The following is a 144179-nucleotide window of genomic DNA, read 5'->3' as shown; positions in this document are numbered from 1 at the left end:
TAGTGGTGCTTCTGGGAATCAACTGATGATCAATCTCTTCTGTAAGAATCAAAGACTGACCACGACTAGCATTGATGTCTTGTGATGTAATGATTTTAGACCTAGGCATTTCTATTATTCTTTGTTTATCTCTTTTCAGTGCATAGTTAGATAACATATCAAATTTAAGTGGATGTTAATTGAATGCTTCTACTTTAAGTTTATGCATTCTTTTTATTCCCCCTGAAATTAAATTAATCAAAGCGTATTTTGAAACATAAATATATAGTTTATAATTTTAGCACCGATCAAACGATCTGGTGGTAAAAGAATTATTGTTACTCTTTGAGATTTTGGGTTTGAGCACTAGAAATGTTAAGAGTTTGAGTTTTTAATATCAAATGGTGAAGAATTATCTATGAAGAGCCTTGTACAAATAATAGTAAATTATCAATAATAAAAATGTTTAAACTTTCCGTGGTTTTCTTTTCTTTGATCCATAGTTTTTCTGTAAACTTACTCAAATTCAAAAAGATTTTCTTGGAAATAAGTTATAAATATTAAATACAAGATTTACTTAATCATATGATTGTCTACTTTCTTAGTCAAACATGAGATTATGCCTGCAATTACATCACATTTGCAATAGATTTTGTACCAACTCAGTCCTCTTTAGTCACAACAAAAGCCATGCCTTATCTTTTGACCCAAAAAAAATCCACAAAACAATCTTGCAGAAGTTTTATCAACTCATTAACAACTTAAATTAATATTAAGATTCAAATTTTATAAATAATCTTGTCGGCATGGGACGGGGCGGGCCGATTTTTTGCTGCCCCAACTTGACTCGATATATATATATATATAATCCGACCCGTCCTGTCCCGATAAATTTGAGCTTTTCCCCGCTTCGAACCCACTCCAATATTTAGACTAAAAACCCGACCTATATTTGATTCAAATATATTAAATTTTAAAATTAATTAAAATAATATATTTTATAACAATATATTTATAATTATTTATTATATTTTAAATAATTAAATAATATATTTTAATAAAATATAAATATAAATATAATATATATAAGTAAAAATTAACTGGGAGAATCTCCTAATAGTTTCAGAGCAACTAGAAAGAGATTCTTTAACCAAAAAGAATTCAGTTCAGATGTAGGATACCTATCTAGAAGATTTTGCAACGCAATCATGTACGATGGAATCATCAAACATTTTACATTTTCAAACTCTGTTTGCAATATACTTTAGGCTCGGGAAACAAAAAGAAGATATGTACGTGATAACTCTGTAAAAAGGCCATATTTAGAGCCTTTTCACTTAAGTTATTGACTGTCTAAGAGCTCATATAGGATCATATAGATGCATTTAGGAGCATATAGTTGCATGTGGTGGAAATATATTTTGTTGTGGCATTTTATTTTGTAAACGATGATGTGTTATGGGGAAGGTGTTTTGTTTGATGATGTGCAGGATCTTGGAGCAAGGATAAGCGAGGAGAATTGTCGTGACATGTTGGGAATTCTGAGCAGAATGCAAATGCCAACTTTGACGGCATTTCGGACACGAAAAAGACAAAAGAAGATATTTTCAAGAGCTAATTGTCCTTGTCTTCACGTGCCTTCAGCTGCCAGACACCTAGAAGGGAACATCTGCCACCTGGATCAGCTGATATTATCGGCATGTATGCCTAGCTGTAAGCCTCCCAGAATGGACCATTGCCAGCTGCCCAGGAGGGGACCATTGCCACCTTGCAGTACCCCTCACGTGAAGGAAACCATCTCGGGGTATCCTAGAAATTTTAACATAAATTCCTAGGTTTATTCCCCATTATAAATAGGATATGAACCCACCAAACTTAGAGATTTTTCCTTTACACGCCATTTTGAGATTAGCTTCAAAAGAAAAAGGTATTTTCTTTTTTCGTCAATCATTTTTGCCGTCGCATTCCTCCATTAACAAGCTAGAAGGAGTGGCAAGCTAGGCGTCCGAGAGGAGCTAGTGAGTTAGGGTAGTTTGTGGTGGCCGAGGGGAGCTCCAAAAGCGCACGTCGAACGCTTTTCCTGCATCCCTTTGCTGTTTTCTTTCATTTATCTTAGTTGGGTTGTATAAAGATTAATTTCATGCCTTGTTGCTTGGATTATTCCCCACCATGAACTAGCCTTATTTGGTGGGTGTTCCTTATGGATATTTAAGTTTTATTTTAATGGATGGTTGTTTTTGTATGTTGTTATTTGTTTTGTTTATGATGCTTAATTCCTTACGGTTATAGGAGCTATAAGAGTAGTCATTCCTTAGGAGAATGCTTAGTGTTCGAGAGAATGACTAAGTAGCATATCTTTAGTGTTCGAGAAAAACTAGGGAGGATCCATATAAGCAATGGGTTCTAGATAGTAACTAGACCTAATCCAACCTTAGACATAAGGCTAGGATTTCAATCGACTAAAAGGAGTAGTGCTCGATCAAGAGGTTAAATACTAGTGTTGATGCTGAGTGGTATTGTTGTGATATATTCTGTTGATCTGAACCAATAGAATCCCTGCACTTGCTAATGCCAAGAGGTATTGACATGGCATCCTAAACCTGTCGAGTCCCTTGACTAAAGATAGCATAGGGAACCTTTGTAAACTCTGTCGGGCAAGTAAGGCGTAGAAGTAAGACCATCCTAAGAAGTTAGACTTAAGTTTCCTAAGTGACTCATATCATTCATTCATTCATTCAAATCCAATGTTTATATTTTGTTTTACCTTTACATTCTTAATTGATTCCACTACACTCAATTTAGTTTTGCCAAGACATTTCCATTCATTTTACCACGACATCTTCATTTGCTGCCACATTATATTACACCATCATTCCATTCCCAACAACATCTATTCCATTTTTCCTCAGCATTCTCATTTGCATATTCCATTACTAACTATACTTAGGTGAAGTAGTTCTTTACTGTGATTAAGCTTATTAATTTCCTCCAATCCATATGGAGACGATACTTACTCATCACTATATTACTTGTTCGATTATGTATACTTGCAAATATTTCATGACCATATTTAGTAGTCACAAATCATGAACAAGTTTTTGGTGTCGTTATCGGGGATTGGCAACTGAAAGTTAATTAGTTTTTTCATAGCATTTTTATTTTTTTTTTCATTTTTTTATAGTTTTACTTATTATTTTCCTTGTCGTTTTTAGCTTTTTCTTGGTGTATGACAAAAAGACACTATGACGAGCCATTAGAACCAAGTGAACCCGGGATTGAGAGGCTTTTTAGGAAAAAAAGACCTACTCAACGTTCAAACATGTATCAAATTAGAAATCAAGGTATTGGTCAAGAGGAAGATCAGAATACCTAGGCAATTGTGAATGTTGGGAATACAGCCAGTCCTCGTGCTATTCGTGATCACTTAAATCCTATCTTGGACGACTTAAATCAGGGAATTGTGGTACCCAAGATTCAGACAACCCATTTTGAGCTAAAAAATGTCATGTTCAATATGCTAAATTTCATAGGGTAATTTGGGGGCATGCCAAATGAAGATGCCAGGCAACATATTCGTAACTTCTTGGAGGTGTGCGATTCTTTCAGACAATAAGGAGTGCACAAAGATTTATTAAAGTTAAAGCTATTTCCATATTCTCTGCGTGACCGAGCAAGGGTTTGGTTGAGTGGTGTTCTAGCAAGTTTGATGAGTCTTGGATTGATATGTGCATAAGTTTTTTGCTTCGTATAATCCGCCAAACATGAATACCCAACCGAGGAATGACATTGCTTTTCTAGTCAAACTGATGACGAATCAATGTATGATTGATGGGACCGATATAAAGGATTGCTTCATAATGCTCAAATCATGGTTTTTAAGATTGGACTCAAGTAGTGATGTTCTATAATGGAGTAAATGCACCCACGAGGATAATGCTAGATTCCACGAAAAATGGGAAATTGCTCGATAAATCAACTGCAGAGGCATTCGACATTCTGGACAAGATTGTCAACAATGATTATCAATTTCTATTACAAGGCTTGGAATTAGGCAAAAAACACATGGGGCATTCAAATTAGATACTAAGGATTTTTTGTCTGCCCAACTTGCTGCTATCACCAATATATTGAAGAATTTGCAAAGACGAAGTGAGGTGAAGGAAGTGAAGGAATCCAATTCAACATATTTATTATGCCATGACAATTACTATGAGTGCGAGTGCCCGACCAATCAGAAATCTATCAACTATATAGGAAACTACAATTAAGGCAACAATAACCTCTGTTCTAACACCTATAATCCTGGAAGGCGTAAACATCCAAATTTCTCTTGGGGAAATCAAGGAACCAACAATACTAATCAGCCCATACAGTCGTAGAATTTCGCTGACTCCCAAGGTTTACAAACGAATATGCCATGGCATAATTATAACAATATAGTGCCATCTTTTTCTAACACAAGTTCTTTGGAGGCCACAATGCAAGATTTTATAGCAACCACGAAGACCATGTACCTCCATAAAAAAACAAGGAGCTCTTCTTTAAAGCCACAACTCATCTCTGTGGGTGTTGGAAGGTCAGGTTGGTCAAATTACTACGACATTACAAGAACGACAACTAGGTCATCTGCTAAGTGACACTGAAGTCACAAAACCTCATGGAAAGAAACAATATAGTGTATTCACTCTATAAAGTGACACCCAAATTAATGTACAAGACATGTTTAGGGGAAGAAAGACAAATTATTTACCTGTAACTGTGCAAGCTAAGAGTGAAATGCCAGAAAAGACATAATTGGATGAGGGTTCATCCAGTGAAGCAACTGAGGGAGCAAACAAAAATGTCATGGAAAATATTATTCCCATCTCTTAATTAGAGGAAGTTAGACCCCACTTCATTTCCTATAAAGACTGAAGAAGCATAATGATGAAATTCAATTCAAGAAGTTTATCGACATTTTGGACCAACTCCACATCAATGTTCCTTTTCTTGAAGCTATAGAGAAAATTCTGACATATGTTAAAGTCCTCAAAGAGATTGTTACAAGAAAAGAAAATATGAGAAGTACGAGATCGTTGCCACGGTAAAAGCATATTTCTCTGCCTTAAGCAAACTGTCGCCAAAGCTACAAGATATAGACAACTTTATCATTACATGTTCGATATGAGAAAATTATGTTGAGAAGGAACTATGTGACCTTGGCTTAAGCGTGAACTTAAGGCCTAAGTCAATCTTTGTGAAGATTGGAATAGGAAATGCAAGACCTACCTCTGTTATCTTGCAGCTAGCCGACCGCTCTTATGTTCGTCTCGAGGGTCGAGTCGAGGATGTCATTGTAAAGGTGGATAAATTTGTGTTTCCTGTAGACTTCCTTATACTAATTGCAAGATTGATTCCACAACACCCATAATCTTGGGGAGACCTTTCCTATCTATTGGGCGTATTCTTATTGACTGCGAGAAGGGTGAGTTCACCATGAGAGTAGCCGACCAATGTGTGATCATGAATGTTTTTCGTACTCTCAAGTACATGGATGAGTCTGAAGAATGTCAGAGCATTTTCAAAGAAGATTCGCTGATAGCAGGAGAAGCTGATCAATTTTGCCATGACAATTTCATTTAGCTAGAAAATTATGATAGGCTTACTGAAGAAGAAAGTGTCGATGAGCCTAATGAATTTTCTTTGGAGGTGCAACATGCTATCTTTCTCATAGCTAGCCCAGGTACACATTTTGAACCTCTTGATTTCGATGAGTTTGTTCATCCTAAGCCCTCATTACACCTAGAGTTAAAGAATTTGCCACAACATCTTAAATATGCTTATATGGGTAGTAATGAAACTTTACATGTTATTATTTCCTATTCTCTTACTCCTAACCAAGAAAGTAGTTTGTTAAGTGTTTTGTTACAACAACAAAAAATGTTAGGATGGATTGTGGCAGAGCTAAAGGGGATAAGTCCCACTATTTGCATATACAAAATCCTACGGGAAGAATGCCATGGAAAATCCATATAACCACAAAGAAGATTAAACCCAATCATGATGAAAGTTGTGATGAAAAAAATCCTTAAATGGCTTGATGCTGGAGTGATTTACCCCATATCTAATAGTTCATGGGTGAGTCTTGTCCAATTTGTTCCAAATAAGAGAGGCATGATTGTAGTGACTAGCGTGGACAATGAGTTGTTACCAACATGTACTATCACCGGATGACATATATACATAGACTATCACAAGCTAAATAAGGCTACCAAGAAGGACCACTTCTCTTTGCCTTTCATCGATCAACTGATGGATCGATTAGTAAGCAAGGCATTTTATTGCTTCTTGGATGGATATTCGGGGTATAATTAAATTGTCATCTCACTAGAGGACAAGGAGAAGACAACGTTCACGTGTTTCTATGGCACTTATACTTTCCGGATGATGCCTTTTGGACTCTGTAATGCCGTGATAACTTTTCAACATTACATGCAAGTTATCTTTTCTGACATGGTTTAAGACTTCATAGAAATATTTATGGATGACTTTAAGAAATTCCTTGTCAATTTGGCAAAGATACTCAAGCGATGTGAGGAGGCCGACCTCGTACTGAATTGAGAAAAGTGTCACTTAATGTGACCGAAGGTATTTTGCTAGGCCATAAGATCTCTCATAAGGGCATTGAAGTGGACAAAGCCAAAATTGAAGTGATCAAGAAGCTATCCCCACTAATATCTGTCAAGGTTGGACATGATAGATTCAATAGAAGATTCATCAAGGACTTCTTCACGATATCCAAGCCCTTATGCACACTACTTCAACAAAACCAGCCCTCCGTGTTCGATAAAAATTACCATGGCGTGTTCACTGAGCTGAAACAAAGACTTATCTCTGCACCCATCATAGTTTCTCCCAATTGGACATCACCATTTGAGCTAATATGTGATACGAGTGATTTTTCCATAGGAGACGTGCTTGGGAAACGTCGGGGTAATATTTTTAATGTTATATATTATGCTAGTCATACCTTGAATGAAGCACAAATGAATTACCAAACTTCCAAGAAGGAATTACTTGCCTTGGTATTTGCATTTGACAAGTTTAGGTCATACTTGATAGGCACCAAAGTTATTGTTCACACTGATCATTCAAGTATAAAATACTTAGTGAATAAGAAAGATGTCAAGCCTAGATTATTAGGTGGATATTACTATTGCAAGAATTTAACTTAGAGGTGATAGATAGAAAAGGTACTGAGAACCATGTTGTAGATCATTTATTTAGGCTAGAGAACAATTCTGAATGCCATGAAATTTTAGATATTCAAGAAGAATTCCTTGATGAGAAATTTTATATGCCACGACAATTCTGTAGTACGCTGACATAGTCAATTTTCTTGTTCGTTGTATTTTGCCTTATAAATTGAAAAGCCAAGCAGGATGATGTTTAAGCATAATGGAAAGTTCTACTTTTGGGATGAACCATACTTATTCAAACAATGCACCGGTCAAATAAATCGACGTTGTGTCCTTGAGGAGGAGCAAAGAGACATTTTACACCATTGCCACATAACTCCCTGTGGAGTTCCATTTCGGAGGTATGAGGACTGCTGCTAAGGTCCTCCAATCATGCTTTTATTGGCCTTCATTGTTCAAAGATGCACATGAATTTTGCAAAATGTGTGATAAATGCCAGTGCACTGAGAACATTTTCAAGCGATATGAAATGTCATTGCAAAATATTCTGGAGATTAAACTCTTTGATGTATGGGCCATTGACTTCATGGGACCGTTCCCATATTCTTTTAGAGACTTGTACATCTTGCTTGCTGTAGAATATGTATCTAAGTGGGTTGAAACAATTGTAACACCAAGGAATGACTCTAAAAACATGCTCAAGTTTTTTCTTAAGAACATCTTCATCAGATCTGGAGTGCCTAGAGCCATTATCAGTGACGCAAGAACTCATTTTGATAACAATCTAATAACCAAACCATTACAAAGATATGGAGTACGACACAAAATTGCCGCAACATTTCACCCACAAACCAATGGGCAAGTTAAAGTGTCCAACCAGGATATTAAGCAAATCCTGGAGAAGGTGGTGAATCCTAAAAGGAAGGACTGGTCCCCAAAGCTTGATGAAGCACTATGAGCTTATCGAAAAATATTCAAAACGTCTTTGGGAATGTCACCATTCAAGCTGGTATATGGGAAAGCATGCTACTTACCTGTGGAGTTAGAGCATAAGGCATATTAGGCTATCAAAAAGCTTAACTTTGACACAAAACTAGCTGGGAGCAACGATTACTCGATCTAAATGAAATAGAAGAATTTAGAGCACAAACATATGAAAAAGCCAAGCTTTATAAAGAAAAAAACCAAGAAGTGGCATGATCGAATGCTTTTGCCAAGGCATTTTCATATTGGCCAGCGGTTACTCCTTTTCAACTCGAGACTGATTTTTTCCCAGCAAACTAAGTCACGATGGTCCGGACCCTTTAAAGTACATCGTGTCTACCCTCATGACGCTATTGATATCAAGAATATAGATAATGAGACCATTTTCAAAGTTAACGGTCAACGTTTAAAGGCTTATATAGAGCTATGGCCTTACGTGACAAATAGATACTTTTCTTGCAAGATGTCAGAATCTGCAGAGCATTTTGAAGAAGCCATGACATTTTGGATTTACTGATGTGCATAAATAAATGTTTATTTTATTTTATTTTATTTTACTTTATCTTCAGTTATTTCTTGGTTAATTAAAGTATTTTGAATTTTTAGGGTCCCATAAAGTAGGCATGTGAGAGCCGTATGGCTAAAGGAATAGGAGTGTGATGCACCAAGATAAAAAGGGAAGGGAAACATTTTACTTTTGACTTTTTGAATTTTTTAGGGTTTATTTTTTCATTTAATGTTTATATCTTTTTCCCCAACCAACACCCCATCCACCCGTTAAATAACCCAATTTTTACCTTTTTATCTTATTTGTATATTTTTACTCTCTCACTTCATATTCACTTATTCATCTTCTTGCCTCCTTCAAACTGCATACCATAGCCAAAAAGCTTCAAGCTTTTTCATCTTTTATTTCTTTTGTCAACTAAATAATGGTGCACTCACGTCCTCCAAGCATGGCTCCATCATCTCCACCGTGTTTCATCGATGAAACGACGCAAGAAAATTTTCAAGGGCTTAAAAACCATCGGGTTTTCTTCTTTGCACATTTTCTCACTCAATCCAGTGGTATTTTTATCTTGATTGTATGGATTAATTTTAATCCTGCGATTCTTGGATGCTCTTTTGGCCTTGGTTTACTCGATGGAGTAAGGCTCTCTTGCATTTTGATTAACGGTCAACTACTGGATTTGGTTGAATCATCATTGTAATTGACACATCAATATTTATTGAAAGGCCTATTTTCATGACTCGAAAGTTCGAATAAAAGCCTATACAACCAAGGATATCTCCTCCAATGTCTGTAAAATTATTCTAATTTCCATAAATAAGAAACATCTCAGTTTAGGAGCATGTTGCCTTAAAGTTATATTAAGAACCCTCGATGCTTTTTGTGGGTTCTCATACTCCTATACTCATGGAGCATTTTGAATCTGTTGCATGGAAATCTTGGAAACTTTGAAACTTGAATGGAAACTCTTCTTTGATGCTTCATGTTGCTTGCATGAAACCTTTTTAGCAAGGTCTTCCTCTATTTGATTTGATCATTTTATGTTCATCATAGTCAACAGTGTTTTCCTTTAGATGTAGCATCTCCAAGTATCATTCGTGAGTAAGTTTCTGTTCTTTATCGTGTGCAAAGCCTTTTCCAATCGCCTTATTGTTGTGAGGCCTACTTTTTCAAGAGAAATCAAGAGATCGCATCGAGAGACGTGATGATGGAAGAGATATGGATTCTAGAGATACCCCACTTCATTTCAGTATGTATTGTTTTTAAAATGTATTTTTCAGTGTAAAAATGATGTCAAACCATTGAAGCAAAATATTAGTTTGTTGAATATCAAATAAATAAATGATACATGTTGATTTCAGAACATTATAGCCCTTTGACAAGTGTCAAGATGGATTGGTTGACTTGGGAAGAGTAATTCAATTTGGTTTTATTTTATTAGGGTTTCATGGTTTTCATCATCAATATTTCATGGGTTTTCAATGTTTTTATAATGACTTTCAAATAGGATGTGGACAAAATAACTCAATTGATGCACTTCATTGCTAGACTTCGTAGAGAGCATTTTTGTTTCAGTTCTCAGGAATCTTCTATTTGTTTCCTGATTCCCTTAGTCAATGTTTCGTCGAAACTCATTCTCATTTCAAATTTACTTTAGGACTTGTCTCATTTCTTTAAATTATACTTCATTCATTTTAATTATCTTTGCTAGGATTTTGCTGGGAAATTCATCTGAACACATAGGAAATAGTGTCATGATCTTAATGTAATTATATTCATAAAGTTAGGGATTTTGAAATAGCCCATTACTTTAATGGAATACTCTTAATTAAAGAATTCAAGTGTCAGAAAGTCTTCAATGTGACAACTCAAATGAAACTTACTTCATAAAGCTTGGACATTACCTCTATAGTTGTTTTGGACATTACTTCCAAAGATTAACAGCCTACTAGTTTCAACTGAGTGCCCCCCAACAATGTCAAAATTAGTTTTAGTTAATTCTTTGAGTTTTTTATTTAACGATTTTCTAAGTTTTTCATGAAGAATATGTTATAGCCTGAGTGTCGGTGAAAGTCAGAAAATTCCATCTTTAAAGCTCAATTCCTAAGCAACAGATCTAAGCCAAATTCATCTATTCCACCATTTCATTTGTAAAGACTATATATCATCACAGAATGTCCTTAACCGATATTCAATCTAATCAGTCTTGCACTATCATGAATTAATGATGCCCCATTTTGTCTGTTTCCACACTTACTTGAGTATTTGATGGCTTTATTGTGTGGAGGAAATGTTTCTTTGGGTAATGATAAATGAATCTTATTTTTTCTGAGAATTTTTATTTTGTTATATTTTAAAAGGCTATAACCTTATTTCTCATATGTGCATTTTATTATAATTGAGATTCATTGAATTTATAAAAATGCTTCATTGGTCATAGTCAAAGAGATGAAATTTAATTAATGATAAAAACGTTCAGGCTTTTATAAAAGACAAATTCAAACAAGACATATTATGCTTTCTACAGTACAACTCCGTGATCTTTTCTTGTTTCTTCCTCCTTATGCCCCATTCGATTTGCACTCAATTCCTCAATCAATTCTCGAGTTATCACTCTACAAGCGACGAATTCTCTATCCCTTCCATGAGTGATATACATTTTCCAGTAGGGTGATTGGATGCCTCATGTGATATTCACATGTGCTATTTGGATCACAACCATAGGCAGAGGGGCTTTTCAATACTCTTGAAGGTTTAGGAGTTAGGTATCGACCATTAGTCAAATGTGGAACCAATTTTGAAATAGGCACTTGAAACACCTTGAGATTTGTGTTGGCCCAAGACCTCTTTCTTGGTGGATGAATATTAAATTCTCTTAGATCTACTCCATCATTCATTAAATGCTTAGACATTTGGTTTGATCAAATTCTAGTCATGTGCTATTTGGATCACAACCATAGGTAGAGGGGCTTGTTAATACTCTTGAAGGTTTAGGAGGGTATCGACCATTAGTCAAATGTGGAACCAATTTTGAAATAGGCACTTGAAACACCTTGAGATTTGTGTTGGCCCAAGACCTCTTTCTTGGTGGATGAATATTAAATTCTCTTAGATCTACTCCATCATTCATTAAATGCTTAGGCATTTGGTTTGATCAAATTCTAGTCCTCGCGTTTAATGCCCCATAATTCTTGGTGGCATCAAAATCTTTGGGACGAGAAAGGTGAGGAGTGGTGTAATTAGAATCACTTAATGAAATTCCTTCATGATGTATGAAAAGATGCTTAAATGTCATGCAAAATACAAATACGTAAATGCAAGTGAAAATGTAAATGCAAAGATGCAAGTGTATGTATAGATGCTAATGCAGAATGCAAAGATACAAATACAAGAAGAGGCACTGATCCAAATATCCTATCATAAAATAACTTTCATTCGAAAAAATCCCAAATATTGAAAATATTTCAGTTACAGGTATGGTTTGGCTCTTTTAAAATCTTGTTTGTCAAGCCAAGTGATTCATAGCCCAAGCAAGGATTAGTATAGGCTTGAACAACATCAGCTTGTATCATGCTATATCTTATTCTCTTCGTGAATCGCTCTTGAATTTTTCATCCACTATTGAATTTGCCTTTGTATGAGAGATACCTCTTAACCAACCCAACACAAAATACAGTGGTGGTTTATCTTCATGCTCATATTGTGTTGCTTCTGACTAAACACACACCTCTAAATATAAAGCAAGATGCATTTGGAATCCTTGATTTATTTATGAAAACTTTTTAATGGGATATTCATGGATCAACACCTCTTATAGTATGCTAATATGATGCACCATGATAATAAATAAAAGAAAACAACAAAATAAAAATAAGTTAGTGATATAATAAGTGAAAAGTAAAGGCAGTAAACGCTACCCTACTAGCTTTCTACCCTTGTCATGATAAAGATAAAACCCTACCCGCACATTATTTCTACCCCCATGCTTTATTTGGAATGAAAATAAACTCTAACTGCATGATTTCTAATTCGCATGCTTTGTGCTCGTATAAATAAAAAGGAAAATATAGAGGTTGATTTCTTCTTTGTGTACACATATATGGGATTTCCTATAGGTTCGACACGTTTTTGATCCGAGAAGATTTCTATATTTCATAACATGCATGGTTTTGGGCTCTAAGGTTAAAGGTACTAGAATTATCCTTGTTGGTCCCCCCTTGGGCTTGCCAGAACCTCGATCTTGAACCCATCACATGCTCGTATGGATCAAGTTAAATTCGAGAGATGCACCTCCTCATGCTTGACACAGAGAAACATATCTCACGAAGACATAAGGTATGGACCCCAAAGGTTACTTGTTAAGCCTGAAACGAGGAAACATATCCTACGAAGGCATCACATTCACCCCCACTTAAAAGGAACAACTCGGGTATAGGGCTTATGTCATGCAAATGTTGTGAGTGTGTGAGGAGAAATCTGCCAACCTTTACCAAACATGCAATCTCTACCAATCAATTCAAGCCATATGATCTAAAAATCTGAAATCTATGAATACTCGCATACATACGAACAATTACAAGTATACATATGCCACTAGGGTTTTCTAAATATGAATGCAAACAAACAAGAACAGTCAAGGGATCATTCAACTAAAGGCCTGAGTCTCTAAAGTCCCTAGCAAAATCTCCATGTTGTCGCAATGTCCCAAAAAATCGAGGGATTAATTTTAGGGGTTCATTTTAACTAAAAATAAAAATATGGTTGGATGGAGTCGCCACCAATCTTTGTTTTGAGTGTGATTGGATCACCCAAAATATTGTTATAAAATTTAATTTTAAAAATTATTAAAACAATGTTTTGGTCTGTCTTCTAGAAAAATAGGTTCAGGAGTCAATTACGTGAGGGAAAGGGTTAACACCCCCCACAATGCTCGAGAATCGGTAACTAGTCTATTAATAATTGTCTTTGCAATGGAATTTATGGATTCAAATATCAATTTAATTAATGATCCCCTTTTTAGTTAAATAAATATCATGGTATTTAAAATCCAAGAGAAAATATTAACGATTCGAGCATTTAACTAGAAAAGTTAAACACCTTATATGAGAAAGAATGACACCCCTTTCATTTCAAATTAAATCTATCAATCACTAATCTCTTTATCGAAAATTTTAACTAACATTCCAACGTTTCGAACTGAAAGGGAATCACTACCTAATATAAAATAGAATGACGATTCCTGTAACACTTATAACCCATATACATCTCGAATTACGAACTAAAGATGTCACATCAACTTAATAAACAATTGTTGAACATAAATGCTTCAAATTTTGTTTCATTTAAAAATAGTCCTTTTACAATTTAAAAAAAGTTGTTTCCTTTAACATGCATAGTCATAGTATAATACTTTATCGTTCTAACCAAAGCTGATTTTTATGAAGCAATTCAGCAGTTCCAAGTTATTTCATATTTATATTCAACTGCCTAATATTGCTTGATTTAAAACCATTTAAAACTATCCATAATATTTATTATTTAATACGATTATAACTAAAATTAACCAAATTTTAAAGCAATCCTAAATTACTATTACATACCCTTTTTAGAATAAATCTGATAAAGCAACCCAACATATATAATGTACATGCCACTAATAAGTCAAAGTTAGGATGTCTTACGGATTCGATCGGTGGTTTGATTTTCATAAGATGCTGGCAAGCTCCTCACTTCACGTCCTATACTTTATTCGATTCTACGCATGTAAATTTTCACGCGCTAAGTAAAACTTAGTAAGGCAAATAAATAAATAGAGTGAACTATATCAATAGAAAATCATAAATAACTCAAAACATAAAAATAAATGTAAATAAAATCTTTAAAACTTCAAACCAGACTTTCCAAGTTGTATTTTCCTTATTAGAAACCTGAAAATCATGGTCTCGTAATTTCATCAAAATCACAATAATCAACATCAACAATAATATACTTTGCATATACTTTCCATTCATACACATTTCAGAACTTCCATATTTTGTATTCATATTTTTTTCTTTTCAGTTACTTTCAGAACTTTCCTTATTTTCATTTTTATAACCAGTGTATATTTAGGAGAATGCAAGGTACGTGAGTCAGACGTGTGTATGCATGCAATAAGCATTTCAGTGTTTTTATCATAATTGAACCATGCACTTCAGTGCAATCGTATCTGTAATACCCAAATATCATATAAGGGATTATATTGAAAAGATTTGAAATTTGAAGACTGATTTGAATAAATGGTAAAAGATAAGAAAATGATTTAAAATAGTGTTTTAGATTAAATTGTAGCAATATATGAATATAGAGGGTATTTTATTTTTTAAAGGAGAAATGAATTTAAAATTTGTCTTTATTAGGGATTTTAGGAAGAAAAGGGGAAAGTATAAACAAAGAGAGTTATCTCTTCTCCTCTTCTTCTTCTCGTGCAAGGACCACCCTCTATAGCCCAAAGGTAAATTTCAACTTAATCAATTTTTCCTTTCGATTATGGGTTGTTGTTACAATCTTAAGTGATATGTAAGCTAAAGGGATGGTTAAATAGGATTAAAACAAAGGTATGGATGAAATATTAGAGATTTAAGAAAATGGGTTTTGAAATGATATGTTAAAATATGAGTGTTTATGGATGTTTATTGGTTCATTTGACTTGTCAAAGAAATAAATGAGAGATTAGAAGCATTAGATAGGATTAAGAACATATTAGAAAAAGTAGTGTGATTCTTAGAACTGAATGTTCTTGGAAGATTTTGGATGTTTTAAGATACTAAATGAAGGAAAGTTAGTATGAATAGGTAAAGAAGAGTTTAATAGTATTGTATGGTGTAATTATAACGAAATTTGACCCCATTTACGTAATAATCAGGTTGAAAACTGGAAAATATGGGCAATGGTATCGGTACTGATATAACAGTAACGAAACTATAGGCTAAAATGGGATGAATTAGCTGTGTACTATCAATACTGATTCTGTAACAACCATAACCCGTATAATTATACCTATACAGATTATAGATGTCAACCGAATTTTAAAACCATTTTCTTTTCTTAAACGATTCAAAATTTACTTTCTTAAAATAGTAATTGATATTATAAAAATATCATATCATATAATTTATATTTTGTTATAGCAAATTTAATTCAAAAAAAATTTTATGAATAGTGATGAACAGTACCGTGAACAGTGAACAGTGCATCGATGCGCTACAATAACGTGAACAGTGTATCGATGCATCAAAACATCGAATTAATATTATGCATCGATACGCTACAGTAATTGCTACAGTGCATCGATACGCTACAATAACTACTACAGTGTATCGATACGCTACAGTAACTACTACAGTAACTTCCGAAAATACATTTAAATTCATAAAAATTAACCTTTCATCACTATAAAAATTTCCAAAATTTATTCAATAACTAAATTGAACATTTTCAAATTACATGTCACTATCTAAAATCAAATTCCATCGTAGGATGTCTTACTGATATTGAAATATACCTCTCGATGCTTGATGTCACTTTGAACTCTTTAATATACTATTGGCTTTTGACCTACGCATGAAAATCATCACACGCTAAGTATAAACTTAGTGAGGCAATTAAAACATTTAACAGTGCAATACAATTCATGCATGATTTTCAAAGTCAAAAACAAATGCCATTAGATCATGTTCCAAACATATCTAATATTTTTCCATAATCAAAATAAGATAAAATTTCTTACCGTTTATCCCATAAGCTCGTAAGCTTATTTTTCCAATATACTTTCCATTATTCCAAAACCATATACCATAGACAATAACCATAAACCATAGACAATAGCCCAATGTACAACCCTGAGGACCCTGGGTACATGAGTCAAATATAAGCACCATAGTGCTAATTCGTATGACACATAAGTTCGTGTCCACCATAATTCGTATAACACATAAGGTCGTGTCCACCATCTGTACTAGGTATCCTTAAGTACAGTCCCCGTATGGCACATAAGGTCCTACCCACCATATACACTAGGTATCCTTTAGTGTATCCCGTATGCAGCTTGCTGCTGGACTCTATGGCATGCCAACTATACCTTATCCATCAATAACTGACTTTGGCATACAATCTATTTTATTTGATCCATCCATGGCAAAGTATATTATCAATATTTAACAATGGGGCAGTTCATACCCAAAATAACATTCATGATAAAATATCACATTTTCCAAAATCAATGCATTATAATTTCATACTTTGACATATCAATGTCAATTTATAAAAATGATATAAAATCATGTCGATATAAACAAGGTCGACTTATCGCAAGTCTTCCGACGATGTATAAAACATCCATGTATAATTTCATGCATGTATTGCACTCACATTGACACTTTATAATTTTCCAAATTTGTGCCTCACTATTGTCCATAATAAACCCACTTGACTTGCTTCAATCGCAAATCAATCATAATCTGTATAATTCACAATTTCATAACGATATATATGTTAGTATTTTACTAACATAAACATATCCCAAATAACTCCATCATATTTTTGATACTCAATATCTATCAAAATACTTAACTCTTAATAATTCCTTTTAACCTTGTAACCAACTTTTCCAATTTACCCAAAATGGTCTTTCACTATTTTACCACTTAGATTCTTAATACCAATAATTCCAGCATAGTACATCAATTATAGAACACTTACACAACAACCCATCAATTTTCCATATTCAGACAACTCGTACTACCTTTAAAGAATCAGTATTTTGTATTGATATATATACACTGTAATTCAATTCAGTTAATTCCTTTGCAAACTAGACTCGAATAAAAATCTATCCATATAAATAAATCCTTATAATTCATTCTGTACAATTTATGGTGAATTTTCAAAGTTGACCAACAAAATATGTTTTGCAGAATATGTTGTCTGAATTTCTGACCTTTCCTTGGTTAAAAATTTATATATCTTTGTATACACCTTTAAATTGATCCCCATTTGTTTTAAACAAAACTAGATCGATATATGAACACAAATATATAAAAATAACCTCAAAATTATTTTTATAGAATTTCTGGTGAATTTTTGAACCTACTGCCAGATTCAAAATTCAAATTGTTTTCTTTAACTTCATTCTTATGTTCTTCATCAATTCTTACAAACAATTCTTTAAAATCACTTAACTCTTCAAAACCCATAAAACACAAGAATCAACATCCCCTTCATCAACTCAAGATGAACTTGAACATGAACCCTAGTAATATTCATGTCAAAATGTAGAGAATTGAACGTAGAACATTTTTCCTAACCACGCCGAGTCTAATTCTCAAGAAATAGCTTCAAAATTAAAACTAAAGATGTTTACCTTTCTTGCTTGAAAGTGCCGGCCCTTGAGGAAGAAGAAGCTGGAAATGCTCTTCCATGATTGATATTTTATGATAATTTAATCTATCACATGGCAATATATATTATGATAGCATTTTTTTATTCAATCCTATAGGAATTTTCATTTTTGCCAATAATGAATTTCCATATTCACCATAAAACCAAGCAATCTGATCATTATCATATTAAAAAGTCCAATATGAAATATTTTGACTTTTAATTCTGAAATTCCCCTTGAATTTTCAAAATTTGTGTTTTAGTCACTAAATTCCACTGTTTCGATTAAATCTGAAAAATTGCACATTTCCAAACCAAATTTCTCTTATACAAAATATTAAAATAATATTTCCAACCATTTTATAACATCTTCAAGTTTTTTGTAAAATTCCAATTCGATCTAAAATACCGATTTCCTTACCGGCTTTAACCCTTTCTAGTTTTTCTTTACTAAAATTCCAAATACAAAAATATGATTTCTATAAAAACTCCACTCTCAAGAGTAAACCATCTATTTATAGAATAAAATTCTCTTTAGGAAATTTATCACTTAATTCCTTAACTTTTTCCTAATTTTCTACTTTAACCATCAAACTATCAAAATTTTCATTTTGGTCATTGTATAAATTTTTGGGGTATTACAGATTCAATCAATATAGATACTGACAAGGTAGTATCGATACCATGGTAAGGGTGTCGATACCAGGCAACATCGAATCTAAAATTGGTATCGATACCGGAATGGGGTATCGGTACCATAGTATGGTAGCATCGATACCATGGTAAGGATATCGATACCAGGAAACATCGAATCTAAAATTTGTATCGATACCGAAAATGGGTATCAGTACCATAGTATAGAAGTATCGGTACGAGAGTAGTAGTATCGATACTATTGAGCTTGGAGCGGCCAATTAGGTTGAAATTGTTATAGAAAATATAATAATGTGTACTCTTGAGTAATGTTTAAGTATAATTGTTAGGAAATATACTAACAATTGATATTGTATGTGTCTTTATGGATGCTTGAGTATATCGAAATCAAGCTCCCGAGTCAAGCAAAACAAAAGGCAAAGGCAAAGTACCTGATTAATCAACTTTGCATTTTGGATATAATAGCGAGGCAATCCAGGTGAGTACATTATTGTAATTATTGGAGATGAAGAAAATTTATACTAATTCACATTATAACGTTTAAATTAATGTATGTTCTATAGTATTGACTACGTTATTTATTATATGTATGGAAAGAGTATATGAATGAGTTTTAGAGTATGAACTGCTCTAAACCGAATACATAAATAAAATGCATGAAAGGATGCCATAAATAAAATTCATGAAAGGATGCATTAAGGCATGAAATAATGCATTAAGGCATGAAATGATGTCATAAATAAAATGCATGAAATGATGCATTAAGGCATGAAAGGATGCCATAAATAAAATGCATGAAATGATGCATTAAGGCATAAAAGGATGCCATAAATAAAATGCATGAAAGGATTCATTAAGGCAGGAACGAATGCCATAAATAAAATGCATGAAAGGATGCATTAAGGCATGAAAGGATGCCATAAATAAAATGCATGAAAGGATGCCATAAATAAAATGCATGAAAGGATGCCATAAATAAAATGAAATTTAACGAATAATTAATACAGAAAAATGAAAAGAAAAATGTATAAGAAAGAAAGGCATGTTGGACATACTATGGATGTTTATGATAAGAATTATAAAAGAAATTTGGTTTCAATAATAGGGACTTGTTTAATCCTTATAGATGATGCGAATTAGTTCAAAAACTAAGAAATTCATAATAAGTTTATGAATTTTTGTATTGGTAGTAGGTGTGCAACCCATGTAAATTATAGAAATGTTTGGGGAATGACTGTTTTGGCACTATAGCTGTAAACTATAGAAATTATAATGAAATTAATAGTTAATTGATAACATGTCTAATTATTAGAGTAGGATATATTTAAAAGTAAAAGATTCATGGTCTAGCTCTGTTTTGGCAAAAAGGTGTCAATCATGCAAGTTAGATGAAAGGCTAAATACCTTTGGATAAAAGACTAAAGGAATTATAATGCATTTTGATATAAATGGTGTATGAGTGGTATGAAATGATGCTATATATATATACATAAGATGCACATCAATGCATAATTGGTAAGATGGATGTCAAAAAGGAAAAACATAAACAGTATATAATGGGCGTGAAAGGATGTACCAAAATGAAAATACAAAATGGTTTGTTAACAATATTTAAGGTGCCACCCATGATGATTATAAAAGATACATGATCAATTGGCACTATGGTGCAATGGATGTATAGTAATTTCTCATTTAATATACAAAGGGCAAATAAAGAATAATGGGAAAAAATATACAGAAGGAGTATGATGGGTCTATAAAGAATAATTACGATAATTGTGTGAAAGAATTATGGTTTAACTGAGAAAGGCTTATCGCGTCCTTTTGGTTTATGAAATTTAAGTCATCATTCAATAGTCATAAAATACTTATGTATAAATTGTGTTATCTTTATAGTATTATGTCTCACTAAGAAAATACTTAACGTGTGTTGTTTTCACGCGTAGGTAAAAGCGAAGGCAAATTAAATAAGGAGTGCAACAGTAGCAGTAGATATCATCTGTTAAGGTTGACTCTTATCAATAACGGTAGGACAATCATGTTTATTTTGAACAATTATTGGCATGTAATCAAAATTTTTAAAGAAAAATGCTCTGTAAGGTACATAAAGTGAACATTTTGGTAGTATATTTCAATGATTGTTGTATCATTGTGCTAAAATATTTTAATTTAAATTTTAAAACAAATTTTAAGGGTTTTCAAAAGACAAAACTGTTTTAAAAGTAAGATGACATCCAAATCTCGTATACGGAAAGGTATACAGAAAGGTATACGGGAGATGGGTGTTACAGTATCATTTGCATCAATGGTGCTATCACATAATAAGAATATATAAGCACACACAGTGATATCACATCATAATCAAAATATGCACACAAAGTTCAATCACATCATAAATGCTTGATATAAAACCATCCACAATATTTATTATTTAATAATAACTAAAATTAACCAAAATTTAAAGCATTCCTAAATTACTATTACATGTCCTTTTTAGAATAAATCTGATAAAGCAACTCAACAAATATAATCTATATGCCACTAATAAATCAAATTTAGGATGTCTTACTGATTCTGTCGATAGGTTTGATTTTCATAAGATGCTGGCAAGCTCCTCACTTCACGCCCTCTACTTTATTCGATCCTACGCATGAAAATTTTCACGCGCTAAGTAAAACTTAGTAAGATAAATAAATAAAACAGAGTTAACTATATCAGTAGAATATCATAAATAATTTAAAACATAAAAATAAATGTAAATAAAAGCTTTAAAACTTCAAACTAGACTTTCCAAGTCGTATTTTCCTTATTAGAAACCTAAAAATCATGGTCTCATAATTTCATCAAAATCACAAAAATCAACATCAGCAATAGTATACTTTGCATATACTTTCCATTTAGACACATTTCAGAACTTTGATATTTCGTATTCATATTTTTTCAGTCACTTTTAGAAATTTCCTTATTTTCATTTTTATAACCCAGTGTATATTTAGGAGAATGCAAGGTACGCGAGTCAAATGTGTGTATGTGTGTAATAAACATTTTAGTGTTTTTATCAGAATATGACTATGCATTTCAGTGCAATTGTATCATTTGCATCAATGGTGCTGTCACATAATCAAAACATATAAGCACACGTAGTGCTATCACATCAGAATCAAAATATGCACACAACATGCAATCACATCAAAAATTTACTAGTGTACCTTCAGGTAACACCACAATATATCATAATCACTCCACCTCATGCCATGCCAATTGTACCTATGACTCTCAATGTAATATACCTTGGGCTTTCGGATCATATCACATTCAATTAATACTCGACATTTCAATATCATAATCATTTTCTATTCTTTATTACGAAAACAAAGTTTTGGGCAGTTCATACCCTAAATTATTCTTAAAACTTTATTTAAACATTATGGAAATCATCCTTAATAAAAATAAAAATATTCTTTAAAATAATGTGAGGTTTACTTACCGCAAGTCCTTGAACAAAATAATTAAATAAGTAAATTGCACTAACGTTAATACTTTTGATAGAAGTCAAAACATAAACCTCACTAAGCCTTAAGCTTAAATTATTTGTTTTCAATTACCTTTTTCACGAATTACAATTTCATCTTTCGATAGTTTGCACTACCTTCACATAAATATTATTCTATATTAATATACATATTTAAAATGTATTCGATAGAAATAAAATCGATACTTAAATCGATATAAAACTAATCATATTTCCATCATAGTTTCAAACTCCTTGAAATATTTCCTTAAATTCCATAAATATTATGAACTCTTTCTAGAATTCACCTTACATTTTCTATTAAATTCATAATGATCCTTCACCATTATGATTATTGCATTTTTAATTTATATAATTTCTAGCACCTTCATGAAATTCTCAAATAAATACTTTAACATAAAAAATTTGCAATTTCATCCTAAACTTTCTTAGGCTATTCGAATTCAACAACCTAACTTGATAAACTTACAATTCGATCCCAACTCAATATTTAAACTAAAAATTCAGCATATAAATAAAAAATTCCAGCAATGTAGTATTTTACTCAAATGATACTTTCACATTTAAAAACTTGAAATCAAGTCCATATAATATTGAGACCTTTCGAATTCTACCCTTAAACTTTTCAAAACTTGCAATTTGTTTCCAATCAACTTTCTAACTTAAATTTCCAGCATTTCAAATATTAAAAATTAGCATTAACCCTTCAAATATCTCATTCTTACAATAATGTCCAATAATTCGCAAACTTGTAAACTAACCCTTTTTCTTATCCAAGCTTCCAAATTGATCTCTAAATTACATAGAACACTTAATATCATTTCTAGACCATAGGAAATTTTTTCAATATTTTCCCCTAGTTTCCCCTGATGGCCGAATATAACAAGTCTTCTAGGGCTTGATTTTTATTTCATTTCAAGCCTGAATTCAACTTCCTTAGATTAAATTCATGTTATTCTAACCATAACAACATCAAAATCAACCAATTTCATAAAACCCTAAACATGGACAAGCACTCCACAAAGCTTTGCACATGATTTTAAACAACACACATGCCTTAGAATTAATCTGCAACATCAAAAATATAAAAATCTTTCATTAATTCTTCAAACTCCATAAATCCTACATAAGCCCTAATCATCAAAACTCAACATCCAAGCATGCTTTACATGAATTACTTATATCAAATGATAGAGAATTTCATGTGGATTAATTCTTTATCTAATAGCTTAATCCAAAAACTAATCATGTAGCTTTAAAAATCAAAACAAAATTTCATACATTGTAACCATGTAGGTTTCGGCCAAGAGATAAGAACAAGCTAAAAATTTTGATTCTTCTTCATTATTATAGTATTTAATAACTTGTACACTTGGTATTTTTATAATATAATTGAATATAAAATTCAATTAATGAAAATTTCCAAAAATACCAGTAATGAAACTTGAAAATTACCAAATGTCATTGCATTATAATCCATTAAAATATTCCTTAGTCAAAGTTGAATCAACTTGGCATTAACTTCTATTTTGGTAATGTAATTTTCAAAAATTGCACTTTAGTCACTAAAATTCCACTATTTGACATAAATATGAAAAAGTACGCGTCTAAGCTAAATTTATCTAATCTAAAATATGGAAATAATATTTTCAACAATTTCCTAACATTCTTCAATTTTTTGTGAAATTCTAACTCTATTTGATTATCCAATTCTTATACCAAACTTTATCACTTTATAACTTTTTTTGCTCATCCCGGATCAAAATCTGAATGTCACAAAAACTCCATCTTTAAGAATAAGCTATTGGTTTATGGAATAATTTTTTTTTGGAAAAATTAACGCTTTGGTCATTGAATTTTTCCAGCTTTACACTTGGCCGTCAAACTTTCAAAATTTACATTTTGGCCACTTTTCAAAATTGGGGGTATTACAATTCCTTAGAAGGAAATAAGGAATATCTCATTCATGGTAATTACTTACCTAAAGTTGTACAACAAGCAAAATTTTTGTTGACGTGATTACTGGTCCTTTAAGATAAATAAAGAATGTTCGCATGTTTAGAAGTATCGAACCTAAAACTCCTAATAAAGTCGAGAGCCCCATTTTCGATAAGTCTAAATATGAGAACATTTTCTTATTTACTCTCCTGGTCAATTTTAAAAGTTATCAAGTTTTGTATTCATTTCACTAAAGGGTACTTATTCACTTTAAATTATCGAATCAAGCTACCCATATGGATTAGGTAACCCTTTTAATAATTTAAATTGAATGTGCATGTACTTTAACAGAATAACTATTAAAGGAAAAATGAATAAATGAAAGATTAACTAAATCAAATTAAACATTGAATTAAAATAAATTGAAATGAAATTGTGAGATTGAAGCAAATTTAGGCCAGAGCAAAGCCACAACAATTAAGTAAACAAAAAAATGTCAAACAAAGAAAATCATTGAAAAGGAATAAATGGAGGGAATAAAAGGAAATAAAAAATAATTAAACGAATTAAACTAAAATACTAAAAACAATATGGATAACGCGAATAAACCTGAAAACAATAAAAAATATTAGTAAAAAGAAATGATAAAATATAAATATAAAATGCAAATAAAAATTAGACAAAGTAAAGATAACTAAAGTAGAATAAATAAATAAATGGTGAACCTTAATCGATAGAAACCTAAATATAAAGATAGATTGTATTAGTAAAAAAACATAAATTGAATATCTAAAATTAAAATAAAAAATAAAAGAGAAATGACCAAATTGAAATAAAATACCATAACCATATATAAAGAAAATACATAAAAAGACCAAAGTGAATTAATGAAAAAAATGAATGGACCAAGGACAGGATTTCCCTAACACCTCCTGGCAGGCACGGATCGGATAAAATGACACCGCTCTAGTGTCTATGCAACCCTCGTTTAAACACCTTTTTTTGGCTTCATTTTTCTTCATTTTCGTCATGTCTCCTCTTCTCTTTTGTTTTTATGAGAAAGAAGCTCTCCGCTCTCTCTAAAATTCAACCAATCACCGTCCCCTATTACCGATAATCGTCATCGGCCGATAACTGGTCGACCACCACCGATAATGGTCGTTCGCTTCCAAAATACCTTGGAGTTTATTTTGCCAGAATGTGCGTCGTTTGCCGTTAACAAATCGAAAACCGTTCGACTTTCCTATCTCCGATTTGCCACTGTCCACCGTAGGATTGTCACGATTCCACGATATGTTACTCCCACTAGCCTTCTCTCCATTCTCACCATTCGGGTTCACGAACGGTGACCCCTATAACTGACCGGACGGTAAGACTTTCTTCTTATCTTTTTTTGGTTTGTTTCATTCTAACTCCCTTTTCATTTCCGTTTAGGAGATCACTCGTCGGAAACCTCACCGGATTGCACTCGAACGTGAGAAATGAAACCAAAAAGAAATGTCTAAAAAGGTCTTTTTATTGATTCGAAATATTGAGGGTACAATCGTTTCTTTACATTCGAATTCCCCCTTCTACTCGTTGTTTTTTCCTTTCTCTTTTGCTTCTTTTTTGCATCATTTATACATGAGAATATTCACAATCAACCCTGTAGATTCGAGGATTCTGATTTTTACATTGAATTAAAATTGATTCGAATCCTGAAATTCTTGAGATTGCTTATAATTTTTTCCATGTTTGTTGACGTAGAAACAGCGAATTTGCGTGGGAAAGGAAAACTAAATGAAGTGACCATTGGAAAATGCACATTGTCGGCGCATGGTGAAGTTAAATATTCGCGCGTGTAAGCTGGAGATCACTATCGGGGTTGGCGGCTGGATCTTAAGGATGAGCTCTAAGATTTTCATCATTTGTTAACTTTGCGGGCCTTTGGGATCTCCTTGTAATGGACTAATTTTGTAGATTGGACCTGCAACAATAAAAGAACATTTATTTTAATATAAAAATAGGTAAAAAAGTAATAAATATAATACATATAATAATAATGTATAACATATTCTTGTGAGTAGTAGCGTATAAAAATAAATAATAATGATAATAAATAGTAAAAATGATTTATAATAATAATAATAATATGGAATGATAAAATGAGATTTAAATTCAACCTCGGACAAAAATGGGTGTCTACACTTGTTCAGTCAATATGATAAGTTCAGGGTAATTCAAATTTCTCATCATCCTTATAACCCGCAAATTCCTCCAGACACATCATTTTCAAAATCAACCTTTAGTTCGAAAATATCATTATTCAAACTGTTGATATCTGGAGACCTACAAATGGAAAAGAATATATTCGGGCTATGGACTATGATTTTATTTTATATTTAATGAAGGAATGGTCATAATAAGATAATAAAGAATTAAGCAAAATGTTTGCCGTGAAAAGAATGAACAAAATGCATTGTTTCATTAAAGTAGTGACGAATAACAATTTGGCTTTACAAAAAGATCATCACTATATTAGAACAAAATATGACAAGATTGTTATTATGCATTACTCTGAAATATATTTGTAGAATGAAGGGAGTTCTTCAACAATGTATTTGTCCAGGGAGTAACCAAGAGGACAGGGACGAACCGTAATTGGCGAGCATTCTATAGTTGAGTTCTCTATGATAGCATTAATGCTCAAGTATTCCATCTTAACTTCAGTAGTTCCTTAATCAACCTGTGGATGTTTCAGGGAGTCAACCATGAATCCTCTCTATATAAAAGTTTTGGTAATTGGTGGTATGGCGATAGGTCCCAATGCAATATCTTGTCTACTTGCTCTTGTTTTTCTTCTCTCTTTAAGCTTATGGTCATCATTGACCCTATCTTGATATGTGGGCCTATACCTAAATCTAAAACAGTTCCTTTAAGGCACTGGGGTTGGTCATTCAATAATTCATTATAATCCCTTACCTAAGTCTTTTCCCACTTCTGATCCACGAGCTAAGGTTTCTTTCAACTGCATTATTATGGTTCTTGATAATCTAGAAGAGGGCATTTTTTCATCCAAAGACAAAGGTGGCATCAACAAACTCCAACAATTGGAAGGAGGACTCCAGTGCATTCTCATCCACCTCTACATATGGTACATCAGTGTTGACAGAAGCTATGATTTCTTCCTCAACTTTGATGGTCACCTAGGTTCCTTCAGAAATAAACTGAAGCTTATGGTGCAATGAAGAGGGAAATGCTGAATCAAAATAGAGTAAAAACTCTAATTCAACGAGAAGAATAAAAACTCTCTTTAGAATAATCTCACAAAATTGCAAAAGGGAAGAACTCTTAAGAAAACTTTCAAATGCTTATAATTAAGCTTTGATTATTGGATGATAAAACTCAAATAAAGTAGGGTATTTATAGGTTACAAGAAACAATCTAAACCACTCATTAAAATAATCACTAAATAATCTAAACCATTGAAATTAAAACATGAGAAAAATACTTAATTTTCACCTAACTAAATTGATATAAGCAATGACATCAAAACTAAATTGATGTAAGCAATGACATCAATTAATTTAGGTGTGAACTTATTTAGGCTAATATTGAATTTTCAACACTCCCCCTCAATTTTAGCCTCCATTCTTTGAATCACGCCATGCTGACGACGGAAATGTTCAAACTTTCCAATACTTAAGGTTTTTGTAAACAAGTCAGCAACTTGCTCATCTGTCTTGATTTGTCTCATCTCAATCTCTTCTTGCAAAACTTTTTCCCTAACAAAGTGGTAATGTATTTCCACATGTTTAGTTCTTGCACGAAAAACAGGATTCTCCGCCAGTCGAATTGTCGATTGGTTGTCACAGTACAATGGAATTACATAATCTACTGGTTGATGTAGATTATTCATCAATTGTATCAACCATTTACTCTCTTGAGCTTCCATTGCTGCTGCTCGATACTCAGCTTCAGTGGTTGACAATGATACTGTTGGTTGTCTCTTGCTACACCAAGAAATTGTTTCGGAGTCAAGCTTAAACACATGCCCAGTTATTGATCTCCTGGTGTCATGATCTCATGCATAATCAGCATCACAATAACCAACTAAATTGCAGTCTTCACCTTTATTGTATAAAAGACCATAGTCAATTGTACTCTTCACATATCTCAGTATTCGTCGAATTGCTTCCAAGTGAGGATTCTTTGGATTTTGCATATACCAACTCATCACACCAACTGCATAAGAAATGTCAGGTCGGGTCAAGTTAAGTTGTCCAGACTACCTACCATGTGTGCGATCAACTTCTAGACCAAGGAAGTGCTTAAGTTGTCCAAGTTCCTTCATCTGGAAATGAACTAATAAATTCTCCTTCGTCTAAAGAATTTCTGCCTCATCATCACCGGTTATGATTAAGTCATCCACGTACACTAGCACGATAGCTAGCTTACCTTTATTGACTTTGACGAACAAGCTAGAATCTGCAGGTGTTACTGAATAGCCACTTTTTGTTAGAAATTTAGCAATCTTACATACCACGCCCTAGGTACTTATTTCAATCCGAAGAGTGTTTTTCACAACTTACACACATATTCAAGATGATCTTGACTCTGAAAACCCATTGGTTGGGTCATGTAGATCTCTCGATCTAGCTCTCCATGAAGAAAAACATTATTCACATCCATCTGCCACAAATTCCAATCTTTGTTGGATGTAAGTGTAAGTAGAACTCGTACGGTTGTAAGTTTCACCACTGGACTAAATGTTTCATCATAGTCTAGTCCATACTGTTGAGAGAAACCACGAGCTACCAATCGTTCCTTGTACATCTCGATTGACCCATCTGGATGGTGCTTTATCTTGTAAACCCATTTGTAAGATATGGGTTTCACATATTTTATCTTTGGCACAAGATCCCAAGTTTGATTTTGCTGAAGTATCGATCTCTTCTTTCATAGCTATCATCCACTTAGAACTCTGCGATGCTTCTTCGAACATCTCAGGCTATGTTGCTTCTTCAATTATGGCTGCATTAACATATTTGTGATTTGGCCTTCGTATCTTGTTGACCCTCGGAGTTGAGATTGTGGAATTAATTCTTCTATTTTGTTAGGCCCATCTTCTTCATTTGGTTGTTGATACACGCCAGTTTGCCAAGGATTCTGAGTCACTCTTTGTTCGATATCATCGCCATTTGGATCTCCTGATTCATCTGAGCTTGTTTGGAGTTGAACATTATGCTCCACCATCTTTTGTTGCAGCTTGTCTCCAAATTCTCTCGATTCTGGAAACACCTCCTTCTCTAAGGACCACCAAGAAGATGCTTCATCAAATACCACATTTCGTGATGTATAGCATCTACCACTCATTGGATCACAACATTTCTACCCCTTTCTCTGACTGTCGTATCCCATAAAGATACATTTAAGAACTTTCTTGTCAAACTTGCTCCGCAAATGATCAAGAACAAACACATAACATACACAACCAAATACTCGAAAGTAGCTAACTGTAGGTTTTATGTTCCATAGTTTCTCAAAGGTTGAAACAAATTCTAACCTTGGTTAAGGAAGTCTGTTGATCACAAAGGCTGCAGTCCTCATTGTTTCAACCTAAAACTTTCCAGGTATGTTCTTTGCATGTAACATACTTCGACAAATTTCTACAGGATGCCGGTTTTTTCTTTTCGCTACACCATTCCGTTGTGGCGTGTTGGCACAAGTGTACTGATGACGTATTCGACATTCCCTTAGGTATTGAGAGAACTCGTTTGATTTATATTCTCCTCCGTTGTCTGTGCGCAAGTAACATATCTTCTTTCCCACTTCTCTTTCAGCTGAGTCTCTTAACTCTTTAAACTTTGAGAATGCGTCAGATTTTTCTTTCATAAAGAAAACTCACACATACCTGGAGAAGTCATCAATGAATGTTACCATGTACCGTATACCGCTAATTGACTGTTGCTTAACCAGTTCGAACACATCAGAGTGAACCAACTCCAACGGTTCTTTTGCTTTAAACTTCGACTCGTCATATAGTAATTGGTGTGTTTTACCATACTGGAATCCTGCACAGACCGTGTCTGTTCTCACGTCTAGTTAAGGAAGCCCCTTAAGCATCGACTTCTTCACCATCACACTTAGCTTGGAATAACTAACGTGACTTAACCGCATGTTCCATAGATCTGATGTCTCATTTTTTTTTGTCATGTCTACATATGCAGACTCTATTGACATCACGTAGATTTACTCCAAACGTCGTTCCTCCATTGTTGTGTTTATGAGATTTTGACGTCACAATAAACTTTCACATCTTGGGGACCAAATAATACATAATGGCCTGATGATGTTAATTGAACCACAGATAGCAAATTTATCTTTATTCCTGGGACATGATAAACATCTTGAAGTTGTACCTAGTTAGAATTATATCGAGGAATAATTATCGTCTTACCGATGTGAGTTATCGGTAACCTTGAATTATCAGCTATCACCACCACATGACCTCCATTGTACTCAGACAGGTTTTGCAACTTCTGTTTGTCACCCGTCATATGATTTGAGCAGCCCGAATCTACGATCCAATCATTATTGTAGTCAATACATTCTGGTGTTGTTACCGTGAGAGCTAATTCTTCTTCTTCCGTAGCAAATAACACTTCAACATCCAACCATCTTCATTATTCTCCTTTGAACTAGAAGTAACAGTATTACTTTCAACTACTTTTTCTTGGTCCAACAGTCTTTTTCCATGTGGCCTATCTTCCTGCAGTTGTAACACTTGCCATCGAACTTTCTACTATTACCGCGATTCTTGGAAGCTCCTCCTGAATGAGGGCCTCTATTTCCTTGGTAATTTTTTACCTTGTCACTATCCTTTTTAGATCCACTGCCAGTATACCGCTGAAAAGTGCCTCTACTTTTGCTGGTGTAGAGCGCTTCCTCTTCACCCTTCAGCGAGACTCCTCCCATTTGCTTGGCCATGGCTTCTTGACCTGCAAACAAATTTTCAAACTCAACATGCGATGGTTGTGTCGGCCATCCCTGTACAGCGATAACAAACCCTTGATATTCGGGTCTTAAACCATGGATAATTATTCTTTTTATCCTGGCTTCCCCAATAGCAGCTGTCAGATCTAATTCTGAAATTTCACGGCATATCGACTTCACCTTGTGAAGGTATTGGGCAACCGCTATGTCGCGTTGTGCCATTGATAGAAGTTCTTTCTCGAGAAATTGTAATTTTGTATCGTTCCTCTTCGAAAAGAGTATAACAAAAGTGTATCATACTTCATTTGGTGTTTTAGCATCCCGGATGTGCTCTAATATTTCTTCTTCAATTGTGGTCTTTAAAGCAAACATTGTTTTTCCTGCTTTAATTTTCCACTTTCGCAAGATGCCATTGGCATCTTCTACCACCGGTTGTGTAACTTCACCACCACCGACAACCTCCCAAAGGTCTTGACCTTGTATATATGATCCATAAATATTGCCCACGTGTTGTAGTTGTTGTTGTTGAGCTTCTTGATTCCTCCAACTACCTTGAAGATCACCCATCTTAACGGCAAGGCTTTGACTACATCGAACAAGCTTGAGTAACAAACGTGTAGAGTACTAAATTACTCTAAACACAAAGAAGCTCCACAAGGTTTGTAATAACCTTGACAATAATCTCAAGAAATATTTCCTGATGTGGAAGATCAGTTAAAACTGCAACCACAAAGCATACTCAAAATTTTAAGAGACCTTAAAAACGTGGCTCAGATACCAATTGTTGAATCAAAATAGAGTAAAAACTCTAATTAATCGAGAAGAAGAAAAAATCTCTTTAGAATAATCTCACAAAATTGCAAAAGGGAAGAACTTTTAAGAAAGCTTTCAAATGCTTATAATTAAGCTTTGATTGTTGGATGGATAAAACTCAAATACAAGTAGGGTATTTATAGGTTACAAGAAACAATCTAAACCACTCATTAAAATAATCACTAAATAATCTAAACCATTGAAATTAAAACATGAGAAAAATACTTAATTTGCACCTAACTAAATTGATGTAAGCAATGACATCAAAACTAAATTGATGTAAGCAATGACATCACTTAATTTAGGTGTGAACTTATTTAGGCTAATATTGAATTTTCAACAGGAACTGCCCCAGCCATATATATCCATCGTATTCTTAGCAAACAATTGTAGTTCGAGTGGATGTCAATGACCAAAAACTCGACTTCAAATGTAGTTGGGACAACTCGAAGGAGAATCGTGATTTTATTCATAATGTTCCTCTTAGTTCCATCGAATGCACGAACAATGTTGTCACAGGCCTTTATGTATGAGTTATCCACAGGAAGTCTATTCATTGTTGCCCATGGCATAACAATCAAAGATGATTAGTTATCTATTAATACTCATGAAAAAATGTCCCCTTTGCAATGGATAGTTATTTGTAATGCCTTGCATCGACATTCTCTTCTTCAAGTATTTCATCATCATAGAGGTAGATGGAGCTATATATATTGATTTGATTAACCAACATATACATACACTCCACTGGTATATCTTTTAGCATGAAGGTCACATTCAACACTTTTAGTAACGTCTTCTGATGTACCTCTGAATGCAGAATGACAGATAACATCTAGATTCATGTAGGGGGTTTCAGAGCTCATTTGCAATGTTATATTCATTATGCTTTAAAATTTTTAAGAATTCCTGAGCCTCCTCAATATAAATAGGTTTATTCATCATATCCTTAAACTCGTTAATCACAAAAGCTCTTGTCTTTTTAACTTTGCAGGAGCATAATATCTACCACTCCTAATGAAACCCCCTACTTCAGCAATATCCTATTTCTTACCCTCAAGAGTATTGTCTTGGCAAGTGTAGTTCCATGGGACAATGTTATTGCTTGTGTAAGTAAATAAATTTGGTGTTTGTATCAATACCTTTGGTACTAAATTTATCTCATAGCTTTGCTTGGTTATAACTAATATTGGTTTCCTTATCTTTTCTTCAACCTTCCCCACATTCTCTTCAGTTGCGTTCACATTTCCTCCATCATTCATAAGACTCCCCTCAAAGAATTGCATCTCTTTGGTGTCCATTAGTTATTGGACCAATCTTTTAAACTTTGTACAACTCTTAGTGACTAGACTCATCATGATATTCACAAAACTCCTCTGATCTCTCATTAGAAAATTCCTTCTCCAGGCTTAACAATCCACTTATGATAATTTATTTATACACCCATCTTAATGGTGTCTTGACCTCTTCCACCTTGGTCTTGATTCTTCGGCCTTCATCAATGGTGTTGACTCTTTGATTTTAGTGTTTTGGAAGCAAATTTGCAATAACACAAGGCACTTCTGAGTCTTTGAATGACACCATCTTTCTATTAATTAGATCCTCAACTGCCCTTTCGAAAGCGAGGCATTTTTTAATTGTATGGCCCAGGATATTGATTTGGTACTCGCAAGTTTTATTCTTATTGTACCATTTTAGGTATGGCAGTTTGAGCCGGTTCACATACTTAGGAGCCACCATATGTGCTTTGACCAATCCCTAGAAGAGCTCACTATATGTCGACAAGATAGGTGTACATGACATCTTCTCAGTGTTGTTTTCACGCTTTGTTGTGCCCTGTGAGCTAGAGCCTCCGGTCATTGGTTTATTCAAAAAAATATTAACATTGTTTACTTCTTCTTCTTCCTTTCTTTAACAAATGATTTCCTTGCAGAGTTTTGTTCGCCATCAATTTGTTCATTCTTTAATGCCCTCTCAATCATTTCTCTACACATGACTATGTCGGAGAATGTAACACCCTTTCCAAACTTTTTTGGCACTCCGGAGTCCATACAAAATTTACCTCTTTCCTCAATAATTTAGTTAGGGGTAATGCTATTATTGAAAAGTTTTTAACAAACCTTCGGTAATAACTAGCTAACCACAGAAACCTCCAGACTTTTGACACATTCTTTGGAATTTCCCACTCTGGCTTTAATCTTTTGAGGATGCACTTGAATTTCTTCGGCAGAAATCACATGTCCAAGGAATGTCACTTCCTTAAACCATAATTCACATTTGGAGAATTTGACATAAAACTTCTTTTCTCTCAAAGTCTGTAGAACGATCCTCAAATGCGAACTATGATCTTCTTCCGACTTCGAATACACTAAAATATCATCAATGAATACCACAACGAATCGATCCAGATAGGGTTGGAATATTCAGTTCATCAAATCCATGAAAGCAGCTGGAGCATTTGTAACTCCAAACGACATCACAATAAACTCATAATGACCATACCTCGTTCTGAATATCGTCTTTGGAATATCTTTGTCTTAAATCTTCAATTGATGAAAACCAGAACGTAAATCAATCTTCGAAAGCACTGAAGCTCCCTTTAACTGATCAAATAAATCGTCAATTCGGGGGAGTGGATATTTGTTCTTGATGGTCACTTTATTAAGTTTCCTATAATCAATGCAAAGACGTATGTATCCATCCTTCTTTTTGACGAAAAAACTGGAGCTCCCCATGGTGAGACACTCGGTCTGATAAACCCTTTGTCCAGTAATTCTTGTAATTGGATCTTTAATTCTTGTAACTCTTTTGGGGCCATTCAGTATGGTGATATGGTAATAGGTGCAATTCCCGACATTACTTCAATCTGAAATTCTACCTCTCTGTCTGGAGGCAAACCCGGTAACTCAGTAGGAAAAACGTCAGAAAACTCTCTGACTGTAGGAATTTCTTCTATCCCCTTCTCTTTTGCTCTTATATCCAGCACACTTGTAATAAACCATTGACATCCCTGTAACAATAACTTCTTTACCGACATCACTGATATTACATTAGCTAATGGGTTCCATCCTTCACTAAATACAATAACTTCTATATCTTATACAGTCTACAGTCAACATTAGCGTAATAACGCTATAAACAGTCCATTCCCATTATCACCTCGAATTCGTCAAAAGGTAATTCCATCAGATTAGCATGGAATTCAATTCCCTAAATCTGTATGGGACACCCTCGACATACCATATTAGCTCGAGCACTGCGTCCTAACGTATTAGTCACTATTACCTCAATGCTAGTAGATTCTAACGGAATATTCAATTCTTTCACTAACTTACTATAAATGTAAGAATATATAGACCCCGAATCAATCAATACAAACACATTCTTGTCATACAACTGAAAGATACCTGTTATTATTTCTGGGTCATCTTTATCCTCGCTAGCCTTGAGATTATACACCCGAGCTGTGGAGCGTATCTCTTGTGGAGTCGAGGATTCTGACTGACTTCTTCCCCTACCTCTTCCTCTATGTGTAGCCGAGGCAGACCTCTCTGGCTGAGTAGATTCACCCGCTAACATGGGACAATCCCGAACAAAATATCTGGTGTCCCCACATTTAAAACAGGCTCCAGAAATCATCTTGCATATCCCCGAATGGTTCCTTCCACAATGTGGACATTGTCTGACTTAGCTCGGGTTAGATCTCCCAGCTCCAATCCCACTGATTGTGTCTGTCGACCCCTCATCTGATTTGATCCCCTTGCAGAGGATGCAACTGACTCTGATCTCGCTTGGGATCGAGGACCAGCATCTCTGCCCTTTTTTATGGTGCCGAACTCGATGATGCACCTATTCTTTTTAATGTCTGAGCCCGCGAATCTCCGAACCTTTCATTCTGAGCTCTTTCTAGAGCTTTAGCACGGTTTACCACTTCTTGAAATGAGGATAGATTTAACATAATTAATATTTCCTTCAGTCTTGGATGTAAACCTTCCACGAACTAATCGCAAACATCCTTTTCTGTAGGAATTAACTCAGCAGCGAAGCGGCTCAACTTGTTGAATTCACATTCGTACTCATACACTGTATGATTCCATTGCTTCAAGTTCATAAACTCTTACTTCATTTGTTGCATGAATTGATCTCCGATGTATTTATGCTTGAACTCTTCTAAGAACAAAGACCAAGTTACTTGATCACCGGACATTCTCAATGTTACGTTGGTTCACCAAATCCTTGCTTGCCCTCGGAGCAGGGAGACTATTCATCCAGCTTTTCTGGATCGGAACAATGAAGTCCTTAAAGCATGATTTTTACATCATTAATCCAAAGGTCCGCAGCAACAGGACCTTCTTCAGCTTCACCTCTAAACTCTAGTGCTCCTAAACCCTTCAACTCCTTCGCAATATTCATTCTTGGAGTTGAAGTATCAGAAGGTTGAAAACGTGCCAATACCGCGTCCAGTGTTTTGAATAACACATCTTGATCACTTACAGGCACTCCAGAGGGTGCCTGATCTTCACTCTGCCTGGCCAGGGCAGGTGAATTACTGCTTTTAGTGGGCCTATCATCTCCCGCTTCACTTCTAGAGCTACCATGTCCAGACATCTATAAAAACATACCCATATCATTCTATCAGCAAAACAACATACTTACTATTATATCAGATAAGAAGTTTTCACTATTTTGTTGGTATGTATACTTTATAGGACACTTTAGACTTCGGTTTATGCCGAGAATCGACTAAACCTGACTCTGATACCATTAAATGTAACACCCTTAACCCATATTCGACCTGAATATGAGTCCGAGGTGTCACATTGACTTTTCAAACTTTGACACTTAAAAGAAAAACAGAGAAATTTTAAACTTTCATTAAAACCAAATACATTAATTTACATAAAAGAGACCACAAAATACAAAATCGATCAGAGCATTCGTAATTAACCACTTATTACATGCCACCACTCTATATACAACCAAAATACCTACTTTTTTTCAATTACTTCTGATCTGATCTTTTAGTAGTGATGTTGTCCTTGCCGCCTCTATTACTGCTCCTCTTGATTCTTGGTACCTACGTGTAAATCACTTACACGCTAAGTCATAGACTTATTGAGGCATAATATAAAATATATATACATAACAATGCATTCATGAACATGCATTCTTTCTATCTGATCATGACATCTTTATTTGCATGCATCTACTTCACTATAACATATATGATAGTAGCATTCACATATAAAACATATATTCTTATAATAATTCTACTTTAATTGATCTTTGGATTGCCCATGTATATTATTGAGAACAAAGGTATGTGAGTACATAAAGGTTGTGCACTATACTGTCACCACATCTCGTATAATTCCCTCAAGGGGTACTGAATATTTGTCCCGAAGGACCACTATGTCCCGAAGGACCACTTATTATTCCGAAGAACCACTATGTCCCGAAGGACCACTGATTATCCCTCGACTCTTGGCATGCCAATTATACCTACAGCTCTTATATTACAAAACATGGGCTTAATTATAAATACATTTCTCATTTCATATCTCTTTCATCACTATCCATGTAAACACATCAGTCACTTCACATAATCATTTCTCTTATTTCACATACCTGGAAGGATTCTCTGACAATTTCATTCTTTCATATAATATCATATTAAAGCATAAATGAATTATGCATGAAATTACTGTATCCAATATATATATATATATGGATTCATGTACATGAATATGAAATCATGAATTCAATTATAAGAGATAGATTTATCGCAAGTCTTATATCCATACAATTTTATCTAGTGTGGCACTCACCTTGGTCTTGCTTGTTTTGACTTGATCCTAATCCTTTGCTTGTTCCGGAACGAAATTATGTTCTATATCTACATAGTAATACATTGATACTAATCAGTATACTAATTAATATATTCTTAACTATCACTCCTTAGGCTAATAAGAAAGTTATTTCCAACTTTTAATGAAGGTATGCATCGATGTACTACACCATGTATCGATGCATCCCTTAACGGGTGCATCGATGCACTATCTATGCATCGGTGCATAAATCCCATTTGATGTTTGTATTTTAAGCAGGTGCATGCACTCCTTATGCATCGATGCACTAATTGCATTCGATGTTTATTTATTTGAGAGTACATCGATACACATTGAATGTGCATCGATGCACACAACTCAGAAATTGTATTTTAAGCCCAAAAATCATCAATTCTTCACTCAATTCCTCTATTTTAAACCCCTATCATGTCATTAAACCCAACCATCATTATTTAAACCAACTTAAATCCATGAAAATCATCTTTAACCTCAAAATCATATTCCTCGGATGTAATTCAAGAATCATACTCAAATTTCAATATGTTCTAAATACAATTCTAACACTTCATATTCCTTAATTAGCACGATGACAAGTCAAATTAAACTTCAAATTCAACTTATCAACTCTTTCCCATAAATTTATTTAAAAACCTATTTTCTTTAATCTCTTATAACTTCCTCACCTTATGGCTTTAAAGAAATTAAGCTTTCCATAAGCTTAATTAGCATCTAAGGATCAAAACCAGACTTAAATTTCAACTAACAAACAACTTATGAGAAATCTCACCTTTGCTATGAGTTTTCACGTTGGGAGGAAAGAAGAGAAGAAGAGAATTTTGGAAGTTTATGTTTTGCTTCCTTCTTTCCACGTATAGCTAAAATAAATATAAGAAATCTTAATTATTTTCCCTTACAAATGACCATTTTATCCTTCAATTCCATCTTCCTTGCAATTTAACCCTATACCAAATTACAACACTATTAAATCATTCTATTTTAATCACCAAATTCTGAAGTTTTATAATTTAGTTACTAATCCGGTATTGAGGTTGTTACAGAGAAACTCTTTGTAGTGACCCCTTGCATTTGATCATGAAATGAGACTTTAGTGCATCTATGAACGTGGTTATAAATTCTCTTTCAACCAACGGAGGATGGACTTGGGTAGAAATATCCCTCCAATGATAAGCATACAGACGGAAGCTTTTATTGTGCTTCATTTCCATATTTTGGAGGGTGATCCTATCAGGCAATATATAAATGACATGTTGATATTTACCTTTGAAAACATTTGCTAAATCCTTCCATGATTTTATTTGTGCTCAGGTTAATTGGTTGTACCATCTTGCAGCAGACATAGTCAGACTTGCTTGAAAGCAATTAATCAAAAGTATATTGTCTTTGATTAAACTTATCATTCTCCTTATAAACATTTTTCAAGTGTGCAACATGACAAGTCTTACCCACATACTTTTCAAACTTAGACATCTTTTTAAAATTTAGGGGATAATATCAAATCCGATATTAAGCTCAGTTCAATTGCATTTGTCTCTTGGGAACTGAGCTCTCCCATCTATTTAAGGAAATCCATACACCAATCCTTCAAATTCTCTAGTATCTCATTCTTGGCCCTCTTCAACTCGTCAATATCTAGTACCATGTAATCATTCGGTAACATTGAAAATTTGTTATATCCACTTGAACCTTGGTAGCAGATGACCCCGCATGATTCTCAGTGGGCTTTCCGTGTGTAATGATCAGTATTAGAGAAAAAGAAGGTGTAGTACATTCAAAAGTCTCAATTGACACAACATTTTATTCTTTCCTAATCTCAACATTTATTACAGTCAACTTTTCGACAATCTAGTCCACCATGCTAGACTGGTTTTGCATGATGCTATCCATAGCATATTTATGTGTATGTTCCATCTTCATTTCCCAATCATGTTTATATTCAGTAAATTCTCTTGCAATTTCTTCTTCAGTTGTTCAAATTTTACCTCTATTATTTTGCCTCGAGTATTATAAGGGTGTTTCATTTTTATCTAGTATCATCTGTCACACAATCTTTCAAAATTTTTTATTATCTTTTTAGACATGAATGTATATTATGTATGATGAGCTAACAATACATGAATCCATGAATGCTTATGCAAATGCTAAAATGCATTGTAATGACATTGATCCCCAATAGTGAAAATCATAGAACAACTTTCATTGGATGAAAAGTTTCAACCATTACAAAATAGATCGACTATAGATAAGGCCTTGCTCTTATATTCAGCTCTACAATTTTATTCATATGCTCGGTGACCTTCTTTCCATAATCCAATACAGGACTAATAAAATCTAAAATAACTTAAATCCTCATAGTCAGCTCCCTTATGTAGCAAGCGACATTTTCCATCTAAGTTATTGCTTCGCCCATCATACGTTCTCGCTTTGCAACTATCATTTGATAATACTTTGAGGTGTTTTTTCATCAGACATTGATATTATTAAATTCTTTCTCTAGGTTGGTGACTCAAATTTGACATTTATGGAATTTATCTTTCAGCCTCTTGACATGTTCTCACAAGGCTTTGTTCTCTTCATGAGAAAGCCTTAAGTTCATTGATGCCTGTAGGACTTGATCTTGTCCCAGAGATTCCTTGATTTACGAGATACGACATCCTAACTCAAGGTTTCTAGTTCGAGTATGGCTCAACGCTTCCTCATGTCTCAGTTTCATCTCTTCCATCTCCCTATTAATCTTCTCAACTCGTTAATTCTTTGTTGAATACCTTTGCATCCATGATCATGCCTCAACTTCTTTCCTGTAGAGGATACAGTTCCATCTTTATCTTTTGGACCATATTTTATCCTTCACTCTTTTTTTCCTCAAGCTCTTAAATTATTTGGTTTCTTGCCTCGAAATCCTCAAGTATGATGTTCATTTCAACATTTAATCCTTGAAATCGATTTTTTTCTACCTCCAACTCTGTCAGACTGTCTTTTTTTTCCTTTTTCAACTTCTCAAATTCATGGCTTTTAACTTTTCTTTTGCTGATCATTTCTCTTTTATCAGCCTCTACCCCTTCAACCTTTTTTCTTTAAGCTTCTAACCAACTAAGCTTGCGTTTGTTTTTAATTTCCATACCTTTAGCTCGATATCTTTCGTCAACTAATTCTTTGGCCCATTGTTGAGGTGTCTTGCTTGATTCATCTACCCTTCTCTTTCGTTGCAAATCTTGATAATCTTTCTTCCACCTTGCTAATTTGGATTCCAATGCCTCTTTCCTTTCCCTCATCATCTCAAACTACCTGGCATCAAGGTGATATTCTTCTATTATCTTGGCATATTTGGCTCTTTCTTTTTCAAATTCCCTTCTTTGAATTTCCAGATTTTAAAGGATTACCCTGAAATGTTCTTCCATAGAAGTTGACCCTTCCTATTAGATAAATGGATCTTATCATTTACTATTTTCCTCATCTAGGCTTTATAGTTTTAGGTCATCATGACATCATATTCATTCACTTTTATTCTAAACATCATTGTCCATGCATCTTCCACCTCCTAGGCCCTTTTCTTATAGTTGATTGTTTTGTAATCAAACTCAGCATCAACAAGTCCAAACGTCACTATGACAATTATCTAGCTCCATATTGTAGTAAAACTAACAACGAAGCATACATCACTCCTCCCCATGGTCCAAGGAGTGTGATCCAATCGAAATTTCCACATTTAAACAGAATTTGGATATGCATTAGGCATAGGGATCGCTTCACGATATCTTGGTCTCGAATATTTCTTAAGTAGCTAATCCACTGATCTTTGCATGAGGCTACATGCCACTCTTTTGTGAGATACTTTGTAATTTGTGAATAGCCCCTTAAAAAGGATCAAAATTTATCTTTCCTCCTTCCAGAAATTACTTCAGATTCACACGGAAAGCAGCTGAACACACCCCATAAAGAAACCACCTCCGATCCTTCTACAAGTGTTCAAGGACCTAAAAGTTTTAGCCAATATATCAGGCACAGGGTTCAATTCATCTTCCAACTTTTTAAATAAATCGACAACAGCTAGCTTGACCATACTAATGCACTTAGGGAAAATCACTAAGCTAAAGATCCCCAGAGCAAAAACATCTCTTTTTGGAGAAGAAGTTTTAGACAACTAAAGCAAGTTGCATGGTTTGTATTGGCGGTCCATGCATATCACTCATATATTAATATTAAGGCTTAAGGGCAACTCCTCAGTGGGAATCATCCTAACCCTCGAAATACGTTTATCTTTTTAACTATAGAACTGTGAATCTTTTGTGTCACTGGATTAAGAGATTAAGTTTAATTAAATACAACAATTAGAAAAAAATTTCCAAAATTTATTATTTATTTCAGTGAGATTAAGGGATTAGACCAAATTTTTGGGATTTTTTCTAACTATTGTATTTAATAAACATTTTTATTATTATTTTTTAATATATGTCACATCATCATCAAGTCACGTCAATAATATTAGTTAACGTGAAAATTACTGACATCGATAAACGTAGAAGACTAACAATTATGTTAGTTAAAATAGACTTCGAGGGCTCGGATGATGCCCATAAATAACTTCGAACACTAAATTGAATTGAAAAAATTATAGAAACAAAAATGATATATTAAGTCTACTACATAAGCAAAGCCTAATATTAATATAAGTAGAAGAAGAATCAGTCCTCATGTATGAAAATGGGTTGGTGCTGAGCAACTCAATCGCATATCCATAGGATATCCTTTGAATTATTGCATTTCACATTTATATCCATCGCTCCATTTAAACAAATTCGATGTTATAAATTATTATTAACTTTTTCTTTTTAAGATTAAATTTAATGTTATCTCTTGAATTCACTTTTTTATTATTTTATTAATTTAATTATAGTTTAAATTTTTTATATTGATAAGTGCTTACAATTATCTTAGATATGTTATACTTAAGTTGTGATAAAATTTGTTATCAACATGTCGTCGTTGTTATATTCATTTTTATGTCAATGTTAGTAGATGTTATTTTTTATTGGTGATAGTCATATTTATTTGTATCTTTTATTTTTCTTCTAGTTGTTGATTGATTTTTTCTTGTTTGAAGTTGTAAATTTGTTTTATTTTTATTTATTTATTTATTAAATAAAATCATATGATCGAATTAGTTAAAAAAAATAGGAATTAAAATGCACTCCATGCTATAATATAAGGACCTAAACAACAATGTTACCTTCTTGATTTAGGTTTCGTCCCAAACCTACTACCCAGGTAGGCTTGAACCCAGTTACAAACACGCAGCAGAATTACAAAAGAGAAATCACACACATACATGAATAGCTTGATTAATAAACACTTTCCTTGTCCATAAACAAATGATTAATTCAATTACAAATCGGAAGAACATTAATTTCAAGCAGCATAAGTCATCACCAACTCGAAGCTCAAGCTGTAGCAGCACCTGCAACAATGGTGAAATAGTTAAATAGCCAAAAAAAGTCTCCAAAAACAATTTCAACAACTCCTCGATACTACATCACCAATTACATAATCAAAAATGTGGTGTTCATAATGAACGTTAAAGATGGTTAAAAGATAGTGGGGATTCATCTTTCATCCCTTCCAATCTTAAATATCAGCAGAAATTAGCAACCCTACGAGGGGGTTGCCATGGGCCAAATTTGGATTTAACTCGCTGTTTTTTTTATATCGACTTCTCTCTTGTGATTTTGCAATATGCAAACTTGACCTAAGCATGCAGACACATGGAGTACATACGTAAAACCAATTGCGGATGCAGAAATTTAGAAATGAGGTAAAAAAAATTAATATTTTTTCAATATAACAAGTATACAAAATTTCTTATTTTTTCTTCTTCCTTTAATATATTGAACTATATTAATATATAATCTAAAATAATGGGTATACATTTGGCCCCTATGAGGTGATATGCATCCGCCCTTGTACAACAAGAACCAGTTGCAAATAATACAAGAAGAATAAATTGAAAGGCTGAATAGAGAAGCGTTTTCTGTTTCTGTGGTTCAAAGGTTGAAATAACAGTGTGCCTAGATATTGTTGAAGCAGATAAACTGATTCACTGGCTTCATTTGCTTTCTGACTACATTGCTTGTTTAATCTATTACACAAGAAATTGAACCTTTAAGGATGGTATGATTGACTCTCCTATGCACCCAGTTGAATATCTGATGAATAAAGTTAACATCAAACACGAAAATGCAGAGGAAATCATTAGAAACGAAATCAAAGTTTTAGTTTATATTTATGGGTATTGTAATTAATTACCTCCATTCTGTTTTTCAGTCAAGCTTTAGTTTGGTGAGGAAAATGCATGGATGCGATGGGCAAAGCGGGGACTGGCTGGGAATGTTTATAATTTGGAAGAAGTACTTGGCTGGTGCGTTCGATTCTTGTAGATCAAACAGCACAATCGTTTGCTTTATTATTACAGGTCGCCATAGCTAGGTTTGAGAATCAACAAGGATCAAAAGTTCTCGAGAGCTCGCACTGTCAACACGCAATTTATGATATGTTGACTCTAAAGTACAGACACCATTTATAGAATTTGATCAGAGTTAGTCCCTCTTCGGCAAAAACTTGTGGATCAAATCAAATAAGCATCCCATTGGCTCATATTTGCTTTGGGATTTTACTAGGATCCCACGTATTACAACAATTGGGGCACATTGTGGGTTATTTTCTGTTATATTTGAGACATATTAGAACTCTCCCTATGCACATATCCCATAAATTGTTAGTTTCGCATTAATTTTATAATCAACACACGTATAATATTCATTGTATACATATTAGACCACTTTATATGTGCTAATCTCTTAAAAAGATTAAAAGTTTGAATTCTTATATTGTGAATAAAGTACTAAATTAAGTTAGAAAGATTGTCTCCATAATGAACATCTATAGTTATTGATTTTAATAGATGAAATACCTATAGTTAGACCAAAAGACAGGCTTAATTCTTTAATTGCATACAACTTCTTGTATAGTTATATTATTCTTTAACATTAGGGCAAACCTAAGCTAAAAGAAAATAACAGTAGCGCAAACCCAATAGATGATTTATTCTTGAGTTAAAAGAGTTACGTTTCCAAGTTTCAACCACAGAATATTTATAATATCTTATCTTTCTCCTTCAAACCTCAAGCTTAATTCCCAGGAGCACTATTCGTCTCCCCATGGCCCCTCTATCGAGCTCTGTTGCGACCCTCAAACCTACCAACTTCAACTCAACACATCGCGAATTCCACCACTTGAAAACACCCAACAGACCGCGCCACCTTCCTCCGCCGGCGTCACCCCAGTGTTCCCTTTCCTTCTCCACCACCAAAACAACCACCTTCTCCGCCCTTTTCAATCACAAAAACCTCACATCTCTTGCCAGCCCGCCTCTCACTTCGTCTCCTCACATCCACCGAAAACCCGCCACTGTCTACGCCGCAGCAATTCTCGACATAGCCCAATGCAACGGTTCACTCGACTCGGTCCAACGAGACGTGCAAAAGTTCTCGAAACTACTCCGAAACAGTCAAATTCAAGCCTTGTTAAATGACCCTTTTCTGGGTTATAAAGAGAAGGGAAAAATAGTGAAGGAACTGGCCAGGAAAGGGAAGTTCAACAAGCACCTGGTTAGCTTGTTGAAGATGCTGATCGAGAATAACAAGTTGGAGATGGTGAGTGAAGTGTTGGATGAGATCGAGATGATTTACAATGAGTGATCGACACCATACTACTAAAATGCGGCCGCAATGTAGCGTAATGCCCGCATCATAACTTTTTTTAAGATTACCGCGACGCAATATCGATGCATCACGATAAAAGAACCGCATCACGATTGTTGTCAAAAACTGTTACGTAACACCGCAACACGCTATTAATTGTGCCAGAACACCGCAACAAACTTTAAATTATCTGAAATATAAATTACATAGATGAATTGTTCTAATTTTATTCTTAAAATTGGATTATATATATATATATATATATCATAATATTGTAATAGTTTTATTAAAATTAGTTACTTAAATTTGAATTAATTAAATTATTATTAACGTTATTTTAAAATTAAATTTAATTTAATTTTTCTCATATTTAAAATTATCGTGATTAATTTAAATTAAAATTTTATATTAACATTAAGTATTATAATTTATTATTTATTTATTATATAAATTTTGTATAAGAGAGGAATTCACTTTATAATATTATAATAGTATATATATTTTATCTATTTACTATGAAACTATAAAATTTTATACAATCTATTTACTATAAAATTTTATATAATCTATTTACTATAAAATTTTATCATACAACATGTTTTCTACCAATGATGCACATAATGTGATGTCTTCTTCGTATGAAATAGGAATGAATCTAAACTAAGACAATGACGAAGATGAAAATGAAAATGCTTTAAATTTGCCACGCCATTCATTTTGGTGGTGAACTGTAAGATATATAATTTTTCTATTTGTAGTTATGCATTTTTTCTTTCTTTCTAAGTTATGTAAAATGAATATTTTTATGTTACAATATAAAAAAATTGATATGATTTTAGTGATATTGTTTATATGTTATTTATTAACATTATAATTGTTATTACCCATTATCTAGTATGATAGCACTTTTATAGTTTATATTTGTTTTTAATAAATTTTTATATATGAAATTAAATTTTTATTTTCAAAAAAATATTAAAATAGTATATTAATATTAATATATTAAAAGATAACTGTAAAATATATAAATATAATATTTTAAGTTTATTGTGATTTTTGAGGAAGAGATCAAGCTCGCAACAACCGCAACACGTTACGTAACGTCCGCAATATTCGCAACCGCGACACCGCAATCGTATCTACAACAAAATTCGTAACCGCAATTTGATACTATGATCGACACTAAAATGGTTTGGATTTCATCGGAGAAGATAATTGGTGAAGACAGGTTGCTTAAAATTGCTAAAAGGATTTAGGAGCATAGTGGGGCTGTTAAAGTCGACGTCAAGAACTTGGTTGCAGATAAGCAACCAAAAATATCAAACTTCGGCTTTGTGTATGATTGATTAACATGCATTAGAATTGTAAATGTAAAAGTTTACATTCTAGACAGAGAATGTATATGGATTAATTCAATCCACTATTATGTATTAGTAAAAGGGTATTATATACTATAACTTTAATTCTCAAAATTATTTCATATGATATTTAACTGTTAATGAAATTTATAATAATATACTCTAACTAAATAATTAAATTATAATTTTTAAAAAATAATTCAGTTGAATTAATAATAAATTCATATATAATAATCTAGATTGATTATAAGACAATATTTATTTGAAATACTTTGACAATTAATCTTCAAGCTTCCCTGTAAATGTACACAAACTCGAGACTTTTAAATATAACAAGGCTTAAATATACAAAAGGTGTCCAACATAGGCCTTTGGTTCCAGTTTGGTGTCTAACGTTTATTTAGTTTCAGTTTGGTGCCTAACGTTTCATTCTGTAATTCAAATTGGGTCAGGCCATAACGAACCATTAAGTTTGACTGTTAAGTGACACATGTCACAACCTGGAAATTTTAAAAATTTTATTTAAAGTAAAAATTAAAATTATATATAAATTTTTGAAAGAAAACACAAATTATGAAATAAACTCACAACTTTGAAAACCTTCATTTCAACCCTTAAACCCACACCGTCCACCGCCTTTTGCCATCGACGAAGCTCCACCCGACCTCCCCTCCCCTCGGCGACCAAAACCCCCATAAAATACGGTCGATCGATGACGAATTAACGTTTTACACCGCGACCCTAGGATGAAAATCACGATTACACGTGATTCTGACGGCCCATCGACCGTCGATCGGTCACGATTTCATAGGGTTTTGTTCCCCGCGGTGGTCGGCATGGGTTTAGAGGTTGAAATGAAGGTTTTCAAAGTTTTGGGTTTATTTCATAATTTGTGTTTTCTTTAAAAAAATATATATTATTTTTTAATTTTAAATAATTTTTTAAAATTATCAGGTTATGACACGTGTCACTTAACGGCCAAACTTAATGATTCGTCACGGCCTAACTCAGTTTGAGTTATGAAATGATGCATTAAGCACTAAACTGAAACAAAATAAACGTTATGTACTAAATTAGAACTAAAGTCATAAGTTAGACACTTTTTATATATTTAAACTATATAACAATTAGTCTTTTAACTATTAAAATAGTTTGATTGATGGCAAAATGACTTTTGTATTGCCTATGGGCTCGTATTTGTTGGTTCAAAAACCAGTTGCTATTAGGCCTTTCTGGGCTCATCAAAACTCGATTAAGCTATACCTCTAACCATCTAACGGTTAATATTGCGTCATGCTGAATGCTGTGACAATCTAACGGCTAAGAAGGATCATGACAGCATCATCTCTAAATTTACTCTTTCAGGACTTTGCTTCGCACTATATATATGGGATTTGCGCCGTTATTTCCTTACTTTATTTCTGTTTAGGGTTTTCGATTAACGTTTAAGGGTTTCTATCGCTTCTGGCAAGGTATTCTCAAGAATTATTTTGTTTGGTTCCCTTAAAGGTAGCTCCGTTTATTGTATGTTTTAGAGATGAACAGTAGTGGTAATCTCCTTTTTCTTTTCACTTTTCTGCAGGTTTGTTTAAAGGACTTTCGGTGGAAAAATATGCCTGTGTTTGTGGGGAACTTCGAGTACGAGACTCGACAGTCGGAGCTGGAACGTTTGTTTTCAAAGTACGGAAGGATCGAGCGGGTTGACATGAAATCTGGTAATATGAAATTTATTTGTTTGCTGTGCTTTGTCCCCTTCTATATTTTGTTGATGTTTGGCTGATCTTAACCAATTTGCTAAAATTGTTTCTTATGTTGATAGTGGCTAAGTTTCATGAAATTAAGTTCAACTCGTTTAATTCTTTACCTTTTGACTGATATCTGAGTTCTAGTTGCTTTGTCTCGCTTATTTTTCATTAATAAGTCTTAACTGGCACTGTGAAGTGTTAGTTTCGGTTTGTTGAGTGGTACCCCTGTGTATGTACTTGTAGTTATGCAGCAAAAAGACAGGTCTGTTATCCGATCGCATTTTGCAGGAAGAATTAGAATAGCACCCCTAGGCTTTTAATTTTGTTAAGAGTAAGCCTCCATATTAAGTGTTTGTTTTGACGCAGGGACTTCTTCTAAGGGCCACTTACAGATAGCATCATCCTGCATTTTCTCTCTCCATCATGTTACTCACCCTCCTCACTTGCTGGTGGGGATCCATCAAATTATCATGTCATGCCTACTACCACTGATTATAGAAGATCACTGAATTCTGTCATGCCATGCCTTCTATTTCGAACTCCCACTATCTCAATGGCCAGCATGCTTTGCAATGATGTATCAGACCTGAAAACTTGGATTTTAACCTTTAATATGTCACCTTCTTGATTAAGTTCATCATGGACCGCTTGTACATCCTTGTGTGTATCAGCCCTTACTTCACATGTATGCAGGTGTTGTATATTTTTTTATAGTTCTTGAAGCGAAAAGAAATCATGTGCTTTGGCAAATAATGTACTCTATTTGTGCAGGTATAGCACCAATTACGAAAACTATCACTTGTGCAACTAATTTGAGTTCATATTGCAGGATTTGCCTTCATTTATTTTGAGGAATAACGTGATGCTGAAGATGCTATCGTGGACTATCACTTGTGCAACTAATTTGAGTTCAAATTGCAGGATTTGCCTTCATTTATTTTGAGGAATAACGTGATGCTGAAGATGCTATTCGTGGACTTGATAATATTACTTTTGGCTATGATCGACAACGGCTGTCTGTGGAGTGGGCTAAGGTGTGTTATTCTTCTTTCTGAGTTACTCCTTACTACAGCTGCTGCTTTTGAGTTTAAATGGGAATGAAAGCAGTAATTTCTAAAAATGGTATTTTCTTGTAAGGGTGAACGTGGTCGACATCGTGATGGTTCTAGTTCAGTGACAAATCAGAGACCCACCAAAACCTTGTTTGTTATCAACTTTGATCCAATTGTACTAGGGATCGTGATATACTGAGGCACTTTGAGCCATATGGGAAGGTTCTTCATGTTTGCATTAGGCGGAACTTTGCTTTTGTGCAGTTTACTGCACAAGAGGGAGCTACTAAAGCCCTTGAAGCTACACAAAGGAGGTAAAATATACTCTTTTCTCTAAAGTGTGTTGTTGTCGGTGGTATTGCTTCTAAAGTACTATGTATGCCTTACAGCAAGTTATTGGACAGAGTTGTGTCTGTTGAATATGCTTTAAGGGATGATGAGAAGGATGACAGATATGGTAGCCCTAGAATTGGAGGTGGCTATGGTAGACGTGGGTATAGTCCGTATGGATAGGGATGGGCATGGAATCTGAACCCAACGGGTTTCGACCCGATCGGGTCAGATTTTTTTTTTAAAAAATTCGGTTTCGGGTCGGGTTTTATATTAAAATTTTCAGAGTCGGGTTGGGGGCTAAAATAATCCTACCCGACCCAACCCGCATAGTTAATGAATAATTGTTTTTTTATTTTTTTTTACTTTCCTATTTCGGTAATTTTTGGTTCCCGAGGGCGCGACTTCCAATAATTATTTTAGCTATTGTTTTAACACATTTTAATGCTTTTCACGGCTTTTCCCCTCCTTTTTTCATGGCTATACAATAACAGCCCATTTGGTTCACAGATTTCTTCATTCCTGGGAGGAATTATTTTTTCCCGGATTAAGATACCCATGTTTGGATAGGCCATATTCCCAAGTGAGGGTAAAAACTAAATACCAACAGTGGTTTTTTTGTTCTGTTTAACTGGGAATCCAAATACCATGTCTCCCTTAGGTATTTGTTTATTCCCGTCCTCTGTTGGCTAAAATTATTCTTCTTTCTGAGTTACTCCTTACTACAGCTGCTGCTTTTGAGTTTAAATGGGAATGAAAGCAGTAATTTCTAAAAATGGTATTTTCTTGTAAGGGTGAACGTGGTCGACATCGTGATGGTTCTAGTTCAGTGACAAATCAGAGACCCACCAAAACCTTGTTTGTTATCAACTTTGATCCAATTTGTACTAGGGATCGTGATATACTGAGGCACTTTGAGCCATATGGGAAGGTTCTTCATGTTTGCATTAGGCGGAACTTTGCTTTTGTGCAGTTTACTGCACAAGAGGGAGCTACTAAAGCCCTTGAAGCTACACAAAGGAGGTAAAATATACTCTTTTCTCTAAAGTGTGTTTGTTGTCGGTGGTATTGCTTCTAAAGTACTATGTATGCCTTTACAGCAAGTTATTGGACAGAGTTGTGTCTGTTGAATATGCTTTAAGGGATGATGATGAGAAGGATGACAGATATGGTAGCCCTAGAATTGGAGGTGGCTATGGTAGACGTGGGTATAGTCCGTATGGATAGGGATGGGCATGGAATCTGAACCCAACGGGTTTCGACCCGATCGGGTCAGATTTTTTTTTTAAAAAATTCGGTTTCGGGTCGGGTTTTATATTAAAATTTTCAGAGTCGGGTTGGGGGCTAAAATAATCCTACCCGACCCAACCCGCATAGTTAATGAATAATTGTTTTTTTATTTTTTTTTACTTTCCTATTTCGGTAATTTTTGGTTCCCGAGGGCGCGACTTCCAATAATTATTTTAGCTATTGTTTTAACACATTTTAATGCTTTTCACGGCTTTTCCCCTCCTTTTTTCATGGCTATACAATAACAGCCCATTTGGTTCACAGATTTCTTCATTCCTGGGAGGAATTATTTTTTCCCGGATTAAGATACCCATGTTTGGATAGGCCATATTCCCAAGTGAGGGTAAAAACTAAATACCAACAGTGGTTTTTTTGTTCTGTTTAACTGGGAATCCAAATACCATGTCTCCCTTAGGTATTTGTTTATTCCCGTCCTCTGTTGGCTAAAATACCCTTCTCCCCGTTAGCTTGGTTCTGGCTGAAACAAAATTTCTTATTCTTCAATTTGACAAGAGTTGCGAAGATCTGTCCATTATTTCTCCAACAGACTTCTTCTGTGGTGCTCTAGCTCTATCTGCTAATCTGTTGCTATGTTTGTCTCTCTCTCTCCCTATTTGTAGTTTTTGTTCCTCCCTAGTAGTACTATTAAATCCACGCGTTTCTATTATTCAAAGGTTACTCTATCTTTGTCTTCTCAGTTCTGTCTTGTCTAGCACTCAATCTTGAACTGGGCTTTGATGGGTCTTTGGTTTCGAGTTTAGTTATTTCGTTTGATTCATCGACTTGATGATTGAATTTGAAAACTGGGTTTTCATGGTCTAGGGAAACAATTGTTTGCTTTCTTTCATGGTCTAGGGAAACAAAGGTTTAGGGTTATTTTGAATTATTTTCATTAAACGTAACTAATCATTTTTCTCAATGGTTATTTTGAGTTATTTTCTTAGCATCATGTCCTATCCTTCCATTATTTAGTGGGTTTTTTTGGGGTTAAATGGAGGTCTTGATACATCAACTGGATGGAATTCAGGAGGTTGATAAGTCTTGGTTGAGCCTCGTTTTCTCCATTGTTGCATTTACATAATAACTTGGTTTCTGATAATTGTCTGTTAGAAAGAAAAGTTAATTCTTGGGTGAAAAACTACAGTTGCAATTCTTGTTCAAGAGTTACATGGTTCCCTCGCTACAATGACCCATTGAAGGTATGAAGCTGTAACACTTCGTTCTACCATTATCTTCTTTTTTCTTTTCCTTGTGTGTGGGGTTCAAGTATCAATTGTTGAATTTTCTCTATTTCTTTTTGCAGCTTGTAGAAACAAGAAAGGGGCGTTGTGGAGAGTGGGCCAATTGCTTCACATAGTATTGTCGTGCTTTTGGCTATGACTCTCGTCTGGTTAGTCATTTATATGTCAATTCAATCTCCAAATCCAACTGACTAAAACACAACTCTTTCTATCGTTAAAAAGATGGTTAAGCAAATTTATAATAAGAAAGAAATTTGTTCCGACTGTTGTACTTGCAATATATATGTGTGGTATATATGGACCTGGAATTGTTATTCTTTCGATCTGAAGCTTTTGATGATAGGATATCTGTACTAGTCCACTAAATAGAAGGATTTGGAAATTCAATGAAGATAAACCTTTTATTTGATATTAGGACAATGTTTGACCTGGATTATTTTGATTCTGTATTGTCTGCCAAACAAAGAACATGTTCAAGATAGATTTAAAGAATTTTAAAATGGTATGTTTGTTTATGTATAATATTTTGATGTCTTTGACATTGTAAATGAAACACATTTTTAGCTTTATAACTGAGTGGTTCACTGGTTCCTTTGCTGATAATTGTATAAATTGAAGTTATTGATTTTGCAATATATGAAATCAATATTTATGGTGGCATGAAATGTATCTAGAATTGTGTACTTTAACAGCAAATGCGTGCATAATTGCATACATTTTAATTAGTTCTAGCTGTTTAAAGATAACATTCCATGGGACTTCGGATAATTTGCTTGCTTGAGATGATGTTTTATTTTGCACCAACTCTTCATTTCAGGTCCTTGATTTTACAGGCCATGTTTGGACAGAGTGCTATTCAGAAGCCCTGGGAAGGTAAAAAAAACCCAAATTAATGTCTTTTAATCTTCAATTGGGAAGGATCCCTATTATGTAGCAAAGAGGCTAAACTATGTGGTCATTTCACGAACTAATTATTCATTCATTTTTGTACAGGTGGATGCATCTTGATCCTTGTGAAGCAATCTATGACAGACCGCTATTATATGAGGAAGGGTACTCTAATTTGTGCTATTATCCATTTTTATAGAAAAAAAATATTTTTTTTGTTTTGATACTACAGTTAAAATAAATGTTTCCTTTCTACAAGTGGAAAAAGAAATTAAATTATGTAATTGCTATTGCAGAAGATGGAGTTTATGATGTCACTAAACGTTACACACGGAATTGGAATGAGGTAATTATGATAAAAAAAAATAGCACTTTATTGCCTTTAATGCTTATTTCTTTTTATTCTGAGTATTTTTTATCTATGCATTGTTACGAAGAAACATGATTCTCTTCCCCAAACTCATTTTTTTGTTCATTACCATTTTTTTCAGGTTTTGTCTCGACGAACCATTACCAGAGAGTCCTCTCTGGTGTCTGCTCTCACTTCAATGACCAAAGAATGTCGAAGTAACTTTACATCTCAAATTCTCAGTATTGGGAGACTGTGACAAAATTAAAAGGGAAGCTCTAGACGAAGATTTACTTTCTACTGATGATGCTCCGATCTCTTTACCTGGGAGGCAAAGTGGGGATAAGCAATGGCGTATTCCAAGATCAGAATTTGGGACTAACTCTCTGAGTTCATCTGCTTGTGAAGTTCGCATATACAGAGACGAGCACGTCACAAAAATCTATAATGCCTTTTCTTTTATTCTTCATAAGTTTGTTGAAGAATATGTAATTGCTTCAAAAGGTGAAGTGCTCTAGATTCTTAGAGCAACCGTTGTAGATCTTAAGAAATTACCGTATAAAAAAGAAGAGTTTCTTTAAAGTCAAACTCAATTGTTGACACATCTTTGTTGCATCGGTTGCTGCCAGTTTTTTGTGTATATAATATAATCAATATATATGATTAAGTTTAGAATGTCATGACTATTATCTTTTGTAAGTCTGAACATTGTTGTTGATTTTGATGGTTAATGTTATACTTATTTTTGTTCTGTAAGCTAAACAAAGAACGTAAGCTTATCTCTTATCCTTCAGTTTGTACTTTTACTTTTCATTTTGACTTTAGAACATTGTTGTTGCTTCTCAGTGTTTCTCATAAATGTTGCATCGTAATGGGTATCAAGAATATCACATGTTTTGTGTTCATCTAGCCTTATCTGCAAAATAAAATGAATTTGTTGTGTTGTAATAAAAAGGGTCTTGCAAAGTCAATAGATTGTTGCTCGATATTGGATGCTGAGTTATGGAGTATTTATGAAAGTTTGAAGCTTCCATGGGAAATTTAACTTCATACTTGTAAGATATTTCTGTTCAACATTAGAATAACTAAGTGGACAAGAAAAGACTATCCCTTAATTATGTTTCGAACACCTATTTACTTTTCAATTTAATTCTTTATACCGGGTTGATCCTTATTCCATGTAAGTCTGGTTTAAATTGTTTTACTATATTGGGATGGTAGGGTATTCCTAAAAAAGAGATTAATTGTTACCTCGGCAATGTTAAAAATAAAATTGGGAATGGTTGCTAATGCTCTGCTCCAAACATGGACAAAAGATTCAACATTCAGATTTTTTAATCGAACTTCAATATTCGGGAATTCCAAATCCACTTTGCGACACCACAAACTAGAGCAAATTTTAAACAACAATGAAGACCGGTCTAGGAGATAATAATAATAACAACCTCAATCAAGAACATCAAAATAAAATGCTGAAATTATTGAATGAATAAATATAAATTTTAGCTTTTGTTCTGATTTTAAAAAATGTTTAAATTATAAAATTTAGCTTTTGTTATCTTTAGGAGTAAAATGGTTCATCTATTAAAATTTTCATATGCTTATTTAGTTAATCATGATGTAAAATTTTAATATATTTTAGATAATTAATGTAAAAAAATAATATTATAATTAAAATAATACATATATTTACTCTGTTATTCTACCCATTTATCTTTTAAATTTTATAAAAAAAATTATATATAAATTTTATTAAAAAGTATATAAATTTAAAATAATAAAGTAATATATTTTTATGCTTTTTTATATGAATATTTTAATTTAAATATTTAGAATTTCACTTGTTAACACATATAGCACAAGGATAATTTGGTAAAATATACATTCTAGTAATCTCATATTCCTTCAACCAAACATTATAATCATACATTCCTGCCAAACAAACCAAAGACAATAATGTAGCATTCCCAATAATCTTATTCCCTGGTAATCTTACATTCTCAGTGGTAATCTTACATTCCGTGAACCAAACGCACCCTAATGATGTTTCAATAATAATAATAATAATATAATGATAGCTAATTATATACTATATAAGGACAAAAGAAAGAGAAAAATAATAAAACTTATTCCTCAGTTTGGCTTCCTGTAAACAAGTAAAGTGAGAAATCTCAGAAAAGCACTAATGGACAGTTTGGCTTTTCACGCCGCATGAGTTTCAACAATTATTTTAATTATTTTTTATATTTTAAATAAAAAAATTTGTGGATTTTAATAAATAAAAAATTTAATCAGTTCGGGTTTTTTAAACTATTTATCGGGTCGGTTCGGGTGAAAAACAAATTTCGTATGGACCAAAAACCCGACCCATGCCCATCCCTACGTATGGGAGGTCCCCGAGTCCTGCATACCGCAGACGAACAAGCCCTGATTATGGTAGGGCCCAGTGTTTTGAAAACCGGACCAGATCGGCCGGTTCAACCGGGAACCATTGCCTAGTCCGATTCAATCTACACCGATTGAACCGTTACTAGTGAATTGACCAGAATCGCTGAACCGTTCGAACCGAACCGGCAAAAAATCGGAAAAAACCGTCAATTTTGTGTCGCTTGTTAAATGAGCCAAGTCGAACTCGAGTATTGTTGAGCTCAACTCGAACTTGAAAACTTTAAAATTAAGCTCAACTCGACTCAAACTCACGAGCTAAAAATTATCAAGTTCAACTCGAACTCGAAAAGGCTTGAACTCAAAAAAAATTTAGAAGCTCGATTAAAGCCTAAAATTCGAGCTTGATTGAAGTGAAAGAATAGTTCACTCAATGCTCACCAAAAGACTCCATGATTTTGAATGTCAAATTACCTCTATTATTTATAGAAGTTAGTTGGGATATTCTTCTATGTTTCTTAGCCATGTGGGATTGTTTTGTTCTCATATTTTTACTCTTTAGACTTTTGGGATGCTCTTCTATGATTCTTAACCATGTGAGATTGTTTAAAAAAAATTAAACCAAACAATATCATTTTGTTATTATGTTTTTAGCCCCAAATTTATTTTTTAATTATAGTTATATAATCATATTTATTATTTAATATGTTTTATCTTAAATATTTTTTTGTAGTTAATTTGAATCATTTTGTTTCACTTGATTTTATGGTTTTTAACTTATATATGTTATGACTTGCTTTGAATATGACTTGTGATATAAAAAATTATTTTTTATTAAATATTTTTAGTATTTTTATTTAAATTTTTAAATAATTATAACGTCGTCCGGTTCTTCCGACCGGTCGGACCGATTCAACCGGTTAAACCAGTGAATCGGTAGCATGACCGGTTCGCTAATAAGTTCTATTCTAAAAACCATGGTAGGGCTCGTAGTCCTGTTTACGATCGCTATGATGGTCCTGCTTATGACAGGTACCGGAGTCCTGAATATGGGAGGCACAGGAGTCCCGAGTATGACAGATTCCACAGGTAGTGATTAATGCCATATATTTTCTGTTTATTGCTCAATCATCTTTTTTGGAGATGTCTCATAAGCCTTTATGTCATGCTTGAAATTATTTATTTATCGACATGTAATAATATCCTCCTGTTCGAAGGTCCCGAACATAGAAGGGTATTAGATGAATGCCGAAAGTTTTGTTCAGTACATGTGTCAAGGTCCTCAAGTATGTTGTGGCTCTATGCCTGGCTGTCAACGTGTTCTGTTGAAGAATGAATTAGCATTTTCTTTTCTTTCCCATTATATGTTTAGTAGGACCATTTTAGTTTTAGATCAAACTAGAATTAACTGTAGTACTCGGTTTTAGTTGAGATTCATGCACTGATAGTTTGCTTGATTTGTAGCTTAGTCATTAAACTAGAATTAGTATATATAATGGTTTGGATAAAATGATATTTGCTTTGCTTTCGCCCTTTTATCTCGACATTAATCGTTTTATAATTGTAATCACCATTTTTAACCTTACCCACACCAAATCCCTCTGCCCCGATGGTTGCTGCTGCCCAAGCCCCACCATACACTGCCATCAACTGCACCCCACGCCTGCACCAGCTTACCCGTGCCATAGTGCTTCACAACACCACCATCCCGAGCTCACCAACTGCTGCAACTCACCATGCCCTGCCACAGCTGCCACAGGAGATGGTTCTCCTCTCTTCGTCAACCAACCCAAATCAGCAGTCAGCAGAAAATAAAAAAAAAACAATATATATATATATATATATACCTTTTGCATGTAATAGGTTATAAAAATCCCAAATCGGATTGTAAAAAGGGGTCCCCTTCGATATTTTGAAAAAATATATGCAACAGAAAAAAAGGGATTCAGAGGTATTCATCCTCTTTTCCAATAATTTTCTTTTTTATTATTTTTTTCGAATAGAAACAGAATAAGGAGAGGAAGATAGCAAAGCTTTTACCTATGTTGGGCCATCGCCGGAGAGAAGAAAGAGGAGTTTGGTCCGGTTGGGTGGATGGAGGGGCCACCCTGGTCATGGTCGATGGTCGGAGGGTTGGACATCATTGAGGTTCGGTCGTCGTGGGTCTTGGGGGTTGGCTCTCGGCCTTCTCGGCTTTCTCAGCCGCTTGATGGAAAGAGGGAGAGAGTGAAGTGAGGGAGGCGGCTGGGTGATTAGTTTAGTTTACATTTTACTTAGTTTTAGGTTTTTACTAAAGTTTAGGATCTAATCGCGTCCAGGTCCCTGAGGGTTCGTCGTATTTCTATAATGGTCACTAATTTAGGGTTCGTCGTATTTTCTATAATGGTCACTAATTTAGGGGTTATTTTGGTTTTATTTCGATATAAGGGTTTCTTTGTGATATTTCTCCTTATTACTTAGTTTAGAATATGCTTAGGTTTGAAACTGAGTAAATCACATTTTAGTCCCCTAGTTTAAGCGCATAATTACATGTTAGTCACTAAAGTCACGTTTTACTTATCTTTTATTTTGGGCATATTAATTTCATGTTATTTTGTTTCGGTCACTTTTTACATTTTATTTATTTTAGATTTTGGCTTATTTTATTCATTTTGTTTCAATTTAGTCACTTCGTACTCTTGAATATGTTTTGGTTAAATATTTGCTCCTAGTGAATAATTTATGATTATGCTATTTTGGTCCTTGTTAGTATTACATGATAGAAAACACATTATTTCTAATTTAGGACCCTTTAGTTTTTCAATGTATTTATTTTAGTCACTTCTTTCACTTTTAAATGTGAACTTTCATGGGTATATATATTTCATACTTGCTGTTTTGTTTCTCTTTTGAATTAACCCTCACATAGTTTGATCTCTGTTACTTTTTATTTTTACCATAAAAGCATGTTTATGTATGTTTATTATTATTATTCTTATTACCATTATTTGGTCTTTGTTGGCGGTATATGTTCTATCATATTATTCATACATATGTGTGTATATATTTACTTAATATTCCTTGACCTTGTATATATTATAATTTTTATTCTTTTTTGTTTGATCTTATTTATTTATTTATTTTATCTTATAAAATACTCAATCGTCAATATTTTTATATCTCTTGTACTTGATACTAATATTTTTTAATATTTTATTTGAACGTTTTCAAGAACAATATCGTAGAATGGGCGTGAAAAGCACTGTTTGATCGAAATAGTGCTATTCGATACAACATTTGAACGAAAAATAAACTTGAAATAAGTTGAGTTTATTTTTATAAAAAAGATAATTAATTCGCTTTTATTTTAATTCAAATGATGTAATGCATGTTTCTTTAAGTAGTAAGTTATTTTATGCAATTATTGATATTCAATTTATATTTGATTTGCTTTTTTTTTTTGACAATGTTTGGGAGGAGGATATGTCTCATATAAAGGAGAAATAGATGAGATAGTCTTACCATTGGAGGATGTGCAAATTTCGTGATTTCTTTTCAAATATAAGGAATGTTCTCTAATAATTAATTCAAAATAAGGTAATCAATATCCAATAAAAGGATCACACTTTAAATATTGATTTGAATTTTTTTAATTTCCACCAAGACAATATATAAGTGATTAAGTATTAATTTTTTGGCGTTGTGGGGTGTTAACACTTCTCCATGCGTAATCGACTCTCGAATCTTTCAAAATGAATCTTTGATAACGCAGAGCAATTTTTGTCTTAAAAACGTTTTTTCTTAAACTTGTTTTAAAATGAGTTTTTAGGTATTTGGCTCACCTAGCCCAAGGGTCGATAGCGACTTCCAAATCAGTTTAATCAAAATAAACAAAAAAATAATTTTTCTAAATAAGTCGTAAATTCAAGGTTTTCATCGAAAAATTACTCGTTCGTCAAAAAAGACGTTACGTCAGCTTGACGATTCTGTTGGGGACACTTTAGAGAGTCAGTCTGTAAGTCGCATATACATTGTCATAGTGGTGAAAATTACGAGTTTATAATTAACTTATGATACTTTTATTGAATTTTATTGAATTTTGCATTATTTCTTTATGTAAATAGTTGTACTGATGTTCAAATTCATGTTTTCAGCTTCATCAAAATTTCTCTTGAGAGTACTCCTTTTATTTTTTGTTATTTTGTTTGGTAGAAGGTTTTTGTGTTCCTCTTCACACACCTCACGTGCATTTGCATGCCATAAGCCCTATACCCGAGCTTCGTCCCAAGTAGGGGTGAACGCTTTGCTCTTGTAAGAATTTATTCTTCATATGAGATATAGCAAATAACCTCTGGGATACACATGACTTGTACCTCCGTAAGGATTTATTCCTCGTATGGGTATAAGGAAGTGAATCCCTCGAATTGAACTCGATCCGTTTAAGCCTATAATGGGTGAGGATTGAGGGCTTAGCAGCCCAATGGGGCACCGACAACAAAGATAATTCGAGTATATTTTTATGTTAGAGCCGAAACCATGCATGTAGTGAACCATAGAATGGTCACCCTAGGTAGAGCCATACAAAATCTTTTTCCGTTAGTAGGTACTGAAATAAGCTTACACGGAGGAACAACTCTAAACCTTTACATTTTACTTTAAATTCATAGAATATATTTCTTTTGAAAGATGTGAATTAGATACCATGCAAATTGGATTAATTTCTAGAAGTAAATAATTTTGGGTAGAAAGCATGTCAGGGTAGAATTTTATTTAATAAAACATGTTTGGGTAGGTATCATGACTGGGTAGGTGTTAATTTATCTTTAAATATTATTTTTTATCTTTATCTATTTTCTCGCCTATACTAACTCATTTCTTCTCATTTTTGTGTCATTTATTGCCTTTTTTCATTGCATCTTTATGACATAATGGAAATGTGCTGATCCGCAAAAGACTACCAAATAGAAATGTTTCATAAAGGAAAAAAGTTTTTAATCACATAGTCGCATATACAGACGTGCATTGATGGCTAAAGGAAGTCCAGAGAGAACAAAGATAAATCATCAACCTACTTTAGACCAAGTGAGAGCATGTCTATAAGGATGGACTATATTGTAATAGTGAAGACTTTTGTCTCTAATAAAACTTGTTCTATGATATTCATCTTTAGGACCAACACTTTTTGTGTTCGCATCTTTGCATATTTATGTTTGCATTTGCATTTTGTTTGTTTCAAATCTTTTCTACATATATTCAATCATGAAAATTTGGGAGTAATTCATGGAGTATTCGATAACAGAAATTCTAAAAAGCAAATTGGAGTCAACTTGGTCTTCCTAGAGAAATATATGAGGCATGAATGATATCTTAGCATGTGTTAGAAGAATCGAGAAACTCCAAGAACAACTTGTTAAAACTAAACAAGAAATGATTGATCAAGCAAGGAAATTCTAAGACGAGTCAAAAGAACAGATGTATAAATTGTTGCATATGATGACTATTTTGATCTATGGAGAGAAGCCACCATAGGATCCTACTATAGAGGCTTTCTATAAGACTCTGAATGATAGTGGTGTGGCTAATGTGGCACTAACATGATCAAGGACTTGTTAAAGAATATCATAACTCGAGCAAGCTCCAAAAATCTGATATGGTCCCAAAAAGCTTCGTTGAATTGATAATGAGTGATAGGCATCACTCGAGGAAAAGTGGCATAGAAGAAGCCCGAATACCAATCAAGAAAGCCAAAAACTGTCAGACTCTTCCACAAAGGCCTTTGAATGAGAAATGGTCCTATAAGGAGATTTATTGTATGGACCAAACTTAAACCCCAAAACATTCAACTAAGGTTTCTAATAATCTTGAACGAAAATTTCAAGATCCTCTCGAGCAAGAAATTAAGAGATCCAAGGCAGAGAAGAAAAAGGTAAGATTTCAATGCCCAAACATTTTTTTCCTAACAGGGACTAATGTAATCAAGTACTGTAAAGGCTACACAACGCAAGAGAATGAGAAAGGAAATCTAAGAAAGAAGGTTTCAGTGGATATAATATGAGATTGGCCCATAGGATTGGGAACAAATTGGTCAGATACAATCCTCAAAGCATTTCATACGCCAATATCAGATTTTCTGATGGCAAGTGGGTCATTAGACATTTCAAAGAGTCTAACAAATACTCCACCAATCACAGTAGCAACTGATGCTTAAAACCTATCTAAAAATGTCATCTTCAAAGAAAATCAGTTTAGATCCAAATTTGGGCCCAATTTCCAACAGGGAAGAAGGAGCTGAAGAAGCAAGAAAAAAGCAAAAGAGGTTAACCTAAAAGGATATGATAGTCTTTTGAGCCATATGAAGAATGTTTTCGAGTTTGGAAATCTTAATGATGAACTAAAGTTAGTGAAAGCAATTGATGAAGAAAAACACATGAAAGATCAAGAGCTGCATGTCAGTGAGAGACCTGAAGATGCTAAGGTTGGAAAATTCGCACTGAAATCTGACCATATTTCCCTGAAGAAGAACTGAACAATTGAACTAAAAAGGATCTCATTGTAGTTTTTAGATGAAATTTAGAGTAATACTCGAAATTAACCCTTATGCTTTTGCCCGCGAGCATTAAGGAATCTTCTGTGAAGGGCTTTTATGTTAATTCTAATTTTTCTGCAAATGAATATGTTTTCCTTCATTTCTCAGGTGGCAATAATTTTATACATTTTCATATTCTTTATCATTTTTTTACATTCTTTGATTTCAATTTTAATATTTTTTTATTATTTTATTCATTCTATACAAATGTCTATTACTTTTCCAAATGTATATATTCGTTCAAAGTTTTCTTTGCAGGTGCCCTATTCATTAATAACATGAATGTTTCTAAACTTTAATCATGAGGTAAATTTTTGAGCGGCCAGTGTTTAGTAGAAATCTATGAGTCCAAAAATGAGGTAGAATATGATGTCTTTAACAAATTATTGAGGCTGGTGAAAAAGGAGGGTGAACAAATCTTATCTCACCATGAAGAAATCAATATTTTGAATGAATGAATAAAGAAGAGAGATAGAGAATGACACTACTTTGTAACATGAAATGAGACAAAAGCTGATAGTATTGCTTCAAGATTCCAAAGGCATCTTTTCTTGATCTTATCAAAACATGTCAATATTGATTACAGATGTAATAATGGCACAAGTTCTTGATAGCGTAAACATCTTTGAAAATTCTTTATGTGTCAATGTTGTATAATGAGTCTAGAAATAAGAAAAGAGCTATCTATTATCTGAGCAAGAGGCTCATTGATTTCTAAATCCAATAGTGTCAATCTAGGAGGCATTATGTGCTTTGGTAGGGGCTACCTGAATACATAGGCATTACATGTTATATCCAAACTCGATCTTCTAAAGTATTTAATACAGTCACCAATATTAACTAGAAGAATGACTCAATTGAAAGGGTTGTTATCAGAATTTGACATTTTGTATGCGAGCGAAAAGACTATCAAAAGGAGTGTCATAGTAGATTCTCTAGCGAGACGAGCATCAGATGATTATGAGCACTTGGGTTTTAATTTTCCAGATGAAGATTTATTGTGCAGATCTACTAAAGAAGAGATTAAAGCAGGTGATAAATCTTGGAAACTTTAATGGGGCATCCAACTATTTGGGAGGAAAATTTGGGGAAGTGATGATTTTTTTAGAAAATGCATGTTACCCTTTCACAACAAACCAAAGCTTTTGCACTAACAATATGGCAGAACTTGAGACTTGTGCTTTGAGAATAAGACAGTCATGGAAAGAAGATATCAGTGCTTAAATTATGTGGCGTTCATCGATTAGAAGTTTGTCAACTACGAGGGCAGTGAAAATTATCACAAAATATTGTCCTTTATCATGTATGCATTGTCAAACTTTAGTATGTGCTATGATGGGGTGCAACATCTTTCTATTGGGTCTTGGAGTAAAAGTAAACTTACTCATCACAATCAAGATTTCGTTACTTCAAATTTTGACAAAATAGAACTAAGACGAAGCTGAAGCACGATGTGATCAGTTGAACTCTGCTGAAAAAGAGGTTAAAAGCTATCTGCCATGGACAGAGGTATCAGAAGTAAATGACACGAGCTATAGAAACCTGAGAGGATGAGCTAGTGATTGAAAAGATCTTGCCAATTCATAAGGATTTCAGCAAGAAATGTATGCCTAATTTGGAAACTACCATACATTATCAGAGAGGTCATTTCGGAGGAGTTTTGATTAATTGATCCAATAAATTCATATTCAGGTTGGGAAGAATTACACCAGAAAAAATAAGAAGAAAAAAGAAAAAAAGAGAAAGAAAGAAAAGAAGAAAAAAGAAAACTGAAATGAAGGTTCAATACGAGAATCCGCAAAGGTTGTCTTGAAACCAAAAGAAGAATTTGAGTTGTAAACCTGAAAGGGCGACTCAAATGTGTTTTAATATTAGGCATTCGACAAATAAAATCCTCTCAAGTGTTTGGTACTTTCGAGTGAGTTTCGTGTCTGCAAACATTTTGACAATTTTTGAAGTCCTTTAGACACAAGTTTACCTCTACGCTTCGGGATTACTTCTAGTTGATTGGTTTAAAGAGTCTGATATTTTGAGGAGAGTTTTATGTCTACAGACATTTTGGCAACATTTGAGATCTTCTAAAAAGAAGCTTAACTCAGTGCTCCAAATTATATCAAGATGATTGATTCAGGAACATTCATGCCTGTAATGCTTGAGGCATCCGACTTTATTTCTTGATTCTTATCCTTTCCATGATTACCATGGCTTTATAAAATTCCAATTTTCTTATTTCGTGACCTAATTGCTTTCATTTACAAACATCTTATAAGTAGATTTATATAGTTTAAAAGAAAACTAAATATTTATTGGTATTACTTTGAACTAATCTTTTAAAGTGCAAGGAATCCAAAGTAGCCCAAAACCTTGACACTTGTGTTCATTTGTAAAAGAGTGATTGAACTGAATTCTTGAGGACAACTATTCAATCCACATCAAAGATATTTTTTAAGATGTTTTGATTTGGGGAAAAATCAACAAGATGATTGCTCAAGAATCATAATAGATCCTTGAAACTAGTGAGGCTCATTCTGCCTCAAATGAAATGCAAGGGCAGCGGAGACATTCTCCGATCCTTGGAACCATAAAGTCTGATAGATCAGAAGACTCAAGAATGAAACTTTTCACAATTCTTAGTGACATCATCAATAACTGACCAAGAAGCAGACAACCGTCTTAATAAGAAGGGACATGTATTGTTTTGAGATTCTCTGGCATTTCAAGTTATAACAAAAATTAAAGGTACTCTTGTATCAGACATATTGATCAACCTTCTCAATGGCATTGAAAATAAGAAATCTTTTCCATAATTAAAGTTGGCATAGACATTTAAAAGCTTCATAAGGAACTAAGGACATTGTTTATCTGGCTGATAGGATGTAATTCTTTATAGATGATACAAAGAGTGAGACCATTAAAAGTTGAACCTTTGGTACTCAAACAAAGATGAGATATGAAAGTATCCACGTTGGGGCATGACCAAATACCCAAATCATGTGGGGATAACAAGATTCAAATCAAGAATTAATTAAGAATAAACCTCACTGCTCGGAGTATCAGGGGTAAATTATAGAGACAATAAGATCTTACTTTGAAAAGCAAACAATTCATGCTTCAATTGGCAAAAAATTCCTGAAGAACCAACTCTGATAAAAAAAATTGGGTCAGAGACAAAATATGTCAAGATCATGTATCTGACTCCAACTTGAATTAAAAGATATCATTTCTTCTGAGTTTTTCATGAAGAAAAAAAGGAGAGAGAATACATGATGATACAACTTGATCATATTGAATGTTTGCTTAAATTGACAAGTTTCCACTCTAATGATTGGAGTAGGCTCTAGCCGAGATTGGCTAAGTAAAGAAAGACCGAGTTCTCCACTTTGAAGCTAAAAAAATAAAATAACATTTTTGTAAACATCATTTACACAGGAAAAATGCATTACATTTAGACACGTTTAATTGCATTCATATCTTCATAAACAAATACACGAAATAAACTTCATCTTGACATCCAAAAAAACATCCAAATGCATCTTTTTTATATAGATATTTCAGAAAATAAAGTTTGGTGGCGACTAGACATCCTCAACATGAAGGAATAACGTTTTTCACATATTTGATGTCATTAAGTGAATCATTGGAAACTATGACTAGATGTACTCAATGAGAAGAAACAATGCCATCATTAGTTTTGACACCGAGCAACGATTAGCTCTCTTTAACATGAAGGGGCAATGTTGTTTCCAAAGACAAAATTATCTTCAGACAATTAGACTTCCTCAGCAAGAAGGAACAATGTTGTCTTCAGATTCACAATTTTTTAAGAACAACTAGATCTCCTCAATGTGAAAGAGCAAATTGTCTGTCTTATTTGAGATTGTTTCTCTTGAAACAAAGATTTATCTCGCTTGAGACAATTTCTCTTGAAACATAAACCTATGAGATTATTTCTCTTGAAACAAATTTTGTCTCGCTTGAGACAGTTTCTCTTGAAACATCAACTTTTAAGATTATTTCTCTCGAAACAAATTTCATCTTGCTTGAGACAATTTCTCTTGAAACAAAAACCTTTGAGATTGTTTCACTCAAAACAAAATTTTATCTCACCTCAGATAGTTTCTCTTGAAACAAATTTCTTTCCACTCATTTATTCGACTGAAATTCAAAGCTAGCAAAGACTTCGTTTCACAGTTCTATGTTGAAGAAGAAGATTTAAGCAAAGAATGAGCCCACATCTCAAGTTTTGAAAAATCCAAATCCATCATAGAATGAGATGGATTAGCATTTCCAATGGAATGGTTCACAATGAGAAGAACTCGTCTGTAGAGTGAGAACAAGTTTATAAAGAAGAGCTTGCTCAACCTCAACAGTTACCTTTAAAAACGAGTAAATAGTTCGTAATGAAAAGAACTTGGAGCTCAAAGATTTCAAGTGGCTAAGCTAGCAAAAAATGGTGCTTTAAATCTTTTCTCTATTTCTGTTCCACAAAAACGAGCAAAGAGGGGCAACTGTAATCACTATTTTCACCTTACTCGCACCAAATCCCTCTGCCCCGATAGTTACTGCTGCCCAAACCCCACCATGCCCTACCATCAACTGCACCCCACGCCTACCCATACTGCTTCACAACAACACCATCTCGAGCTCACCAACTGATGCAACTCACCATGCCATGCCACCAACTGCCACAAGAGATGGTTCCCCTCTCATCGTCAACCAACCCAAATCAGTAAAGTTAGCAGAAAGTAAAAAAACAAAAATATATAATTTTTTTCTTTTGTATGTAAAAGGGGTTATAAAACCCAAATCAAATTGTAAAAGGGGAGCCCTCCAATATTTTGAAAAAAAATATATGAAATAGAAAAAGAGGTATTCAAGAGGTATTCATAATCTTTTCTAGCAATTTGTGTCTTTTTTTTAATAGAAACAAAATAAGGAGAGGAAGAGAGCAAAGCTTTTATCTTTTTTGGGCCATCTTCGGAGAGAAGAAAGATGAGTTTAGTCCGGTTGGGTGGTTGGAAAGGCCGCCCTGGTCACAGTCAATAGTCGGAGAGTTGGACATCCTCGAGGTTCGACCGTCGTAGGTAATGAGGGTTGATTCTCGGCCTCTTGAAGGAAAGAGGAGATAGTAAAGTGAGGGAGGTGGTTGAGTGATTAGTTTAGGTTGCATTTTATTTTGCTTTAGGTTTTTATTAAAGTTTAGGTTCTAATCGCATCCAGGTCCTAGAGGGTTTGTCTTGTTTTTCATCTTGGTCACTAATTTAGGGGCTATTTTGGTTTTATTTCGAATAGCAAGGTTACTTTGTGATATTTCTCCTTATTACTTGGTTTAGAATATGCTTAGGTTTGAAGTGGGTAAATCATGTTTTAGTCTTATAGTTTAAGCGCATAATTACATGTTAGTCACTAAAGTCATGTTTTAATTATCTTTTTATTTTGGGTATATTAGTTTCATTTTATTTTGTTTTGGTCACTTTTTACATTTTATTTATTTTAGATTTGGCTTACTTTCTTTATTTTGTTTCAATTTAGTCACTTCTTACTCTTGAATATGTTTTGGTTAAATATTTGCTCCTAGTGTATAATTTATGATCATTCTATTTTGGTCCTTGTTATTATTACATGATAGAAAATACTTTATTTCTGCTTTAAGACCCTTTAGCTTTTCTATGTATTTATTTTAGTCATTGCTTTCACTTTTAAATGTGGACTTTCATGGGTATATTATATATTTCATACATAATGTTTTGTTTCTCTTTTGATTTAACCCTCACATAGTTTGATCTTTGTTACTTTTTATTTTTACCATAAAAATATGTTTATGTATGTTTATTATTATTATTATTATTATTATTATTATTATTATTATTATTATTATTATTATTATTGTTATTATTACCATTATTTGGTCTTTTTGTTTGTATATTTAATATCATGTTATTCATACATATGTGTGTGTATATGTTTATTTAATATTCCTTGACCCTTGTATATATATTATTAATTTTTAATTTTTTATCTTATTTATTTTATTTTATATAATACCCAATCGCAAATATTTTATATCTCTTGTACTTGATACTAATATTTTTTTAAATATTTTATTCGAACATTTTCAAGAACACTCTATCGTATAATGGGCATGAAAAGTGTAATCACCCATTTTATCCAGACGGTGACACGTGGCATTTTATATTATAATAAGTAGTATATAATAAATATGTGGGCATAGTATATATATAGTATAGTTAATGTATTAAATGCATTATATCATATAGTTTCATTTGTGCATGAGGTAGTTTACATATTATATAGTTGTATATATTAGGTACTATAGTGTATTAAATAATATTTGCATTTTAGTAATTCATTGTATGTTATTAATTCATATTTCATTGCATGTTATTAATTCATGTTGAATTGCATATTAATTCATATTACATTAGATGTTAAGTAATCAGCATGTTACATTGCATATTAGTATCTTAGTCATATGTTAGTCCATATCATATTAGTATAGCCCATATATTTTGTTGTTATAAATAATAAATTACAAAACCCTAAAAAATAAGTCAATTTACATTAATAGATAGGTTCATTACATTTGTTTTTACATAGGCCCAATACATAAGCCCACTTTTTATTACAAATATATGCATTAAATAATAAAAAAAACAAAAAATGACACTAAAACTAATCATAGCCACCGTTTTTTTTAGTGTAGGTGGGGGAGTTTTGACTTTGAAATTCAAATGGAGATAAGGCATTTATTGGCCTAATTTTTTAGAAGGTGGTGTCATCAATCCATGGCTAAAAGCATAAACAAATCTTAACCATTGATTAGCCTTGATCCAATGGCTATCAAGGCTTCAATCCAAGTGAAACAAGCACAAATTGATGAGGACCCTTGGATAGAAAGCTTGATCCAATGGCTCCCATGCTGCCACATCATCGTTCCATGGCTAAGAAGCACAAAGCAATCTAAGCCATTGGATCAAAAAATAGATCCAAGGGCCAAGATTATGTCTTCTCTAAAGAGCTAGGACATTACCAACGTCTACTGTCGACCGAGGAGAGTTCATCGGCGCGTCGCCAACGCGTGAGGCTCACGTGTCGGTCTAGTCATCTTCCCCGATGAGCCGCCACCTTCTGCCACCGTATCACACCACAATTGGTTGTGTTTTAAAGCATGCAAATATCAAGAAAAAAATCAAGAAAATTTAGTTAAAGATTATTCTCGAATCCAAGCTCATTCCAACCGTTTTTTAGCGGGGAAGATTGGATTAGGAGCCGAAAATCATTAGTATAAATAGGAACTCCAATCATTATCATTAATCACTACTAATTGTCAACCGAAGAAATATTCATAATCACCATGCAACACTTTGAAAAATCTTAAAAAAAGGATAGAAGTAGCTTTTTTACCTTCGGGTTGGTACCGTCACCGTTCGTTGCTTATCATGGGACCAAGGTGAGCTTTCCTTCATTATACATTTATTTTATTTTTGAGACTCGAAGGGTTTTCCGACCGACGTTGGAGGTGGTGGTTGGTCAGAGTCGGATGGTGGCTAGGGTTAGTGCGATGCTCTCGGGTTTCGGTGGGGCAGTTGGGTTATGGTTCTTATGAATAATGGTGTTAGATTTAGAAGTCAAGAATATTAGGTTTGGTTTTTGGGAATGTTCTTGGGTTTCTTGGGTATATAAAGAAAACGTTGGGTTTTGAACTTTGAAAAACAAGTTTCGGTTATTTTTAGGTGTTTCTAGAGGATTGAAATTTAGTTTTTATGATGAACATTTGATATTTCATGAGAAATATGGGTGTTTGATCCCAAAAAATAAGTTTTGATTGAGTTTCGGTGTTGTTTTTGGATCAAAGCTTGTCTTTTTGATGAACAAAAGGATGAACATGAAGAACATGGTTGATCTTTAGGTGATTTTCGGTTGGGAGGCTAGAAAGAATAGGGAGAGATTTTTTAGGTGAAAAATTAGCTCTCTTCTTATTTTTGGGTCTTATAGTGTTTTAATGTTGGTCTATTTGATTCATTAAAACCCCCAATATTTAGCGTGTTTTGCTTCCGGGATATGGCTTTCCATTTATTTTATTTTAGTCATTGATTGTTTGTAATTTGTATTCCTAATTTCAATTGACTTCAATCTAGTCACTAATTACTTTTCAATTGCCTTTAATATTGTATTGATTATATTTAAGTATTAATATCAATTATTAATTTGTGAATCTTTTAAAATGGTCACTTGTTTAATTGTAAAATAAAACCTTTAGTTTTTAATGTTTTAATTTGATCACTAATATTAATTGGCCTTAGTTATTTTAATTAAGCCTTAGATTTTAAGTTCTTAGGTTTTAATTAAAACCTTAGTTTAGGTTCCTTAATTAGAAATCAACAAGTTTAGTAATTTCCTTTTAGATTATTTCCTTAATAATATTTATTAGAAACACATGAATACAAATTCATAATTCATTAAAATGAATATTCTTTTATTCCTAAATATTGAAAGGGGTGGTCTTAAAATAACTAGACATTCATGTTCAATATATTTTTTTTGAATAAATGAATATTCTATCCCAGGGATGACCCCAAAAATCAAATAGGTTCATTAATTTTAAACGAAAGGGTAAAGTTTGTTCCTACATTGAAATTGTCAAGGACAAGTTGTTTGATTAGCGTCAAAGGCTTGGCCTTCGTTCTTTAAATCAAGGAACATCCTTATTCTTTTAATAATAATTTGACTAATTTGTCACCTTTAATCTTTTCTTTTTCTTTAATTTTTAAGGATGACAATATTTCATTATTTCTATTAAAACATAAGAAATAATGCCTTAATTTCAATTAAGGGGTTAGTTTCTTTTTTAATTGGAAATAAAAAATATTGCGCATCATTCTAAAATTTTAAAATATTTTAGGGAATAAAAGGATCATTATTTAAATAAATATTCAAATTTCTTAATTTTTAATATAGGGACAAATTAATAATTGTAGGTATCAATTTTGGGCGATGTGGGGTGTTAATCATTCCCCAAGCTTAATTGAATCCCAAAACCAAAATCCTTGAATCACAGACAAAATCCCGTCTTTTTAATTTTTTTATTTAAATGGGCGTATCCCGGGTTTTCAGCCTACCCAATCCCAAAGGTTGATGATGACTCCTAACATTTCAGATCTTTTCTAAAATTTGATTTTTTTTCTAAATTTATTCCAATTTTTCCACTTCGAAAAATTCGTCGCAACAACTTGGCGACTCTGCTGGGGATTGAACCCTGAATCTCTAGTTTTCTCAGAGATTCAGGCCTCAAAACAATTATTCTTTGTCATGTATTAAAATTATGAAATTTAGATTTATTTCATTCTTGGTCTTTTTCGTTTCCTCGTAATTTTATGTCTTTTTAAATAATTTCTTTTTCCTTAAAATTCATATTTCTCCTAATTCTTTTAACCAAGTTGTACTAATGTGTGACTCGAGTGACTTTTTCTGATTTCTAATATTTCTAAGTCAGCTTGTTTTGTCTGGTTCCTTTCTGTGCTCGTTTGGTTAAAGGTTTGAGTATTTCTCCTCACACACTACACGTTTGCATTCATGACATTCACTCTATACCCAAGATGTCCTTTTAAGTGAGAGTGAAAAATGACATCTTCGTGGGAATTTATTCACCGTACAGACCTAGTGAGTAACTTTCGGGGTCCAAAGTACTTATTTCTTCGTAGGAATTTATTCCTCGTTCAGACATAGGTAAATTCTCTCTCAAAATTTAACTTGATCCATAAGCCTGTAATGGGTGATGATCGAAGGTCTGACGCTCCCAAGGGGACATCAGGAATGATAATTTCGAGTCCTTTTAGAGCCAAAAACATGCATTTAATTTACCTTAGATCCACTCGATGCGAAACTCTGCGAAATTTCATAGTAGGTACCCGAATAAGTACACAAGGGAGAAATTAACTCTAAATCTTTATCTTTTTTTATGTCATTGCATGTGAACTAGAAAATCATGTAGATTAGGTTTTATTATTGTTTTAATTATTACTATACGATACTAACCATTGTTATTCTTTGCTTTTATTTTCCTTGCGTTTATTGCATCATTCATAAACATAGGTATTGGATCTTTAGTCAGCTATGGAAATAGAAGGCTTGAAATAGATGGAAAACAAAAACGTTCATCAGATGGTTCCCAGTGTAGAAGTACGTCTATGGTCTGATGCTTTACAAATGGAGAAAGGAGATAGTTTCCCAGCCGATCACGTGTCCAGCTTATATGAGTATGTGTCGATTTCTTTGAAGAGAAATGACGTGTCTGAATTGTAACATCTTAGCGAGAGTTTTCAGTAGAGGATTTCTTTATGTCGTTAGGTTCAGGGCCTCGAGGAAGAGTTACAACCTTTCCAGGTGTAGGTTTTCGATTTAGAGCACACTGTTAGTGATGCCCATGACGATCTATAGGAGGTAATAGACCTACGAGGATCAAAATATTGTTAGGGAATGTGTCATAATCGAGGCGTTATCCAGATGAGCGAGATAGCTCGATACTTGGGAGAGTTGGTTGCTCGGGTTAAAATAGTGGGGAATTACTTCGACCCGATTTTAGAGAGAAGTAAAAGAGTATTGTCCTTGATTGCTGAGGTTGTAGAGTTGAGTAAAAAAGCTAGGTCGTACTTGTATAGAGAAACCATTGTGCACGAGACTTTATTTTCATTTTGAAAGTTGTTCTATGATAGTTGGATTTTCGAGATCAACACCTCTTGCATTCATGCATTTTATATTTTTATAATTTCATTGTTAATATTCATTTACGTTTATATTCATATTCATTCATTAAAACTTTTTATAAAATGAAGATTTTCATTTGAGAATACTCCGGCTCCTAGTAAAAATATATCTCACTCTTATAACACTCGAGGAAAAGCCAAAAAGAGCATGGAAGATAAAATGAAAGAACTTGTAGAGGCCTAGAAGTGCCTGGAAGTTCATTTAGACACTATCCAAAATTATTTAAGGGGCCAAGTGGCCTAGTCTCAAAGAAATTTGGTGGATCAAATTGCCATTACTTAGAGTGGACCCTAAGCGAAAGGTTCATGTCAAGGTTTATGACACAGTTAATCATGGTTCGTCAGCTCATGTGAAGAATCAGCCCGAAAAGGTATTACTTGGAGGGGGAATCCAAATTAATGTCGTTAAAGCGTCTGGAGCACACCCTATTCACCTCAATGACAATGTTGAGTACCTCGACAATGAAACTCTTTCAATCTGTTGAGCGAGGATGAAAAGGCTAAGTCTGAATTAGCCAAACAATTAGAGGATCATTATAAAAAGCTAGAGGATAAAGTCAGAGCGATATAGTCAATTGACGAATATGGTATGAATGCCAGAGAGCTTAGTTTAGTGCCCGATTTGGTTCTCCCACACAAATTTAAGACTCCTGAATTCGAGAAATATAATGGAACCAGTTGTCCATCTTCTCACCTTACAATGTATTGTTGAAATATAGACTAATTTCTACACGACGAGAAGTTACTCATTTATTGTTTTCATGACAGCCTCATCGGTTCTGCAGCCAGCTGGTATGCACAATTGAGTCGTGTGAATGTCAGGTCTTAGAAAGATTTATCCAGATCATTTTTGGAACAATATAGGCATATCACTGATATGATACCCATCGGGTAGCCCTGATAAATATGGAGAAGAAGTCAAATGAAAGTTTCCGCCAATACACCCAAAGGTGGAGATATTTGGTTGCGCAGGTTCAGGCACCACTTTTGGAGAAGGAAACCATAGTCATTTTCCTTCATACATTGAAAGATCCTTTCTTAGATCGTATGTTGGGAAGTGCCCAAAAGTGTTATAGGAAATACAAGTAAACGCTGATGAGAAAATGAAGGTGCATTTCAAGGTGATCAGTGAAGTGGGGAACTTCACAAGGAGTGGTAGATATTATTCTTCTCTGAGGCATCAAAAGAGGTCGAGAAGACAAAAGGAAAGAAAAAAGCTCCACTACCTCATAAGATATTTGAGGATGAGCCCCCACCAAAAAATAATGAGCATGTTGCTGAAGCTCGAACCCAAGAGTTCTTAAAATTTTAAGACACAATGAATACAGTGTAGTGGAGAAGTTACACAAACAACAGACATTAATTTCAATGTTGGATTTGCTGATGAATTCAAAGATTCACCGTAACGCTTTATTAAAAGTATTAAATCAAACCTTTGTACAGGATGATAGATCCATGAACAAGTTATATTGGATAGTGGGGCATATCGCTGCCGAAAGTTATATTACTTTCACTGCGATGAGATCCCGGAAGGAAGCAGGGGATCTGTGAAGGTTCTAAACATTACCACCCATTGTAATGGCCACGTGTTGCCTGGATGTTTAATTGACAATAGGTCTGCACTCAACGTGGTGCCGATTGCTACTCTCCAGAGATTGCTAGTATACAGATCCCACATGAAAGTGTATCAGAGTATTGTCCGAGCTTTCGATGGTACTTAGAGGGACGTTGAAGAGAATATTGGCGTCCCATTGTTAATAGGTCCAGTTGTCTACAATGTTGAGTTTGTGGTAATGAATATCAATCCCACTTACAATTGTTTGTTGGAAAGGCCATGAATCCACTCTTCAGGAGTGGTGCCTTCATTCATGCACAAAAAATTAAAGTTTGTTGATGATGGAGTATTGATTAGTCTTAGGGCTGAGCAAAAGATAATTGCTTCAGTAACTAAGGGCGCTCCTTATATTGACCCAAACGAGAATGATTTGGAATGTTCTTTTTCATGCTTTAGAATTTGTAAATGTACGAAAATGGTTATGCGAGAAACTAAAGGAAATGAAGCGAAGATTGGAAGAGGCTTTGGAAAAAACTTGCAAGAGATCTTGCATCCAAAACTTGTGGTCATGAAAAGAGATCGTTTTGGGCTCGAGTTCAATCCCAGCAATTAACAACGCCAAAAAAAGGTGAAAATAAGAGTAGAGGCGAGAAAGACTTGGGAACCCATGTCTCTCCCAGATATGAAGTACATTTTCAGATCTGGTGGAACATATGATACTGAGCAACCATTAATCAATGCGATTAGAGAGGTGGAGCTGATGAAAGGCGAAGAAATGTTTGATGATGCCATGGAGGGTTAAGCATAACCATGATTTGACAATCTAGCCAGCCAGGAAAATATCTAGTTGGTATTTGCCCATGTTTTCTAGGAGAAGAGCTTAACAATTGGACTGCGAAGGAGATTTCTGTAGTTTCTAGGCTTAACCCAGAATAATACTCGGAACCAACAATTGTGCTTATGCCCACGAGTATATATTCATTCCATATTTTTCTTCATAGGTGTCTCAATACTAATAGTATGAACGTTTCTGTTACTAATCATAAGATTGATTTTGAGCGATTTTTGTGTTTAGAAGACGTCAACGAGTGTCAAAATGAGGTGGAATATGAAGTTCCTAATGAATTATTAAGATTGCTGGAAAAAGAAGAAAAACAAATTGTGCCCCATAAAGAATAAATCAAGATCGTAATTTTGGGATCTGACAAAGAGAAAAGAGAAGTAAAGATTGATATAACCTTATCATTTGAGGTACGACAGAGTTTGATAAACTTGCTGCAATAGTTTAAATATATCTTTACCTGGTCCGAACAAGATATGTCAGGACTAAATACAGACATAGTGGTGCACAAGCTCCCAATAAGGCCTGAATGCAAGCCAATACTACAAAAGATCAAGAGAATGAGACCCAAGATGTTATGAAAATTAAGAAGGAAATGAGAAAAAAAATTTATACAGGTTTTCTTCAAGTGGCCAAATATCCGAAGTGGGTAGCTAATATAGTCCCTATACCGAAAAAATATGGAAAGCTGCACATGTGTGTGGACTATAAAGACCTGAATAAAGCAATCCCCAAGGACAATTTTCCTCTACCTCATATCGATACATTAGTCGATAACACTTCAGGACATTCATGGTTCTATTTCATGGATGGTTTATTGAGGTATAATCAGATAAAGATGAATCCAAAAGATATGGAGAAAATAACATTTGTGACTATGTGGGGGGTACATTTTGCAATAAGGTGATGTCATTCGGGTTGAAAAATTCATGAGCAATATATTAGAGGGCTATGGTGACTCTTTTTCATGACACGATGCACAAAGAGATTGAAGTGTATGTGGATGATATGATTGCTAAATCATAGAATGAAGAAGAGCATGTGGAAAATTTGAGAAAATTATTCCTAAGACTAAAGAAATACCAGTTGAAACTCAATCCTGCAAAGTGCACTTTTGGAGTAACTTTGATGAAGCTACTAGGTTTTATGGTCAGTCGAAGAGGAATTGAAATTGATCCAGAAAAAGTAAAAGCAGTTCGAAATCTTCCACCCTCTCGTACACAAAAAGAAGATCTAGGGTTAATAGGAAGACTGAATTAAATTTATAGATTCATTTCTCAGTTGATTGATAAGTGTTTAAATTGCTCCAAAAGAATAATCCTGAATGTTGGAATGACGAATGTCAAGGGGCTTTAGAGCTAGTCAAGAAGTATCTGTCGAATGCTTCTATCTTGGTAGCATCAGTTCCGGATAGACCATTAATCTCTATTTAACAGTGTTTGAAAATTCAATGGGTTGTGTGTTGGGACAACACAATGAGTCTAGAAAGAAAGAAATAGCAATCTATTACCTGAGCTAGAAGTTCATTGATTGCGAATCAATATATCATCCAATTCAGAAGCTATATTGTGCTTTGGTTTGGGCATCCCGAAGACTCCGTCAATATATGTTGTATTATACTACATGGTTGATCTGCAAGCTTGACTGGGAGAATGGCTCGATGGCAAATGTTATTATCAGAATTTGACATCGTATACGTAAGACAAAAGGTAAAAAAAAAGTGTCATAGTAGATTTCCTCACAAGTCATGCCTCTAATGATTATGAGCAAAGGCTTTGGAAAACACGTGGTGTTTTATATTCTAATATATAGTATATAATAAATATATAGGCATAGTATAAATATAGTATAGTTTAGGTATTAAATGCATTATATCATATAGTTTCATTTGTGCATGGGGTAATTTACATATTATATAGTTGCGTATATTAGGTATTATACTGTATTAAATAATAATTGCATGTTAGTAATTCATTGCATGTTATTAATTCATGTGTCATTGCATGTTATTAATTCATGTTGCATTGCATATTAATTCATATTACATTAGATGTTAAGTAATTAGCATGTTACATTGCACATTAGTATTTTAGTTATATGTTAGTCCATGTCATATTAGTATAGCCCATTTATTTATTTTTGTTATAAATAATAAATAACAAAACCCTAAAAAATAAGTCCATTTGCATTAATAGATAGGTCCATTACATTTGTTTTTACATAGGCCCAGTACATAAGCCCACTTTTTATTACAAACATATGCATTAAAAAATAATAATTAGTAAATAAAAAAAAGGAACCTAAAACTAATCCTAGCCACCAGTGTTTTTGGTGTAGGTAGACGAGTTTTGACTTTGAAATTCAAATGGAGACAAAGCATTTATTGGTCTAGCTTTTTAGGAGGTGATGTCATCAATCTATGGCTAAAAGCACAAAAAATTCTCAACTATTGATTAGCCTTGATCCAATGGCTATGAAGGCTTCAATCTAAGTGAAACAAGCATAAATTGATAAGGACCCTTGAATGGAAAGCTTGATCCAATGGCTCCCATACTGCTACGTCATCGATCCATGGCTAAGAAACACAAAGCAATCTAAGTCGTTGGATCAAAAAATAGATCAAAGGGCCAAGATTGTGTTTTCTCCAAAGAGCTAGGACAATAAACGTCCATTGTCGGCCAGAGAGAGTTCTCCGGTGCGTCGCTGTCGCGTGTGGCTTACGCGTCGATCCAGTTGTCTTCCCCGATGAGCCGCCGTCATCTGTCGTCGCGTCACCACCGTATCACGCCACTTCCAGTTGGGTTTTTAAGCATGCAAAAATCAAGAAAAAAATCAAGAAAATTCGATTAAAAATTATTCTCAAATCCAAGCTCATTCCAACCATTTTTGAGCGGGAACAGTTGGATTATGAGCCGAAAATCATTAGTACAAATAGAAACTTCAATCATCATCATTAATCTCTACTAATAATCAACTGAAGCAATATTCATCATCACCAAGAAACACTTCAAAAATCTTAAAAAAATGAGAGGAGTAGCTTTTTTTACCTTCGGGGTTGGTATCGTCGTTGTTCGTTGTTTATCCTGGGACCAAGGTGAGCTTTCCTTCATTATAAATTTATTTGGTTTTTTAGACTTGAAGGGGTTTCCGACCAACGTTGGAGGCAGTGGTCGGCCAGAGCAGATGGTGGCCAGGGTTAGTCGGTGCTCTCGGGTTTCGGTGGTTTAGGTTAAAAAGTTGGGGTATGGTTCTTATGAACCATGGTGTTAGATTTAGAAGTCGAGAACATTAGGTTTGGTTTTTGGGAATGTTCTTGGGGTTCTTGGGTATATGAAGAAAAAGTTGGGTTTTGATATTTGAAATACAAGTTTCGGGTTTTTGGGTGTTGCTAGAGGATCAAAATTTGGTTTTTAGGATGAACATTTTATATTTCATAAGAAATATGGGAGTTTGATCCGAGAAAAAATTTTTTGATTGAGTTTTTGTGTTGTTATTGGATCAAATTTTTGCTTTTTGATGAACAAAATATTGAACATGAAGAACATGATGGGTGTTTAGGTGATTTTCGGTTGGGAGGCTATAGAGAATAAGGAGAAAGAGAGAATTTTTGAAGGTGAAAAATGAGATCTCTTCTAATTTTTGGGTCTTATAGTGTTTAATTTTTGGGCTATTTGATTCATTAAAACCCCTACATTTAGCGTGTTTTGCTTCCGGGATGTGGCTTTTTATTTATTTTATTTTAGTCACTGATTGTTTGTAATTTGTACTCTGAATTTCAATTGAATTCAATCTAGTCACTAATTACTTTTCAATTGCCTTGAATCTTTAATTGATTATGTTTAATTATTAATATCAATTATTAATTTGTGAATCTTTTAAAATGGTCACTTGTTTAATTGTAAAATAAAACTTTAGTTTTTTTTAATGTTTTGATTTGATCACTAATATTAATTGGCCTTAGTTCTTTTAATTAAGCCTTAGATTTTAAGTTCTTAGGTTTTAATTAAAACCTTAGTTTAGGTTCCTTAATTAGAAATCAATAAGTTTAGTAATTTTCTTTTCGGATTATTTTCTTCATAATATTGATTAGAAACACATGAATACAAATTCATAATTAATTATAAGGAATATTCTTTTATTCCTAAATATTGAAAAGGGTGGTCTTAAAATAACTAGACATTCCGTTCAATATGTTTTTTTTAAAATGAATATTCTATCTAGTGTTTACCTCAAAAATCAAATAGGTTCAATAATTTTAAACGAAATAGTAAAGTTTGTTCCTACATTTAAATTGCCAAGGACAAGTTGTTTGATTAACGTCAAAGGCTTGACCTTCATTCTTTAAATCAAGGAACATCTTTATTCTTTTAATAATAATTTGAATAATTTGTCACCTTTAATATTTTCTTTTAAGGTTTAATAATTGAATAATTCTTTAATTTTTAAGGATGACAACATTTCATTATTTCGATTAAAACATAAGAAATAATCACCTTAATTCCGATTAGGGGGTAGTTTCTTTTTCAATTGGAAATAACAAATATTTCACGTCACTCTAAATTTTTAAAATATTTTAGGGAATAAAAGGATCATTAATTAAATATTCGAATTTCTTATTTTTTTCAATATAAGGAAAAATTCATAATTGGAGATACCAATTTTGGGCGCTATAAGGGTGTTAATCATTCCCTAAGCATAATCGACTCCCTAACCCAAAATCTCTGAATCGCAGACCAAATCTAGTCTTTTTAATTTTTTTATTTAAAAGGGTGTATCTGGGGGTTTCAACCTATCCAATCCCAAAGGTTGATGGCGACTCTAAACATTTCAAATCTTTTCTAAATTTGATTTTTTTCTAAATTTATTTTGATTTTCGTCACTTCGAAAAAGTCGTCACTTCGAAAAAAGTCGCCGCGACAAAAAGCACTGCTTGATCGAAGTAGTGCGATTCGATATGACATTCAATGAAAAATGAACTTAAAGATTTTATTTTTATAAAAATGATAATTAATTCATTTTTATATTAATTCAAATGATGCAATGCATGTTTCTTTAAGTAGTAAGTTATTTTATACAATTACTGATATTCAATTTGCACTTTTTTGACAATGTTAGGGTGGGGATATTTCTCATATAAAGGAGAAATATATGATATAGTCTTCCCATTGGAGGATGTGCATATCTCGTGATTTCTTCTCAAATATAAGAAATGTTCCCTGATAATTAATTCGAAATAAGTTAATTAATATTCAATAAAAGTATCACACTTTAAATATTGATTCGAATTTTTTAATTTCCACCACGAAAATATACAAGCGATTAGGTACCAATTTTTGGGCATTGTGGGGTGCTAACCCTTCCTCACGCATAATCGACTCCCGAATCTTTCAAAATGAATCTTTGATAACGCGGAGCAATTTATACCTTAAAACGTTTTTTCTTAAAATTGTTCTAAAAGACGTTTTTAGGTATTCGGCCTACCTAACCCAAAGGTCGATGGTGACTCCCAAATTAATTTAATCAAAATAAACAAAAAAACAATTTTTTTTCAAATAAGTCGTAAATTCGAGGTTTTCATCAAAAAATTACTCGTTTGTCAAAAAAGATGTTAGGACAATAATCATCTTAATTAATAATTATGTTGCAGTACAATATATAAGGATATATCTTTATCGCCCCAAAATCATACAAACAACAGCAAGCCTAAGATGAGGAGGAAGATGAAGCTCGTGATCACATTATTTCTTGATGGATCGTGTTCTGGAGCCACGACTCTACGTCATCCATCGTAACGGGGCTAAGCATCAGCGTGAGGATGCACAGGTCAATCTGGTTGAGTGCCCTATCTCCCTCAATATCACATTCTTTTACCATATCTTGAGCTTTCAGCTTCTCTCTTTCCTCTTCCGAAACCCAATTGAAGTTTCTAGTTTCCTTTGAGACAAAAGCTCAATATGGTTGATGTTTGAAAGCATTTCGTTTGGTAATTCCATGATTTTGTCAAGCATTAAAAGCATTGCATTGACATTAGTTCCTTACACTAATGGGTACATGTTATTCCTTTTATTTGTTGTGGGGGGAATGTTCCTTACTGCCACTACAACAAAATATGTTTTTAGCGGTGTTTTAAGCGACGTTTGGGAAGTAAACGCCACTAATTTATACATATAGATGTTTTTAAATGTCAAACACCACAAAATAGTGACATTAGCGGCGTTTTTAGAAAAACGTCGTTATAGCCCCGTATTTTGCTTTATTTTTAAAACAAACACCGATAGATCAGTACATTAGTGGCGTTTTTAAATACAAATGCCACAAAATGGTAACATTAGCGGCGTTTTCCCGTAAATACCGTTATTAACATATCTTTGTGGCGTTTTTTAAATAATTGCAATAGATCAGTACATAAGGGCGTTTTTAAATACAAACGTAGTAATTTTTGAATATTTTATCGTACCAAACCTCTCAGCCCTATTTTATCTTTCTTTTTTCTCTTTACCTTCCTCAAAGGTTTCCCCGTTTACCTAAACCCACGAAGTTGTTGTCACCGTTCGATGTCGTCGTGACATTCACTGTCACGCCCATCAAGATCTCCTCACCGTTCCGAGTTAGCCCAGCCATCCTCGCCTTCAGTATTGTCGGTTTCTTCTCTATTGCCGCTGTTTCACCTTGCGATTCTGGTTTTTGGTTTCTGCTTCAATTTGGTTTTTATTCGTTCATCTGGTTTTTTCACTTCAATCTAGTTTTTGAGAATGCTATCGAAAATCGAAACGAAATCCATTTATGGAAGCTCAACTAATCGGTATTTTGGTGAAAACCAAACACTTCAATCAGGATAAGATGTTCAAGGTAAGCTTTTGCTTAGCATGCCTTTGATTTTATATTTCTTTTTAATGAATCCGACTATTTTGACTTTTGTTTTTCCCTCTTATGCAACAGATGAAACTTTTTAATACTGAGGAAAAGAACAGTTACTGTTGTTTTAATCTTATTTGTTGACATCCTTTTTTACCAAATTTGATTGCATTTGTTCAGGCAAATTTTCTTTACAAGGAAAAATCAACTTAGGTTTCTTTTATCAGTGTTATAGATTTTTCATCTGTTTTAATATTTAATTTCTGGTATTGTGTTCAACTAGTAAAATTTTATGTATGGCAACTCGTGTCGATTGAGAGCTGTCTTTGCAGTAATTAGATTGGATGAAAGTCGATTGGTAATGGTAATAAGTTTTTCTGTTCTGATGCAAAATGAGCTATAGTTTGTTTAAAACATATGTTTTTCTTTATCTTAGTGATACTTGTATTTTGGGAATTGATGAACTTATGAAGGTCTCATACTTACAGAAATTCAGTATGATCAGAGTTCTGGTGGAATGTTAGAGTTTAATATTGTGCAATGTGATTAATTCTCCAATTTATCTTGTGTTTAAAGAGAGAAGTAAAGGAAAATGAGAAAACAATGGAGGGATACATAAAAATGGAAATAACTTTCTTTACTAGATTTTCATAAATCTTGTTTTTCACATAAACTTAAAGTAGCTATTCCAACAAAACAAGGAACTTGCGATGCATCATTTTTCTTCACTTCTTTTAACCAACTTTTCTTTACATTTTCCAAGATTTGAATAGTAAACAATATACTAAAGAACTCTAGAGCTCTTTTTTCGAAATCTTCTCGTCCTGTAACTACTTATAACTGAAGCTTGCTGATTTTCTAAATTCAAATTCTATCATTGTAGGGTCCTCAAAGACACATGAACAAGTTGAACCTGATACTGGTATTTCAGTTGGTTCAACTACACAAAAAAATCAGGGAAACAAGTGAGGCAAACCAAAAGTTGATCATCAAGAGAAGATTCAGATGATGGTGAACTTTAAGGAGATACTGAAACCACTGAAAACATGGATCCGACTGATGCAAAGCGTGCAAGGAGGTAATCATTTTTGTATTGTTTTGTTGTATCATTGATTTTGAGGTGCTTGAAATGCTATCTGTTCCGTTTGTTATTATCTTTTGCTTAGCATGTATACTCTTTTTTTCTTTCTATTTTCCCTTGTCCTAATTAAAGTGGTATATCTTCTCTTTTAATCTTTGAGTAATACCAGGGGAAAAACTCTTAAGTAAATAGAACTTAAGCTTATCCCTTACCTTACTACCAGATGTGTTAATTAATAAATTCTTACTGAACTCACTTTTTATTTTTGCCGACACCATCACAAAGTTTCCCTCAACTAATCGGTATTTTGGTGATGCCTCAAAATGCGGTAAAATAGAGAATCAGCTAGGTGCTCTAGAAGAAGAAATCAAGTACATATGAATGAACTTGAAGCACATGTTTTCCACATCATTACCCCTTCCCCTTATGGTCTCTTGCTCTCCGTTTTTTGGTCTTTTTTTATCATGTTAGTGATTTTTCTAGGTTGCTCAATTAAGATTTGAACATTCCACATTACTCAAGCGTCTAACTGACATGTTGACAATAGAATTCTGAAGGCTGATATTGAGACGTTAAGAGCGAAGGTAAGCCTTGCCCTTTCATTCTTCAGTTAATTAATATATGGTTTCTTGAAAGTTGAAAACTTACTTTGAAATAAATGACATGAAAATGTATTATTTTGACAATAGAAGTTTGTGAAGATTAGTCTATGGCAAATTTTGAAAAAAACCATGGCCAATTCACATTCCTTCATCTAGAATTGAAGGATTTAACTGCAAATGTGCTTGCATAATATATTATCAACAATTCTCTTGAGGAAGGGAGATTAATTTGGTTTTTGGCGATTTGTATGTGCTTCCTTCCAGGAATCTGCTGGACATGTCCAGTACTGACACACTGTTACTTCTATGGTGTGTTCAATCCTCCATATACCTAAAATTTTTCATGATTTGTATGTCTATCTACAACAACAACAACAAAACCCTATTCCCATATGCAATGGGGTAAGGGTAATTTATATGTCTATCTAAATTTATACAATAGATACCGACATGATCTCTTGTGTAATGTTAGTGTTTGGACTGTTGACAACTTTGAAACACAATCATGCATCTTCATTCCTAAAACTGCGACAAGAGTATTATAGTTCTTTAACTATTTTATTTCTTGCTAAAAATCACTGTTGGTTATGATCTCTGCAACTTTGTTTCTGGGTTGTCAGGTTTGATTGTTCTATTTTGAAATTTTCATGTGAAAATAGTCGAGGAAACAGTTAAGTGAGTGACTGGCAATCCATTTATAGACAACTTGATAGTGATTGGGTTTAGCATCATCGTTCTTCAACATCTACAATCAAGATTGAGTATATATAGTTGGAATCTAAGTTTTCCATTTGGATTGCCATTAAACTATTTCTATTACTCTTATGTTCTTGAAATTATTGAATGTCCTATGCCTCCTTTAGTGTGTACTTCCCATTTATCCGTCATTGTTAGTTCTCTAGTCTATTTATTGGTGGGAGTTCTAGTAGTTGAACTTGTATCATTGTATGACCAAATTTCTAATAGGAAAAACATAATTTATAGTAGGGTATTATTCTAATTTAAAAGACAAAATGTAAACCACTAGAAATCAAATAGCCTAAAGAAGTGACATCCTTCTGAAACTTATGTTTTCCTAAATTGTTTATGTAAATATGCATTACTAGTTGATTACAAGTTGGTGATATTCATCTTCTTTTTCCTTTGATGTTTTTCGGTTAATTCTGTCATTGTTTCTACTTTGATGCTTAGGTAAGACATTTTTATGGTCAACTTAACTTTATACAATTTGTGGCTAAATCCTAATGCTTGCTTTGTTAAAGCTGCTAAGGCTGAAATTTGGGATTAGGGGACCATTGACACACTGGCTTGGGAAAGGTCCCTCGTATTGGGACTGGTGGACATTTTGATATAGTATATTCTATGAAGGTATTTTGTTTATCTTTGATAATCTTTAGCTTCTCAAACTATTTTAAAAAAATTGTCTTTAAATTATCTTTAATTAAGTTAAGTAGCTTGATTTAGTTGAAAAGTTATTTTTAATGAAATAGATTTGCCAATAATTAAGTGATTAGGATTTGAGAAGTATTGGGTATTTTAGATCTACAGTGGATCTCATCACTTCTAGATCATCTATTTCTCATTTCCTCCACTTCTGGATCTCATAAGCACTTGATCAGGTCTCTCCACTCTTGACTTCTACATCTTCCTCTTTTTCCTCCCTTACCGATCAGATCTCTAAATTTCCATTGAAGAAAAAAACTCTCTAGTGAATCACCCATGACGTTTGGCTCAGAGGATCGAGTGTCGTGGGTTAGATCCTTTGCTCCCCATTCACACTTTTCTTTATTATTTTATGTTTCTCCTTTGTTTATATAGATCTTGCGTTTTTATTAATCTTTCATAGATTTCATTTTTGGGATTTTATTTATTTTGTTTTCTTATCGATTCTTGCACATATAATCAGTTATTATTTATGGGTTTGGATAATTTATGTGGTTAAGATAAGAAATTTAAGGGGTTGCCTTTGTTTTTTATATTTTTTACATGTTATTTTGTTTCAAGATTTGGGTTACTTCTAATTTTACATTTGTTAAACTTTTGAATTGACTTCATTACTGTTATATTTCACTGTATAGTTTTAATCTTTTTTGCTTAGCTCGGATATTTATTGAACAATTTAAATTATAGTTTCTAGCTGTTGGCCTAAAGTTAAGTAAGATATTGTTAATTTTGTCTTAAAATCCTATTAAGTAACCAACTAGGTTTCTTAGTACCCCTCAATTCTCTAGCGTTTTATTAGTGCATCTTCTGTCTTCTTTGGATTTCTTTTTCATAGTTCCTCATAGCTCCGGCTATAGATGATTACTTGAGGTCATGTCCTTCTTTTAGATCCCATAAGGGGTATAGGGGGAGGGATCGACAGAGTGGCGTCAAGGAGACTAGACTTAGAGTTTGCTTGTTGAATGTAGGCACATTAAATGCTAGGCTGCTGGAGCTGACCGACGTACTTAATAATAGGAAAATATATTTTGCATGTATTCAGGAGACTAGGTGGAAAGGAGCTCGCGCCAGAGAGTGTAATGGGTACAAGTTGTGGTAATCAAGCGTAGATAATGCTAGAAATGGGGTGGGTATCTTGGTATCCTCTAGGATCAAGGAAAATGTAGTTGAAGTTTGTAGATACCGAGATAGGATCATGATGATTAAGGTTATTATAGAAGCGGAAGTAGTGAATGTCCTTTCAGTGTATGCCCCACACGTTGGCCTAGGGGAGGGGGAGAAACGTTGCTTCTGGGATCAGTTAGATGATGTACTTAGGAGCATTCCGGAGGACCAAAGAGTTTTCATAGGGGGAGACTTCAATGGCCATATAGGTAGTGCAACCGACATGTATGACGGTGTTCATGGGGGTTTCGGTTTTGGTAGTAGGAACGAGGAGGGACGTACGTTGCTTGAATTTGCTACTGCACACGATTTTGTGGTCACTAACTCTTTCTTTAACAAGAGAGATGCGAACTTGATTACATTTCATAGCGGGGACATTGTACCCAAATCGACTACATCCTGGTTCGAAATTGGGATTGATGGGCTTGCATTGACTGTAAGATGTTCCTTGAAGAGGCATGTGCATCACAACACAGATTGTTGGTTTTGGTGTTCCGCGTACGCCACGGGCAGAGCACTCATAGGAGGGCTAAACTTGGTAAACCTAGGATCCTTTGGAAGAACTTACATGGAGCGACAACTGATGACTTTAGGAGTAAGATTTTGTCTAATACAGGTTTTGGAACTATAAACTCAAATAATACATATATGTTATGGAAAAATATGGCAAATTCTATCAGAGATGTGGGAAAAAACACTCTTGGGTTATCGACAGGGAAGGCCAAGGAACATAAAGAATCGTGGTGGTGGAATGACGAAGTCCAAACTAAGGTGAAGACAAAGCAAACTTGCTTCAAGGAGTTTCTACAATGCAATGACGACGAAGAAAGGTCGAGAGCTAAACAAAGATACAAGGAGGCAAAGCGGGAAGCTAAGAAAACGGTGGCTAAAGAAAATGATAAGACATACGAGAAAATGTAAAAGAGATTAGACCCCAAGGAAGGACAAAACGACATCTTCAGGCTTGCAAAATCCAGGGAGAATAGGAAAAATGATCTAGGTAGCATTAGGTTTATTAAGATAACAATGGTGTTCTTTTAGTGAAAGATCATGATATTAAGAGGGTTTGGGGTAGTTACTTCTTTGGCTTATTTAATGACGGTGCCGCTCCCTGTAGAGATAATACCGTTGATGGGTCAGCTGACCATCATACTACGACCAATGACTTCCCTACAAGTAGGATTGGGTTTGAGGAAGTCAAAATGGCTCTTAGAAAGATGGGAAAGGACAAAGCTCTCGGTCCAGATCAAATTCCTATCACTGTGTGGTTGGACCTAGGAGAAGAGGGAGTTAAGTGGTTGACCAACATCTTTAATATTATCTTAGAGACTGCCAATATGCCAGAGGTGTGGAGAGAGTCTACGGTGATGCCAATCTATAAGAATAAAGGAGATCCCAAATTGTGGCAACTACAGAGGTATTAAACTACTCAACCATACCATGAAGCTATGGGAAAGGGTGAAAGAGGCTAGGTTGAGACAGGTTACTAGGGTTTCGGAAAACCAATTTGGCTTTATGCCAGGCAGGTCTACTACGGATGATTCATCTACTTCGACGGCTTATGGAGAAATATAGGGAAAATATACAGATCTTCACATGGCGTTCATTGACCTTGAGAAGGCGTATGATAGCGTTCCCCGCGATACGATCTGGAAGACCTTGGAAACGAGACGGATCCCAACTGCTTATATCGGGCGATTCGTGATATGTACTGTAGATCTACTACATACGTCAGGACTACAGTTGGCAACACCGAGGCATTCCCAGGTGGAAATCGGACTCCACCAGGGGTCAGCTCTTATCCCTTACATCTTCGCCTTGATTATGGACATCTATTGTGCGACACCAGACGGCATTGTCCTAGTTGTTGAAACAAAAACTGAGCTGAATAGTAGTTGGCTACCTGGAAGACTGCTTTGGAAGAAAAATGTCTAAGGATCAATATTGAAAAGACAGAGTATTTATGTTCAAACTTCAATGGGAACCAAAACGATGAAGATGTAGAAGTATGCATAGAAGGACACGTTCTCCCCTCAAAGGATTGTTTCAAGTACCTAGGGTCTATGATACATAAAGATGGGCGTGTAGATGATGATGTTACACTCCGTATAAAGGCGGGATGGCTAAAGTGGAGGGCTGCTACTGGAGTTTTGTATGACAAGAAGGTGCCTCTAAAACTTAAGGGAAATTTTTATAGAATGGCAATAAGACCAGCGCTGCTGTATGGATCAGAATGTTGGGCAATCAAGAAGGATCACGTAAGGAGGATGGAGGCCACAGAAATGAGAATGCTTCGATGGGCATGTGGTAGGACTCTGTGGGACATGACACCAAACTTTTCTATTAGGATGTCCTTTGGGGTGGTGCTGTATCCAAAAAATTGAGGGAGGGAAGACTATGGTAGTTTGGGCATTTCCTTAGGCGACAACCGCCGGATACGGTCAGGAGGGTAGAGTTGATTACAGTCAACGGTACCAGAAGGAGAGGACGACCAAGGCGAAAGTGGGAAGACTGCTTGAGATCTGATTTGATGGATTTAGCCCTTACCGAGGACATGACCTCTGATAGAAAAGTATGGAGACTTAAAACCAGTGTAGCCGAGTAGTGCGGGTCACATCCATAGGGTGTATCATCTCTGTCTTCTTTTAATGCCTTTGTAGTAATTTCCATGACTTTTACTTTTTATACGTTTCTGTCATTGGAATTTATGAAGGCTTAGAACTAGGGTAGCGGAGTAGTGTTGTCTTAGTTTAGGTTTTAACCCATTTGGCTTTATTCCTTCTCGTAGCTTGCTATCATTGACTTCTGTGTATCCTTCTCTTCATGTTTCCTCTTTTAAATTTAGTCGGGTCTTACGTTTCTGTCTACATGCAAAGATTTTTACGCAGGGATTTATTTGCAGGGATTATTTCCCATTATAGACGTGCATATGATGACTGCATATGAAGACTGCTCAACTATGTATTTATTTACTTATACATGCATTGCATTTTATCTACATTTTTAATTTTCTGACTGTCGGAGGTCTTCCACGTAAGCTTCTCTCAACCTGGCGTTGGGAGCAGCTTACTACCCTACCTCCCTTTTACCCCATTGCATATGGGAATAGGGTTTTGTTGTTGTTGTTGTATGAAGGTATTTTGTTTAGTACTTATTGTTGTTTTAAAGTAATAGTCTTGATTAGATTCGCACTACAAGTGCAATTAACACTTGTGAACGATCTTATGGTTAGTGTCTCTAGGCTTAGAACTAATGGGGTTAAAGATTTCAATTTTGTACATCAAGCACAGGAAGATCATATGCATGAGTACGTTTTGATGTTTTAGTACAGGTCTTGTTCTCAATTTGGTCTATGTATAAAAATGAGCTATGTTATTTGTCTTAGCTGTAGTTGAGATAAAACCATACATAAGTTCAAATTTTTAATCATGGTGAATTTATAAACTTGAGGTTTACATCCAAATTCCTTAGTTGTCTATCAGTTCTTGCTTTCATGCTTGAAAGAAAATGGGGAGTTTGTTTTGGCTGTTATCTGTCTAATTATATCCATGCCATTTATTATTTTTCAGGATCAAAAGCTTGAAGAACAAGTTGATGTGTATAAGCTACTAGGGGAATCTGTGAATTCCAAGAAGTAGGATATATATAGGGTTTGAAGTACCCAAAACTTTTAACTTTAAGTCTGAGAATTACTGCCTAGTGGGTACGAGTGAATATCTTATCATGTTTTTTCTTCTAGTTTATCTTCTTGTAATATATTGTCTCTGAATCCATTATTTTCATTGTTGTTTGAATTGAAGGTAACATTCCTGATAAAAAGAATCAACTGAAGTTTCAGATCAATACAAATTGCCACTAGAAGATTATTTTTTATTCTAGTGAACAATGTTTTTTTAATTGAAAGAGAAAGAACCTATACTAAATTCTAGTAACAATGTTGAACTATGTTACATTTTAATTTAATTTTATAAATTTTGATTTATTTTTCTACATAATTTGTGTCGTAATTAAATTTTTAGTTTATTATTATTAGATAATGCTATAGAATATTAAATTTGTGTAATATAAAGTAGAAAATGATATATGCGAAATCAGTTAACTATAGCGACGTTTGTAAATAAAAGCCACCAGAAGTCGGGTTCTTTTGCGGCGTTTTGTGAAGGAAACGCCATTATTGACCACACATTTGTGACGTTTGGTAAAAAACGCCACTGTATACATAGTTAATAGTGGTTTTTTTTACCACAAACGCCGCTAAATATCATAACATGTAGCGGCGTTTTAGAAAACAAACGCCATTAAAGACAAGGTAATTAGCATCGTTTTTCTTAAAAACGACGCTATATATCTTGACGTTTTGCGGCGTTTTTACATACGTCGAGAAAATTTCAACGACGCTTAAAAAACCACTATAAAGCTAAAAACGTCGCTAAAAATATTTTGTTGTAGTGTGTTAGGTCCCTTTGAGTTTCCTAGCTATGATCCTTCTTCAACAACTATATCTCATCTTCAAGACTCTTCTTTGTTGAAGAGAATGGAAATGAAAATAGCGAACCATAACATATTTTTTTTATCATCACCGCCCACGTAGAGACTTTAATTTAGCTCATTGGTGACTAAAGGCTTAATTCAATTAATTAAGAACCCAGAAAGATGATATATGATCAAAAGTGAATTGTAATGATTTATCAGTATAAAAATGTCCATGGTTCCTTAGTCAACGAAGATATTGAAGTGTTCATTGTGTAGTTCCCATATGGGTTAAATTGTTTTGCGAAGAAAAATAAAATATTGAGTTATAATAGATTTATTATACATGTACTTGAACATTATTGGAATACTAATCTTTATAAATTTTGACATGACCTAACAAATTTCATGTACAAGACATGCACAAAATAAATGTTCATGGTCATATAGAGATAGCCCAAGATTTCGAGATAATCCAAAAGAAAAGAGGAAAGGGAACATATAGAAAAATAAAATTTTCCCTATTCATTTTGCCTTTTTTTATATAAAAATTATAAACTAAGTTCGTATGAATGCTCAATGAGGTGTCGCGGTTACACAGCTTCTTCCCCATTCACTGTATCAAATGGCCTATCCTGAAAAAATAATTCGACAGGTGGATTATTTAGGAAATTAAAATTTCTAACGCATTATCTCATCATTTTTGCCCAGTTATTTGGTTTTGCTTTTTTTTTTTTATGTTTAGTAATTAAATAAATAAATACATAAATCCGACAGCATAGACGTGGAGGAGGGAGGAGCATGGTAGGCCAGAACACCACATGATCGATCGTTAAACCTCGTCTTCTTCATTCATCTTTGAAAACAACACGGTTAAGTGTAGGTCATATTCCACTCCATCTTCGTTAATTCCACTCTCAGTCTACAGAAACCACTGTAATTCGTTAATTTAACAACCCAATCATCCGAATGGAACCCAATCGACAGAGAGTATTCTCCAGAGCCAAACAGAAATTCGACTTAACTGCCATCCTTCGTAAATCATGGTACCATTTAAGGTTGTCGGTGCGCCACCCAACTAGGGTTCCCACATGGGACGCCATTGTTTTGACCGCCGCTAGCCCCGAACAAGCCCGACTCTACGTGGCAGCTCAAACGGGCCAAGCGAATGGGTCGGATTGCTCCCTCCACCTTCACCCTCGCCGTGCCCGATCCCGACGGTCAACGGATCGGATCTGGAGCTGCCACGCTCAATGCCATTCACGCACTCGCCAACTTATGGAGCAAGTTATCAACGGTGGGAGTTGTGGAGATGTTGTTAGGTTGATGGGTAAAAAGCATATTTTGTTGCTTCATGCTGGCGGGGATTCTAAGAGGGTTCCGTGGGCGAATCCGATGGGTAAAGTCTTTTTGCCCCTCCCTTTCTTGGCTGCTGATAACCCTGACGGCCCCGTTCCGTTGCTGTTCGATCATATCCTTGCAATTGCTTCTTGTGCCCGGCAAGCTTTCAAAAATGAAGGTGAAAATTCTGGGAAATCCTTGGTTTTCAGTTTTGTTTTACTTTAAAAATAGTAAAAGGAAAAAAAAAAGCAACCATGAAGATTACTATACTTAAAAGAATCCGTTGGTAGTAATTTGTGTTTGTATACACTTTTTTGTCTTGTTTAGGTGGAATATTTACTATGACTGGAGATGTGCTCCCATGTTTTGATGCCTCTACTTTGATTCTTTCACCTGATGCGTCCACCATTATTACTGTGCCTATAACTCTTGATATAGCTTCTAACCATGGAGTCATTGTGGCATCTAAAACTGAGATTCTCGAGGAAAGTTACACGGTCAGTTTAGTTGACAACCTCCTTCAGAAGCCTAGTGTAGATGAGCTTCTTAAGAATCAGGCGATCTTGGACGACGGTAGAGCATTGCTCGACACCGGAATTATAGCTGTTAGAGGCAATGCATGGGTGGAGCTTGTGAAGCTTGCTTGTTCTTGCCAACCGTTGATTTCCGAGCTTCTGAAAAGCAAGAAAGAGGCAAGCTACTAATTCTTGTATCGGCATCTAATTTTGTTGTCAATCCGGGCTGTATTGAACTATAAGAATCTGCTGGAAATTGAAAAGAAAATATTGATTGAATTCCATGTGTCGGTTTAGAAAATCTTACATTTGAAGCTTTGGATTCATCTTTATGCAGATGAGTTTGTATGAAGAACTTGTGGCAGCCTGGGTACCTAGAAAGCATGAGTGGTTACGGCATCGCCCCTTGGGTGAAGCATTGGTTGGCAAACTGGGAAAACAAAGGATGTTCAGCTATTGTGCATGTATGTTAGACGATAAACAGTCTTCAAAGCTTCGAAATCTTCCTACAGTTCTCAATTTCTTATCTTGTTAATATTTATGTGATTTAGTTTATTCGTAATACCCCTTAATCATTTTTCCATTACAGATGATTTGTTGTTTTTACATTTTGGAACTTCCAGTGAAGTTTTGGATCACCTTAGTGCATCTGATTCAGCGCTTGTAGGCCGAAGACACTTATGTTCCATTCCGGCAACCACTGTGTCAGACATTGCCGCATCTGCTGTTGTTCTTTCTTGCAAAATTGACGATGGTGTCTCGATCGGTGAAGATTCTCTAATATATGACTCAAACATTTCCCGTGGAATCCAGATTGGTTCCCAGTCTATAGTTGTCGGTATTCATGTTCCAAAGGACAGTGATAATAAGGCAGATAGTTTAGTGAAGTTCATGCTTCCTGACCGCCATTGTCTTTGGGAGGTTCCTTTGGTGGGACGTACTACAACAGTGATGGTATTTTGCGGCATCCATGATAACCCGAAAAATCCTCTTACTAAGGATGGAACATTTTGTGGTAAACCTTGGGATAAAGTCATGCATGATTTAGGAATCGAGGAAAATGATTTATGGAGCTCGAGTGGCAGTCAGGATAAGTGCTTGTGGAATGCAAAATTGTTTCCCATTCTTTCTTACTTCGAGATGCTTAGCATGGCAATGTGGTTGATGGGCTTGAGTGATGGAAGAAACCAATCCTTTCTTCCCTTGTGGAGAAAATCACCGCGAGTCAGTTTCGACGAGCTGCATAGATCAATTGACTTCTCAAAAATGTGCACTGGATCAAGTATTCATCAAGCAGATCTTGCAGCTGGAATAGCGAAGGCTTGCATTAACTACGGCATGCTAGGGCGCAATTTATGTCAGTTGTGTGAAGAAATTCTACAAAATGAGATCTGCGGAGTCAAAATATGCAAGGACTTCCTAGCTCTCTGTTCCAAATTTATTGACAAGAATTCTAAGATCCTTCCAAAAAGCCGGGCATATCAGGTACAAGTTGATCTTCTTCAAGCATGTGGAGAGGAAACAGAAGCTTGTCAGTTAGAGCACAAAGTATGGGCTGCGGTTGCTGACGAAACTGCTTCGGCAGTCAGATACGGTTTTGGAGGTAAAATATCAACTGAATTTGCCTAGAGTATTATTTGGGAAATGTTTAAATAACTTAATCTTTGTAAATTGGCTTTTGTATTGTCCTCTGTATTTATCAATTGCCAGCTTATTTCCCTGTCATCTTTCACCTTGGTTTAGAACAATTGTTGGAATCCTCTGGGAGCAAGTCTACTAAGGCCTTCGGGAACAATAACCATTTTGGCTCCATGAGTCGACCATTTTGTCCAAAAACAATCAAAGTTGAGTTACCAGTTCGAGTAGATTTTGTCGGTGGCTGGAGCGATACACCCCTTGGAGCTTAGAGCGTGCTGGCTGTGTTCTTAACATGGCAGTGAGCTTGGAAGGTTCTCTTCCAATCGGCACTATTATAGAAACAACAAATTCGAGTGGAGTGTTGATTACCGATGATTCTAGAAACGAGTTGCATATTAAAGAGCTTACTTCAATCACTCCTCCCTTTGACGGAAATGATCCGTTTAGGCTTGTGAAATCTGCTCTGCTGGTGACGGGAATCATTCGTGAAAACATTCTAGTATCGAATGGCTTGAAAATAAGGACATGGGCTAACGTACCTCGGGGCAGTGGCTTGGGAACTTCTAGCATCTTAGCAGCCGCTGTTGTGAAAGGACTTCTCCAGATCATCAGCGGTGATGATAGCAACGAAAACATTGCCAGACTCGTTTTGGTACTAGAACAGCTCATGGGAACAGGTGGTGGCTGGCAGGATCAGATAGGGGGTTTATATCCCGGGATCAAATTCACTACGAGTTACCCTGGAATACCATTGCGACTCCAAGTCTTCCCTCTTGTGCCATCCCCTCAATTGATTTCGGAATTGCATCAGCGGTTGCTTGTGGTGTTTACCGGTCAAGTAAGTAATTAATCCTTCCTCACAGTTTCGTCTCCCTTTACAATGTTTTCATTGTGAACCTGAAGATCGTTTTATTCTATTATTATTGTGAAGGTTCGACTGGCACATCAAGTCCTACAAAAGGTAGTCCTTCGGTATCTTCGACGGGACAACCTTCTCATATCCAGTATCAAGCGGCTCACTGAACTAGCTAAGATCGGGAGGGAAGCTTTGATGAACTGTGAAGTCGATAGACTAGGGGAGATCATGTCGGAAGCTTGGAGGTTGCATCAAGAACTTGATCCTTACTGCAGCAACGAATACGTTGATAAACTGTTTGCGTTCGCCGACCCCTACTGCTCCGGCTACAAGCTTGTGGGAGCAGGTGGAGGGGGATTTGCATTATTACTTGCCAAAAATGTCACATGCGCCAACGAATTAAGAAGCTTGTTGGGGAAAACCCAAGAATTTGATTCAGTAATCTACAATTGGAGCGTCTACGAATCATAGACAATAGAGTTTATAGTATAAAAGGAAACTGTCATTGTTTTTTTTACCACGATCCGTAGTTATATTTTTATCAATTAAGGTTGAGGATAGTTCATTTTTGTATTGTATTATAGAGGACTGTTCTTTTAAAACATTTGTGAAATAAGGACCAATATCGATGAGGTCCACTTGAATTGAATGTTTGGCGTCTCTTTCCTCTCTAGATTTTGAAGGATTCTTGGTTCCTTAGTGTCAGATACGTTATTTGATAGCTGGTGGTCAAGTTCCACGGCATTGGTTCCACTCTGACGAGGGTTCCGCTGGTACCGAAGCAGAGTTCGATGACGGCATTGGTTCCACTCTGACGAGGGTTCAGCCGGTACTGAAGCAGTTTTTAGCTTCGTGGTGGCCTTAGTTTTAAAAGGCACTAAGCACACCGAGGCACAAAGGACCCCTGCCTCTGCGCCTTTTTTAGACGAGGCACATCTTTCATGCTAAAAATTTTATAATTTAGTTGAGTATATTTGCACTCGTTACTAACTGATTCATTTAATCATTTTTAAATGATATAAATTAATTTTATAATCAATTTAAAATCTTCACACATATCTAAATTATTATTAAAATTAAATTTTATATTTAATAAAATTTAGGATTAAGTATATAAATATTCTCTAAACTTTTAGGATGTTTGTATTTTAGTCACCTAACTTTTTAAACTTATAATGCAGTTATCAAACTTTTAGTTAATTTTCAATAAGATATCTCCTCTTGTTTTTTGCTGACGTGACTCTTAATTCTCGTTCAACCTCAGTTCGTCTCACCAACGACTCCAACAAGTTCTCCTTCGGCCGCGTATTTTACCCCCACCACCCTTCGTATAAAGCCAGCTTGTAATTCCTCACCACTCTCTTCCTTCTCAACAGCCTTCGTTTTCTGTCTTACAGGAAATCTCCACCAACCCCTATTTCGGCCTCTGCTTCGTCATTTCCAACTCCAGTTCCCCTCCCGGCGCTCTAGCTAGCCAATACTTCGGCATTTTCACCAACGCGACTACCCCTACGGTGGCTCCTCTTCAAGAAATCGAGTCCGACAACGGTCAAAACCCGGAATTCAATGACCCCGACGGTAACCATACAGGGATCGATTTAAACACTATTTTATCCGCACAAACAGCTCCAGCTAAATATTTTAATTCTTCAAATGGTAGTTTCGTTCCTTTTAACATGCGGACGGGTCAAAATGTCTATGCTTGTATTGATTTCGATGGCTCAAATTTTGAGATCAACGTCACGGTTGCTCCCGTCGGCGTTCCCAAACCGTCCATGCCAACGCTTAATTATAAAGATCCAGTGATTGCTAACTATGTTGCTAGTGAGATGTTTGTCGGGTTCTCCGCTTCCAAGACTTAGTGGGTCGAGGCTCAGCGAGTTTTAGCTTGGAGCTTGAGCGATAGGGGAGTTCTTCGAGAGATTATCACAACCGGTTTGCCTCGGTTCTTTATAGAATCACCATCGTCGTCTTCTTTGTCCTTTGGGGCTATTGCTGGGATCGTGATTGCTTGTGTTGCTTTAGTAATTATTTGTGGCTATGTTGCACTGATATGGATACCGGATACATACGGAGACGTGGACAAGAAACTAAAATTTCTAAAATTACAGGTATAGGTACGGTAAGATACGACATATAAAATAATTTTTAAATTATAAATAAATGTAAAAAATTATAAATAAAGTTAAATATCAAACTCAAACCACAATATTAAATTTAGAACAATAAAATCCATAAACAAATAACAATATTAAAACACTACATTCTTTCGGTTCACCTTTACCCCACTTTCTTACATGAAGAAACTGATATGCCTTCTACTCACATCACTTCACTGAATTATAACAAGTTTTCTCCTAAAATTGTAACTTCAAAAACACAACAGGGAAAAGAATCCTTTCACACTAACAATCCAAGCATAAATTTCAATATCCTTCAAAAGAACTAAAGTTAGATTCATGAACAATAAGCATCCAATCTCCATAAATGAGACCTACATTGACAACTGAACATTCACAAAACTAATCCAACTACAGCTGCCAGCTTAACTTCTCTTCAACAATAAACAACCCATCATTAGAAACAACATAAAGGGTGGGGAAGGGAAAGAAAACAATGAAAATGATACATCCTCATAAACCCAGCAAGCAAACAACATTGGAGAAGAATCAATAATAAATCAAACTTATAAAACACCAAAGTTGAAAGCATTTCCCCAGACATTTACTCAGGCCCACATTCCTTTGCATTGTTCATCATTCCTGAGACACTAAAATAAAGCAATTCCAATAAATTGATAAACAAGGAAATAGGGCAGGGAAAGACAGAAGGAAAACCCAGGAAAAAATCAACTTTATAAAGGAAGCAAAAGAAACACTACAAAGACAGAGAGGACTTGAAGGTTGTGGGACTTGATATAGTTCCAGATCTGCTTAACAGCGTCGGCACAGAAAGCCTGTTGGGTTCCAACGAATCGACCCAGAGAAGGGAAAACAGCGGCAATTTTAAAAATCCCGGAGGGTCAGGTCGCGGTTCGGGGAGTAGCTGATTTTTCAGCCTTGGGTTTTGAAGTGGTCGACTTTTTCGGAGTTTTCTGAGCCGCTTTTGAAGTAGCTGATTTGGAAGCAGTGGCGATCGAAGCTAAAGAAGAAAACTGGGCTGTTGCAGCTGACGACGCCGATGCCGGGAAGCTAACAGCGCCTTGAAACTGATGAAGACCCTAGACATTGTTGATTGCTAAGCGAGGGTTGAAATTTTGTGGATCTGGATTGTATTTATTTTTTGGAGGAATAGGCTAAGGAAGAAGATGAAGATGAGCTTCAAGCCACCGATGGATTTTGGAATGAAAATCTTTTAGGCTACAGTGGGTTTGGCCGTGTTTTTAAAGCGGCGCTTCCAAATCAGGCGGAGGTTGCGGTGAAGTGCGTGAACCATGATTTGAAGCAAGGACTAAGAGAATTCATGGCTGAGATCGAAAGCATGGGAAGACTCCAACATAAGAACCTTGTCCAAATGCGAGGTTGGTGTCGGAAAGGCAATGAGCTCTTGCTTGTTTACGATTACAGGCCTAATGGAAGCCTTAACCGTTGGATTTTCAACAAACCACAGAAGCTTCTCGGTTGGAGACAACCGTTGTTGGTGTTAGCCGACGTGGCGGAGAGTTTGAATTATCTCCACAGAAACTTCTGGTTCCTACGGCGTCCAGTGATGTATACAGCTTCGGCATGGTGGTTTTAGAAGTGGTGTGCAGACGACGACCCTTGGATATGTCAACGAAAAGGGAGGAAGAGTTTAGATAGGCGGCGCCGCCACCATGAATACTGTTTCATTTTGTTAGATTTTATTCGGTCAACGGTGGAGAAGAAGAAGAATCAGCAAAAACTAAGGTATCATAGGGAAAATTCATCTAAAATTTTATGATTGTATTGTAAGTTTTAAAAGTTAGGTTATAAAAATACAAGCGTCTTAAAAGTTTAGGTTCTATTTATATATTTACCTAAATTTTATTAAGTAAATATTATTTAATTTAATATTTATTTTATTATTTTAAAAATAATTATATATACTATTAAATAGATAAATTAAAGAAAAACATAAAAATATAAAAGCAGTGTATTATTGACCAAATGCATAATAAATCCGATATAAAAGAAATGTACTGATACTGTAATGGGCTTTTTATAGATAAATAAATAAATATTTTATCTCATTAAGTTTGTTCATGGTTGATTTTTTTGTCAACTTTTTTATCTTTAACTATCTATTATTTAAAATTTATTGTTGATAAAAATATGAAAAAATATATTTTAAAATGTTTATATCGAATAGTTTTTAAATATATATTTTATAAAAATCAATTATTTAAAATAACCATAGTTGAAGTTTAAAATTTTTGATATTTTAAAAGTTAATAATGAGTGGAACGGAGGGATTAATAGTTTATTTAGCGTTGTACTATATATTTGGACTGCTTAATAGATTATATAAACCTTATAGAGTTTATTTCTTTTTTTGTTTCAGCTACTTTCTCTACTTCCTATTTTTCTCTTTCGCCAATCCTCTCTCTAGCTCCTCCGCAAAGACGTAAAAAGCAGAGTGCTGGCGTAGAGCTTCAAAAGTACGCCTCGCTTATGTCACCGGAGACAATTTTTCTGACGCCCACCTGCACTCGACGCTTTAGGCACGTCTGAACGCGTTTCTTTAAAACTAAGGCATGGCCTCATCTGGAGCCGATCATACCAAAGGCCAGGGGGAGAGACCTTGCGATGGTGCTGCAGCTGAAGTATTGGAATCTTTAGTTGAATTTTGGACAAGGCTATAATATTTATTGCTTTGGGATGAAGTAACATTTATTAATTGCTTTTACTCTTTCAAAGAAGTGTAATTATTATAAAGCACTCAAAATAGATATAAATTCAATTGAATCACATATGAAATGATAAAATGTTAAATTGCCTATTTCTTCATTAACTGTTTCTAGTATTTCTATTTTAGTCATCAAACTTTGGCGTTTTTCCCGAAAAATCACCGGTGATCAGTATATTTATTGATCTAACACCGGTCAGATTATATTTCCCGATCTAACACCCGTAGCAATAAAACATGTCCCCTGTCTCGCGCTATATGCTGATTTGGTGCCACGTGGGGTATAGTGCGCCCCATGTACCGCACTATACGCTGACATTGGTTACACGTGTGTATAGCGCCCCCTGATCTGCGCTATACGCCACGTAGGGGTATAGCGCGGATCAGGGGCCGCGCTATACCTGGTTATCTGACACGTGGGGTATAGCGCGATACAGAGGCGCGCTATACATTTAATTACCCACCCGTTCACACCCCAATCCTCCCTATAAATACTCAATCCTCAATCACTTTCATCACACCAAATTCTCTCAAATTTTCTCAATTTCTCTCAAATACTCTCTCTGTTTAAGTTATATTTTATAATATTTTTAATATTATGTATTTAATTTATTTAAGTATTTTACTTTATTTAATATTTTACTAATATAATTTTTTTACAGATATATAATGGAAGACAGTCTACTTCGTTGGATGAAAATCATATATCTCGACACTTTGCTGATACGGTAACATTTTAACGTTTTAATTTAATTTAAATTATTAATAATAATTAGTTGATTTATTTAATGCATGATTATTAGATTAAAAATTAATTTTTGTAATTATTTATTTTTAGGAGAAGGACCGTGTATTAGATCCTTTCATTAGGAATCTTAAGTTAGTGATACCTAGCCGTGTCTTGCTGCATTTAGTAGAGGCTGGATTTGGTTATATAGGTAGACATCAGGGTCATTGTAAGATAGAACCAGACCTTATTTCTGCCTTAGTAGAGCGGTGGAGGCCGGAGACCCACACATTCCATCTTCCGTGCAGAGAGTGCACGATCACGCTTGAGGATGTTTCTATGCACCTGGGCTTCCGGTGGATGGAGATGTGATATCAAGGATAGCTTCCGGTTCTTGGACTACTTTGTGCTGGGATAATCTAGGACGTGTCCCGGAAAGTTTTATCGGAGGTAGGATACAGTTAAATTGGTTAGATGCCACTTTTCGGGAGTTGAGCGCAAACGCCACTGAGGATGAGGTTAAGATGTATGCACGGGCATGCATATTGCAGTTGATAGGAGGGTTGCCGATGCCGAATCATTCAGGGGCTCGACAGTTTTGGCTTTGCTGTACAGGGAGATATGCCACATTTCCTGGAACTTCATCTACATCATCATCATCGGAGTTGAATTACGGCGATTTGGGTGAATGAATAGTCTAGTCTCAGCACCATCCGCACCAGGCTCACGAAGCGGTTCTTCTGGTGGAGATGATGGTTCCTCCATGCGCTCCACATTTAGGTCGAATAACTTACTACTTGTTGAACTAGAAGGCATATCGACATTGAGATCGAAAAAGCTCGTAGTCGAATGCCTCCCCCTGGAGCTTGAAGCCATCGTGTCAAATGGAAACTGCACAGATTGTTGCGTCGATGACATCTCCATATTAAGGTCAAAGAAATTTGCAGATGAATATCTTCCCCTTGAACTAGACACGGTGTTGCCATACGGATTGTTCGTGGATCTACCTCGGTACATATCGTAAGGAGTTGCGGATGAATGTCTCCCCATTAAAATCATTACACATTACTGTAGTCGGGTTGTCAACTTAATCAACTTGTTTAGCCAGCCCATAGTGGGAGCTTAATGATTGACCCCGAACAGCACGCACTTGAACAAAATGTGCATACATCTCAATAGTGCGTCTGAATAATTACTTTGAGCTTCAACCATCATTTGAACATCATCATTGTTCGAAAGTTCGAACGTGTATAAGTTAATGGCAACAATGATGTTGGAAATCTGTACTGCAACGACGACATTCTTCTACTACTTTAACATGAATCTTCCTCGAAATCTTCGTTATCAGCTCCTCAAGAGTTATGTTTCTCTTGAATGATATTTTGACACGCTCATTTGATACGAAAACAACGCCGGTTTCATCTTCTCGAATTTCACCATCATAATAAATAATAGCTAAAAGTCGCGCCATTCTTTGAGTTTAAAAGTGCGACAATATTATATCTGCAAAAAAAATATCTGAAACAAACCTGATTAAATAAATTATATATGAACGAAAATATAACACAATAAATTTTTTACACATCAACGTAAATAATTTAAATAATATAATATAATATTATTACCTGCACCGCAAAACTATTTCGACGTATGCTCCCGCTTTTCAATTTTACAAACATAAAAATTAATTGAAAATAATTAGTATAATATTTTTTCAAATAATGATAATAAACAATAAGTATAATTAAAAAATTATAACAAAATTACCTTATAACGAAAAATCGTACGAACTTCTAAATCAAATATGAGAAGATTGCCTGAATTATTACTCGTTGACGAAATTGTTGTATTAATTTATAAGTTAAGAGGAGAGATGCCAGGAGATGTGAGAAACTTAACCGGCGGAGGAGGGTATTTATAACCATATAAGGCGCGGTACATGCACCGCGCTATATGTAATTATTCATAAAAGATATAGCGCGGACCAATCGCGTTAAATATAATTTCGGTACTTCGTATAACGCGACCCTTGATCCGCACTATACCCCTACGTGACGTATAGCGCGGATCAGGGGGCGCGCTATACACACGTGTAACCCATGTCAGCGTATAGCGCGGTACAGGGGGACGCTATACCCCACGTGACGCCAAATCAGTATATAGCGCGGGACAGGGGGCGCACTTTACTGCTACGGGTGTTAGATCGGGAAATATAATATGACCGATGTTAAATCGATAAATATACCGATCACCGATGATTTTTCGAGAAAAACACCTCCAACTTTAGAATAATTGATTTTATCATTGATTTTTTTTTCATCCAATTAGCTCTATAATAGCAACGATAAATTGTTTTGTTTTTTTTCCTGTAGTTTTGTTCATTAAATTCATCTAATACTCCATCTATCTTTTTTATATGGTTGATATCTTTTTTTCATCGTTAGACCGTTATCGATAATCATTTATGATATAATTGGTATCAAAATAGTCTCTATTTTCATCTCTTTCTTCTTTTCAACCTAAATATTTTCAAAACCAACAAAACTCAAATAAAAATTTTAATATTATCTTAATCTTATTTATAATCTTTGGGATGAGATTGTCATAAAATTGAAATTTATTAATTTTCTTCTCATTCTGGTATTGTTCAAATTTGAAAGAAAATAATTTAACATCGATGAATCAAAAATTCTAAAAAATTGGACTTGAAAAAAGTTTCAATGAATTTTTGTATAAATTTATCTAAAAAACCTTTAAACTACATTAGAACTTAACGCTCCAGTAATAAAAGATAAAAATTAAAAGTTAAGTGATGAAATCAATAATTTGAAAGTTAAATAATAAAAACAGAAATAAAGACAAAATTGAGTGAAAAATAATATTACATCAAGTTTATTACTGAAAGCAAGTTTTAAAAAATAAAGCAAAAGTGAAACGGAACGGTGCCGTACAGGTTCGGCTAAAGCAAAAGTTCGTTCACGAGAGAAATGAGTTGATTTTGTTGGGAAGTGGCTGTTGTAATAATTTCCGCTTTGGATAATTTTAATAATAAAATCAAAGTCTTTGAAACCTTATATATAATTCGATCAAATCAAAGCATTGGGTCTTCTGGGGATTTGGTGGGTCAGTGAAAATAAATGGCGAATCTTTATGTGAAAGCGGTGCCACCGGCGGATCTCAATCGGAACACCGACTGGTTTATGTATCCCGGAGTATGGACTACCTATATTCTGTTCCTCTTCTTCTCCTGGCTCCTTGTTCTCTCCATCTTCGGTTGCTCTCGTGGCATGGCTTGGACCTTCGTTAATCTCGCCCATTTCCTCGTACGTTTCATTCTTTTCTTTCAATTATCTCATACTATTCAATGTTCAATTGGGTTTCTTGTTATGCCTGCAAATTACCCTCTTCCATATTTTTTGAATTTTAGGCTTGTTAAAAGTTGCTTTGTATGGTGTTCAATTGGGTTTGTTGATGGGGAAGCGGGAATAAGGAAATCGGAGGGGGGGATTTCCTAATGTAAATCATATGAGGTTTTTCAAGTGGCAGATCTTATGCTTCTTTCGAATGTAAAGATTGTCCATTTCCAGGTCACGTACCACTTCTTTCACTGGAAGAAGGGAACCCCATTTGCTGATGAGCAAGGAATTTACAGTAGCTTGACTTGGTGGGAGCAGATAGACAACGGGAAGCAGCTAACTCGCAACAGAAAGTTCTTAACTGTTGTACCAGTTGTGCTGTAAGTCTGTTATATTATATTTTACTGTTCTTCTGTATCTTGCTGGTGATCTTTCCTATTATTTTGTGAGGTATCTCTGCATTTATGTCGGTATGCGAATGTTCTTTCTCGAGCATTGGATGTTCGATGATTCGGCCTTTTATTGTGTTTCCATAATTGGGGTAATGAACTATATGGATGACTAGGGAAACAATGAATAAATATGGATACCCGCCGATCGTAGACCGTACATTTGTGTTGGGAGTATCACAACCGGGTTCTATGCATGGCTCTTCTTCTGCAATATTTGCAATAAAGTCTCGTCTCATTCATCAAATGTTTATTCATGTTGTCTTGCTTTTAACAAATAGCAAGTATGTGTATCTGCAAACAGTTAGCTATGTACTCTTTGGACATTTTACTAATAGTTATGGATCAGATCATGATACATCATATTGTGTGTTTTTACTATAAAAGATCAATTTGATGCATTCATCTCAATTGTTTTTTTTACTATATTAGCTCTCGACACTTAGATCAATAGTAACTGTTTGTATATTCGTTTGGAGAAATATTCAACTGTGTGCAGATTTTCATAGTCTCGTTTGAGAAGTCTGATTAACAACCAGAGACTATTTTGATAGATAATAGCGACACTTCTCATCCCGAATCTCTCGTTGTTTTTTTTAAACCTCCATGGAACAAGTTTATACATAATTCGTGATGTTTTCACTTGCTGAGTTGGGCATTTAATCACATTGTTTTTTCGTTTTCTTTTTCGTTTCTGCGACAGATACCTGATCGCCTCCCATACAACAGACTACCAACATCCTATGCTCTTCCTGAACACGCTAGCAGTGATCGTGCTCGTCGTTGCTAAGTTCCCCAGCATGCACAAGGTCTGGATATTCGGCATCAATGCAGGTAAGTGAGTCAGCCCCCCCTGTTTAGAATACTCGGTCTTGCAGGATATAAAGCCATACAGCTTCTTCGCCTCTGTTAAAATAGAGATACATACATCTTTGTGTGGGACATTTTGAAGATTTGGTCTTCTTTCTTTTTCCTGGTGAATTTGGTGACTGCACCCACAAGCTTCCGTAGATCTTTAAGAAATAATAATGAGTGTATGAAGTTGATCTTTGTACAGTAGAGAAATGTAATGCATGCTCAATACTGCATATATCACATATCTAAATTAAAAAAAAAAAAACTATACTGTCACAGGATTGTACGGGAAAGTAAAACTATCGAAATCTTTTGTACATTAGGCTGTTTTAACAGCTATCTTAGCACATCTATATCAATGTATGAAATTGATATTTGTTTGGGACCTAACTTTGAGCATGTTTTTGTTTTGGATACTAAACTTTTAAAGTTTTCAATTTTATCATTGAATTTTGAAATTTCGTTCTTTTGAATTTGTTAGAGACCATCGTTTAAAATTATACAGAGAGTGGTTCTATATTAATTATTCGAGTATTGTAGTAATTATTGGGGTTATATCAAGTATTTTTTTATCCTAACCACAACATCATTGGAATTTTGGCTCTTTCCTTTATAAAAGTTGACTCGCTTTTCAATTCAAATTGTTAATATAATTTAATCTGATAAAAATAAATTGATCAGGTTTAAACATTTTAATCTATAAACAGAGATTTCGGTTATGATAAAGACAAGAACACAACAGTTGAATTAAAGATAGGAACAAGGGGATTGACTTGTGAGGATGGAATGTTTGTGTACCGAATTAAGTGCAGGTAGCATTTTTGTCTTGTTATTTATATATTCTCTCAATTTAATTATTTTTAAATAAATTTTAACATAAAATATATATGTTTAAATGAAAATAAAATATCTTTAAATTAAGTTAATGAATATAAAAATATTTTTTAAGTTAATATATACAAAATATTATGAATTTAAGTACTTATACACTAAGATACAAAATATATACACCATATTGTATACTTTAGACCGAGAAATGGTCTTGGCTTAATGGTTGGATACATGTTTAGTTTCTTAAGTGACAAAGGTTTGAATTTTTTTTACCCCAATTTGATTTCCTTTGTTTTCTTTCAACCGGAGGGTGACACATGTCACTCTTTGATTGGTGGAAATAACTATATTAATTAAAATAAAGTTAGACATCCGACCGAATGGTGACACGTGGCTTCATTCGATTGGAGGATTAAAATTCATTTTAATTTATTAAAAGTATTACTAAATTGAGAGAATATGTAAATAAAATAGACAAAATGTTTGATTATATCAAAATATTTAACTGTTGTTAACGGCGGTTAACTAGGGGTGACCACATATTAATAAATAAAAATAAAATTAATTATATTTTATGCTTTTTTTAAATCATAACGGACAAAATACAAATATAAGCGAGCATCCACGTGGTTAACCAAAAAATAAATGAAAGACGTTAACTTCTTCAAATAACACTCGTTCATCACTGCAACAATTATAGACTTAAGATAGAAGAATCCATGGAAAGAACTCACATTTTTGTCTGACAGATTTTCATTATTTCCCTTCTACCTACGGGCAAAGTATTCAAAGATATAAACTCTGACGTAAACCAAAACCCCAAATTTGATCCGATCTGCTTTTTACGATGTTCATAGGAGGAAGGGGAGATTCAAAAGCAAATGAAGAAACTCCATCATTATATATGCATCATCCTATGATGATGATCTGTTAGTTCTAAACAACTTTTAACAACTAATACTCAAATCAACCTTGTGAAAATAAAAGAATAAAGGAAGAAGCAGTTCCATGATCCTTCCTCATCATCATCATCATTTCTTTTACCATGATCCTCCACCTAACACTCCATTATGATTCCAATATCCAGCTGAATTGCTTCGTTCCTTGTTTTGATCAACTCCGTTAGTACTCGAAATCGGTTTTAATTCTCCAAAAGGGAAGAAAACTCTTCCACCAATATTATTTTCTTGACCTTCATGGACCACACCAGCCCTATTTCTCGCTCCATCGATCGGGAAACTGAGTGTCGGTTTATAATCTTGCATGGGAACCCAGTCGAGTAAAGCGCAGTCAAGTCTTGGGTCGGTGCCGGAATGAAAGAATTCAACCCCTTTGATGATACCATCCCAGCCCTAAGGAGCTCCATAGCCGAAGGCGAGTAGTAGTTTTGCTGGTCGTTATAATGAGATAAGCTCAAACCATGATGAATCTCTTCGTTAGCCGAGAAAACCAGGTTAAGGCTGTGGCCTTTGTGGGGTGGTGCCTTAGGGTTTTGAGACGACAAGTGTGGGAAACTCGTCGAGCTTAGATCCGGGACTTTGGCTGAAGCCGAAGACGAAGACGAAGTCGATGAGGTCGATGTCGACGTCGATCTTTTGTTCTTCCTCGAACCACCGCCGACCGGCACATTCCTCAACGATCCACCCTCGGTCCAGTACCTCCGGCAAGTCTTGCAGAAGTATCTTGGCTGAGTGAGGCTATAATTGTTGTAGTAACAAAACTTGGTGTTGGTTGAGTTGCATCTGGGGCAATTCAATTGCTCCGGTGGCCTTGTTTCTCTCTCTAGAACTGGCTCTCCCTTTGTGTTGGCCACCATCTCTTCCATTGGCTTCACCATGCCAATACCCTGAAAACCCTAAAAAGGAACAATCATATCACTAGCAACAAACAACACAAAAGAATATCAGCAATAATAACAACAACAACAACAAATATACCTACCTGTGACCATTTATCAGCATCCATTGATTCCGGGAGATGAAAAGAAAAAGAAGAGAAACTCTGATGACTTCCCAGAGAAAGAATCAAAACCTCTGTCTGTCTGCAACTGCAAGTGATGATCTCTTTTAGAGCAAGAAAGAATGTTTTCAGACTGTTTCTATGGTAGCTTTATGTGTTGGCTTTCACTTTATGAATGATGGAAAAGGAAAGAGATGGTTGGTTTGTTTTGACTACTCATTATATTATAAAAGAATTAGTATGGACATTAGTCTTATTCTGTAGTCAGGAATTTCAGGCTGATTTCATTTTATATTTTAAAAGGACTGATATGCACAATTGCATAAATATTTTATTTGGATGTGGGTGGAATCATGAGTGTGCACTGTGGTGGGCTTGTGGGATTTCTCCTTTTTGACCTGATAAATGTGAAAACTCTTTATCAATTTTTTTTTTTAAAAAAAAGAGTTATTATCAATTCTAAAAAATTATTATTTTAAAGACCAATATAATATAAGCGTAAAACGAATATAAAAATTATACGTATAATAAAACAATAATGAAAATTGATTCAAGAATGGACCACTAAGATAAGATATTGACCATAGTTACACCTCTGGTGTTAAGTTGCCAAAAAGATCATCCTCACTGCTTCTACTTTTTCATGTGATCCTGAAAGTAGTTTCTTTTGTTTACTTGCTGTTCAAGCTATCTATGATTCACCCATTTTTCAGTCAACCTTTCTTCTTCTTCTTTATAGACTGCTACTATGGATTCATCGCGCAGCAAGTTTCAAATACCAAGTAATCTATTGATTGTGTGAAAATTGTTATTGTGTTATTTGACACAATTTTATTATTGAAACACATTAATTTATTTAAAATATATGAGTACAATTATAGGTATACAACTAAAATAATATTATATGAACCGAACTATCTTAGTGGTTAAGAGTAATTATCAAATCATTTAGAGCCCTTTCTCTTGTTAAATTTTGTGTATTGTAAACCGATAATATTATAGTATATTTTTCGTTTATTAAAATTTTATATAGATAAAATTATTGATCGATCAATTTTCTCATATTTTTAAATAATTTATCGAACCCTAAGGATCTTCATTCACAATACTTGTACTTTATGCTTTGACACCACTAGCGAACATAGGGATGTAAATAAGATGAGTTGCTCTTGAGTATTATTGATTTCGATTTAATTTTAAAAAATTTAAGTTGAATTTAATTAAATTTAATTATGAATTTAAAATTATTAAACTCGACTTGAATTCAAAATAAAAAAAATTAATGTTTATATCGAGTTAAAAAAAGCTTAAATTTAAAATATTATCAAATTAAAATCGGTTGAAATTCAAACTCAAACTCGAACCTTAACTACATAAAAAATTTATATTACATTTAAAAAAACATATATAAATGGTGATCAAATTATGATTTCACCCCAAAATCCAAATCTTTATCTTTGAAATTTCATTTTTTAACGAAAACTTTAATTTTCTTTAGTGTTTTCTGAGAACAAAATGATGAATGTGATTCAATCGGAGGGGAAAGAATGTTCTTCTTTATACGCACAAGAAGCCTTTGTATGTCTCCTAGAAAAGTTAAAATTTGAGCGCACGGTCCACAATCAATCCATAGGTAAAAGCAAAGCAACTTTGGTTGGTAAAGCTTAATTATTTTCTTTTGTTCATGAAAAAAAAAGGTTTGGATAAATGTCCATGAAATTATTATTTATCATTTTATTTAAAAATTACATTTTATCCAAATATTTAATCTTGTTATTTTACTGTTTTTGGTCATGTCTAAAGCGATTATAAAATAGTATTTATTCATAATTTTTTAGACATTAATAACATACACATCCTGCAAATACAGCTACACGAATCTAAAAATTTAAATAAAATTTATCTTATTTTACTACTAAAATCATTTAATAAATTCTCTTTATCTTACTTAAAAACATAAATTTTTTAATATATTTTTCTTTGAATGTATGATAATGATAATGTGAGGGAGAAGTTGGGCCTCAACGCAATTATGGCAGAACCCATACAATACAATAAAACTGAGAAAAGAAGCAGCATCCATAATCATTATAATTCATTGCACCAGTTCTCTAATTGTTTCTCCCTTGAGTTAAGATTCAAACATATAACAAATTTTAGGCTTAAATGTGCTATTTCCCGTTAAAGTATACCATTTGAATTGAGTTATCTTTAAAAGTATTTTTATTCTTTAAAATTTAAATTATTACTCTGTTTATTCTAAATCGTTAATTGTTTTTAAAAATAAAAATTAGTAACCAATCAGAATATATTGCGTCCCCCCTTAATTTTAATTTTTGTTATATAAATAAATGAAATTTAATTAAAAAATAAAAATAAATAATATAACAAATATAAGCTTCCCCTCTGAACAAATTTAGTCAATCCACCTTCTTTTCCTCATCTCTACCGTCAGAGCCAACTCACTCCTCGGCCACCATGCTTTGGTGGTCATCCTACGCTCCGACCACCCTCAACTCTGCCCGATGGAAACCAAATAAAACCCTAAATGGTCTGAAACTCTAATTTCTTCTCATTTATCTCTTTATCTTCTTCGACCGAAGTGTCATAGACATAACATCCTGGCCCTGTTGTTATGTCGTGCGGAAATTGAATGGGACAACTCCCAGACAAGTCAGTCTTTCCTAACATAGATCCATGTCTCGAATTAACTCGTCATGAAGCCAAGTTACATTGGCTAATAATGATCCCTCTGTCCATTAGTCGATCCCACAGTATCCTGTCCGAACAAACAAGCCACACATTAGTCTCACGCCGTAATGTAATTCCAAAGCCACAAGTACTCTTGGAAGGGAGATCTCGTGGGGCATAGCGAATGCTAGGTGGCAACCCCACTCCTCAACCACGAGCGCGATATAGCCCACTAGCCCCAAACCGTCCTATGGTATCATCTTAGAGAGACATCGTACCATCCACTTGGTCCTGATGCTCGCACAACTAGGTTCCTTATGAACCTAGGAGAATGTCGCTTACACCATGGTAGCTCCACATGCTAGCTCAGGGTGAGGGGGATGGTGGAGACCCAACACCATATCACTTCCCCCTAAAGAGCTAAAGAAACTTACCAGCTATGACACCAGTATATGTTGGAATGTCTGAACTGAGGCCATTACCTTGACAGGCCCTCCATCTTCATTCTTCAAGATTTTTCTTGTCTCATAGTTGCAACTACTCGGCCTACCATCGGGTTACTGTTGGGGTAATCTTATGGAAATGTGATGTCCTCGACATTCTCCCTCACTCACTTTAGTCGATGTCCTCATCGACACTAAACCATATCTTAGTTGACTTGTTGTATAGAGTTGACCCTTCTCATGAGGTCCATCTTTTGCCCTCAAGAACTAAGATCAGGATTCGTTCCACGGGACACCAAACTCAGAGCTTTGAGTAGAATAAACCCACTTACCTTCATTTTTCTCTCATTGCCATTGAGCTTATTCTCTCTATGGAGATAACCTTGAGGAACCATCGTTGTTATCTCTAACATGTTGAACGTCATCACGCATTCTAAACCATATGACGTATCACTTGGTGTGCTACCCTTCGCATACCTATCACTTTGTGGCATCTCAAATAATATGTCATATATGACACAATCCAAGTAATCAATCCTAAGGTACCATATTAGCTCAAAACATATGGGCATTCAATTATGTTAGACATGTACCAACTCAAATTCTCTCAGTCCTTTGTAAACGCTATGCCTAAATTTTGTCCACATGGCTCACGATTTCTCACTTGCAGCATTCTCGATAAAGGATATCGGCTCACCCACTTTTATTCTTGTTCAAGCCTTACTTAATAGTAAGGATATACATGCTCAAACACTAAACACTACACCACCACTAACAAACACATTTGTTAGCCCAATCATTATAATACGACTCCCAATACACCATCTCAAGAACATTTGCTAACATAAATATAACGCAAATCGACATACCTCATACCAAGATACCAAAGTACCTTAGGTTTACCATTATCTATGATTCCCACTTATGGATACCATGCCATGTGATTTACCTTGTCCAAACCATTCTTTTCAAATCTGTATCATGCAACTCTGTCTTCTCCCCCATGAACCATATTTACTATATAACTCAATATTTGATAGCCCCTCCTTATCCTCCGCTCGAACTCATAACGACCTCTTTATGAACATCCTTGTGCCTCATTCCTATGAATTGTACACTCAATGCACCCATGTATGCCTCGATCTTCGCATTCTTCTCAAACAATCGAATATGTCCTGCTGCTCTTCTATGAAAGTTCAAAACATCATTATATCATCCAAGTAGATGACTACAAACATGTCAATGCAGCCATGAAACACTGAGTCACACAAGTCATTTTCGGTTCATCCCCTTCGACCATTCTCACCTGATGATATCCTGACCTGAGATCAAATTTGTGAAATACTTGGCACTATTCTGCTGGTCAAATAAATCTGCAACTAGAAGAATGGGTTATTTATTCATGATAGGCACTTTATTAATGCCTTATAATCCACGCATAATCTCAAACTCCCATCATATTGTTTTTAGAAAATGTGACTTCGAGGGTCAAAAGAATCTGGCTTGAAGCAACCCATCCATTACTTTTCTAACTTAGCAGCTCTGTAGGACTCATCCGAAAAAGGGCACTTTACATGAGGCTTTACTTCTGAGATTAACTCAACTCATGGTCCACCTGCCTTTTAGGTGGCAACTCTTTCGACAAATTATCTGGCATTACATCCTCAAAGTCCTTTAACATTTCTTGAACACCCACAGGTACCTTACCATAATTGGCATCCTCCTTGGAAACTGGGAAAACCAAGAATAAAGGCTCTCTCTTCTTCACTCTTTTCTTAAACTGGATAGCTGATAGTACTTTATTCTCGGGACATAGAAGAATCGTAGATGGCACCATACACGATTATTTCCCCATGAACATAAAATAACTTGATGCCAGATAGTAATCACTTGAACTGCAATCATGCTTCATGGAATTTTCCCTACAACCAATAAAATGTTAGATAATATTTTATTGACACAATTACCTCTTTGTACCTTCTTTCCCTGAACTCGACGCATTAGCCAGATAAATGGCCTGTCAGGATGAATAGACAATTACAACATGTATAGTGATCTATTTGATCTGGCCACCAACAAAACTTTTACAATTCGATGATTTTCACAAAACCCAACAAGCATCAATGTTCTCAAAAGAGTAAGTATCCTGCATAATATAAAGAAATTAGGCATCACATTGCCACAAAGAATAAAAATCGATGCGTAAAGATTAAAAATCAACATCCCTTGAACAATCAATACCAAATGCCATGTACGAACATCTAATGAGCACCTCCGTGCCAAAACAACTTGCACCCTTACGCACATATCAAACAAGTATCTTCGTGCTAAAAGAACATGCACTATGTGCTAATAATACAATGACTCTTATGTGAACTTCACAAATTAAGCATCTTTGTACAAGACCAAATTACTTCACCATTCCCGCTCCACACGTTAGAGTTCTTAGGATAAAATCATGTCATCATTCCTACTCCCATGTGGAAGCGCTCGGCATGAACTTATCTCCCTACCTACTCTTAACGTTAAAGTGCGCATCGTGAATCCTAAAAACAATGAGGAACACACTGTCCATAAACATCAATCCCCTCTCTGGCTCATTCCTCAACCTACTCCACTAGGACTGTAAGGTAAATATAAATCGCAAGAAACCCATTATAAATGGCTCAGTTTGACTATCTTTAGTTAAAGCGTTCACTTGCGCATCGTCCCTTGTTGCTGTCACCATGGCATTAAAAGCACTTCGTGGTGAACACTTTATAATTTGATGAGGCCAATTACAAGGAAATACCTTAATAAGGGTCTACTCCCTCCATTGCTTTAACCATAACCACTTGGGACTCTATTTCGGGTTGGTCACTTCCAAGGAAACTCTTATTCGCTCCCCAACCCATTATCTTCTCCCCTCGTGCCAACTTGTTCTGACCTATCTATTGGGTATCCGCTCAAATCGTAGAATGCACCTTACGCTTTCCACGATGATCATTGTAATCATTAAGGCACGCAGCAAGGACTATCGCTACTTTCAAATCTCGCACCTTCTGGGTTTACAATTTAAGCCTCGCATATGACTTAAGCCCTCCAAGGAAATAAAATAATTTATCCTTTTCAGATATGTTCTTGATATCTTGCACCAAGGTCGAGAACTCTCTCCCACGTTCCTGTAGGGTCCCTGTATGAGACACTTTCCTCCATTTCTTACGAGCGTCATAGTCTACATCCTCAAGGAGAACGAAGAATCTTAAACTCCTTCTTTAACGCATCCCAAGTCTTAACGGAGCACTCTTACATTCGAACTTGAACCGCCACCATAACTAGCGTCAACTGCCAGATATATCGACAATCGCCACCTTATCTTCCTTAGACTAGGTGCGCAATGTTCGAAAATATTGCTCCATATCAACCATAAAATTCTCAAGCTAGCATCATTCATCGTATCAAATGTTGGGGATCAGTGATCTTAGCTCGTATGCCCCTATTTCCGAGCGTTCACAGTCAAATAAACTATAGCTGATTGAAGCCCACACTAACTTGATCTTCAGCTCCTCAAACACAAGCTATATGACACATATGGCATCTCTCGCTTTGTTTCCCAATTCCATCATTACTCCGTCAATCAATCTTGATTCTCATCGACTCTCCTTATTTGATCACCATAAATCATATAAGTTATACCGACCGTTTTTTGGCTTTAATCTTATATGACTTTCGTCGATCCGCATAACCTGTCTCATGTATGACATGAACATTAACTCCTTGCTTCTCACCTCTGGGAGAGCTTGTTGACCCACCATTACACATACGAACCATTCACACTATATAATACCAACATTATATAATAATTCATATTACAACTATATACATGCACATATATCAACGATGTCTTAATCACATCATTGTCATTATCATTATCATTAACCCATTTAAATAATATAATCTTGTATTTAAGTTTTGGTAACACTTAACACCACACATATCACAAACAAAGCACATAGTATCATACAAGGTTCCTTTATATCATCTCTTTTATTAGCCCATGTACACATATGAGAACTAAAGATATGCGAGTACATTGAGGTTGTGCACACATATGCTATCACCATAGCTCATATAAGAATCCATTAAGTGGTATGTGAAAAATATATTCTGAATGATGTCATCTATGTCCCGAAATGTCATATATGTCCCGAAGGACTTGTCCATATATCCCGAAGGACATAGGTAACATGTCCATATGTCCCGAATGACATAGGTAACCTGTCCATATATCCTGAATGACATAGGTAACCTGTCCATATGTCCCGAATGACATAGGTAACCTGTCCATATGTTCCGAGTAACCCTCGACTCTTGGCAAGCCAACTATACTTCTAGCTCTCATTTCACATAACATGAGCATTCTTTTTCATATCATTTCCCATATTCATATAGACATATGGTTCACTTTCATATATCACATAGCTTATCAATAAACTTTCTTTCATATATCTCATGTTATATCTCATATCTTGTGATCATGTAAGCACATTACTTATATACATATAACTCATTGTCATATGTTACATATCACATATACTTATACTATCATAGTTCAATATCATTAAACTTAGTTCACTTTTTCATGTTATCACACAGACATATAATTTTATATGTCCTATCCATACCATATAGTAATGTCATATACTCAAATCACATAATAATTGCATCTGACTATGTCTTATGTTCATTTTTATACTTGAATCATATAACACCTAAGTATTCATTGTATAGTTTATGCTACATATTTATATAATCTTATATGAATCCTATAGGTAAATGCTACTTATCTTATCTCATTTTCCCTTATACCAGTTTACATGGTTTATTATACTAGCCTATATAATAATATATAACCCTTATAACTTATCTCACATTATTTAATTACTAGTTTACTCTAATTATTTAATTCAGTTTCACATAACTTCTATAACCTTCTCATAAGGTTTTATAGTTCTTCATTCTATAACTCCTATATCATAGTTTCCTTTAAGTATATAAACTTTCCTATAATGCTTATCCTATATGTTCGTATCATCATTATGTTCATGTCCCCTAATTTATATACTATTCTCATAGAGTCGCATAATTTATTATCTTATGGTTTATATTTTGTTCTCTTAAGTCTTCTCATAGACACACATGTACATGATCATCACTTATTCATAGCTTACATTACATTTTTATGTATCACATTATTTTTCACATGGCTTGCCTCTTATAATCATATAATAAATAACTTATTTTATGTTCTCCTATTATCACATAATAGTATTTTACATAAATCATGTAGCACATACAAAACATATTGATCGCTTGTGAATGCATATGCTAAGGCAAGCTAATATGTGCAAGTATACACAATCGATGCAAGTAATATAGTAGTGAGTGAGTATCGTCTCCACATGGATTGGATTAGAAATATCTTTCACCACAACTAGAAATAATGCCACAAATTAATCCTATAAGTATTAAAGCTAAGAACTAATATTAAGGAGCTAAGAATAATGATTCAATGATTTCAGACAAGTGTGGTCGAGACAAAGAAAATATGCAGACAGATAAAAAAAAACAAGTATTGGATTAAATATAATGCAAATAACCTCACATATTCAGATGTGTCACAGAGCACTGATGCTAAACCATTGTCTCAGCAACAATTATTTTAAGCCCAGAATGAATTATTATGACTCACTAAACTGCCCTACAGGATTACTAGGTATTCTTAGACGTTGCTATGGCAATACCTCTTGGCGTTAACTATAGACGTTATCTTAACCAACTCTAGCCTTTATCCCTTTTAGTCATTTAAAATTCACTCATTATCTCTAAGGTAGACAAGTTAGAACTTCATCATCCTAAATTCATTCCTTTTCTCACGTTGATCTCTCTTAATTCTCTCGAATTCAAGAATCACTTTCTAGACAAAAGGTTATCTCTCGATGCTCTTACAATGCCCATACATATTTTACCGAAACCCTAGGCGATCTCTCGATGCTCTTACAATGTTAAGGCAAAATATTTAAACTATGAGCAAAACAGTCATAAACAAACATAATTCATCATTCATAAATATAAAATATTGTTCAGGCAAAACAAAGTTTAACACCAAGTAAAGCATTCATGGTGTTATCAAAGATCATCCAAGATTAAACCGTTTAATATAACCCCAAATAAAATAAGAGTTTAAGAACAAAGGAAGAACGACTCCCAAAACCGAGGGCTCTGTCGCAATAATCCTGATCAGCACCACGCTTGCCTTGGTGATCACCCTCTCTCGAGGCCTGATCACCGCTTGCTATCATATGGCTGTAGAGGACACCAAGGAAGACTGGGGGGTAGACGGAGGGAAAGCACTGCAGTTGCTTGCTCATGCCTAAGGTAAAGCTCTTCTTTATTCTTCCTTGTCCTCTTCTTTTTTGCGGCTACGTCTAATAATTATAAGGAGAATCTCCTAGGCATTTGCATGCTTTTGAGTTTTCTTAATTAGCCGTTATTAATTTCCAAAACTTAAAAAAGAAAGGTGGCCGGCGGTTGTCAGGATATTCAAGGCTTGCTTGCACGTGAAGCAGGTCATCCAGTTGGCATGTGACATAGGCGGTTTCGCCACATTTGCTTCAGACTTTTTTAGATAAATCTTACCTCGGTGAGATAAATTTGCTCCTCACGTTCTCATCTGCTCTATTGGCCTTTACAACTTTTCATTGTCACGACTGAAATGTTCTTCCTCTGTAGAATTCCTATAAAAACACAACTCAAACAACCCCTTCTCCTCAGTATCATCAGTTAAGCCAAATAAATCTTGCCTAGGCAAAACTTATCCACCACAACCTATATGTAACTAAATGCAACTAAAAATGCAGTGCATACTTTGTTTAGACGAGCAATAACTTAGGTGAAAATACTAGAATTTAAGTCTTTTTACGGAGTATCACCCCCAAACTTAAGCTATTGCTTGTCCTCAAGAAATGGATAATAGCTAGAAGAAAATCAAAATTGTCATGGCAAAGCAATGTCAAGAACATCATCAGGTTTGAGATTCAGCCCTCAGCAAAAATATGTGGCCTCAATATGTTCGACAGTCATATTAGTCAAGTCTCTTACCTAGTCAGGATCATTTGCTATTGTGTGTGCGTGATTGTAACTAGTTATGCATAAAGGTAATTAGAAAACTTAAAGTAAGCACTTCTAGGTTATCAAGGCAAAAAATTATTCATCAGGCTTAGTTTATACTCCTAGTTATTTATCAACTTTTATTCTCTTTATTCACACTTTTTTTATATAGGGGAGTCAGCACATCACAACTACCGTTCCACACTCTAGGTGAAAGGGAGCATACCTTCCACCCCTAAGCTAGTCGGCAGAGTCATCCTGTGACTACTTTCATTCACTCATATGCCTTGGCTACTCTTAATTTTTTTGTAGTTTTTATTATTCATGACTTTGCACAGAGGAGTGTCCCTTTGTCTTTTTCGAGCTTTCAAGTTTTTAAACACTAGAGAGTTTTTACCTTACCCTTAGAATATTTTTGAAGTCTCGGCAATTAGAAAGTTATTTCCTAAAAATTTTACAGATTACCTAGAGCAAAGACAACCTACAATCATGTTTATAAGTTTCAAAGGATCAAGCCTAGGGTTGGTTCTCTTCTTCAGACAGTCTTTACAATAATTATGGCCTAGGCAATAAAATTTTGCATTCATCATTGCGCATCCCTAATCCATTCCTAACAATAATCCTAACCTGCTTATGTCATGACAACCAAAATTTTCAACCAATTAACATCAATTACTATTTAACAAAGTATGACAGAATGGACAACACCTCCCCCAAACTTGAGGGATGCATTGTCCTCAATGCATGAAAACTACACTAAATACTGTTATATGAAAATGCAAAAAAAAAAAAATGAAAACTACAAAAACTTACTGTGGTGGTGTGGCTTGACTGGAGTATACGCCCTGTCGTTCTCTTGTATCACTTCTTACTGGTCGAAGCTCAGGCTGGAGTAGAATGCTCGGTCGCGGGAGTCGGTTGTGCTGGAACTGGGTGGACTAGAAGCTGTTGTTGGGGCTGGTGGTGTTAATCGAACTGGGGATGAAATAGGATCCTGCTCAGTCTGCTTCGGTGCTGGCTTGAAATCTTCATCAGTGAAGAAGTGGGGTAGAGTATCACTGCTACTTTCAGTGGTGGAGAAGGATGAGGAATTCCTCGGTATCACCGTGGCTTTCTTCTGGTACGGGTGGGACATGGGTTGCCAATGGTGGCACATTGGTAGGAACCTCTGGAGGGACATAAGATGTCGAGGCATGAAATGTGTTGCCACCCGTATTGTAGTTGAGGATGACACTGGGGAATGTTGGCAGTCTAATCATTGTGGTAGGGAGCAACTCCTTGATGAAGGTGTTGAGTTGCATATCCTTTGCCTTGGCGTATTCAAAGTAAATTTTCATGTGGTCCTCCAGGTGCCCGATATTTTCACGCGTCTCACGCGTGTGCGTGACCACAGCAGCCATTCTAACCGTGGTAACCGATTTTTCTCCTCGCTCCTGCTCCAAACCCTCCTTTGGGTCGTCATCATTGAAACTCATCAACTCAGGGACCTTTTTCTTTGTAATACCATCCTTGGGTTTGATGAAGTCTTCGAATGGTTCCTCAAGAACCTTTTCTTTCTACACAGCGGTTATAAGGTTTGGGAATAGTAGGTTACCACGGTTCTTCTTGGCACATCATGGATCTGCTCAAAGATGATTTCACCCACATCGATCATCCTACCGTATATGATCGAGTGCAACAGAATCAACCGCTTGACGAGGACATTGGTGTTATGGGACGTTGGCATCAGCTTGCCTTTAAGAAAATAGTTTCACAGTTTCACGTGTTCTTTGAGGGTTCGGCGATCTACTCACTTTCTTGTGGGTGCATTCCCTTCGAACTTGGCCCACCCAAAACATAAATCCTGTAGAACTCCACTGTACGTTTCTTGATATGCCTCGGCCATAAATCTCTTATGTTGGTCATCCGCTTTCCCCAACTTTAAATATTTGTTAAGTGCAGAAGGGGAAAAGTGAATGAGTTTTCCTCGAACATATACCGTGTGGTTGGAGGTGTCCGCGAGGTGTGCATAGAACTCCCTCACCATTGTTGGTTCTACGGCGTTAGGATTACGAGCAAACTTCTCCCAGTTATGCTTCTTTATGACGTCCATCACCTCAGGGCCAAACTGCTCTTCTCTCTCGGCTAGAAAAACAAATCCATCTTCCAAATAGACTTGGTGTTGCTGAATGATTTTGAATCATGCCTTTGCTTCGGCTGTTTGGAAACGTTCAAAACTCTGTCTGGGGGCTAGGGCCGGTCTCGATCTCACCATTTTTCTTGGCTGATTTTAGTGGTGGCGATGGGGAGGTATTTTGATGGAAAGAAAAGAAATTTTATGGTTTGTAAAGAAAGAAGGAAACACGATGAAGATGAAGAAGAGTGGGTAGTTTTTCTTGGAAAGTGATGGGTGGTTTCGGGGCATTTTGGTCTTTACATGGTGGGGAAAAGATTTCTCATTAAATGAGAAATATTTGATAAGACATAAAGGGGAAGAAAGGATTTCTTTGCCTCTTTATTCTGCCTCCAAATCACGTACCCTAGGGCTTCTTTTTTTTCTCTTCATGCATGCTTCAACTCCCCATGCTGCCACGTGTTCCTTGCTCGCCTATAATATAAAAGAAGAAAATAATAAAATAAAAATGGATTAAAGCATAAAATAACTTAACTTATTTATGTACATAATTCAGATTTTCGTGTCCATGGCAACTAATATTTGCTCAATTAAGAAAAGCAAACTCTTGGGCATCATGTGCTAACGATGCTAGTTTGTCGCGCATGATTGGGGCTCCTTTGTACTCCTTGAGTCTCTGCCCGTTCACTTTGAAGATGGAACCATCGTTTTGGTTCTGAATTTCAATTACTCCATTGTCATGGACTTGGTATACGATGAATGGTCCTGACCATCATGATTTTAGCTTGCATGGGAATAACTTAAGGCGTGAATTGTAGAGCAGTACTTGTTGTCTAGAATAAAAGTTCCTCGGCAATATTTTTCTGTCATGCCATCGTTTTGTTTTCTCTTTGTAAAGGTGGGTATTCTTGTATGCATATACTCTAAGTTCATCCATCTCGTTCAGTTTCAATAGTCTTCTTTCTCCAGCAAGCTGAGCATCTATGTTTATCTTTTTGATGGCCCAATAAGCTTTGTTTTCGAGTTCAACCGTAGATGACATTCCTTTTCATAGACTAGTTTGAACGGGGACATTCCCAGCGGTGTCTTGAATGCTGTGCGACAAGCCCATAGTGCTTCATCTAGCTTCGTCGACCAATCTTTTCGACTTGGGTTGACAACATTTTCGAGGATCTGCTTGATTTCTCGGTTAGATACTTCGGCTTGTCCATTCGTCTGAGGGTGATACGCCATAGTAATTCTATGTCGTACTCCATATCATTTTAGTACCTTGGAAATCAATTTATTATCAAAATGTGTCCCTTCATTGTTAATGAGAGCTCGTGGTGTTCCAAAGCGGGTGAGTATATTTTTTTGCAAAAACTTCAACACCGTTTTGGAATTGTTCTTAGGTGTTGCAATGGCTTCAACCTATTTTGATACGTAATCCACTGCCAAGAGAATGTACATATCTCCGAATACTGTTGGAAAGTTCCCATGAAATCTATGCCCCATACGTCGAAAAGTTTGATCTCCAGAATGTTTTACCATGGCATCTCATCTATTCGAGATGTTTTCTGTATGTTGACATCTATCACATGACTTATAGAATTCACACGTATCTTTGAATAGGGTTGGCCAATAAAATCCCGACTGAAGCACTTTTGTTGCTGTTCTCATCCCACCAAAATGCCCTCCATATGGTGATGAGTGGAATTGAAGTAGGATATCTTGCTCCTCTTCTTCTAGAATGCACCTTCGGATTATTTGGTCTCCGCACTGCTTAATAGAAATGGTTCATCCCAGTAGTAATGTCGCACATCATGTCGAAATTTTCGTTTGCCCTGGCTAGATAAATCAAGAGGAACAATACCACTAACAAGAAAATTAACGATGTTAGCATACCACGGTGCAGCCGTGACAAATAATATTTTCTCATCAGGGAAATCCTCTTTAATATCTGTGATGTCAAGACAATCAGGTTTGTTATCTAGCCTAGACAAATGGTCCGCCACTTGATTTTCTATACCTTTTTTATCCTTGATCTCTAAATCAAATTCTTGTAGTAATAATATCCACCGAATTAGTCTAGGCTTTGCATCTTTTTTATTAATCAGATTTTTAATAGTTGAGTGATATGTGTGCACAATTACCTTAGTGCCTATTAGATATGGCCTAAACTTATCGAATGCAAATACTACTACTAAGAGTTCCTTTTCAGTGGTGGTATAGTTCACTTGAGCATCATTAAGTGTTCGGCTTGCATAGTATATAACATGAAAAATTTTACTTTTTCGTTGCCCTAGCACTGCTCTGACTGTATAGTCACTAGCATCGCACATAAGCTCAAATGTTTCGTTCCAGTCTGGTGGGATAACTATTGGTACTGCTGAAAGCTTTTTCTTCAAATCTGTGAAGGCATTCAAACAATCATTAGTAAACTCAAATTGATGATTTTGTTGAAGCAAAAGATATAAGGGTTTAGAGATTTGAGAAAACTCTTTTATGAACCGCCTATAGAATCCTTTATGTCCAAGGAAACTGTGTACACCTCGCACATTAGTAGGTGGGGGAAGATTTACAATTGCATCCAGCTCTGGTTTTTCGACTTCGATGCCATGGCATGAAATTTTGTTTCCCAACACTATTCTTTCAGTTACCATAAAATGACAATTTTCCCAATTCAGTACTAGGTTGGCTTCTTCACAACGTTTCAACACCTTGGATAAATTACCGAGATATCGGTAAAAGTCATCACCTGAAATAGAGAAGTCATCCATAAATATTTCCATGCCATCTTCCACCATATCTGAAAAGATTACCATCATGCATCGTTGGAATGTAGCTGGAGCGTTACACAGTCCAAACGGAATTCGCCTAAATGCATAGGTACCATACGGGCATGTGAACGTTGTTTTCTCTTGGTCTTCAGGTGCTATGGCAATTTGGTTATACCCTGAGTATCCATCGAGAAAGCAATAAAATACCTTTCCCGCTAATCTATCCAACATTTGATCGATGAAATGGTGGGGAAAATGATCATTCTTTGTGGTTTTGTTAAGCTTCTATAATCCATGCATATGTGCCAGCCCGTGACTGTTCTCGTGGTGAGTAACTCATCATGCTCGCTTTTAACCACGGTTACACCACCTTTCTTTGGCACTCATTGTACTGGGCTAACCCATGAACTATCAGATATAGGATAAATCACTCCCGCATCCAGCCATTTTATTATTTCCTTCATGACTACCTTCTTCATGATCGGGTTTAGTCGTCTTTGGGGTTCTATCGAGGTGCTATGGCTATCTTCAAGATTAATTTTGTGCATGCATATGGTTGGACTGATTCCTTTCAAGTCTACCATCGTCCATCGTATAGCTTTTCTGTGCTGTGACAAAACATTCAACAAACTCTTCTCCTGTTTGGAGGTTAGGTTGGTAGAGATTATCACTAGTAAAGTTTCATCAACTCCTAGATAAGCATATTTCAAATGTGATGGTAAAGTCTTAAGCTCCAATTTCGGTACATGTTGTGAAGATGACTCTTGAGATTTAACTTCATCATAATCTAAAGGTTTGAATTTCATATATTACATATTAAGAAATCTCAATTGTTCCTCTGTCTTTCATTCATATCTTGCTTTGGTATCGCTTTCAGGGTGTTCAGTGTGCAGATTTTTGTTGTCGTGGCCATGATTGTCAGAACCGTCTTCTGAAAATATTTAGTTAGGGCTAAAGTTTTCTGCTTTATGTATTTCGGTTGTAGGTTCATGGTACAAATTGTTGTAGTCATCAAGCCTTAGGGATTCACCTCATCCCAGGATTGCCTTTTCTTCAATCTTATTAATGCATTGGCATTCCTCTGGATCGTCTGCGTATTTCATAAGTTGAATACATTGATTGTGACACTTTGCTTTCCAACTCTCATGGTGAATTCTCCCTTTTCACAATCTATTGGGATTCTGCCTATGGCTAAGAATGGGCATCCCAGAATGATTGGTGCGTTTTCATCAACTTCTCAATCCAGAATGAGAAAATCCATTGAAAATATGAATTTATATACCTTTACTATGACGTCTTCAATTCTGCCCTCGGGTTGCACATAAGACCGATCAGCCAACTGTAGAATGACCGAGGTGGGATGGGCGTGATACCCTTCTAGTTTCATGAATATCGATTTTGGTATCAAGTTTACACTTGATCCCAAGTCAGTGAGAGCTCGTCCGATGAAATCATTACCTATAAAACATGGTATTACAAAGCTTCCAGGGTCTTTTTGCTTTGGTGGGAGTTTGCTCACTACCGAGCAGATTTCTATTACCGTGGTGACACGTTCTACCTTCCTTTTCTTTGTAACAATTTCCTTCAGATACTTGGCGTAGGAAGGCATTTGCTTGATGGCTTCGTGTAGGGGCACATTGATACACAACTGGTCCAGAACATTAACGAATTTCTTGAACTGGATGTCATCATCATGTTTCTTCTACCGTTGAGGGAACAGTGGTGGAGGTCTCACATCGACTACTGATGGTGCAGGGAAACCATTGGCCTTGACCATGAATTTCTTGTTATCTGGTTGATGCTTTTTTGAGCCTTCACTTATTTCCTTCTCTTCATGCGCTTTCTCTTGTTCAGCATTCTCAGATTCCTCATCAGGTTGTGTTACACCTTGGAGAGAATTGTTTAGTTTTCTCCCCCAAACTTGTCATCTTGATCAACTTGTTTTCACTCCTTAGCGTAAGTACATTGCATTGTTCATTCCCATGATGCTTAGTGACTTCAGTATCACTAGGGAGATTTCTGTGTGGGAGAGAATGTAATGACTTGGCAATCTGTCCAACTTGATTCTCCAATGCTCTGAGAGATAAACTATAGCTTTGCAAAAGTGTTGCCTGACTTTATAACAAATTTCCTTGATTTTTTATTGTTGCAGAATGTTCGTGCATCAAGGTTTTTGTATACGCCATGAAATCTTTTGTCGATGCCATGAATTCCTACAAGGATAATTCCAAGGAGTTAGTATTGGAATGAGTGTTAGAGGAAGAAGCTATACCTTTGTTGTTCTGCTAGGCTGCTGATGCTGATTCTGAATATGCTGATGGTCAGAATTATTTTGTTGTGGCCTATAATTTGTGGCTTGATTGTTTCTATTCCCTTGATTATTCCACGAAAAATTTGGGTGTTGTCTCCAACCAGGGTTGTACGTGTTTGAATAGGGATTATTGTTGTTTCGATTGTAGTTTCCCACAAAATTAGTTGACTCATGGTTTTCAGGTCATTCACTCCCATGATGGTTGCCTTGACAGAATAGGCACACATTATTGGTCGCCTTGACTTCTCTTACCTCATTAGGACGTTGCAAATTTTTCAACATATTGGTTATGGCAGATAGTTGGGCTGCTACCGAATCATTGCTTTCTAATTCATTTGCTCTAGAGGTTTTTCTGTCGGTTCCCAATCTTGCACTTGGAAATTGATAGTCGTTATTTGCTATCCTGTCGAGGATGTCAAAAGCTTCCTCGGGTGATTTGTCTAGTAGGGTGCCATTTGCTGAGGCATCTAACATCATTCGAGTTGGTGCATTGACTCCATTGTAAAACATCACCACTTGCGTCCAATCATGAAATCCATGATTAACACATTTGCGAAGTAAACTTTTATACCTATCCCAACATTTGTACATTGATTCATCATCGCCTTTACGAAAACTCACAATGTCATTCCGAAGCTGTGTATTCATATTGGGCGGATTATATCGGAGTAGGAAACTCTTGCATAAATCTGCCCATAACTCCATTGATCCGGAAGGAACTTCGCTAGCCAAGCTCTTGCTCTATCATGTAAAGAGTAAGGAAAAAGCTTCAGTTTGAGTACATCTTCATGTACTCCTTGTTGTCTAAATGAATCACATACTTCAAGGAAAACACGCATATGTTGTCTAGTGTCTTCATTAGGTGTACCACCAAATTGGCCGATAGAGTTCAGCATATTAAACATCACCGGTTTGAGTTTAAAATGAGTGGCTTGTATCTCAGGTACCACTATGCCAGGATTGAGGTCATCGAGAATTGGGTTCAAATGATCTCGTATCGCTCTTGGTCTTGAAACTTGATCTCCTAAATCTCCTATGTCGTTTTACATTTGATTCAATTGTTCTCTGGTTCTTTGGGCACGCAACCTTTGTCTGAATGATTGTTTAACTTCAGGGTCGAATGGTTATAAAGGCTTACCAGCAGATCTCAAGGTCATGCAATAATAAAAACCTATAAAAGAAAATAATAAACTATGTTAGACTAAATAATTATAAAGTGACACAAAGAACTTGTTATGGCTGGAAATTTCGTTAGTTGCCAATCCCAGCAACGATACCAAAAACTTGATCGCTTGTGAATGTATATACTAAGGCAAGCTAATCTGTGCAAGTATACACAATCGATGCAAGTAATATAGTAGTGAGTGAGTATCATCTCCACAGGGATTGAATTAGAAATATCTTTTCACCATACCTAGAACTAATGCCACAAATTAAATTACTAAGTATTAAAGCTAAGAACTAATATTAAGGAGCTAAGAATAATGATTCAATGATTTCAAACAAGTGTGGTCGAGACAAAGAAAATATGCACACAGATAAAACAAAACAAAATAAGTATTAGATTAAATATAATGCAAACAACCTCACATATTCAGACGTTTCACAGAGCACTGATGCTAAACCATTGTCTCGGCAACAATTATTTTAAGCCCAGAATGAATTATTATGACTCGCTAAACTACCCGACAGGATTACTAGGTATTCTTAGACGGTTGTTATGGCAATACCTCTAGGCGTTAACTGTAGACCTTGTCTTAACCTACTCTAGCCTTTATCCCTTTTAGTCGTTTGAAACTCACTCCTTATCTCTAAGGTAGACAAGTTAGAACTTCACTATCCCGGATTCATTCATTTGCTCACGTTGATCTCTCTTAATTATCTCGAATTTAAGAATCACTTTCTAAACAAAAGGCTATCTCTCGATGCTCTTACAATACCCAGACATGTTTTACCGAAACCCCATGCGATCTCTCGATACTCTTAAAGTGTTAAGGCAAAATATTTAAACTATGAGCGAAACAGTCATAAGCAAACATAATTCACCATTCATAAACATAAAATATTGTTCAGGAAAAACAAAGTTTAACACCAAGTAAAGCGTTCATGGTGTTATCAAAGATTATCCAAGATTAAACCGTTTAATACAACCCCAAATAAAATAAGAGTTTAAAAACAAATGAAGAAAACCTCCTAAAACTAGGGGCTCTGTCGCAAAATCCTGATCAGCACCACGCCTGCCTTAGTGATCACCCTCTCTTGAAGCCTGATCACCGCTCTGCTATCGTCTGGCTATGGAAACCAAGAAAGAATGGGGTAGATGGAGGGAAAGCACTACAGTTGCTTGCTCACGCCTAAGGTAAAGCTCTTCTTTCTTCTTCCTTGCCCTCTTCTTTTTGCGGCTACGACTGGTAATTATAAGAAGAATCTCCTAGGGCTTTGCATGCTTTTAGAGTTTCCTTAATTAGTTGTTATTAATTTCCCAAACTTAAAAAGGAAAGGCGGCTGGCGGTTGTCAAGATATTCAAGGCTTGCTTGCACGTGAAACATGTCATCCACCTGGCATGTGACATAGGCGGTTTCGCCACATTTTCTTCAGACTTCTTCAGATAAATCTTACCTCGGCGAGATAAATCTGCTCATCATGTTCTTATCTGCTCCATTGGCCTTTGGAACTTTTCATTGTCACGACTGAAATATTCTTCCTCTGTAGAATTTATGCACAAACACAACTCAAACAAACCCTTCTCCTCAGTAGCATCAATTAAGCCAAATAAATCTTGCCTAGGAAAAACTTATCCACCATAACCTATATGTAACTAAATGCAACTAAAAATGTAGTGCATACTTTGTTTAGATGAGCAATAACTTAAGTGAAAAGACTAGAATTTAAGTCTTTTTACGGAGTTATCACATATCAACATATATAGTCATGTATACATACAAATCATGTCATTCACACAAATCATGTAATACATATAATCACATATAGCACCTATACTAATATCAAACACATGCTTATGTTCATGACTTCATGCATACTACTATAGGAAATAGACTCATCGCAAGTCCTATTTCCATTAAACACCATATGTCACTAGTATACACTCACATAGCCTCACTAGTCAATATCGTTCTCTTATCTATTCTTGATGACCATTACTTGTTGACATGTCAGACTCTATTCTCGTTCGATATCTACACAATCATACATGTTATATACATATCATCATTTTAAATGTTATAAGTCAACCCTTAATAATTCAAGCTAATCAAAATACTTAATACAATTTCTACTTTGAGTAGTATCGGTACCCCCATGCATTGTACCTATACTTCCCTAGCTATGGTATTGATACCAAGCTTGGGTATCGATACCTTTTTTACATTCGAAATCCTTATTTCAAAAAAATGGGTACTTATACTGACCTTATGGTATCAGTACTCTTGGTATCGATTCTATCTTTCTAGGTATCGATACCCCATGAACAATTTACAAATTTCTGCCTTATGGTATCGATACTCATTCAACTAGTATAGATACCCATACTTTAATAATCATTTATTTTCTCTTTGAAGTATCGGTACTAAATGAACAGTACCGATACCCCTAGCCTAGAATTTACTGGTTTCACCCGAAAATCAACCATCACCCAACTAAATTCTTTATTTTACTCTTCTTTCATTCCTTTAAACTTAACCACACTTACACAAATTAACTTATTTCACTTTAACTCATCATAACATCCCATATATAACTATTATTCTTGAATTCAAGAGTCATACCAAATAATCAACATGTTCCTAATTCAGTTCTAACACCTTGAATTTCTTATTTCTATTCTCGACAAGTCAAATTTAACCTCAAAACTTATTTACTAACTTCTTTCCATAATTTCACTTAATTACCCCTTATATTAAATCTTCCATAACTTCCTTATCTTTAATTTTCTATTCCTTTTAAGTTCCCATAATATTTCCTAAGGCTCCGTCACTCAAAACCATTCTTTTAATTGCAATGAAACCAACTAAAAATCAAACTCACCTTAGACATGAAGAGCTCGCATTGAGAGGAGGAAGAAGAAGTAAGTTTTCAGACTTCTCTTTCTCTCTTTCCCTCATTTCCACGTGTTTAACTCCTTATAAAGGAAAAATAAAAATATTTCCTTTGAAAAGACCAATTTACCCTTACTTCATCACATATTTATTAAACCATCCTTAATAAAATATTCCCAAATAGGTCGCTGAACTTTTAATTTATTTTGAAATTAAGCACAAATCTTTCAAAATTTACATTTTAATCACTAACCTTGTTTTGGGATGTTACAAATCTCCCATCCTTTTAAGAAAACTTGCCCTCGAATTTTCACTACACACATTGATAATAACATATCTTCTAATGTTCTCATATTGCTTCATTTACTTAATCTTTCATGTTTACTGCTAATAGACTTACTTTTATAATTCTATATAATGTCACTTATTATATAACCATAATTCCAATCCTTATTACTCAATATCATAATCAATTGATCTTTTTCATCATTCTCTAATTGTTTTGCACATAAACCAAACCTTTACTCATTCCTTAATCCTTGTCTATATTACGATATACACAATCTTTTCATATAACCTTACGTATTTTTCCAAATAATAATCACCTCTTCAATAATAACAGGTGCTAACTTACTCCATTTCCTTATACAAATCCTAATTAATCTCCAACAAAATTCTGATACATAACTTATAACGATTCTTTCTCGTTTCACTAAGAATTTAAAATTTTACTACCTAAGTATCAAACTTATAATCTATGCCTCAATGTAACCCTTGTCATACTTAATCCTTTAAACTCCATCTTTTCATTTTCCCATCTTATTATTCTCTCAGACAATCAAGATCTCCTGATAACATAGATCATATCTTTTTTCATACTCTCATACTCTTTTCATATCACTTATACTTATTGTTGATTACCAATCTTATCACCTCTTTTTTTTAACTTTGATAATCCACTTTACCTACACAAGACCTCAGTCTTATATACTATCCCTTTTATTATCTTTAACTTTTTTATCCATCCGAATCTTCTTTCAGACATACCGATCCTTATTTCCATGACTATATTAATCTACATTATTAGAATGCACAACCAATTTTGTATCCACATCATACTTGGTTAGCTTAGCTTGACATCATTTCTAATACTTTACTTCTAACGTACTTACGATCATATAATTTTGTTAGACAACATCAGTACTTCCCATCTAGAGTGTAAACTTTTCATCGAACCATTCATATATATTTTTTCCGTTCGAAATTAACTCAGTAATAATTTACTTAACTTATTAAACACGCATTCTTACTTTTTCAACTCAAACATTCTAACTTCCTTTGTCTTATAAACTGATCACCGATGTATCCATTCTTAAACCCTTCAGAACAATATCTACATCACTTAATCCATTTTAAATACTTCGTCTACAATACCTTACATAATTTCTAGCAGAACTTTTAATCCAATCCACCATTTAACTTCATATCCATTCTTAACTCCTTACTTTATCTTCCAGTACCAGATCCTACTACTTAAGTGTTTCAAACTTTCATCAGATTTGATATTTTGACATGGAATATAACTAAATCTAACCAAGGTTGTATTTGAAACCCAAAATCTTTATCTCTCTTTGATAGTACTAATCTCTATAAAACACCAGTTTTCTTAATTATTTTAGCTCTCTTTAGAACTTTAGCACAAATGACTACTTTTTTAAAAGGGAACGATTTTAACACCAATAACATCCTTTTAATCTGAGCGCAAGTTCTCCACAAACCACTTGCATACATCATTTTCATTTAAATTAGCTTAACAACTATTCAATCAACTTATCAAACTGCACTCTTATCCATACACATTATGATTCCCCTATTTCAAACTCATAAGCTCTGGCTTTATATATCTGATAAACTTATCACCGAGATGTTTATTATCGAACTTTTCTAAACTAATAACCACATCACTGAATCTTCTATCATTATCATGATAACATCTGTTCACTATACTTCGACTCTTCCACATAGTAACTGAACTACTTCATCTAACTTCTCCACTTCAGAACAGTGGAGACCCTTTAACATTATTCTAACATGTTTCACTTTTGAAAACAATCTTTGATTATCTAAATCATTTCCTGAGTTGTCCGCTCTTCTTCCTGTCTGGCCAAGGCAGGTGAATTGCTACCACCATCAGATCTATCACCTCTCACTTCTTTCGAAACTCTCATTATCATACTTATATTATAACGTAACAATCTAATTCTATTAGCAATACAACACGCTCCTTACATTATCACATCAGAAATTTTCACTTTATGTTGGCATGTACACATTTTAAAACTCATTTAACTCTGGTTTAAGCCTAGAATCGGCTAAACTTTAGCTCTGATATCATTAAATGTAACACCCCAACCCATATCCGACCCGGATTCGAGTCCGATGTGTCACATTGACTTTTAAAATATTTTTCTTTACAAATTGGATAAAATTTAAACCCATAATTCAAGAAAATAAATATTCTACATTAATTAAAATCAATTAGTTTTACAAAACATATCAGAGCTTGTACAATTCAAATCTTTAAACTACATGCCAACTACATTCTATGTAACAAAATACATATATTCGAATACATTTCTAATCTAATCCTTAGAAAGGAGAATCTGACCTGTCTTGTTCCTCTTCGCTCCATAATCTCGTCGAAACCTATGCGTGAAACATTCACACGCTAAGTCTATGACTTAGTGAGTTATATAACACTTATAATCAAAACTTTTCACATTTTTAACTATGCATGAACAATTCACATTGCAAATATTAACATAATACCAACATCATATAATAATTCATATTACAACTATATTCATGCACATATATCAACGATGTCTTAATCACATCATTGTCATTATCATTATCATTAACCCCTTTAAATCATATAATCTTGTGTTTAAGTTTTGGTAAAACTTCACACCACACATATCACAAACAAAACACATAGTATCATACAAGGTTCCTTTATATCATCTCTTTTATTAGCCCATGTACACATGTGAAAACTAAAGATATGCGAGTACATTGAGATTGTGCACTCATATGATGTCACCACAGCTCATATAAGAATCTACTGAGTGGCATGTGAAAACTATGTCCCGAAAAACGTCATCCATGTCTCGAAGGATGTCATCTATATCCCGAATGACCTGTCCATATGTCCTGAAGGACATAGGTAACCTGTCCATATGTCCTGAAGGACATATGTAACCCTTGACTCTTGGCATACCAACTATACCTCTAGCTCTCATTTCACATAACATGGGCATTCTCTTACATATCATTTCTCATATTCATATAGACATATGGTTCACTTTCATATATCACACAGCTTATCATATAAACTTTCTTTTATATATCTCATGGCATATCTCATATCTTGTGATCATGTAATCAAATTACTTATCTACATATATCTCATTGGCATATGTTACATATCACATATACTTATACTCACATAGTTCAATATCATTGAACTTAGTTCACTTTTTCATGTTATCACACATGCATATAATCTTATACGTCCTATATATACCATATAGTAATGTCATATACTCAAATCACATAATAATTGCATCTGACTATGTCTTATGTTCATTTTTATACTTGAATCATATAACACCTAAGTCTTTCTTGTATAGTTTATGCTATATATTCATATAATCTTATATGAATCCTATAGGTAAATGCTACTTATCTTATCTCATTTTCCCTTATACCAGTTTACATGGTTTATTATACTAACATATACAATAATATATAACCCTTATCACTTATCTCACATTATTTAATTACTAGTTTACTCTATTTATTTAATTCAGTTTCACATAACTTCTATAACCTTCTCATAAGGTTTTATAGTTCTTCATTCTATAACTCCTATATCATAGTTTCCTTTAAGTATATAATATTTCCTATAATGCTTATCCTATTGGTTCGTATTATCATTATGTTCATGTCCCCTAATTTATATACTATTCTCATAGAGTCTCATAATTTATTATCTTATGGTTTATATTTTGTTCTCTTAAGTCTTCTCATAGACACACATCTATATGACTCATCACTTATTCGTAGCTTAAATTACATTCTTATGTATCACATTATTTTGTCACATGGCTTGCCTCTTATAATCATATAATTACATAACTTATTTTATGTTCTCCTATTATCACATAATAGTATTTTACATAAATCATGTAGCGCATACAAACCATATCAAGATATATAGTCATGCATACATACAAATCATGTTATTCACACAAATCATGTAATACATATAATCACATATAACACATATACTCATATCAAACACATGCTTATGCTCATGACTTCATGCATACTACTATAGGAAATAGACTCATTGCAAGTCCTATTTCCATTAAACATCATATGTCACTAGTATGCACTACATGACCTCACTAGTCAATACCGATCTCTTATCTCTTCTCGATGACTATTACTTGTTGACTTTTCCGGACTTTATTCTCGTTCGATATCAACACAATCATACATATTATATATATCAGCATTCTAAATGTTATAATTCAACCCTTAATAATTCAAGCTAATCAAAATGCTTAATACAATTTCTACTTTGAGTAGTATCGGTACCCCCATGCATGGTACCGATACTTCCCTAGCTATGGTATCGATACCAAGCTTGGGTATCGATAACCTTTTTTACATTCGAAATCCTTATTTCAAAAACAAAACGGGTACCGATACTGACCTTATGATATCGGTACTCTTGGTATCGATACTACTTTCCCAGGTATCGATTCCCTATGAAACATTTACAAATTTATGTCTTATGGTATCGATACTCGTTCAACTAGTATCTATACTCGTTCAACTAGTATCTATACTCGTTCAACTAGTATCTATACTCGTTCAACTAGTATCTATACTCATTCAACTAGTATCTATACTCATACCTTAATAATCACTTATTTTTCCTTTGAAGTATTGATACTGAATGAACAGTACCGATACCCCTATCCAGAATTTACTGGTTTCACCCGAAAATCAACCATCATCCCAACTAAATTCTTTATTTTACTCTTCTTTCATGCCTTTAAACTTAACCACACTTACACCAATTAACTTATTTCAATTTAACTAATCATAACATCCCATATATAACTATTATTCTTGAATTTAAGAATCATACCAAATAATCAACATGTTCCTAATTCAGTTTTAACACTTTAAATTTCTTATTTCTATTCTCGACAAATCAAATTTAACCTCAAAACTCATTTACTAACTTCTTTCCATAATTTCACTTAATCACCCCTTATATTAAATCTTCCATAACTTTCTTATCTTGAATTTTCTATCTCCTTTTAAATTCCCATAATCTTTCCTAAGACTCCATCAATCAAAACTATTCTTTTAATTTTAAGAAAACAAGCTAAAAATCAAACTCATCTTATACATGAAGAGCTCACATTGAGAGGAAGAAGTCGAAGCAAGTTTTCAGACTTCTCTTTCTCTCTTTCCCTCATTTTCACGTGTTTAATTCCTTATAAAGGAAAAATAAAAATATTTCCTTTGAAAAGACCAATTTCTCTTATTTCATCAAATATTTACTGAACCATCATTCATAAAATATTTTTAAATAAGTCCTTGAACTTTTAACTTATTTCAAAATTGAGCACAAAGCTTTCAAAATTTTATTTTAATCACAAACCCTATTTTGGGATGTTACACAACACACGCTAGAGCGCTTGGCATATGGTCAGATTATCATCCTACTCCACGCATTGAAGCGGTTGGCATGAACATTGTCTACATTGCCTACTCAACATGTCGAAGCGCTTGGCGTGAAATAGAAATGTCGAAAATCAAATCATCTACCAAAACCGAACCATTTTGGATCTGATACCAAGTGTCATGGACATAACATCTCGGCCCTATTGTTATGTCATGCGACACTTGAATGGGACAACTCCCAGACAAGTCAGCCTTTCCCAACATAGATGCATACCTCAAATTAACTCGTCATAAAGCCAAGTCACATTGGCTAAGAATGATCCCTCTGTTCATTAGTCAAACCCATAGTATCACGTCTGAACAAACAAGCCACACATCAGTCTCACGCCGTAATATAATTTTGAAGCCACAAGTACTCTTGGAAGAGAGATCCCGGGGGCATAGCGAATACTAGGTGGCAACCCCACTCCTCAACCATGAGTGCGATATGGGGCCCACTGGCCCCAAACTGTCCCTAGATATCATCTTAGAGAGACATCGTACCATCCATATGGTCCCGATGCCCGCACACTTAGGTTCCTCATGAACCTAGGAGAATATCGCTTACAACATGGTAGTTCCACATGTTAGCTCAGGGTGAGGGGGTGGTAGAGACCCAACACCATATCACTTCCCCCTAAGAGCTAAAAAACTTACCAACTATGACACCAATACATGTTGGAATGTCTGAACTGAGCCAATTACCTTGACATACCCTCCATCATCATTCTTCAAGCTTTTCCTTGTCTTATAGTTGCAACTACTCGGCCCATCATCATGTTATTGTCGGGGTAATCTCATGGAAATTAGATGTCCTCGAAACACCCTAGACCTCACCAACGCCCACAACAGAGGTAAGAACCTTAAGATCCTAAGTCTCGATGTTTTGACTCCAGAGACGGACTCGACTCCAGAGAGAAGTTCAACCGATCAGGAAAAGGACTAAAACCTAACCCTTTTTACTCTTATCTGCTCAAAATACTAACATGCATGTAAGACATGAATACCTTCAAAAGGTTTTTTTTGTTATATTGCTCTCTGCCTTTGCATATGGAAAAAATACCCAAAATCTAATAATTGAAAACCCAGTTTTTATTTTTGATTCTTTTGTTGAATTTTGATTTGGGTTTCGTTGAATCAAGTGGTTCTCTCATCTATTTTAAAATGACCCCGAGTTCAGTTGTGGTCACTATTGAGACGCCAAAAGTTTCTCTTTAGTGGAAATCGATGGCTCAGACTCAAGTGCATTCCTCGATAAACAAAATGCAGTGAATCCAAAGTAGTTCATTGGTTCCTTTTCGTCAAAGCTCAATATTGGCTTTGGTTTTGGAAATCGTTGCCCATATGAGGAAATGGAATTTGAGCATCATTCAGACTTGGGAGGTTCAAGGTCGCCTTCAATGGTGTTATATGACATGGTTGTCATTCAAAGTCAATTATTTTTCTCCATTGTTGTTATAAAAGAAGCTAAAGAGAGATTGGGAAAATAGTTGAGAAAGGGAAAATAGAGGTGTTGGGGTTAGGAAAGGGGTGGTGTCACCGTGAAAGTGAGGTTGGGAAAAAGAGAAGAGGAGCACTTTTGGTATATTATTTATTTTATTTTATTAATTGATTTTTATTTATTTAGATAAAAAATAAAAATTAAGTGGTGACATGACATATTTTATTTGGTTATTGAATTTTATTTTTAACGGAGTTAGTGGTTTTTAACTAATAATTTCATACCCTATAAAACTTAATATAATTTTTATAGAAATCGTTAATTTTATTAGAAATAGAAAAATAATCAAATTATAATGAAGGTTTATACTACAGTAGTAAACTAAACATATAATAAATATATTTTCCTAAAGAGAAAATTATCCGCTTAAGATCACAATACAAGGAAAATGTAAAAAACTCTAACCAGATAAACTCGAATAATATATATATATATATAAACAAATATGATTGTATCGACGAACGAACCACAAAAGAGGATGAAGCTACTGAAAAACCACAGACAAATTAGAAGTCAGAATTGAGCGACGTGAAAATACTATGCACGAACGCTAATCGTATATCCAAATTCAATCTGAGAGTCTAAAACATAAAATGTCAACATGATAACAAACTGAGACTCATTTTGATCAATCGTGACGATATCAACTGCAATCATGAAAAAAAGATAAATGAAAATAACGACTAAACAACCGAAATAGTATCATAAAAACAAAAAATGTGTTATAAAGGTAAAAGAAGATTTGTCATAAAAGAAAAATTATTAAAAATAAAAAAACAAGAAAAAGATAAATATACACTATAATAAAACAAAAGAAAAATAATGAATACCAATTATTGACAATTACCGTCAAGACTAATATTATTATTAATCATAAAAAGAAAAGAGATCAACCACGATTAAGAAGAAAAAGAGGAAAAAAGTTATTAAAATAAAAACAATAGAAAGGTTAATGATAAAAACATACACAACTTCAAATTTAGTAAAAGTAGGTATAATTTACTAAGAATCGTAATTATGCTAATATCAAATTATATTAATTAATTGAGTCGGCTAGTTCTGTAGAGCAGGAATAACAGTAGGGATTGGAATGGATCTTGGACTCGACCTGACATAAATCTAGATTTATTTTATAGAGTCTGGATCTTAAAATTTTAGACTCGACGGATCTAAATTAGATCTGGATCCTCTAATTAAAGTACGGACCCGGATCTGAATATGATACTAAGATACCAAGTCTGAATTTATTTACCAGCTTATAGAAAGGCTCATCTTTGAATTTAAAATACATATAAATGACGTAATAGTTTTTAAAAAATATATAAATATTTTATAAAGGGAAGCGCATGAGTTCTTATAGGGTTGACTTTTATACCTACATTTTTTCTAAATTGTAATTACTTTAAGAGATTGTTATATATTGATCGGATAATCGAAATTGTGTAATTACGTTGGAGTCTTTATGAGAAATTAGTTTATTATTATTTTTATTTCATTACTAGTTGTATTGAAATTAATCTTTCTTCCGTTAGAGATATAATGAGAAATTATCAATGACAATTTTAATATGTTAAAAAATAGGTCGAATGGTCTTTTATTAACATATCCGTTTTAGACCCAGAACCGTGAGATTTACTGAATCTGAATCTGGGTCCCAATTTTTTAAATTCACGTATCCGGGGCGAGTCTAGATTCAAAATTTAAAAATGAGTCTAAATCTAGGTCTAGCTAGATTTGGTCCACATCCGCTCGTTGCCATCCTAAATAATAGGTAATCCAAGAAAATAAATGTGGAGGACAGTGGAAATTTCTAGCAGCTTCTAGTACAGGGCACTTATACCCTAATCAATTTTTCTCAATGGACCAGCAAATAAGTGTAGCTGAAGGTTTAAAACAGAACAGAAAGAGCTAACCATCGAAATGAGCCTCATCCACTGCAATAAGTCCCTGATACTTAGGGTCATTTGTAAATGCTTACGAAAGTTTTTTTATTTAAAATTTCATTCGGAACATAAAAATATTCTCAAGCAACTTATTTTTAATAAAAATTATATTTAAAAATTAATTATTAACTCAAACAAAAAAACTGAAAACAATACTTTTATTTTAAAAAAGTCTTTTTGAAGAAATATTCTTAAACAAGAATCTAGTTGTACATCGAGATATAACAAAACATACGTTTGGAAACACTCACAACCTTACTTGGTTGTCCTCCAAAACCAAAAGGATTGACTACACATCGCTGTCCATATACTAATCACATCTACCCACTTCTTTGCCCTAATCATATTTTTTGCCTTTAAATTTTAAAAATACTCATTTCGGTCATTAAGATGTTATCGTCTCTTTTAGCACTTGAACTTTTAAGGTTTTTTTTTCAAATTAAATCAATTGAAAAAATATAACGAAATTTTTTCCATTTTCCATGTTTTTCTTTTAATAATTTTGAACAATTTAAATATATATTTTTACAGTTCTTTTAATAATCAATCCATTTTTATTTTTTAATTCTAATTTTAAAATTTAATTTAACACAACCCTATATATAATCAAGACTTATTAAGTACCGGACCTCGGGACCCTGATATTGGCTGGGCTATATAAAAGGGGTGATAAGTTAAATCTAATCTTGAACCCTTAATTAATAAAAGGTCCCAATTGTTTCCCTTAATTTAATTATAATTATTTCAACAAATTTGACTGTCTTCTTAGCCTTTGGTGTAATTAAGTGCCATTTACGTGTATCAATAAGAATCTAATTATTCGTTTTAATGGGGAAACTTTCTTTTTCTCATGAACGAGTGACGATTTTCGTGCTGGAATTTCCCATACAAAGGAAAAAGATTCCACTAGTCGTGTGGACCATTAAATACATACAAAATCAAAATTAAATAAAGAACAAGCAATAATTTATCCATAAACATGGATTAGGTAATAAGTATAGTTTTAACTTCATTCATTAAATTAAAATGTGGACCTTAAACTTTGATTATCATGTTTCCATTGATAAGGTAAGAAAGAATGCTGAAAGACGATAAGGTTCTGGCAGGAATGACTTCGAGACCTAGTTACATTGCAAAGTCAGATACGGAATGGAGAATACGATGCTTGGTGGGTAGAATAAAGGAATGTACAACGAAGGCATAGTGGATGACGTGATGAGAGGTGCAGGGCAAAATGTGAAAATAAGTACTTTGTAACACCCTAAACCCGAATGGGCCTAAAGTACCACATTTGGCTATCGATGCAACCTTTGATTTTCAAAACCTATTTATTTTTCTTTTCAAACATACTGGATGATATCATAATTAAGCATAAACAATTGTTATAAAACATTTTACAAAATCGGAGCTTCATGAAACATAATTTAAAACCAAAATAATACAAACTCTGAGTTTAATAAATTGAATACATGAGTAAGGTTCTATGAATACATATGTCCACTAAGCTATGATATAGTACTATGAAGGAGATACTAGAAATTTTGTTGAGACAGTGCTCCATAAACTGCTCAAGCTACTGATTTACCAACAAAAAACATTCAAATGCTAAGCTTACAAAGCCCAACAGTATAATCGATAATCTAGAGCAACATAAGAATTTCTTAAACACATGCATACTGAAGATATGATACTAAGCAGTAAGTACATGCATGATCTAGATCAAGTGCTACCTACTTAAGGCTTAGTTGTCCTAAATCCTCTGTTAAGGGCTAAGCCATGAGTACACCTCTAAAGGGCCTTTAACCCTACTGACTGTATTTGTTTCACATTGTTTAAATACGATACACACTCCTGTGCATTATCTGAATGTTACACTAACTATACTATGCATTATCTAAATGCAATACTGACTATGTTATGCATTATCTGAATACAATATTGACTCCACTATGCATTAATGAATGCGAAGCTGATACTACTATGCAACACACAAACTGTGGTTGGCATCATAGTGCGACTGAAGGTTTTACATCTTGGAGCCCACCACTCCTCTAGCTTGTCGAAATACCCTTGGTACATGGGTGAGATCTAAAACAGCATCGGAGACGTACACCCAGCCCCTTGGGTATATGGGGTGAGATCCGAAGTTGCATCGGAAACGTACACCCCGTCAACTTACTCCGTCGAGTCTTGAGGCATATACGCCCAACTGGCATCTGAAGTGCCTTGGCACTGACTGGTATATATCTGAACATACTAATAAACAATATAATCGCCCTACTGCTAAAGTAACTCGTGTATCTTGGCTATTTCCCGAGTGTCACATAAAGGCTAGTTTTATGACATCATAGTTTTAAACATAATTTAAATTCTTGAAATTTATGAAAGCTTAATACTACAAAGGATTAGAAATACACTACCTTGATGTTTGAATCCCGAAATAGAGCTCCTTTAGCTAGCAATCACTCTACTCTAGGCTTGGATGATAAAATCCTCAAATTTTCTTACACCCAACGAACCCAAGGCTTTGAAACATTAATATAAGTTTAATGGATGGATTATGGATGAATTTGAAGCATAAAAGGATTCAAGATCATACCTTTTTGCTATGGGTCTTAGAGAGAAAAATGAGAGAAAGAGAAAATGAGAAAGAAGAAAATGAAGAGAAGATGGAGATGAAAGATATATAGAGTCTCCATCTTTCTAAAATGGGAAAACTGCACTATAGGTTATTCCTTATCTTTCTGAAATTCAAAAATCTTCTATTGATGCCTAATTGGGCTCAATTCCAACTCAATTAAGCCCAGTGACTTAAAATATAAAATTCACAGGGTCCACTTACGTCTTGGGTAACTTGAAACTACTAACTCATAATTTGGGGTGTTACATCCTTGGCATTGGCTACAGATTGTGCTTCAGTTTCCAAGTGTGGTGGACTTCACCAATGCTGGCAGAAAATAGAGGAGTTGACTGATTAGTAGGTTGATGAATTAGATATACTAATTGGATTTGAAGGTAAAAGAAAGGTTAACGTATGGGTCGCTATGCAAGATGTTCCTTTGGAAGTATGTAATATTGATAAATTCTTCTTAGACCTAGATAGTAAATGGGGGACGGTTATCATGATTGAAGAGGACACTTTAAATTACAACCGCTTTGATGTAGCTAGGGTACTTCTATCAATCCAAAATGTATCTTGTGTCCTTGATAGAGTTACAATTACCATCAATGGAAGAGTGGCCACTGTGAAACTTAGGGTGGAGAAGTATGACAGAGACGTATTATTTCTTGAGGGTTGATTCCGTATGAGGAAAAGGGGGAATGACGCCTTCCTATATGATCAAACACTCTTCCAAGTATGGAGGTAGTAATATAGAATCTATTAACGAAATGATAGCGGGTGATGGTGCAATGAATGGAACCTCAAACACGGACAAGATTGATAATAATGGCACTCTGTAGCCTGAAGCTGAGGAAAGTTACATATTAGGGTCAGAAGCTGGGTTTAGCAACACCGGGCTCCAAGAGATCCCAATAGTTATGGATAGTGGATTAGGTGATATAAAAGAACATGCTGAAGGTGAGTTTGAGAAGCTAAATACAAGTTTTTCCACATTTCATAGTTCTAGACTCCTAGAAGTACCCATTGAAATATTAGGAAACACGGTGATGTTTAAGGAGAGAGATGCAGAAGACAATATAATCGTTGAGTTTGGTGAGCATCTCGGATTGAGCTTGAGATCAATTGAGAATAGCCTCAAGGTGAACATGAAGGAATCTAAGAAGAAGGGAAAAAGTAGAATCTACTTAAAAAGGGTAAGTAGTTTCAAAAGTACAATGTGAGTTCTAGACTAGGTATATTGGTGTATGGTCCCTTTTGCCAAAATCGATCACTCGTGCATAAAAAATCGAGTAAGAAAAAACCATCAGAAGTAGACGGCACTCTAGATGTATGCAAACGGCTTAGTGTCAAGTTCATCGCCTTATCGTCCCCAAATAACATAGTAAAGAGCCATCTCGTGGAACTGTTATGGAGAAGGGTCGTAATTACCCTTCGTTCTTCCCAGTGTGTTTTCCTAATTGTTAATTATGGATTTTTCTATGATGTCTTGTAATGTGAGAAGGTTGGGAAAGGAAGAAAAGATTATAGTAATGAACCAAATTATACATAACAACAAAGCTAGAATAATGTTTATTTAGGAATACAAAAAATGTCAATGGTAAAGCATGGATTATTGTCTCACTTAAGGAAGTAGTTATCAGGAGGTGGAAGTTGTATTGTCTAAAGGTTCCTCGGGAGGCTTAATCACGCTGTGGGATGTGAACTTTTTCCATGTAGAGTGAAGGAGTGTGCATAATAGAGCAGTACTATTGGAGGGTCGTATTCCTTAGGCTAATCTACAGGTGAGAGT

General features: G+C 34.7%; 2 protein-coding genes, 1 long non-coding RNA gene and 5 pseudogenes across 3 annotated transcripts; 7 read left to right on the top strand and 1 right to left on the bottom strand.

Annotated features, from left to right (window-relative positions):
* The first annotated feature begins 45053 nt into the window (after positions 1–45053).
* On the top strand, positions 45054–46948 carry LOC120192918 (annotated as a pseudogene).
* Positions 46949–47796: 848 nt separating this feature from the next.
* Positions 47797–50270, top strand: LOC120192917 (annotated as a pseudogene).
* Positions 50271–50835: 565 nt separating this feature from the next.
* On the top strand, positions 50836–57333 carry LOC120192916 (serine/arginine-rich splicing factor RS31-like). Its single transcript, XM_039195595.1, has 4 exons — positions 50836–51110; positions 51188–51295; positions 56248–56301; positions 57234–57333. Exons 1-4 carry the CDS (start codon positions 50863–50865, stop codon positions 57331–57333), a joined length of 510 nt encoding a protein of 169 aa, XP_039051526.1. The 5' UTR covers positions 50836–50862.
* Positions 57334–77265: 19932 nt separating this feature from the next.
* On the top strand, positions 77266–106269 carry LOC120192939 (ORM1-like protein 1). Its single transcript, XM_039195609.1, has 5 exons — positions 77266–77277; positions 85183–85189; positions 104648–104866; positions 105131–105279; positions 106052–106269. The coding sequence occupies exons 3-5, from the start codon at positions 104681–104683 to the stop codon at positions 106188–106190; spliced, it is 474 nt and encodes a 157-aa protein (XP_039051540.1). The 5' UTR covers positions 77266–77277; positions 85183–85189; positions 104648–104680; the 3' UTR covers positions 106191–106269.
* LOC120192936 lies at positions 92412–96485 on the top strand (annotated as a pseudogene).
* LOC120192915 lies at positions 96579–99790 on the top strand (annotated as a pseudogene).
* A 1535-nt stretch (positions 106270–107804) lies between the features above and the next one.
* LOC120192938 lies at positions 107805–109236 on the bottom strand (annotated as a pseudogene).
* Positions 109237–124976: 15740 nt separating this feature from the next.
* On the top strand, positions 124977–137845 carry LOC120192944. Its single transcript, XR_005522818.1, has 3 exons — positions 124977–124988; positions 127096–127099; positions 137631–137845. It is a non-coding gene; the product is annotated as an uncharacterized LOC120192944 (long non-coding RNA).
* Positions 137846–144179: the final 6334 nt, after the last annotated feature.

Source organism: Hibiscus syriacus, unplaced genomic scaffold (assembly GCF_006381635.1).
Source record: "Hibiscus syriacus cultivar Baekdansim isolate YM2019G1 unplaced genomic scaffold, ASM638163v2 tig00116983_pilon, whole genome shotgun sequence".
NCBI classification, from domain to species: Eukaryota; Viridiplantae; Streptophyta; class Magnoliopsida; order Malvales; family Malvaceae; genus Hibiscus; species Hibiscus syriacus.
Note: the sequence above shows the minus strand (reverse complement) of the source record. Positions and strands in the feature narration are given on the sequence as shown.

What these genes read in the sequence shown, in the direction of transcription:
- LOC120192916 (XM_039195595.1), top strand. Translation starts at nt 50,863, where the DNA reads ATGGTATTTTCTTGTAAGGGTGAACGTGGTCGACATCGTGATGGTTCT. An exon ending in CTTGAAGCTACACAAAGGAG is followed by an intron (nt 51,111 to 51,187) that starts GTAAAATATACT and finishes ATGCCTTTACAG; the next exon opens with CAAGTTATTGGACAGAGTTG. An exon ending in CCTGATTATGGTAGGGCCCA is followed by an intron (nt 56,302 to 57,233) that starts GTGTTTTGAAAA and finishes TAGGGCTCGTAG; the next exon opens with TCCTGTTTACGATCGCTATG.
- LOC120192939 (XM_039195609.1), top strand. Translation starts at nt 104,681, where the DNA reads ATGGCGAATCTTTATGTGAAAGCGGTGCCACCGGCGGATCTCAATCGG. An exon ending in TTAATCTCGCCCATTTCCTC is followed by an intron (nt 104,867 to 105,130) that starts GTACGTTTCATT and finishes GTCCATTTCCAG; the next exon opens with GTCACGTACCACTTCTTTCA. An exon ending in ACTGTTGTACCAGTTGTGCT is followed by an intron (nt 105,280 to 106,051) that starts GTAAGTCTGTTA and finishes TTTCTGCGACAG; the next exon opens with ATACCTGATCGCCTCCCATA.